We start from the raw sequence: 144,179 nt of genomic DNA on the forward strand, positions 1-144,179 counted from the left end.
GCTTGAGTCCAGGGAATAGAATAAGACTGTCTAAGGCTGCCCTGTGTCCTTTTTCTTCCTCTTCCTTGTACATTCTTTCTTTTCCTCTTCTTTGTACATTGTGAATAAATTGCCTTGTTCTTCTTGGTTTCTTCCTAATCCGATCGTCCTAGTCTTTTCTCAATTGGGTAAGCGTGGCACGATCCCAACCGCTATAATCGGGTTAGTCATTGTTAACGGCCCGAATCGCGGCTCGCTTCGCTCGGCGTGTCCACTAACGCCGTGGTTCGGGCAGGAGTTATCTCCTTGCTTCACGGTCGGTGTTAGTACTTAGGTCGTAGGACTAAAATTCGACCAACAACACTATTTAACACCGACCGGAAGGAACGTTATAACTTCGGGATCGCGTCGGCTAGATAAAGGACAAGGGGATTAATCCCCCCTTGATAAGGGGAAGGCCGACGTTTGAGATCCGCAACAATTGGTGTCTGGGAGTGGGATTTGGAACCCGAACCAAATATTTTAAATCTCTTGGACAAATTTGGTCAAAATTACGAGCGGCCAAAATTAATTTAATTAACAACTAAATTTGAATCGTGCCATGGATACCCAAGGCGATCGGATGCCGGTGGGGGTAGAAGGTAAGGTAGAGTTAATAACCCAGGACCCCCGTGAAGAAATGGAAGCAGAAATGGGTGCGGCAGTTGGCAAAGAAAATGGCGGCACCTCACACGTGGCGACGAGGGCCGCGCCCGTTGTGCAAGTGAGTTCCAACATGCAGTTGCTCATGACACAAATCATAGCACGAACGAAAATAATAGAGGCTACGATGGAAAAAATGATTGGGCAACTGGACACCCGAGGGGAGGAAATAAAAGAATTTGGGGACAAATTCACCAGGAACATGAAAGAAATGGGGGAGGACTTAGGGCGCAGGTTGAGCGAAAAAGTCGCATTGGTACTCGACGAGGTAACGCGATGTGAGTAGCGCGGGTTAAGCGAGGGGGAGCAAAGCACAGCCGGGTGGACCGGGGTAGAAATCGCGACACGGGGGATAGAGAAGCCGATGGCCGCTGAATTGGAAAATCTTATTTTATGTGCGCCAGCGGTCGTCGAGCTTAATAAAGGAAATGAAATAATTATAATGGAAATCGGGGTTAAGGAGGCGGCAGAGATAGGAAGTAAATCGGAGGAAAAGATGGAGTATGTACAAAGTCTGTGTTCGCATTATGATGTCGTGCTGCCTAATTCCAATAAAAGATTGCAGCTGCGTGAGAAGAGAAGGATCCCGAAGGTAAGCCGGGCTGTATATGGTGCGAAAAGGTTTGGCGTGAAAGGATTTTTCGCGCGCTTGGGATCCCAGCGTCACCCGGGCGCTTGTGGAAGGTCTGTGGTGCGCTGTGAGAAAGGAAATGGCGTGAGTGTGAGGAAAAGGTGTGCGCCGGAGTGCGAGTGTGATACAGAGTGTGGAAGGGAGAGTGAGTGCGACACTGGGGGGGAGGGGAGGGGGGGAGGGGGGAGGAGGGGACCCGGCAGAAGTACCCGGCATTGCTGGGCGGGGGAGGGGAAGGGGGAGGGGATGGGAGGGGAATGGGGGGGGGGGAGGGGAGAAGAGGGGGGGAGGGGAGAAGGGTGGGGGAGGGGAGGGGTAAAAGGGAGGGGGAGGGGAGAAGGGGAGGGGGTAGGGTGGAGGGGGAAGGGAGGGGGAAAAGGGAGGGGGAGGGGGAAAAGGGAGGGGGAGGGGGGAGGGGGAAAAGGGAGGGGGAGGGGGAAAATGGAGGGGGAGGGGAGAAGGGGAGGGGAGAAGGGGTAGGGTGGAGGGGGAAGGGAAGGGGGGAAGGGGGAGGGAAGGGGATGGCCAGTCAACAATGACATTGCAGTTCTCATGGTCGGAGAGCAGCACAACAATCGGACATAGTCCTGCATATTCGCAACAGCACGAAGCGGATTTTGGAGACTCACCGATCCTGTGACGTCCTCCAGTACCGGCGTTGCCGGGCGGGGGAAGGGAGACCCGTACATTCCCAACCTGTACATTCGCCCTCTCGACTCAAGCTCACTCGGACAAAAGCCTCGCACAAATTACACCGTGAAGGCCCAATGGTCATGTCTATGCCACAAATCCCGGGCGCACTGAATTGAAAATATATAGAACGCTCATACTCCGTGAAAAGTGAAGCCGCCGTGTCGCCATCTTGGTCAGCACGACTCGACCAACTCGCTTTGCGGATCTCGTTTTGTGCGGCAATAAACTGCTCCAATCGGTTACGGAAGGGTTGTGGAAAGACGTTTCACAGCTGTTTCAGACATTTAATTCATATCGCACAAAATCGATACAAAACACGATCGCATAAAAGGTGAAAAAACGTGTGACGGGATGGAACATCACGTGATCGCTCTGAGCGAATCAGCGAGCTGCTCTGGAACCGGCTGAGATTAGCGGGTACTTCGCTGAAATGCGCTGAGGTAAATATGAATAAAAAATATGGATCGTCAAATATTTTGAGTTCGGCCATGTTCGTCCCAGGCTCAATGGCCATGTCTATGTCAAATATCAAGCACGTAAGCCTCTCGGTTTAGGAGTCTATCGGTAACATTACACACACACACACACACACACACACACACACACACACACACACACACACACACACACACACACACACACACACACACTGTGTTTTATATATATATATAGGAAGGTAGTTATTATATATATATATATATATATATATATATATATAATATATATATATTATATATATATATTTATACAACCTGTATACATACACACCTGTATACAGTATACATACATACATATACAGATCAAACCCCCTTGAATAGATCAAACTTGACCAGCAAGGCACAGATCGAGTCTCACCACAGCAGTTGCTGCACGACCTGTTCGCAACAAGTGTCGCCTGCCATGCAAACACATTGTCTCGGCCCTGCTGATCACGAGTCAGGAGGTTTGCAGTCGTCATATGGATAAATTATACCAATACATCACCTCTAAACTACCAATGCATCTGTACGGTACTCAAGTCTTTGCAGACTGAGATTAAAGCTCTACTAACAACGGTACCCGCCCTATGGGCGGGGCTTCAATTGGGGGGTCAAATGAAAAGGCAAAATATCAGAAATTGAAGGCTTTTTTTTTTCTTTTCTTTTTTTTTTGTTAACGATTTATATAAACATCCGTTAAAATATCAGACGCAAATCATCAAAATCTAAACAGTATTTGTAGAATTTCAATAAAAGCCACATCACTGTTCATATCGGTAAATATTATTCCATCATGTTTGGAAAAACTGGAAAATTGGAAAATTGGAAAAAAAATTGAAAAACAATATAGCCTATTTTACTCCAGGGGGTCCCAGGATTACCCACCCAAAATTTCGTTGCGATCGGTTCAGCCGTTTTTGCAGTACCTGGAAACAGACGGACAGACAGACATTTGGTGAATTATAGTAAGATGGTCCCAAATGGACGAAGGCAGGGATGTCGATCTACATTTCACCTCGTTCTGACCACATACTGCTGATCGTTTTTATGTGACCAAACTAAGCTCCTAATAAATGTCCTTCTCTCCAGAGACCCCGACCCAAAATACCCGGAAGACCCAAAATAACGAAAAGACCCTTAACATATACAGTCAGAACTTTATGTTTAACACAACACAATTAAAATCTACATTCCTTGCTGCAAAATCAACAAAGTTATCAATTTATAATTATTGCAAAAGCGTTTAGGAGGTTCTTTTGCGGTGTAGAGGGTGGTATGTTAGCAAGTGGTATAAACATCGGTGTAGGTTTTTACCTCTTCATTATTTTGTCGTTTCTCCTGCTAATCCCATATAAGCTGTTATATTTTGAGACATTTGAATGCATGTCGATTTGAGAGAGTGATTAATTATACGTGAAGAATAATTTTGAGCACAGAGCTTGGTATTCACACTCGCACGTCTGTGTCCGTGTGGTCACTTCGCTTTGGTACTCCCGAGTTATCTGAGAATGGACTGTTTGGAGCCTTTTTCTGGTACGTATTGACTATAACAGAAGATTTACAGTAACAGACGAAGTTTGTGTTACGATATTGAATACTTTTTTTGTTAAAGTTTGTTTTTCCAAAACTTTTGAAGCAATCGATGCGTATCTTTTCTAGTCATAGGAATGGGAAGGCAACTTTTAATCCTCATTCCTGACAAGATAAACAAGTCAGAGAGTGGAGGTTCTCAGCGAATTTTGTTTTATCGATCGATGATGAGAAACTACATGGCTTTGGTAACTTCCTGGATGACCCGCCCTGGTAGTAAATAGCGTTGTCCTCTACACGGCGCTGCGTGGCTTCACAACCTGTTTACCCAGCAATGGAATGCACATCTCAGCTCCTGCTTTCTTAACACTTTGTTGAAAATACCTAAATTGCACCTGTTGGGAATTCTGCACCACAATGAATGGATAAGGTCACCGTGCCCAAATATTTATGTTATGTTCAACAATACTGCAAATAGGAATTAAATGAATTAATTATTTAATTAAAAACAGATGAAACTTTGAGTGTAACTTCGCACAATTTTCAAGTGGTGAAACCGCTTCAATATTTGGCTTTGTCCATCCGTCCATCCATCAAAAATGAATAAGAAGAATCTTTCTAACCCCCCGTGTTTAATGAGAAGGGTTCTAGAGGGTAATTATATTTGGTTAATTCTGCAGGTTAATTATAGATGTTAAATATAGATGTTAATGATACAGGTTAATTCTCGACGTTAATTCCACAGGTTAATTATGGAGAATAATTCTAGAGGGAAGTTCTGGAGGGTAATTATATTGGTTAATTATAGGTGTTAAATATAGATGTTAAATATAGATGTTAAATATAGATGTTAAATATAGACGTTAATTCTCGAGGTTAATTATACAGGTTACTTCTACAGGTTAATTATAGAGGGTAATTCTAGAGGTTAATTCTGCAGGGTAATTATAGAGGTTAATTGCACAGGTTAATTGTACAAGTTCATTCTAGAGGATAATTCTACAGGGTAATTCCAGAGGATAATTATAGACGTTAATTCTCGAGGTTAATTCTCGAGGTTAATTCCAGAGGGCGATTCTGGAGGGGTGATTCTCAAGGGGGAATTCTAGAGGGTTTCGTTTGTTTCTAGGCTTTTCCTATTTCATATTAAAAAATGGCAATGAGAACAGCTTCCTTCGGACATGGGTACGATTTTTAAAAATTGATTTATGCTGCTGCTTGAAGTCTCCAAAAGTTGGCAAATATGTGGCAAAACTCATAAAAGGGATAAACATACGGGAGAGTGTCACAGTCAATTGAAATAATTATTAATCAGCAGTTATCAAATTTTATAAAAACCCAATTCAACAGTTTTGAAAACTATTCTGCAATCAATTAACTTGCTGGCCATTGTAGTTCAGCTCCCCGATGAGCCTCGACCTTGTATATAAATATACACTTGGCAAGAACAACCAGTGATTCCACATTCAGCCGGTGTACGCAAACCACTGGTTGCAGTCTTTATGGAGAACATTGATTCATGTGTATTCTTTGTCAGTTCTCAAAACTTGTGTTTTGCATGTGGGAACATGGAGAATTATGTAATTTCCACATTTTTCTTCTTTAACCGTTTGTATGTTATCAGCACTTGGCCTTTGGTAGTATTTTCATGGTCACACAGGTTTTGATTTCTGCTCATTATCCTTTACTAGCAGAATACCTGCCCTACGGGCAATCTTGTTTGAAGCATGCAACATGTTCTTCTGGCACATCCCTTTATTGGGCGGTGTATAGACCACTGACAGCACCCTCAATTGCTCCCAAAAATAAAAGAAACAAGTGCAGATACATTCAAAAAGTACACCACCCCCATGCCAAATAATTAAATATTCTCCAGCGCGGCATTGCCGGGGGTGCCTTGGGCACCCGGCATTACAGCCGTGCAGCTCATGGAGACTGTATTGGGAGGGGGAGGTGTGCAATAATTGATTTATTAATTGCATAATTAAAATCAACAAAAGATTATCACAAAATATTTTCTCAATCAATTGGCTAATAGCATAACTAAACCACTAGTGCTTCATCCGAAGATGTGACTTTTAGAAATTTAATTAAATAAGTCATTAATAAAAATTAAATTTTTTTTTATTATTAATCAATAAATAATTCATCGATTAATTGATTAATCAGTAAATCAAAAATATCCTTTATAGCCACATCACTGTCACTATCATGTCCAAATATCAGCGTCCTAGCTCAAATGGTGCCTGAGATATTGCCCAGATGAGAAAGAAAATAAATAAATGACTAATAATGAAAATAAATAAATCGTAATCATAAAAAATTAAATAATCAATCAATTGGTTAATATAATACAAAAACCACCACCATTTCATCCAAATCTGTAACTTTAAAAATAACAATTGATTAAGTCATTCATCGAATAATTAAATAATTAATCAATTAATTCATTAATCAATAAATCTAAAATATCCTTCATAGCCACATCACTTGGTCATTGTCATGTCCAAATATCAGCTTCCTTGCTCTAAAGGTCCCTGAGATATTGCTCAAATGAGAAAAAAAAAAAAAAAAGATTAATGATGAAAATAAAGAAATAATAATCATTAAAAATAAATAATTAATCAATTGGCTAATATAACACATAAACCACCACCATTTCATCTCAATCTGTAACTAAAAAAAAAAAAAAAAAAAATTTCATCATTAATCGAATAATTAATAGATTAATTGATTAATCAATGAATCAAAAATATCCTTTACAGCTAAATCACTTGGTCATTATCATGTGCAAATATCAGCTTCCGAGCTCAAAAGTTGCCTGAGATATTGCCCAGAAGAGAAAGGAAATGTATAAGTACTTAATTAATCGCTAATAATTAAATAACTCCTCAATTAATTGATTAATCAAAAAACCAAAAATACCGTTTTTGACAAAGACTTGCTCACTATTGTGCCGAAATTTCAGCTTCCTAGCTCAAAGGATGGCTGAGATATCGTCCGGACAACCAAGAAAACAAGAAAGAAAACAAACAAACAACCAGAGTGAAAACTGAGTATTCCCTTTCAGTGTGCGTCATTGTTGAGCCCCCTTCGGTGCCCAGCAATGACTATTTGCAATGCCTGGAGATGGCATAGGAAAGGTGCGGCATACAATAATCATAAAAAAATTAAATTATCAATCAATTCGGTCAGAGAACACATAAACCACCACCATTTCATCAGAATCTGTAACTTAAATTATTTTTTTTTGTCATTAATCGAATAATTATATAATTAATCGATTAATTGATTAATTAATAAATCAAAAATAGCCTTTGCAGCCAAATCACCTGGTCATTGGCATGTCCAAATATCAGCTTCCTAATTCAAAAGGTGCCTGAGTTAATGGTCAGAAGAGAAAGGAAATTTGATTAATTAAATAAGTACTTAATTAATCGCTAATAATTAAATAACTCCTCAATTAATTGATTCATTAAAAAACAAAAAATACTGTTTTTGACAAAGGACTTGCTCACTACTGTGCCCAAATTTAAGCTTCCTAGCTCAAAGGATGGCTGAGATATCGCCTGGACAAACAAACAAACAAACAAGATAACAAGAAAGAAAACAACCAGAGTGAAAACTGAGTACTTCCTTTCAGCGTGCGTCACTGCCGAGCCCCCTTCGGTGGCCGGCAATGACGATTTGCAATGCCTGGAGATGGCATAGGAAATGTGCGGTGTACAATTAATTGATTAATCAATAAATAATTAATCGATTAAATGATTAATCGATAAATCTAAAATATCCTTCATAGCCACATCACTTGGTCACTGTCATGTCCAAATATTAGCTTCCTAGCTCAAAAGGTGCCTGAGATATTGCCCAGATGAGAAAGAAAATAAATATATGATTAATAATGATCAAAATTATGATCAAAATGAAATGATCAAATAATCAAAAAACAAAAAATAACGTTTTTGACAAAGTACGTGCTCACTATTGTGCCGAAATTTCAGCTTCCTAGCTCAAATGATGGCTGAGATATCGCCCGGACAAACAAACAAAAAAGAAAACAAACAACCAGAGTGAAAACTGAGTACTCCCTTTCAGCGTGCGTCATTGTTGAGCCCCCTTCGGTGCCCAGCAATGACTATTTGCAATGCCTGGAGATGGCATAGGAAAGGTGCGGCATACAATAATCATAAAAAAATTAAATTATCAATCAATTCGGTCAGAGAACACATAAACCACCACCATTTCATCAGAATCTGTAACTTAAATTATTTTTTTTTGTCATTAATCGAATAATTATATAATTAATCGATTAATTGATTAATTAATAAATCAAAAATAGCCTTTGCAGCCAAATCACCTGGTCATTGGCATGTCCAAATATCAGCTTCCTAATTCAAAAGGTGCCTGAGTTAATGGTCAGAAGAGAAAGGAAATTTGATTAATTAAATAAGTACTTAATTAATCGCTAATAATTAAATAACTCCTCAATTAATTGATTCATTAAAAAACAAAAAATACTGTTTTTGACAAAGGACTTGCTCACTACTGTGCCCAAATTTAAGCTTCCTAGCTCAAAGGATGGCTGAGATATCGCCTGGACAAACAAACAAACAAACAAGATAACAAGAAAGAAAACAACCAGAGTGAAAACTGAGTACTTCCTTTCAGCGTGCGTCACTGCCGAGCCCCCTTCGGTGGCCGGCAATGACGATTTGCAATGCCTGGAGATGGCATAGGAAATGTGCGGTGTACAATTAATTGATTAATCAATAAATAATTAATCGATTAAATGATTAATCGATAAATCTAAAATATCCTTCATAGCCACATCACTTGGTCACTGTCATGTCCAAATATTAGCTTCCTAGCTCAAAAGGTGCCTGAGATATTGCCCAGATGAGAAAGAAAATAAATATATGATTAATAATGATCAAAATTATGATCAAAATGAAATGATCAAATAATCAAAAAACAAAAAATAAAGTTTTTGACAAAGTACGTGCTCACTATTGTGCCGAAATTTCAGCTTCCTAGCTCAAATGATGGCTGAGATATCGCCCGGACAAACAAACAAAAAAGAAAACAAACAACCAGAGTGAAAACTGAGTACTCCCTTTCAGCATGCGTCATTGTTGAGCCCCCTTCGGTGCCCAGCAATGACTATTTGCAATGCCTGGAGATGGCATAGGAAAGGTGCGGCATACAATAATCATAAAAAAATTAAATTATCAATCAATTCGGTCAGAGAACACATAAACCACCACCATTTCATCAGAATCTGTAACTTAAATTATTTTTTTTTGTCATTAATCGAATAATTATATAATTAATCGATTAATTGATTAATTAATAAATCAAAAATAGCCTTTGCAGCCAAATCACCTGGTCATTGGCATGTCCAAATATCAGCTTCCTAATTCAAAAGGTGCCTGAGTTAATGGTCAGAAGAGAAAGGAAATTTGATTAATTAAATAAGTACTTAATTAATCGCTAATAATTAAATAACTCCTCAATTAATTAATTCATTAAAAAACAAAAAATACTGTTTTTGACAAAGGACTTGCTCACTACTGTGCCCAAATTTAAGCTTCCTAGCTCAAAGGATGGCTGAGATATCGCCTGGACAAACAAACAAACAAACAAACAAGATAACAAGAAAGAAAACAACCAGAGTGAAAACTGAGTACTTCCTTTCAGCGTGCGTCACTGCCGAGCCCCCTTCGGTGGCCGGCAATGACGATTTGCAATGCCTGGAGATGGCATAGGAAATGTGCGGTGTACAATTAATTGATTAATCAATAAATAATTAATCGATTAAATGATTAATCGATAAATCTAAAATATCCTTCATAGCCACATCACTTGGTCACTGTCATGTCCAAATATTAGCTTCCTAGCTCAAAAGGTGCCTGAGATATTGCCCAGATGAGAAAGAAAATAAATATATGATTAATAATGATCAAAATTATGATCAAAATGAAATGATCAAATAATCAAAAAACAAAAAATAACGTTTTTGACAAAGTACGTGCTCACTATTGTGCCGAAATTTCAGCTTCCTAGCTCAAATGATGGCTGAGATATCGCCCGGACAAACAAACAAAAAAGAAAACAAACAACCAGAGTGAAAACTGAGTACTCCCTTTCAGCGTGCGTCATTGCTGAGCCCCCTTCGGTGCCCAGCAATGACGTTAGGCAGCGCCTGGAGATGGCATAGGAAAGGAGCAGTATACAATAACCTGGGTTATGTGCATGAACTAAAAACATGCCTCCTGCTTGTAATTCAAAAAACCTCACTGTGCTGGAAAACGTGGTGACAGGAATACTGGACTGTAAAGGGTAGGGACTTGTAATACCCGCTCCCACCTGGAGGTGGCGCTACACGATACACATTTCCATAGAGAATTTGCGTCCCACATTCTCCCTTCCCCCAGCCCCTCCCCACAATGTCACCGACAAAGATAAAACACCACTTTACACTAATTGGGGTCATGCTGATCTTATGTACCAAGTCTGGATGCACAGTAATCGGGCCAGAATTGTAGGAGGAGAAGCGCAACAAACAACCACACGAACACCGTCCGTGAATTAGAGTAAGGAAGAAGTACCTTTCCTCCTGCCTGGAGTCCCTGAGAAAAATGGACAACAGAGCTTATCAGTCCATCTGCTCACACAGGTGTGTGTGTGTGTGTGTGTGTGTGTGTGTGTGTGTGTGTGTGTGTGTGTGTGTGTGTGTGTGTGTGTGTGTGTGTGTGTGTGTGTGCGTGCGTGCGTGCGTGCGTGCGCGCGCGCATAGCATAACCTTTCTACCATTTGAGCTTTTGTTATCAAATTTCCAACAAATGTTTGTTACGATAACGAGCACATTACCTGTAGCGAGATTGTCATTCCCCTGTAGTGACACTGACACACACTGACACACACTGACACACACACACACACAGACACACCTGTGGCCAGTCACATTTTGGCTGTGAGTAAACTTACACATACGTTTCTGACATGTGAAAAAATAGCAACTAGAACGCCACTCAGTAGAGCGCATACTCCCGCCGTGGGTCAAGTTGGAATAGTACGATTTCACAAAAGTTTGAGGGAGTAGTTCAGTGACAACACAAGACAGACACTGCAGATATATATTTTGAATATATAGAAGATAATGTAAAAAAAAAAACAAGGCAATTTCACTTACATTTTCGGATTCAGCGTTCAATTCTATATAAGTGAGTGTATTTTGAGGCACGTGTGACTTCAAATAAAATTGTAAGCCAGGAAAATGTTCGTTTCATTCCTTAAGGATACAACATGTAAAACTGGCCCAAACGTCAAAACAAAACTCGCTCATTTTAAGTCGTACAAGCTAATGCCGCCACTCATTCTTCTGGGAAGAATAGCTTGTCACACTTATAACTCACCTAAGTCTTTATAAGTTCATCAAATACTGACACTGCGATTGACATTCGCTGAGGTAAATGTTGATATCTCTTCTGAGGTAAAAAAACAAAACAAAAAAAAAACAGTTTTAAAGCATTATATGTAGTGTAGCAGCATAGCAAACCTGTTGTGCATTTTGTGATACAAGCACCAAATTTGGCACAAATGTACATTAATATGTTGCGAACATTTTCAGATATTGGGCCACTTGAAATTCTCTCTTTATGTCCGCCATATTGGATTTCAAAATGGCCGCCACTTGAAATCTACATTTGCTATTATCTCTGGACGTAATGCAGCTATTGACTTGATTCTGGTATCTAAATGTATGTTTTTGGGGGCAAGGAATCCAATGGTACCAATTTCAACTTAATATTATCTATCACAGTCTGTTATATAATTTTATTTGGAAATTATCTAGGCAAATATTGGATTCAACACAATACTTTGAAAAGAATGTCTTAGTTCTGTAAATGTCTTAGGTATAATACTGACATGCTACATGGTCTAGTATTTGAGGCTAGGTGTACTGGTATCTGAGGCTAGGTATATACCGGTACTGAAGATACGTGTACATAAACAGTGTCATGTTAACAAGTTCAGCATTGCCACAAGTACATGTATGTTGTTGACTCATCGTCATGTGCAGTCCCCTTCACACACACAGAGGGCTGTGCACTGAAGGGCAGCCTTTTTGCACTTGCAGCACCTCACACACCCTTTCTTGCACTTGCAAGAAACCAGCTCAATGCAGCTGTGAGCTGCCTCAGTTAGCCTGGTCCAGTAAGGTGTGTACTGTCCTTCTCCAGTCCTTGACCAACCCCAGTTGGTTGGTGGAGGGAGCTCTGGTGCTGGCAGCAGTATCTGACCCCACACATGTCCACCTTGATACACTGCCCTCTTGACATGTTCCTCCAGAGCTGCCTTCGTTGGAGGGATGAGCTGCACATTGTTCTTCCTTGCGAAGAGTTTCCTCCTGGCCTTGTCAATGTCTGTGCATTTGCTGGTTCGATCATACAACAGGATCACGAACCTCTCGATGATGCGCATTGCATCGTCTGGTATGTCACGAGGTGCAGAGGACAGCAGCAGCAGCGCCTCAGTGAGTTCTGGCAGTACCGTCCAGACTGCCCACGCAGTGTTCTTGCCATGTCTATGAAAACTAGACACAGTGTCGCATCCAGTTAGAGCGTGGAACATTGGCAGTGCACGAGCCTTCTCTCGTCCCAATCCAGCTGCTATTTCGTGTGCTGCTAGGTATCGGAAACTCTGGCCTGTTCCGAATGCCAGCCACAGTTTGTCTTCTGGTTGCAACTCCTGTGCCAGGGACACTGCCAGCACCACAACATCGGTGTCTACAGTCCGGATGAGTATTGCATGGTGTCCATGCTGGACTGCGTGAGATGCATGCAGCAACATCCGACTGTCAGCCTCTTCATGGTTACATGGGGCGAGTGAGGTCAGATCTGGCAGTAGTGGCTTGCTGAGCACTGCCTCTCCATCAGTAATGACGAGTTGCTTGTCCTCCTGGTCAAACCATTCCATGAGAGCTGCTGAGAGGAACCTGAACAGCTCGGTCTTGTTGCTGTCCACTCGTAGGAAGTTCTGCCAGTTTCCTGGTATGGCTGCGGCAGCCACCACACGTCTCCGCACACCTTGTCCCCGCTTTGCACGTGTACTACCTTTCAGTGAATCAGCAAGGTAAGTATCCCAGACCAGATCCAGGCGTGACACTGTTTGCAGCTTCGTGGACATATATGGGATGAAGATCTGTTGTGCATAGGAAGGAGTCGGCCGTCCCTGGCGTTGCAATCTCAGCTTGCAAAATCTGCAAATCTTGCAAAAATCAAATCTCTGAATCTGAGATGGCCCAATATCCAGATCTTTTCATAATATGATCGTCTACTAGTGTGCCAAATTTGGTGCTTGTATCACAAAATGCACAATTCTTTTGAATATTTGGGCTAAGCCGCCCCACTAATGTATCAAACGATACATTTTATGAAACGGCGAAACCGAATACACACTTTGGTGGTTTTAAAATGACAGAATATGTCTTTATTAGGAAAAAAAAAAGAACCTTGAAGACGACGTTGCTAACAAAATACACCGCTCTAACGCATAACCACGAGTTTAAACTACATTTACAACAAATATGAAAACTATTTTCATATCACAATGTTAAATATAGAATATATAGAAGATAATGTTAAAAACAAAATGAGCCTTATCTCCCAATGGTAAACAATCCAAAAAAAAATTCCTGGATCCGGAATAATATCCTGAGCTTCACCAAAAACTAATCAATTCTTCCTTATCCCAAGGGCAATCATCCCAACAACTTTCATCCAAATCTGTTCAGATCTTTTCCAGATATCTTGTTCACGAACACACACACACACACACACACACACACACACACACACACACACACACACACACACACGGACACGATCGAATGCATTACTCCCTGGCGGGAGTAAATATCAGAGGTGGCAGGTGGAATTTTTGGGGTGGGGGGAATGGGAACAAAACACGAAAAGGGCAGATGGTACAAGATCAGACAGGAGGTGGAGGAACACAGACCTCTCGGTGATGGCGAAGCGGTAGGCCCATAGACTCGGCTTCATTACAGGAGATTCCAAAGGTCTTGAAAACCTCTGTTTCCACGGCATAAATCTGAGCAAGATGTGAGGCAGGGGCCCCAGCCCAGAGGGGAGAGCAGTACTTAATTAAGCTGTGGAGGAAAGCCTTGTGGGTGGAAAGGAGCTCGGGTGTACCAAGGAAGGACTTTGCATGATTGAAGATGCCAAGTTGGCATCTGGCTTTGGAGGTGAAATTTGAGATGTGGCTTGCCCAAGAGATCATGGCTGAGAGTGAGACTCAAGAGTTTGAGTGACTGAACCTCTTTGAGATGGTTGTTGAGAAAGTAGATGGGAGGATTTGCTGTGGGTTCCTTTCAGATAGAGATAGAGAGAGAGAGACAGAGAGACAGAGAGAGAGACTGACTGTTTCTTCCTTTTATTACAAGAGTACAGAAAATCAGTTATGTTCAGTCATAAAGAAACAAAACACAATAAAAATGGTCTCGAGGAAAAGTTATTATCAAATCATCATCATCAAGTGTGCATATGACATCATTAAAAACCCACTTTTCTTTAAAACATGTTAAATTCTTGTTCATTTTAAAAAACCGGTATTCTAGCTTTAGTCTTGCATTTACAAGAGCCTTAAAGGTGAACAGTACATCATATGACGAGTCAGAAGCATTTCCCATTTTTTTCTTCCTGGATTTATAAATTGCAAACTTGGCCTGGCCAATTAAAAAATTCATTAAAACCACATTCCTAAGGGAAGACGGTCCTAAAACACCATAAATAAAAACATTGTGATTGAAGAGGGAACCAAGCTTCACAAAGCGTTCCGGAAGGAATGTAAAAAGAGGTTGCAATCGTTCACACTCAAGGTATATATGCGGTAGGGTTTCAATGGATGCACAGAAAGGGCATAGATTAGAGTTAGCAGTAGAAAACCGGTTCAGTAAAACATTATAAGGTAAAATCCAGTGTACAAGTTTCCATTGAATATCTCCAACATACTTTGGAGTAGGCAAGAGATAAAAACTTCGCCAATTGGGGCAATTGGGTGGTATTGGGGGTAAAACATCCCGCCATCGAAGCCTCGGGTGCTCAGAAAATGTTTTTGCGTATAAAATTTTAACGTACGCGTTGTACAAAGTTTTCTTTGGAAAGGCGGGAAGGGATAATGCAGTATGATCAGGGCTGTTCAGGCCAGGGGACAGATTAAGTGGCGGGCTGAAGACTAGGAGTTTGGGGAAGTCACCCGCTGTTTCCTCGGGGGAAGGGCCAAGTTCCTCGCAGGTATTACGATACGTTGTGGATATCCCTTGAAGGAACCGAGAGATGATCCTGACAGATTTTATTCCGGTTTTTTGTGCCACAGCGGCAGCACTCAGCCGGCAGCTCCCAGACTCTGTCATGAGGTCTTTCACTCGCAGCAGCTTGGCATCAACAAAACGTTGAACGAGTCCCCTATTATTCAAGCTGTTTTCCAGGAAGGGGTTGTAGCATAGGGGCTCATTCAACAACATTTCCATGTTGTATGTTGCCATTTCACGGGAAAAGGACAGGGCTTGCCAGGCGTTCATCACCCCTTGGTAAAAGGTGGGCAGCAAGGATGAATCGATTTGATGAGGGTTCATCAAGAAAAGTTCTCGGTCGTAACCCAGTTTGCATGGAAGCTGCAATATGCAGTTAGCCAGAGGCCTCCAGAGTAGGGCTTCATCTCCATATACAAGTTGGCGCACGATATGAAGCCGGAAGACCATAATCCGGCTGCGGATATCAATAAGACCTTGGCCACCTTCAGTGAGTGGTAAGTATGCCACGGGGGGTTGGAGCCAGTGTTTCCCGCTCCAGAAAAAGTCGACAATGCTCTTTTGCAGTGTAATAAGAAGGCTCCCGCGCAGTTGTAGGCATATCATCTTATGCCATAGCATAGAGGCGACAAGATTGTTAATGACGAGAGTTCTTCCGCGGTACGAAAGTTGAAAAAGAAGTCCTTTCCAGCGGGCCAGTTTTGCCATTACCTTGTCCGGTAATCCCACCCAGTTCTGCTGCTCAAAGGTGTTGTCTCCGAGGAAAATACCGAGGTATTTAATGCCACTTTTCTGCCAGTTCACTCCTCCTGGTAGGACAATTGGCGGGCAATCTCCAGGTCCTATCCAAAGGGCTTCACTCTTCTTCCAGTTTACCTGGCCTGAACAAGCCTGACAATATGTTTTTAGTGCCTGAGCCACCGCAGTGACGTCAGCACTATTTTTTATATAAATACAGACATCATCTGCATAGGCAGAGACTTTTAGCAGTGTGGTAAGAATTGATCCAGTGAAGCCAGAAATGTGCGTACGTAATTGGAGCAGAAGAGGTTCGATGGCAAGAGAGTATAAAAGTCCAGATAGCGGGCAACCTTGCCGTACTCCCCGTTGTACAGCAATGGGGCTACACAATACTTGATTAATTTTAAGAACACTGGATATATTACAATACAAAAGTTTAACGTACGAGATAAAAATAGGTCCAAACCCAAAATTCTCTAAAACTCTAAAAAGGTACATGTGGTCAATACAGTCAAAGGCTTTTCCTTGGTCAATGAAAAACAGACCAACATTCATATTAAAATTGTCACAAAACCGAATGGTATCACGGATAAGAAAGATATTATTAAAAATAGTACGTCCAGGAATACAAAAGGATTTATGTTCTCCTATTAGTACATTCATAAAAGGTTTCATTCGATTAGACAAGGCTTTGGCTAAAATTTTATAATCCGTACATAAAACAGAAATAGGACGCCAGTTCTCTATAAGTTGAGTGTCCGCTTTCTTAGGAATTAAGGTGGTGACTGCTCTCCGGCAACTCCACGGCAGTTGTCCATCCTCTAAACATTCATTCAATACTCGCAGTAGGTGAGGTCCAATGGCGTCCCAAAAAAACTGGAAAAATTCACTAGTCAGCCCATCCAGTCCAGGGGCTTTATCAGGTTCCAAGGCCTTCAAGGCAGCGGTGAGCTCTGGTAACCTAAGAGGATCCTCCAACTGCTGCTTCTGATCCTCCGCCAATGTTGGAAGGTTAGAAACAAGTTCCGATATTGCATCCTGGTTAATGTCATGCCGCATAAACCGTTGTTTAAAATGTTTCCGGGCACATTCCCTGATTCTGCCATCTTCATAAAGGAGTTCCCCATCATGGAGCAAGCGTGTAATCATTGACGAAGAGGCCCCCCTTTTAAGGCTGAAGAAGAATTTGGTTGGAGCATCAAGGTCGTGTATGTACCTCATCTTCAGGCGCAATAAAGCATTTTGTGCTCGCCTTTCGGATATGGAATTCAGTAAGGCCGTTTTTCCATGGATTTGTTGCCTCATTCCCTGGTAGCTCACACTTGCAGTTCCCTGAAGCTGTTCCTGTAATTCCAGGATTTCATCTTCAAGTAAGGTTGTGGTTTTTCTTTCCTCTTGAACACCATACGCACGATATTGTTGGCAGAACAGTCTGATGTGCGTTTTGGCATTATCCCACCATTGTCTGAGGTTTGAGAAATTCCCTTGGGAGGCAACCAGAATATTCCAAATTTCCGGAAAAATGTCCTTAAAGGTACTATCATCAAGTAAGTTGTTATTAAATTTCCAAAAAGCACTCTTGTGTTTCGGGCAGGGGGCAGAAATTTTGAGAAATGTTGCGCTGTGGTCCGAGAATCCTGATGGGCAAATTTTGGATGACAGAACGAGGCGTTCAAGTAGAGGATTAATATAAAACTTGTCCAAGCGAGCAAGTACAATATTACCCTGAATGCATCGACACCATGTGTATTGCCTGATTGATGGGTGCTGTACCCGCCATATATCTGTCAAATTCATTTGTTTTAAAAATTTGGTGAGAGGGATTGTGGAGGCAGGATGGGGCTCTGCACTGTTCTTGTCTAGTTGGGGTTGGAGGGTGCAGTTAAAATCTCCACCAATACAAACATGATTGTCTTGGTTTTTTAGGGCGTTTTGGCTGTCGAGGGACGTTAGGTGTGTCCCAAGGTCATTAAAAAAAACTCGCCGAGCTACAGGCGTACTTGGGGCATAGATATTAAAAATAGTATAGAATTTTCCACAGTCGTGGAATTCTCGGGATGCTAGGGATCCCTTGTGTATTTCGTCGAATTTAAGCGATGAAGGCGAAAAGGAGGGGCTAAGAATTATTGCGACACAGCCTTTGCGGGAGTCACCGTTACTAAAGAAGGACAGGCCGGGGAAGAGCCTACACCACTCTGCGACACAGCAGTCGTTGGCATGGGTCTCTTGTAAGAGGGCAATGTCAACTTTCTTCTGTAATAAAAAATCCCTTACTTGAACTTTACGGACAGAGCTACATCCTCCGTTAATTTTCAAGCTACAAATGGAAAAACTCATTACAGCTATAAGGAGGAGTGACCACCACTCAATTTTTTGATAGCAGTTCATTCTTAGCTTTTTGCAACCACTTCTTTAAACGGTGACGTTGGGAGGAATTGAAATTAAAAACGTGGGGCCGTTTTACCATCAGTCTAGCGGAATGTATAAAATCAGGTAGCTCCGGAAAAAAGGTTTCTATAACAACATTCCTTTTTCGGAATGTGTCCTTAAGAAACCTTTTTATCTCGGAGGGAGGGATTGGAGGGATTTCTTCTTCCTTAAGGCTACCACATTCACTAACAGAGTCATCTATATCAGATGGCTCAGATGGTGTGTCACACTGGTTTTCATCATTTATCTCCTCACCGTCATCACATCCCTCCACGTTATCGGATGGGGCATAGTCCATAGAGGGAGGGGACGAGGAGGGAGAGAAATGAGCCATCTTCAGGGGAGGGGGGGGGGGGGGGTACTAATTTTTGCGCTTCAAACATATCAGTTTCTAGGTCAGTAGACAAGGGCGAGGATTCATCCACATCTATGTCCTCCAATACCGAGAAACGATTTTCTGTGTCGAGGGATAAATCTAGGCCAGAGGGGAGGGGCTGTCGGTTTTCAGTTGTCGGTTTTTTTAAAGAGATGACCGTTTTCATCTGTTGTTTGCAGATGTCTTTTTCCTTTTGGGCAGACTAACTGAAACTCGTCCTGGTTAGTGGGAAGAGATTGCAAGGGTTTGGGGGGAGGGGGGGGGGGACGGAGGACGTGATCATCGGGAGGGGATTCCCATCGGCTACCACGGCGAGAGAGGTAGGATCAGTTTTAGCAGGCAACAAGCTGTGATTGGACGATGTCGCCTGGTGGGTGAGATCTATCGTTAACAAGAGATGGCTGCAATTAGATCCTTCAGTAGAGGGAGGGGCCCCTGTTTCAAGGGGAGGGGAAGGGGGTACGGCGGGGGGGTTTGGATTGGTGGTAAGAGGGCTTGGGTCGGTGGTGGACAGATTGGGATCAGTGGTGGTAAGGCTTGGGTCGATGGTGGGAAGGTTCGGGTCGGTGGTGGGAGGGCTTGGTTCGGCGGCGGGAAGGCTTGGTTCGGTGGTGGGAAGGTTTGGTTCGGTGGTGGGAAGGCTTGGGTCGGTGGTGGAAGGGTTTGGATCGGTGGTGGGAAGGTGGGGGGGTTGCTTATTCCCGGTTCGGAGGGGAGGTTGCACTTGTGGAGAATTCTCTTTTCGGGGGCAGTCATGCTTAACATGCCCAAATTGTCCGCAGCCAAAACATTTTAGAACGTTGGTGGACACGTACACTGTATATTCGTTCTGTTGATGTTTTAATTTTATTATAAGGTTTAAATCCTTCTGGGAATTTTTTAAAATCATAAACACTTGCCGCCGGAATGAAACCACGTGCCTTAAATCGTTGTTTCGTGACCCGAAGGGAATCATGGAGATACGAGACACGATGGTACCGTATCGGGACAATTCTTTAATTAATACATCGTCGGATACAAATGGGGGGCAATTTGATATCACGACTTTTATCGCTGGGCTATCTAGTGGGGAAATCATTACAAATAAATCTGGATCGATTGTCAAACCCTGTTCAACAATTTGTGGGACACAATCCACGTTGGACAAAAAAATAACGATCCGCTTGTTTATCCGCGAAGCGGCAACAACCTTGTCGATCCCGACAACACGACCGGTTGCGAGGACAACGTCCTCGACACTAACCTCACGTTCCGGAGGTACACAAAAGAACCCGTGCTTACGGGTCAGGCTCTGAAAGGCCGTAAATCGGGAGAGTGCAGCTGCCATGCTGGAACAGCTGCACTGACAACCCCTCCCCAACTCGGGGAGGGTGAATATATAATACAATCTTCCCTACCCGAACTCCGGGAATGGGAAGCAATCAGACCTCTCCGATTTCCCTAACTTCGGAAAAGGGAGGCAACAAAACAAACTGAAGGAAAGATAAACGAAAGGAAAAAAAGGAAATAGAGGTTTAAGATGAAGGAGCAAACACCGATCGGGCGACGCCCAAAAACGGCGAACCCTTACCAGCGATCACCCTGTGCTCTCCGGCTCTCTCTCCCGTCTCAACGTATATGGGAATCACCAGGAAGACTCCACGAACAGGCACAAGGACACAGAGGGGGGGGGGAACGGGGGGGGGGGGGGGGAATGGAGCAACAACACAGAGCACTCACAGGCCTCCACAAGCAGACGCCATGACAGTACAAACTGCCAGCAGGTGGCGACAGAGAGAGAGAGAGAGAGAGAGAGACAGACAGACAGACAGACAGACAGACAGACAGACAGACAGACAGACTCAGACTGACTCACTCTTTTTTTTTTTTGACTTTTGACGTCCTTTTATTCCAAAAAATATAAAGTGCATGGATGTACAGTGTATAAAATCAAAAAAGCCAAAAACAAGAGAAAGCGAGGAAACAATACAGATACAAGCGTTGATCAGTTCAAATTTTACCAAAAACAAATGCAATCTTCTGCAGCAATACTACGAAGTGTAGAAATTATGAACAATCAAGAGAAAAATAATACCAACTCGTTTTGGCGGACTTCACAGACACTTTTCAAACACCATTTTTCTACAAATCCATCAATTTCACCCATGATCTTGGAAAACTCAAACTCATGTTTTAGCCTTGCAGCACACAGTGCATTGAAAAACGTCATGACATTGCATTGATGAATGGGCTTACCAATCCGCCTCTTCTTTCTGGACAGGTAAGTAGCAAGCTTTGCTGTAGCTACAAAAAAGCACAACAGTTCATATTCTTTGTTGTGTTGCCGTCTCTTTTTGAGCCCGAAAATAAAGGATCGAAAAGTAAATCTGAAATTCATTTTGAACGACACAAAGTCTAACCATTCAAATAAAGGAAAAGGTCTTTCACAACCAATAAAAAAAATGAAAAACATCCTCATTTACAGAACAAAAGGGGCAACATGCAGATATTGGGGCAAAATTCCATACATATGTATTGCATGGGATGATCCAGTGGGCAAGGCGCCACTGAAGATCACCTGTTCTTTTGTTAATCAGCTTACAATACATTGATTCCCATACAGGTTCATTGGGGGGCCCGGCAGGGAGTAGCCTCTTCCATCGTGCTACTCCATTTAGCGGAGAAATACCAAGAACTTGAGATAACCACCACCTATACAGGCTCTTGCTGCTCTCAGCGTGCAATTCACTTGTCCCTGTGCTAACAGGTGGAAGTTCCTTGGGAAAGCAGTCAAAAATCAGTTTCGGGAAAGGGGACTCGTTGGGGTGTCCAAAAGTATTCCAAGTCCAAAGTTTCTGTAGCTGATGACGTTTTTGAACAACTTTCCTCAAAATCATTCCAATTGTCCTCTTGGACCGAATCGCCGTCATGGTTGAAATTTCCTCCACATTCCTCCACCCGACACCGGAGTTTGGCCGAAGGTGCCATACTTTGTTTATGCCTGCCTCAATAAAGCGTTGGCACAAATGACGACTCTTGAGAACATCAGGGAAGAGAGGATTGAAGAACAGGGTTTCAACCTCGAACATCCCTGGGGAGTAAGTGTCCGCTTTATGGCTCACGGAAAGTCTTTCCCAGGCACTGAGAAGGCTCTGATAAAATATGGGGAGCGTTGATGTATTCACGTACTTAAGGTGAGTCAGGAATACTTCGAGACCATAGCCGAGTCTACCCGCCTGCTGTAAAATATGGCAAGCCAAGGCATGGTTTGGCAGGTTTTCACCAAATAGGAGGCGTTGAATGGAGCACAGGCGAAAGGCCATGAGACGGGATCTCACGTGAACAAGGCTCTGACCACCTTCAGATGAAGTATGGCATATTACGTTTGGCCGCAGCCAATGATGGCTTCCCCAAAAAAAGTCCACAAGTTTGGCCTGTATCCTGTCCAGCAGCACTTCTGGTGGTTGCAGGCAAATAAAGCGATGCCACAACGTTGTAGCAACCAAGTTGTTTGCCACTAAGACTTGGCCCTTAAATGAGAGGTGCGGTAGGGTTCTTTTCCACAGGTTCAGCCTCCTGTCTATTTCTCCAGTCACACCTTCCCAATTCCTTTTCTCAAATTGTGTAGAGCCCAGGGACACACCAAGGTAATCAACACCATCTGCTTTCCACTCTAAGTTTTCTGGAAGAGCAGGCAGATGTGTGAGACAGGTAGGCAACTATTAAGGTATGGCACCCAAAGAGCTTTGCTTTTCGTCCAATTAACCTTCAGAGATGAAGCCATGAAAAAGGTTCTTAAGGACTTTACAAGAGCAACAATGTCTTGGTGGTTTTTTATAATGACGCAAACATCATCTGCATAGGCCGATATAGTCATTGGTGGGCTTCCAGGAAAACAGGTCAGGCCAGAGATATTTTTTCTCAGTGTGCAAAGTAATGGCTCCATTGCTAACGCAAAAAGCAAACCTGAGACTGGGCAACCCTGCCGTACCCCCCTCTGAACCTTTATGGGGGGAACCAGTTCATTGTTCACCTTAATTACACTGGAGATGTCAGTGTACAGTAGAGTTATAAAGGCCCTGAAAATTACCCCAAACCCACATGCTTCAAGAACATGGCACAAGAAAACATGGTCAATGCTGTCAAAGGCTTTTTCAAAGTCTAGAAAACATATTCCCAAATCATTTTGGTCATGGCGAGCATACATTAAATCCTGCATGAAAAAAATGTTGTCGTAAATCGAACGACTGGGGATGCAGAACGTCTGATCAGGTAAAACCAGATCACCAATGACTTTTAAAACGATTTGCCATTGCTTTCGAAAACATTTTATAGTCAGTGCACTATTGAAACCGGTCTCCAATTCTCCATCCGCCGGAGATCTCCTGACTTTGGGAGAAGACTCACCACTGCTCTCCTTAGACTTAGTGGCATTACACCTTTTCGCAAGGTTTCTTGGAATACAATCAATAGTTCCGGGCCCAAAATGTCCCAAAATTCCATGTAAAACTCAGCTGGCAGGCCATCAATTCCTGGAGCCTTTCCAGATTCCATTCCAACCAGGGCACGCTGTAACTCATCAAGGCTTAAAGGCACATCCAGCTCCAGGTGTTGAGTCTCAGTTAGGGTTGGGAGATGGGAGGTAAAACATTTTATTTTATTCTCATATATATCTTTTTTTGCAAATAGTTCAGAATAATACTTTCTAATAGTGATTTTTACCCCATCAGAATTTGTAATTTCATTCCCACTGGGGTCCTTAACTGATAAAATAAGCCGGGGAGGCTTCGCTTCAGCTTCTAAGTGAAAGAAGGCTTTGCTAGGACTATCCGATACTTTAATGCTTTTTACTCTCAGTCTAACCAGTAGTCCTGCAGCCTTCTCCTGTAATAGTTCCTGGAGTTGGGTCCTTTTTTCAAGGAGCAATTTATAATTTGTCTCATTTTCTTGCTCTGCCATTTTGTTTTGCAGTTTTAGAATTTCGGTTTCCAACCGTGCCAATGTGATTTGACTTTCATGAGTGATGTGGGAATTAAACTGTTGACAAAACAGTCGTATATGAGTTTTCATATTGTTACAGACGTGGCTTGGATGTTATTTACCGAGCGGTTTTGGTATGACCACGTCTGCACAAGTTACCCGATTATACCCGAACGTCGACTAATCGCGCTGCGCTAGGTCAATAAAGGAAAAGGACACCACGGCTGGGATTCAAATGACACGACACCCAGGGTTCAGTTCTCAAGACCTCCGGAGGAGGTTATATTAAGGCGGAAGGTTAGATTACAAGGACGAGAGGTACAGCATAGTAAGGTGGGCACTTAAACACAATCTTATATTATTCCCAACAGACGACAGATAAACGGGACAAAAGGCTGACTCACACGGGGTTTGATGGCTAGGAAAGCGGGTATCGATGGCTCAAGGTGCACTCTTGGCTCAAGGACAGGGTCGACCCGGTCCGGTCTAGAGATGCGGGGAGGTCGCAGCGCTCGGATGGCGTCTTGTCTGCTCAAGCTGGGGGCGCATCTCACGTCACGTCCGCTACGTGGCCGCGTATATCCGGCGGGGAGTGACACGCCCTCGGCTCGTTAGCTCCGCCTCGTGGAATCGGCACGTTGCTTCTCATTGGGTGCGTGCGGGGGGTTTACCAGGCTCCGCCCTTGACGAGGAGCTGACAGCCAGCCCCTTTGTGGTAACCCCGTGGAGCGCATGGTCTGGAGCGCATTGTCAATGGCGGCTAACCGAGCCGGTGGGAGGACGCACACTCCCCCCCCGCGCAGCGCCGTGCCCCTCTGTTGTTGTAGACGGGGAAGAAGATGGGAGGAAGTATGGGAAAGGTCCTAAACTCACTACTGGTGCCATATAATCACATTCTGGTGCAACGAAGAGTCATAATTAATGGAAACGAGTCCTTAACTGACATAGACTAAGAATAACTAGCAAGATGTCCGAAAGTTGTCTACGTGTGATGCGGTGGACCTGGGCACGACATTTAATGGGGGAAAAAGGGGAAGGTCGGCTCTACTGATTGTTGTTTACAGACAATGGGACTAGGGAATGGGGGATTGGGGATAGTTGGGGAGTATTGGGGAAATAGGGGAATATTTACAAGCGGATATGGAGGCCAAATTCCATATTCGCAACAATATTATCCCACCAAAGGTTAGTGGAAGCAAAGAGGGGCTTTTTTCCAACTATAGCTATCCATAGGATGCGAAAGGCTTCCTTAAACAGGGTATCATCCAAAAGACTTGTATTGAATTTCCAATAGGTGCTCCTCCGTTTGAATTGAGGGAAAGATAGGCCCATCGTGACCATGTGGTGGTCAGAGAAGATGGAGGGGGTAATAGTTGAGGAGGTTACAATATTCCTTAATCGTGGGGTGATGTACCAGCGGTCAAGCCTCGCTAAGGATACTTGGCCATTGGAGCATCGACACCATGTAAACTGCCGGTCATTTGGGTGCATCAATCGCCATACATCCAAAAAAGCCCCACCTGAAAGAAACTGGGAGAGGTCACCATGGGACTCGGGATGTGGTTCCGGTGAATTTCTGTCTATTTTGGGCTCTAGCGTACAATTGAAATCTCCCCCCATTCATATGCACTGATTGGGGTCAAACAAATTTAAATGGTTTATCACTTTATTAAAGAAGGCTTTACGGTCAGTACTCTCACTTGGTGCATATACATTAAAAATAATAAGCTTCAGGCTATTGATCACCAATTCTAGGGAGGCAAAACGTCCCCGAATCACCTCCTGAAAGAGGCATGATTCAGGTACAAGTACTGGTTTTAACAAAAAGCCAACTCCAGCAGATACAGATGACATATTACTGAAGAAACATTTACCTTTGAACATGCTGCACCAGTCATGTTCAACCTTCTCAATAATATGAGTTGCTTGCATTAATATTACATCAACTTGTTTCCGTTTGAATAAACTATTCACTTGGATCTGGCGGACGTGACTGGCCCCACCACCATTTATATTGAGTGTTGCAAGATTAAGCGTCTTCATCACTCATGAGTAAATTTTGTCTGACGCTGTGAGTACTCACTCTTTGCCTTTGTTATGATTTTCTTTAGTCGATGAAACTGATTTTGTTAGGTTTAGTTCCTCAGATTTTTTTATGACTAGTTTTGCAGCCTGAATAAAGGGAGCCAAATCAGGGAAATGATCCCCAATGATGACATTTTGCTGTCTATACGTTTCATTGAGGAATGAGAGAACAATATGGGGAGGGGTTGGAGGTTGATCTGCCATTAATTGTGATAATGCTGTTACCTCCACCTCCTCTTCCGATTCTGATAAATCAGAAAGTGGTCCAATGGGGTCTGGGTCAATACCGTTTTCTTCTCCTGCTATGCAACCTAGCCTTCCCTTGTCTGGGGGGTCCACGCAGTGCTGGGTTTGGGAAACATCAGCACATTGATTACTGATTTGCTCAATTGGCATGAAATCATTATTCCCACATTCCTGTGGATTTATGTTTCCACCCTTATCTGCTATATTGGCAGATTTATTATGGATGTCAGCCTGTTCGGCGACATTCGTTTGGATCAATGATGCACCATTCACGGAATCGTGGCCTGATTTATTTACATCATTAACGTCGTCTGTGTGAGTAATGGAAGCGCGTTGTTTTAGCGGGTGAACCCTGATACTCTTTTCTGGGTTTTCCTCTTTATTTATTTGGTCCACGCTTTGTAGCGAGAATCCAGGTGCCTCCTGAAGAGTTTTTCCACCAACAGCCTGCAAATCGAGCACGACCTTTTTACCTGCTCCAGATGAGTCACTATCATCCGCAGCCCTTCGTTTACTCGTCCCCAATTTACTATCAGTGTCCATTTCAACATTTTGCTGAGGAGGAATAAATACATTCGTGGTTGAAACACTGGATTCAGCCTCATTAGGAATTTTAAGCGTGGAAATGCGTTAACCTCCCCCCCACTGGGAATCTCAAGTAGTGGAGCAACGTTAACCTCCCCCCCACTGGGAGTATTAATTAGTGGAGCAGCGTTAACCTACCTCCCACTGGGAGTATTAATTAGCAGAGCAACCTCCTCCTTACAAACTATGGCAGTGTGACCCGTCTTGCCACACCTGACACACGAGGCTTTGGGACAAGAACGTTTTAAATGTCCATACGCTCCACACTGAAAGCATGTTAAGGTGGTGGACGATGCGTATAGCTGGAAATTTGCCTCTTCAAAATTAATTTTGAAAGTGATGTTGAGGCCTGTGTCGTCCCCACGGTCTGGAAGGACCATATACACCTGTCGGCGGAAGCTCATTACGTGCTTAACACGTTCATTCCGACACCCAAGAGGGATTGTTGAAATCCTCGATACCATTTTACCGTACCGTGATAGCACGGTCATTAACTTGTCATTTGGGATAAATGGTGGTACGTTGGAAATAACCACTCTCGTCGCGGGAGTTAATAGCGGCGCCGCCATCATAAAGTGACCGCTTTCTGTGGTTATTCCCACACTTACCACGTCATGGACGAGTTCCTCGTCCGAAAAAGAACACCACCACTTTCTGGTTCATACGCGAAGCTGCACGTATATTTTCATCCCCAACAATGCTCCCTACAGCGAGGATGATGTCCTCGACAGGGACTCCATCCAGAGGCACGCACACAAACGCATGCTTCCTGGTTAAGCCTTCAAAGTCATCGCGACGAGAGCGTGCATTCGCCATTCTGGCGAAAATCCCTCCCCCCTCCCCCCGCTTGTCCGAGCCGGACAAGAGGGTATCAAACTTAAATAAACGAACTGAAGTAAATAATAAACGTGCATTATAAGCACAAAAATGGCTTACAACGCGCCGTCAACGTCAGTAGGCCGCACCCAAAATGGGCCCGTTCTCAATCCTCTCTCTCTCGAAGGCAAAGGTGTAGAACGGATGAAAACAAATGCCAAAACACACAGGATGGAAAAGGAGAGGGAGGGGAGGGCAGGAGAGGGGGGAAAACTCACGACCACCTCACCAAAACACAGAGCAGTTGCTCACAGCCGCCATGATGCTACACCCAACGCACCGACAGCCGATAGGTGGAGAGAGAGAGAGAGAGAGATAGAGATATAGATAGGTAGAGATAGATAGGTAGAGATATAGAATTCTCATTGTTGAAATACATATTCAATTGTTTGACCAGATTGTGATTTTGACAAGGTATGAAGAGAGGGAAAAGGGTGATGCCTGTCTGTCAGAAGGATGAGATATGTCACGGCAAAGAGTGCAGTCATCAGGAAAGAGATGAAGACTATTTTCCAGAGAGTCAGAAAGATTATTGATGAAGATTATGAAAAAGATGGGGCCGAGAACACTGCCTTGGGGTACACCAGCCTTGACAAGGAGAGGAGAAGAAAGGATTCTGTTGAGAGCCACACGTTGGCTATTGGAGTGGAGGAAGTCAGCAATCCAAGAGAGGAGTTGGCCTTGGATTCCATAGGCAGACAGTTTGGACAGCAAGGCAGGATGCCAGACTGTATCATCAGCTTGAGTTATGACATGAGAGACGGCCCTGATCTCATGTCTGATATAGAGAACTTCAATTAATTGCTGGGAAAGTAGAAGCCGCATGTCCTCGTTGGTGTGACCAGGTCTGAGTCCAAAATGATGATCTGAGATGAGGCTGTTGGAGAAAAGGAATGATTTTATGTCAACCGTGATGATCAATTTTAGACCTTGCTGATGATTGGAAGTAAGCTAATTGGTTTGTAGTTACGGGGATCCATTTTTGCAACTTTTTATGCCTCTGTTGACGAACTCGCCAGAGGAATTATGTTTTCAGGTTTTCCGTCTGTCCATCCGTGATAGGTTTTCGTTACCGGGATAACTTGAAAACGGCTGAAGGGATCTTAGTCAAACTTAGGGCAGGTATGTTTAATGAGGTAACGTTGAATTGATTGAATTTTTGGGTCACGAGGTCAAAGGCCAAAGGTGAGATGTCATGTTAGGTAAATCTCCTGTTACTGCGATAACGTGTGAACCAGAGATGGGATTCTGACCAAATTTGGTACAATTATGTAGAATGATGTAACAATGAACTGATTCGATTTTGTGGCCAAGAGGTCAAAGGTCAAAGTCTGTTGTAGGTCTATTCTATAACTTGAGAACGGCTGGGATTTATTCATTTAGCCATGCGGCAGTTTCAGCATGCACGCACAGTTACACTGGAGGACGATCCCATGGCTAAAAATGTATAGAAACTCGCTTGGAAAAAACCAGCAGGTTTAACAAATATCTTAGATTGGGAACAGTAATGTGTTGTGCTGGTGTGTGTGGTCTGCCCTGTGGTGAGCATCGGGAGGTGTGACGCAGGTGGATTTTGCAAGCTGGGCAGCGACGCCAATGTTGTTTTGCAGCAGCCTCTCACTTAAGATCCCATTTTAACTCGAGATCCTCACTTAAGATCCCATTTTTGACCTTGCAAACCCTTCTCCACCGGTTTGGTGTATGTTGTCCGGCGTGCTTGGCGTCTTTCCGTCTGTTGCGTCTCTTCTCCGTGGCGTATCCTTGGCTATCTCGTGTGTGTGTGTCCCTTAGGGCATTGTCGGTGCCTTTGCGGACCAAAAACGACATATAGCACGATATCTCAAAAAGTTATGGATGCATTTTATAGCCAGGTCCCTCTGTCACCCATGGAGCAGATCCCACCTTCCCCTCACCTCCCCCATCCCACTTAGTGAATGTCGCACATGCTCTCATCCCATTTCATTGGCACACACGGACGGACACCCAATCTCACCAGAACTTGTCCAGGTGCTTGCAGGTAGCACTCATGTTGAAGTGCGGTTGGATGGTATGAAAGTACAATGGGGGTGATTTAAAAGTCTACACAACAGGGAAATAGGGAGAATTAAGAGAGAGACTTGGGTGAGGATGATAAGGGTGTGCCACGACATCCGATTCTGGTCATTGATAATTGGGGTTACAAACACTTTTGCTGATATTCATTAAGAGATAACTGATGAATAAGTAACCACTCATTCATCCCTCAGTCATTTTTTGTAACAATATTGTTGGTGCAACATTTAAAACATAACTGGACATTGAACACTTGGGAATTGTACTATTTATGTGGAATAACGTGTCTGAAAATTCCATCATTAAATTGCCCACAATGTATTTCCATTAGCCAGTGCTTTAATTTTGGGACGGTGAAAATACAAAATACCTCCAATCTCGCGCGCTGGAGGATATGTTATTTATTTATTTGTTTGGCATGGGGGTGGTGTATTTTGAATGTAGCTCTGCTTGTCTTGTTTTTGCTCTTTTTTGTGCAGAATATTTATTTATGCTCATGTAACTTTTTCTCTGTTTTGTATTAGAATGAAGACGTTTTTGTCAACTTTTATATCCTGCTTTCTTTTGTATTGCAGCATTGTTGGGCAAAGTTTGCCCAGCAGTCATTGCTTTGTATGGAATCATCCAGAATGTGAAGCGCAACAAGAGGCATTGTGAATCTCTGTGGAAAAGAGTGAAACTTATTGATGGCATTCTTCAGGGAAGCAATATTGATTCAAATCAAGAAGTATTTAAGAAATTTGATGCACTGACAAAGGAGATCATGAAATATATTGAAAAGTTTGAAGGTCACTCTCCTTTGCAAGCTATGTTTAAAACTACCAATGCAATGGAACGTTTTCGCAAGTTTGACGAAGAGTTTGATTTTGTGATGCGCGCTTTAACACTGCAAGCTGTCGTGTCCCCTAAAAAGTCAGAGGACGACGAATGGATTGAAGAACAATCGCTGAAGAAACGACAGAAAGATTTCATTGCTGATGCCATTGACGGCATCATTGAAGGTTGTTCTTGTATTTATACAGTTGTGATATACCATGATCAAATGAATGTCAAGTTATTTGTAGCATTTATCATTGGGAAAAAATACGAGTCATGGGAAGTTTTCCTGCAGTTAATTTTTTTATCGTACTTCAGGGTGAGTGGGAGCAACCCAATTTTGCAATATAATTGTGTATTCAATAGCGCCACCTGGAGGAAACCGATAGTTCAACTCAATAAAATACACCAAAGACATGACAATGTTGGGAAATTAGCCCATCAGTTAGAAGTTCATCTAACCTTTTCCTAGTTCCTTTAAATTTACAACATCCTTTAAATGTTAATGTATCTTCCAAAACCTTGATCTTTTCTACCCCCATTAATACACCCCAAATCCACTTCTTTCATTTCAAAAATTCCACTTCTTTCAAATCCACATCCACTTCTTCATTCCTGAAATTCCTAGTAGTGTCAATTCGTTTTATACCGTGCACCCCTTCCCTCCCCCTCCCTCCTCACCCTCCAGCCCTCTCCCTTCCACAGATTTCCTGATGTCCCTGTTCTCTACTGTTCTACGTGTGTGCTTTCCTCTCTCTTCCCATCTTGTCTCCCCCTCCCTTTATTACCCTGCACTCGCGAAGCGAAATGCAGGGTTAAGCATTCAGGTACGTACGTACGTGCGTGTCTGCATTTTAAAAATTCATTTTCTCGGTAACCGTTGGTCCGATTGACATGAAATTTTCACCATATGAGGGCCTCCTCTTGTAGAATATTTTAGTGAATATGATGATGTCACAAGTCACGTGGTATGGGCGCCCTCTTGGAAAAAAAACTTTGCACCTCTATATCTCAAAAAACTGCTGCACAGAAATAATTGAGACAGGTCTCATTGCCAAAGAACTCTCCGTGCAGAATAACATGTGTGAATGATGACGTCATAGGTCCCGCCGTTATGACGTCATAATTCGACAAGTAAAAAACTATCTGATCAGGATGAAATTTATTGAGCATCTTCTCGATATAAATTGATGGAGAAATAAAATTATAATGACGTCGTAGGTCATGTGGTTCAGACGCCATATTGTTTTGAGTGAAAAACCTGAAAAACTACTAAAATCCAATTTTCTCAAACGACTGAACATATCGAGGCCAATCTTTGCAGGCAGAATCGCATACCCATGATGAACAAAAAAATCAGCGAGCAGGATGAGGTGCGTCACATGATTTCGGAGTTATGACGTTTTTAAGCATAAACTTTTAAAACCAAGCTTCTCCCTCCTTTTTGATCCTATCGAGGGGAAACTTCACAGATATGTTCAGCATATCAGTCTACTAAAATGACCTTATGGAATTTTCGATAGGTCACGTGGTTTGGCAGATATAAATATTTAAACTAAAATATTCAAAAATTTATAACTCTTGAACCGCTTCATTGATCGAAGTAAAACTATATATTTTACTAGAGAGAATGAAGTGTAACGTGTGCAAAATTTCAAGATGATTGGATGTACGGTCTGGAAGCTAGAAGTTGTTATTGCGTGAAGAAGAAGAGTTCTAGAATGGTCATGGAATTATCACACTGCACATGACGAGCAGGCAAAGTATGGAGCGACCTCACGGGGTCATTTTGACCTCAAATAAAATTCAGATTTCAGATTTGTCAACCGTTGAGGTATATTAACACATGACCAAAACAGATTTGGCGAAAATTTCCGACGATTTTTGATGAAAATATAACATTTGTGTCTGCATTACAGTAAAGTAAACTGTGCCTTGTCAGCATTTAAAAAATTGAAACGTGGCTCATTGTAAAGAACTCCATATGGCGAATAGGTGTTGTTAACGATGGTCATTGGTGCCATAATTATGACGTCATAATTTGCCAGAGACAATGCTTAGTCTGATCAGTTTGAAATTTATTGCGCATGATCGATGCAATAATTATTTAGAGAATATAAATTTATGATGTCATCACTCACGTAGTCTGGCAGCCATATTGGATCAAAAAAAAAGAAACGTTCAAAAATAGAAGAGTTGGCTTACACCAAGTTGACTGCGCAGGGTAAGTATTCTATGAATACCAGCTCATTGTTTTATGTGTCCGTTTGGTTTTTGTGTTTTATGTGTTAATGTGCCAGCCCTTACACGAGCCTCAATCTTGTATACAAATATACTGTATATATTGCATTATTACATTACAGGTATTACATTAAAAATCATTTTAAAGGTATTACATTAAAAAATAAATTAATTTATATATATATACATAATATATATTTTTTTAATGCAATAACTTAAAAATGATTGTTACTGTTCAATAAATAATTGTAATTGTTGAGGGACAGATATGTGTGGGGGTAGTGTTTTAATTTGTTGTTGTTGCTGTTTTTAGTGGTCCCGCTAGATAAAGAAGATGACAAGAATAAAGAGAAGCTGACTTCACATTTGTGTGAAATATTTTGGAAAATCGATGCCTTTGGTAAGGTTAATTTATTGTGCTTTTGTGTTTAAAAAGTTGAACACAATGAAAATGATATTATACACTGCATCATTTCTCTTGTTTATTCATTGTCAATCATATCTCTCATCTATGATGGCAGCTGTCATTGATTTTCACCTTGATTACCACAGCTGTTTGCTCCAGAAAACAGACAAAGACCCTGCCAGTTTTGAACATGGTTTAGATCCAAATTAGAACTATATGGTAGGCCTGTTTGCCTGTCTGGCAGTCAAACAAAATTGCAAATCATTCAAAACGGGAAACTTACTGTTTTTAAGAACATCATAAAGGACACAAACAGTGGGCACGAATAACAAATGTACATTAGATATGGTAATGTAATTGACACTGCATCATTGGTGGTAAATTCCTGAATTTATTTATATCTTTTACAATTTTTATTTTATGTCAATTGAGTTATACAGTGTGTTCCAGAAAGACCTGGACAACTTTGTTTGTTAATATATTTAGTACCACAAAGGATATAATTGTTTATATGATACAGAAGTTGTGCCTTTGTGTTTATTGTGCCTTTGTTTTATATGTTACAGAAACTCATAAAGTTTTCTTTTTCACGTCTGGTGTTTTAATGTAAAATAAAATGCCAACTCTGCAGGAGAAAGCTCAGTGCGTCGAATGGTTCATCGAGACGAAATCCGACACACAAGTTCAGCGTAATTTCCGTACGATATATGATAGGAATCCGCTATCATGGACTTGTATCAGAGAGTGGTGCAAGATGTTTAAGGAGACCGGAAGTTGTCAGAAACACAAAAGTACCGCTCGACAAAGCACAAGTGCAGCAGAACTTGAAGGAATGCGTGAATCATTTCAACAAAGTCGCAGAAAATTAATCCCATGCGCATCCAGCGAACTCGGACGACCAGTTCTACCAGAACGGGCACTACTGTACACAGGATTTTGCATAAAAGACTGAAACATGATGCCTATAAAGTGCATATTCTTCAGGAACTCAAACCAAAGGACGGACCCAAAATGCAAGGCATTTGCCTGAAAAAGAAGATGACTAAGATTACCTGAAGAGGTCAGGTTCACAAACGAAATTTGCTTTCATGTATCGGGGAAGGAACTGGCACAATGTGTAGATCTGAAGCTCCAAAAACCCCCACGTGGTCACTGGTCAAGGAATACATATGCGACAGCCCAAAGGCCAGTGTCGTGTGGCCTTTTCCATGACTGTCTCATTGGTCCGTTTTTCTTTGCGGAGGACACAGTGACCTCAACAATTTACATGAGCATGTTGGAAGGATTCGCTTTCCGACAGATTGAAGACTGGCAACCAGATATCATTTTTCAACAGGGTGGCGCTTCCTCTCATTGGGCCTTAGTCGTCCGAGCCGTCCTGAATGAAACATTTCCAGCTCGTTGGATTGGCCGAGACAGACCAACCGCCTGGCCCCCACAATCGCCAGACATAACCCCCTTGGTTTTTTTTCTTTGGGGTTGTCAAAGATGTTGTCCACAACACCAAGGTAGCAAATCTGCAGGATCTTCAGCCTCAAATCACAGCTGTATGTGCACTGGTGGATGCAAACATGCTTTGCCGAACATGGCAAGAACTCGTGTACCGCCTTGATGTCCTGCCAAAGCTCACATTGAAGTGTAGTGATGGGGTGCACAAAACTTTGAGTTTCTGTATCATATACATGTACACTACCGGTCAAAAGTTTTTGAACACCTCAATTTTTTCAGTTTTTATTGAAATCTAAGCAATTCAAGTCCAGTGAATAACCTGAAATGGTACAAAGGTAAGCAGTAAACTGCTCGAGGTTAAAAAAAAGTTTAGGTTAGCAAAAACGGGAAAATAATGTAAATTGCACAGTTATATTGTAAAAAAGGCTTTTTTCAGGGAACAAGTAATGGGTTAACAACTTACAGCTGTTCTGCAGCAATGTAAGTAAATTAAGCCTTGAAAGTTGATGCAAACAATTCCTACAGGTGTCCCAACCTCTGCTGATTACTTGATTACAAACCCCCTGTCTGTATAAAAGCAGTATTGGAACAGATTGTTGTTACACCCTCTGAAGCATTATTTGGACAATAGTGCACTGCAGGAAGTAGTATATTGCTGTCATAATGGCAAGAAAAGGCAATTAACAAAGGAAGACAGATAGACCATTATAACCCTTAAAAGTGTAGGTCTTTCCTTTAGAGAAATTGCAAAGAAAGCCAAGGTGTCAGTGAGTACAGTTTCCTACACCATCAAAAGGCACTTGGAAACTGGAGGAAACTCTGACAGGAAGAGGTCTGCAGACCCAACGCCACAACAGAATCAGAAGACAAGTTTCTGAGAGTCAACAGCTTGCGTGATAGGCGGCTCACAGGACAACAGCTTCAAGCACAGCTTAACACTGGTCAAAGTAAGCAAGTCTCAGTTTCAACTGTGAAGAGAAGACTTCGAGCTGCAGGTTTGGCAGGTCGAGTGGCAGTCAGAAAGCCATTGCTAAGATGGCAAAATAAGAAAAAGAGGCTTGCCTGGGCCATGAAGCACCGCCAGTGGACTACTGAAGACTGGAAGAAGGTCTTATGGACCGATAAATCAAAATTTGAAATCTTTGGTTCATCACGCAGAGTTTTTGTACGCCGTCGAGTAGGCAAAAGGATGGTTCCTCAGTGTGTGATTGTTACGTGCTCCTCCCCGACCCCCTGGTCACGGTGTACCTCCGAGCCCCGAGAGGAGTCACGGCAGAAAAATGTGTTATTCCGTATGTCAAAGATCAATGGTGAAGCCACACCAATTGTTACTCACAAACAAATATTGTATTAAGATCACACAAGAATAACAGTACAACAATAATAGTAATCAAAAGTACAATCAATATATCCTATGATGGTACCATCAGTTTCGTAATATATAACTCACTGTGCTCCAAGTGAGTGAAACCAGAACATTCCCAATGTCTCTTTCCCGGCCTCAAACCCAAGTTGATTCCGGTTTCAAGCCGAAGTCGATTCGCTCCAGCGATCGCCAGAACGATGTCCAATCGAGACCAGAATCCCATGCGGATAGCAAGTACAGTCACACAGCCCAAAGCTGCACAAAGGCGCCCTCAAGGCGACTGGGAAATCACAAACTCGTGTATGGACTTTCACGGCTCACAGTCGGCGAACCGCAAATTAATCTTCAAAAGCCATGGTGCACACACACACACACACACACCAGATACGTCTGAAAGTGGTGAAAACAGCTGACGAAGCAAAGAAACCTTGCTCGACGCGTGAAGCGCGCGAGTCAAATGGCCGACGACCCGTTCTTGAGACGTAACGGCCCGACGATAATTCTCCTCGGAATCCACCGCCAAAAACCTGACACGCAGGTTGATCGGTCACAGCGATGACAACTCTGTCGCAGGGATCCCTTTCCCGGGAAACCCGAAAGTTCGCTAGTGACTCCCGTTCGACAATGTTCGCTTCAGAACTCGGAGCAGCTCGGCTTTCTTGTCCGACTCACTCGCTCCACCCTCTTTTTCTCCCCTTCCTCTTCGTCGCCATCCGGTTCCTGTTTCCTTTAAAACATTAACTTTTAACTTTTGAAAATAGAAATATCTTTTCCCTTTAAATGACAACAATAATAATACATGGAATCAGAAATGTTTACAGTGGATGAAAACCACCACAACGGAAGTGACGGATCCGTAACAGGAAGTGACCAACTGTCAAACATGGAGGAGGAAGCGTGATGCTCTGGGGCTCTTTTGCTGGATCCAGAGTCGGCGACTTGCACAGAGTGACTGGCACCCTGAATCAAAACGGCTACCACAGCATTTTGCAGCGCCATGCAATACCATCTGGTATACGCTGAGTTGGTCAGGGGTTCATCCTACAGCAAGATAATGACCCTAAACACACCTCCAGGCTATGTCAAAACTACCTTCGAGGAAAAGAACAAGACGGTAGGCTTCAAATCATGGAATGGCCAGCACAGTCTCCAGACTTAAACCCCATCGAGTTGGTTTGGGATGAACTAGACAGAAGGGTGAAAGCAAAGCAACCTACAAGTGCAACACATTTGTGGGAACTTCTGCAACAGTGTTGGGAAGAACTTCCTGAACAATATTTGATTTCCATTGCAGAAAGAATGCCACGAGTGTGTTCTGCGGTTATATCTGCAAAAGGTGGCTACTTTGCCGAGTCAAAAATTGAAATTAAATTTTTTTAAACAAAATGATTCTATGATTTCTTTTTTATCTCCAATTGTTTATTTGTTCTATGCTTAATTTCAGAGTACATTGAGACATTAAACTGCGTAAATTTCAATAAAAACTGGAAAAATTGAGGTGTTCTAAAACTTTTGACCGGTAGTGTAAACCAAAAGGTATTGTATCATTTGTGGTTCTAAATATATTAACAACCAAAGTTGGCCGGGTCTTTTTGGAACACCTGTATGCTGTACTTGAAAACTGCAGAAGACAAATCGCCTTCTTATCACATCCAAGAACCTCCAGTTGTGCAGTACTTGGCCATGTTAAATAAGGGTGATTTATGAGACTGCTTCAGTAGTGCTAAAACTTTCAAATTATATTCTGTGCACAGCAATTTCACACCTTGCAATAGATGGAGTTTCTGGATAAGCAAACAGAATCCCCTTTGCCCACCCTCTGAATAACAGCAATCCTACAATCATGAAGTGTTTTCAAGGGTGAATTCATTTGTGTTTATTGGTGTCTGGGTTTCTTTGGTCTGCAGGAAAGGACAACCACCCAATAAACAAACTGAAAAAAATTCATTTGTCATGCATTGAACGGAAGGAGGAGGTGGGCGAGAGAGATCCGCGGAAAATGTACCAAATTTTCAAGGGAACATTCTGTGCCTTCCCAGTCCTGATCAAACGCTTTATTGGACAGGAATTCAAGTAAATCTTGTCTTTTCATCGTAACTTGGACTGTTTGCATTCTAAAGTTTTCATCTGCTTGTTCAATCTGGGATGTTGTACTTGATGCATATTACCTGTATTTGATGATGTTTGCTTTGCACAACTGTTGAGGTGAAGATGATATCCAAGCAAGTTGGATATAATTTCCTTTATTTTGCATGCATTTACTTATCCTGCTTGTTGTTTTGTGTAAATGTTGTGCAGCTCAAACTTGGAACAAAATGAGAAATTGGCGATGAAAGAAGCTAAACATCTGCGCCAATTTGACCATCCAAATATAATTCGCTTGTATGGGATCATCATGGAAAAGCAAGGTTTGTTTGAAATCAAATACCATTTTTTAGATTCAAATGTTCACATGAACCTTAAAGATCAGGTCGAGTAGTGAATAAATGAATGAATGATCGTTTTTTAAGGCCATTTTCCCCCGTGAGAGCAGTGGTTAGCCTTGCGGGCCCCATGACTTGTGGGCCCCATGACGTCATGGTTCCCTTTTTGAGGCAATATTTTTATGGACGGATGCCCTTCCTGACGCCAACCCTCTTCGATGCGCAGGGATACGGTGTGCCTATTCTAAATCGGGGGTCCACACCGGGATCATTCATCCCAGCAAGCTGGTACTCAAATTGCCGACCTCGTAAGGATGACAGCCTGAGTCAACCCCCCTGGCGTTAATTCAGCAATTGACCGGGATTCACAGTCAGGATCCCAGGATCCCAAGCCGGCACCCCAACCGCTAAGCCAACACCAAGCTAGGTCGAGTAGTGCCTTTTCAAATTTATCTCTGAAACACCACATCTCTATCAAGACGATCATTTGTATATTGTGAATCGGATATATTTATAGACCGTAGGCTGAATGCCTAAATTGTTTAGTTTTGTGACCCACCTCTGGTATTTACCTGTATTTTCCAAGAAGGTAGCTTAAATATTGTTAAAAAATAATTCAAAACTCATCGGTACAAAAGGTTGCACATTAATTAGTTATAGTAATTAATTTAAAATTAAAATAAAATAAAATTTTATATATATGTATATATATATGTGTATATATGTATCTATGTATGTATATATATATATATTATATATATATATATATATGTGTATATATGTATCTATGTATGTATATATGTATATATATATATATATATATATATATATATATATAATATATATATATATATATATATATATATTTATATATATATATATATATATGTATGTATGTATATGTGTGTATGTATGTATATGTATGTATGTATGTATATATATATATGTGTATATATGTATCTACTATCTATGTATGTATATATATATATATATATATATATATGTGTATATATGTATCTATGTATGTATATATATATATATATATATATGTGTATGTATATATATATATATATATATATCTCTCTCTCTCTCTTCTATCTATATATATAAAAGAAAGTTTTTTTTTTTTTGTTTGTCTGGACGCGCTAATCTCCTGAACGGTGAAAGATAGGAGGAAACCTCTGAAACAAAAAATGCCGGGACAGGCCCAGGGAAGGTTTTAGGCTCGGTGGCGAGGCCGGTCGAGGTCGCCTCGGCCGGGTTGGGCCCATTTCGCAATAAATCTTCTTCTTCTTTCAAAATTCTCTTGAAGTACAACTTATGCACTTAGTAGGAATATCTGACTGATTGCAACACATGCTTTTAAAATTCTCTCTCGCGGGGCCCGACAGAAGAAAGAACAAGGAATCGTTGAGCACTAACTAATACTGGGCTCGTGTCGGACCTATGTACAGAAGATTAAATTCATTCAAAAAGAACCCGGGCAACGCCAGGTGCATTCAGCTAGTATATATATATATATATATATATATATATATATATATATATATATATATATATATATATATATATATGTATATATGTATATATATATATGTATATATATGTGTATATATATATATATATATATATATATATATATATATATATATATATGTATGTACACATACGTACAGTCACGTGAAAAAGTAAGTACACCCATGTAAAGTTTTGACTTTTTCAACATATTTCAACATACAGCTATTTGATCTTCATTTCAACAATATTGATAGATAAAGGTGATATAATATAACAAATATCATGAAACATTTACATTTTGTAGTCCATTGTATCATTTAAATAAACATAAATGCAAATTTCGCATGTGGAAAAAGTAAGTACACCCCTACATTTATCACTACTTCAAATACCTAAAATTAGAATCAGGTGCACCAGCTCAGGTGCAAGTGATTAGAACATCGTTAGAGAGGATCTTGGAGGAACCTGTCTTCTTTAAACCTCAGCCATTTAGTTTGGTTTGCTCTTTCTTTTTTTTCTTTTTTTGTATACAAGATCGAGGCTCGTTAAAGAGCGAACATTAATCACACAGAAAGACAAACAGACACACAAAACAAATAACATCGGGAGCGGTAGACAAGATGGGGAGAGAGGGGGAAGGACACAAACACAACATTTGAGAGCAGGGACCGAGAGACATGGAGACATCGAGAGAACTGTGGGAGGGAGAGGGCTTTGGGGAGGAGGCATGGGAAGGGGGGGGGGGGGGGGGGGAGTGGGAGAGGTATAAAACATATGGACACTGCCAAGACTTCCAGGAAAGAAGTTGGAATTTCAAACAAGGTGGATCTGGGGTGAATTAGTGGGGGTAGAAAAGATCAAGGTTTTGGATGGGGGAAGATAAGAGATGGTGGTGAACAGCTGTTTTGAAGACCTGGAGGGAGGAGTGTGATTGAAGTGAGTGTGGGAGTTTGTTCCAGAGGCGGGAGAAAAGAGGAATGAAAGAGTGAAGGTGAGCAGAGAGCCGAGATTTCGGCAGTTTAACCATCAGAGGGTGGCTGGCAGATCTTGTGCGACCTGTAGGAATATTTGGGGGACAGAGCACAGAGAGAGCTGGGGGAGCAAGGCCGGAGAGGAGTCGGTAGAAGACAGAAAGACCACCTACCTGCCTGCGGTGAGTGAGTGAAAGGCCCTCAGAGATAGCTTCATCGTGGGAGATTCCAATGATTCTGAAAGCTTTGGATTCAACAGCGTGAAGCCGAGCCAGGTGTGAGGCAGGAGCACCAGCCCATAGGGGAGAACAGTATTCCATTGAGCTGCGGATGAAAGCCTTGTATGTGGTGAGGAGCTCAGGTGTGCCTAGGAAGGACTAGGAAGGACTTCGCACGACGGAGGATGCCCAGCGACTGGCTTTGGAGGCCAGCTTGGAAATGTGGTTTTCCCAAGAAAGATCATGGCAGATGGTGAGACCCAAAAGCTTGAGCGACAGAACTTCTTGGAGAGGATTGTTGAGAAAGTAGATGGGAGGGTTGTCCAGTCGATCTTTTCGGAGAGACATAGTAAGAGTGTGAGATTTGTCAGGATTGAAAGACATGTTCCACATGTTTGACCAGTCTGTGATTTTGTCCAGGTCTTCAGAGAGTGAGGAGGCTGCAGACTGCCGATCTGAGGGAAGAGGAATGGAGCGGCAGAGAGTGGAGTCATCAGCAAAGAGATACAGAGGATTTTCCAGAGAGTCGGAGAGATCATTGATAAAGACCAGAAAAAGCACAGGGCCCAGCACACTGCCTTGGGGAACTCCAGCCTGAACGGGAAGTGGAGATGAGAGAAATCCATTCAGGGCCACACGTTGACTACGTGTGGCGTCACCTTTGTTGTTGAAGTGTGCGGCGTCACCATGCCTAGATCGAAAGAGCTCTCTGAGACCTTCATAAAGAAGGTTATAGATGCCTACGAGTCTGGGAAGGGATTTAAAAAGATCTCCAAACAATTTGAAATCAATCATTCGACTGTCTGGAAGATCATCTACAAGTGGAGAAGATTCCAAACAACTGCCAACTTGTTCAGGCCAGGCCACCCCAGCAAGTTCAGCCCAATAACAGACCACAAGATGCTGAAAGAAGTCTCTAAGAACCCCAGAATGTCATCACGGGACCTACAGGTAGCTCTTGCCACTGTTGATGACAAAGTGCATGAGTGTACCATTAGAAAGAGGCTGCACAAATTTGATCGACATGGGAGAGGTGTGCCAGGAGGAAACCGTTGCTGTCCAGAAAGATCATCAGGGCAAGACGAAAGTTTGCCAATGAACACCTCGGCAAAGACCAGCACTTCTGGAACAATGTGCTCTGGACAGATGCGTCAAAGGTAGAGCTATTTGGTCACAGTACCAGAAGACATGTTTGGCGAAAACAAAAGACAGCATTTGACCACAAGAACCTGATACCAACTGTAAAGCATGGTGGTGGAAATATTATGGTTTGGGGCAGCTTTGCTGAATCAGGGCCTGGGCAGCTCACCATCATAGAATCCACTATGAATTCTTCATTGTACCAGAGGGTGCTTGAGGATAATGTGAGGCCATCTGTCGGAAAGTTGAAGCTCAATCGAAGGTGGACCTTGCAACATGACAATGACCCTAAACATACCAGTAAATCCACCAAGGAATGGCTGAAAAGAAAGAAATGGAGGGTTCTGGAATGGCCAAGTCAAAGCCCGGATCTAAATCCCATCGAGATGTTGGGGGGTGATTTGAAACGAGCTGTGCATGCAAGAAACCCCTCAAACATCGCACAGCTGAAAGAATTCTGCATGGAGGAGTGGGCAAAAATTTCTCCCAGTCGATGTCAGAGACTGGTGGACAGCTAGCTATAAGAAATGCCTACCTAAGGTTGTTTCTGCCAAAGGGGGCAATACCACCTATTGGAGCCAAGGGTGTACTTACTTTTTCCACATCCGAAATTTGCATTTATGTTTTTATAAATTATACAATGAACTACAAAATGTAAATGTTTCATGATATTTGTTATACTAGGACGTGCCCGTACGTGGGTGCCCGTTCCTTGCCAAAAAAAAAAAAAAAAAATGTCTTCGCCCATGCATGCATGGGCGTGCCCATGGGCCCATGGGCGTGCCCGTAAGTGCGTGATGTGACCGTACAATGAATGTATCGTCCCGACGCCGCAGCTCGGATGACACTGCAGTTAATCGGGCCTGTATCGGCAGAGTTATTATAAACGTGTACTACAATCGATCGTACCTTACAGCATCTGCTCGCCACGTTCAGCATCAGTACGTCGTCACTATGACTATCCGTAAGTCCGGAAGTGACGTCCTCATTTGACTGTCCGGAAGGTCGCATATCGCAGGAAAGCGAAAGAATCGCAAATTAGTTGTAATTAGTTTTAAAACATAGTTTAACGCCAACATAGCGCCAACATAGTTTGCCCAACGTGAAATAAATGAATACGCTCTCAAATGTGCCGTCCGAGGCAGAGTCTGTTCGCCACGTTCGGCACACGTGATAGCTCGCTGCTCTCTGATTGGTTGAATCGTTTTTTGGACATAGCTCGGTAACTACTTCTCCGATTAATATGAAACCTTGAAAAGGCACATCCTCAGGTCCCCAGCAATATACCTGGCAAGATTCAAGTATATCGGACCCGTGGTTGTCGAGAAACAGCGGTCACAGACAAACACACAGACACACACACATACACACACACATACACACACACACATACACACACACACACACACAGAGATTACTGGAATTATAGATAGATTATATCACCTTTATCTATCAATATTGTTGAAATGAAGAACAAATAGCTGTATGTTGAAATATGTTGAAAAGTCAAAACTTTACATGGGGTGTACTTACCTTTTCACGTGACTGTATATATTTATATATATATATATATATATTATATATATATATATATATATATATATATATATATATATATATATATATATATATATATATATATATATATATATATATATATATATATATATATATATATATATATATGTATCTATATATATATATTTGTGCAGCGTCTGTCCTGTCCTGTGTTGTGTTGTCTTGTGTTGTGTTGTCACTGAACTACTTTCTCAAACTTTTGTGAAATCGTACCAAACTTCTGGTATGCACATATCTCTCCCGTCGGTATGTCCTAAGGGTATTTTTTTATTTTTTATTATATATATTTTTTTTTTTGGGAATTTTTTTTTTTCAACTTCAATTGTTTCTAAAATGTGATATCACGTATATTACAAATACATTTGTGCAAAATAATTGTTTGAATTATGATTGGTTTAAACCATGACAAAATGGCAACTCGGGTACAGTCATTTATCTATATATCGACACATCTGGCTGTGTTGTCACTTATCGACTCCCTCAAACTTTTCTTTCCGTGGTTGTGAAGTGTTTTTAATAACGTTGTGGTGGTTTTGAATCACGTGGTGGTGAACTTTTTGAATTATGTGGTGGTGAAGTGTTTTTAAATGACGTGGTGGTGAGGTGTTTTAATATCACATGGTGGTGAGGTGTTTTTAAATCACATAGTGGTGAGGTGTTTTGAATTACGTGGTGGTGGGGTATTTATAATTACGTGGTGGTGAGATGTTTTGAACTATGTGGTGGTGAGGTGTTTTGAATTACTTGGTGGTGAGGTGTTTTTAAATGACGTGGTGGTGTGTTTTTAATTTCGTGGCTGTGAGGTGTTTTTATTACGTGTTTTATGGCAGTGAGTTCTTTTTATTACGTGTTTTATGGCTGTGAGGTGTTTTTATTACGTGTTTTATGGCTGTGAGGTGTTTTTATTACGTGTTTTATGGCTGTGAGGTGTTTTTAATTTTGTGGTGGTGAGGTGTTTTTATTACGTGTTTTATGGCTGTGGTGTTTTTATTACGTGTTTTATGGCTGTGATGTGTTTCTTTACGTGTTTTATGGCTGTGAGGTGTTTTTAATTTTGTGGTGGTGAGGTGTTTTTATTACGTGTTTTATGGCTGTGGTGTTTTTATTACGTGTTTTATGGCTGTGATGTGTTTCTTTACGTGTTTTATGGCTGTGAGGTGTTTTTAATTTTGTGGTGGTGAGGTGTTTTTATTACGTGTTTTATGGCTGTGGTGTTTTAATTACGTGTTTTATGGCTGTGAGGTGTTTTTATTACGTGTTTTATGGCTGTGGTGTTTTAATTACGTGTTTTATGGCTGTGAGGTGTTTTTAATTTCGTGTTTTATGGCTGTGAGGTGTTTTTATTACGTGTTTTATGGCTGTGGTGTTTTAATTACGTGTTTTATGGCTGTGAGGTGTTTTTAATTTCGTGGTGGTGAGGTGTTTTTATTTTTCGTGTTTTATGGCTGTGAGGTGTTTTTATTACGTGTTTTATGGCTGTGAGGTGTTTTTATTACGTGCTTGATGGCTGTGAGGTGTTTTCAATTTCGTGGTGGTGAGGTGTTTTTATTATGTGTTTTATGGTGGTGAGGTGTTTTGAATTACTTGGTGGTGAGGTATTTTGAATTACGTGGTGGTGAGGTGTTTTGAATTATGTGGTGGTGCGGTGTTTTGAATTACTTGGTGGTGAGGTGTTTTGAATTACGTGGTGGTGAGGTGTAATCGTCCCAAACTTCCAGTCTGCACCTACCCCTCCCCGATGTATGTGCTGAGGGGTTCTTTCCTTGAAAAAAAAACATTCAACCTAAATCTTCAACCTAAATTGCCTATAAAAATGTAATATCACAAACAATACATTTGTGCAAAGTAATTGTTTGTATTATGATTGGTGAAAATCATGACAACACAGCAACTCAGGTACAGTCATTAGCCTCAACTAAAATAAGCCCGTTCCTCAGTATATACAGACTTGGCATTTAATATGGAATATTTTTTTTGTGGGGGTGAACTTACTTTTCAAGATGACTTAGAAGCAAAAGTTCATTTGGAATTATGTGGAAATTATTCTAGATTTTGTTAATGTGATCTTTAAAAGAAACAAAAACCACATTTGACATTTCGAAGCAAATAAATTGATCCTTGAAAGTGATGTAAACTGATATCGAACTCAATTCACGGACAGTACTGTGTTAAACTTCTGTACGTTTTCCAGAAGTATCTCCTTATTTTGCACATTAGCCAAAAAAAATTTCAACAAAAACAAAAGCTAAATTATGACTGGGATTACGGACAGTAAAATTACAGTTCAGTACTTCGTGTAACCCCCAAGAGCATTCAGGAGAGCACATATACGTCGAGGCATGCTGTTCACGAGATTTGCAAAGGTTTGGACAGGAATCGCTTGCCATGCAGTGACAATAGTCTGCTGCAATTCACGCACAGAGGTCCAAGTTGTCGATTTGGTCCAAGTTGGTCACGCTGGTCCAAGTTGTCGATTTGACGCGTTCATTCTGCCCACAAGTTCTCTATCTGATTCAATCCGGGGACATGGCAGGCCACTCCATATGCTCCACCACGGTCAGCAAGAAAGTGTTGGATCATGCGAGCACGATGAGGCCGTGCATTGTCATCTTGGAAGACAAAGTTTCCTCGAAAGGCTGCACGAGCAAATGGAAGCAATGTTTCTTCCAGAATGACCCTGTACTTGAACTGGTTCAGGTTTCCATTCAGAACAACCAGGTCAGTTTTTCCCCCTGCATGAAAAGCAGCCCAAACGGTCACCCCACCACCTCCAGCTTGGACTCTTGGCACTATACAATCTGCGTTGTGGGCTTCATGCACTTGTCTGCGCACTCGGACGCGGCCATCTTGACGATAGACCAGAAATCTAGACTCGTCACTGAAGGTCACGTGATTCCAGTGTCCTGGCTGCCATTGACGGTGCTCTCTGGCCCACTGCAATCGGCGCTGGCTGTGTTGGCTGGTCAAGCGTGGCTTTCTCAGGGGACGCCTGGCACGATAGCCTGTTTGAACCAGTCGTTGGTTGACTAGCTTTCTGGATACAGGCACATTTGTCAGTTGCTGCCACTCAGCCCTAAACCGATTAGCTGACTTGGTACGGCCATTGAAGACTAACCGGTGCAGCTGGCGATCATCTCTCCTTGTGGTTCTGCATGGACGTCCTGGCCTCGGTATCGGAGTAGGGACACCCCTCTGAGCATTTCGTTTCAGGATCTTTGACACCTGACCTTGAGTGATGCCATTCTGCCGAGCAATAGCACGCTGTTTCATGCCAGAATTTCGTAAAGCCACCACTCCATGACAAACAGCATTGTCAAGTTGACGGACCATCTCCAGAGGAAGCGGCAATAACTTTTGTAGACGTGCAGCAGTTGTTTTCCACTAATACAGAACGCAACAACCCTTATATACCCGATTGTGAAGCCAATCGTCAAATGTACCTGTCCTTACATTTTGTCACGCCACCTGTGATATAATCCTGTTATTGACTTCTTGCTGCGAAAGACAATCAGTGACATGGTTATTTCAACAAAGACATCACCGAAGGGTAAAAGAAACTCCCCAGATTGATATACTGAGTTCAGAAAGTAAACCCAAGTCAAGAAAAATAATATATATTCCATATTAAATGCCAAGTCTGTATATAGCCCCACCTCATGACCATATGTGGAGAACTGTGTATAAGTGTATGGGAAAATCAATACTCAAAATGTGCCCTGATGTAATAAATCCTTCCAATTCACAGACAAGAAAGAAATCTTGCTCAGGAAGGTTAAAACACAATTAACAATCGAAGGATATCGAAGAACCCAGTTGAGATTAAGTTTAAGGAGGTGAGGGTGAATTTATGTCACTGACGCAAAAATGAACATATAAAGGTAATCAACTTAAATATTTGTCACATTGCAACAGGATGGGGTTTCAATTCTTTCCATATGCATTTTTTTTTTTTTTGTATACAGCATCGAGGCTCGTGTAAGAGCTAACATTGATCACAAAAAGACAAACTGACATAAAACATATGATAAAGGGAGCGGGAGACAAGATGGGGAGAGAGAGGGAGGCACATAAACACAACATTTGAGAGCAGGTACATCGGGAGATCTGTGGGAGGGTGTGGGCTTGGGGGGAGGAGGCATGGGAAGGGGGGGGGGGGGCGGCGGTGGGAGAAGTATAAAACACAAGGACACTGCAAGGACTTCCAGGAAAGAAGTTGGTATTTCATAAAAGTGGATCTTGGGTGAAATTAGCGGGGGAAGAAAAGATCAAGGTTTTGGATGGGGGAAGATAAGAGATGGTGGTGAACAGCTGTTTTACAGACCTGGAGGGAGGAGTGGGATTGAAGAGAGTGAGGGAGTTTGTTCCAGAGGCGGGAGAAAAGAGGAATGAAGGAGTGAAGGTGAGCAGAGAGTCTTGATTTTGGCAGTTTAACCATAAGAGGGTTGCAGGCAGATCTTGTGCGACCTGTAGGAATATTTGGGGGACAGAGCCCAGAGAGAGCTTGGGGTGCAAGGCTGGAGAGGAGTCTGTAGAAGACAGAAAGACCACCAACCTGCCTGTGGTGAGTGAGTGAAAGGCCCTTGGAGTTAGCTTCATCACAGGAGATTCCAATGATTCTGAAAGCTTTGGTTTCAACAGCGTGAAGACGAGCTAGGTGTGAGGCAGGAGCACCAGCCCAGAGGGGAGAGCAGTATTCCATTGAGCTGCGGATGAAAGCCTTGTATGTGGTGAGGAGCTCAGGTGTGCCAAGAAAGGTCTTCACACAATGGAGGATGCCCAGTCGGCGACTGGCTTTGGAGACCAGATTTGAAATGTGGTTTTCCCAGGAAAGATCATGGCAGATAGTGAGACCCAAAAGCTTGAGTGACAGAACTTCTTGGAGAGGATTATTCAGAAAGTGGATTGGAGGGTTGTCCAGTCGGTCTTTTTGGAGCGACATCGTAAGAGTGTCAGATTTGTCAGGATTGAAAGACATGTTCCACTTGTTTGACCAGTCTGTGATTTTGTCCAGGTCTGCAGAGAGTGAGGAGGCTGCAGACTGCCGATCTGAGGGATGAGGAATGGAGTGGCAGAGAGTGGAGTAACCAGCAAAGAGATAGAGAGGATTTTCAAGAGAGTCAGAGAGATCATTGATGAAGACCAGAAAAAGCACAGGGCCCAGAACACTGCCTTGGGGAACTCCAGCTTGATCAGGAAGGGGAGATGAGAGAAACCCATTCAGGGCCAAACGTTGACTACGACTAGAGAGGAAGTCCGCCAGCCATGCGTGGAGATTTCCATGGATACCATAGGAGGAGAGTTTGGTGAGCAGAGCGGGGTGCCAGACCGTATCGAAGGCACGTGATATGTCAAGGGAGACAGCTCTAATTTCCTGTTTGGCATTGAGGACCTCCATCCATTGTTGAGACAGCAGAAGCAGCATGCCCAGAGTAGAGTGACCTGGTCTGAAACCAAATTGATGATCAGAGATCAAGCCATTGGAGAAGAGGAAAGATTTCATATCCGAAGCAATGATGGATTCCATGACTTTGCTGATAATTGGGAGAAGGGGGATTCGTCTGCAGTTGCAAGGATCTGTTTTTGCAACTTTTTGTGTGAAGCGGTGATGTTGGTTGATTTCCAAGCTGATGGCAGATGACCTTGCACAAAAGAGAGGGTGAAGAGAACAGAGAGAGGGAGTGAAAGAGAGGCAGAACAGGATTTTAGGACCCGTGGGCTGATGGTGTCAGTTCCAGTTGCAGAATCAGAGTCGTGGGTTGACAGAAACTTTTCCACCTTGTCAGGAGGAAAGGACACAGAGTCCAGGAGCAGCTGGGTACGACTGGTTAAGGTGGGTACAGAGAGGGATGGGTTTGGGACACAAGATTTGGAGGCAAACACAGAGTTGAGGCATTCAGCTTTTTCACGTGCAGAGTCAGCTGTGCAGCCGTTTGAGGTAAGGGAGGTGATGGAGGGGGAACAAACACCAGAAACAGATTTGACCAGATGCCACCAGGATTTGGAAGTGGGAGACAGATTTGAGAGTTCGGTCTTGAGAATGGTGAGATATTGTTTCCTGGCTCTCCTGAGGGTGGACACACACTTGTTTCGGGCTTTCTGAAAGGAAATGAGATATTTCCTTCCGTTGGATTTCCTTTCCATGAGGCGAAGGCAAGTTGTTTCTGGGCAACAGCCTCATCACAAGATTCCGTGTACCATGGACGGGAGGAAGAGTATGACAACTGAAGACGAGATGGGATAAATCTGTGCATGAGAGAGAGCAATTTACTTTGGAAGAATTCCCAGGATGAGTTGATGTCAGAGGCGGTAGAGATGGGAGACCAGTCCAGATGATTGATGGCTGCTTGAAGACTGTGCCAGTTGGCCTGAGTGAAATGCCAGACTCGTCGACACTGAGGAGGCTCTCTGAGAATGGCCAGAGAGATGTCCACTTTAACAAGCATATGATCAGATGAGCCGATTGGAGCAGAAGAAGAGCAGCAGACATTTGCAGGGAAGTTAGTCATAACCAAGTCTAGAAGAGAAGATGCTCCGTTGACTGAGATCCGGGTCGGGAAATTGACAGATTGTGTGACTGTGTCAGTCCCAGTGAGTCGCAGAAGTCCTTTGCTGAGGAGCCATGGCTGGTGAGAGAGGTACCCACACCCAGCCAACTGGCATGGTGACAATTGAAATCACCACATATGAGGAAGAGAGAGTTGGGATAAGTGGATAGAAGTTGGTCCATATTATCAGACAGCGAGATGTAGATGGAGTCTTCACTGTTTGGTGGACGGTACAACACACATATGAACAAAAGGTGGGAGTGAAGGGGAAGCCGTAGCCAGAGGTATTCCTGGGGGTGAGGTGGAGAGAGGGCAGTGCAGGGCGAGTGAGGAAGAGAGTTTTTGATAAAGATGGCAGCCCCACCTCCAGGACGAGGCTCAGGTCTATCATACCAGAGGAGGGAGTAACCCAGGAGAGATATTTAGGAATCAGAGACATAAAGGAGGAAAGTTTCTGTTAAGCAGATCAAGTCTGGTTTGTCAGAAGCAACCTGTATGGAGAGATCAGTCAAGTTTGAGTGAAGGCCCCGGATGTTTGAGGTCCATACCGTTAATGAAGAGGAAGGGGGAGCATCGGATACAGAACGGGGGGGGGGGGGGGGAGGGGGAGGGAGGGGTAGGGTAAGATGTGGAAGAGGAGGCAGAGGTAAGGAGAGCTCTTGACAGTGTGTCAGAGATTTCAGAATAGCTAAGAAAGGGAAGGAGGGGGTGGACAAAAGGTTTGATGGTGATTGGGTGAGGCACAGTGAGGTGTTATTTGAGTGGGGGGGGGGGGGGGGCAGAGCGAGGCAGAAGGTTGGGGGAGATGGAGGTGAGAGTTGGAAGGGGGAAGAAGCGGGGAGGACACTTTGAGGAGGAGGGGTGAGAGGGGGGAATTAGAGAAGAAATCAGGGTGGGGAGATTTGAAAGGGAGGGGTGAGGGGGAGTTTATGAGGGGAGGGGTTAGGGGGGAGTTTAGGAGGGAAGGGGCAAGGGGGGGGATTTGAAAGGGATGGGAGATGGGGGAGATTTGGAGGGGAGCGGTGAGGGGGGAGATTTGAAAGGGATGGGTGATGGGGAAGATTTGGAGGGGAGGGGTGAGTTTGGATTTTAGAAAGTGTTGTATGATTAATGGGAAACGAACATTTATTGCAAAATGAGTTTCTTGTGACCTTCAAGTCAAAGATACGTTTGAGGACGCTGGAGGGTGTGGTGGAGTGCCAGTGAGTTTAGGGAATGTCGGAAAGAGGAACTGTAAGAGATGGAACTTTTTTGGGGAATGAATAGATTTGGTGAGCAAGTCGAAAGCAACCTTTTAAAGAAGAAAAACAAAAAGGTGTTATTATATACGACAGAAGACATCACTTCAGGGGAAAGTTTAAACATTTTAAAATTGAACAGTGAAAACTATCTGGGGAAATGGGGGTGAAACACGTGGTCGAACAACGAATAAATGAATCAGGACAAAGTAGGAAATATTTTTTCTTTTTTTTTTCTTTTTATTTTTAGTTGAGATTTTAAACAAGGAAGTATGGGGTGAAAAGACTGGGAAAAACCGAGAGAACGAAAGTAATTTGACCACAATCGACCACTGAGAGAAAAACAAAGCCTCAAGGTGGGACACAAGGTACTAGGTCGTAAAAAACGCGGCACGAAATAACCGACGATTTTTTATACAGGTATGAAAGATTAACACCGCGAATCTTCCTCGGGGCACACTATTAAGGTGCACACACCGAAAGATAAATACAGTTTCGCCAAAAATACAATTGTGAACAATTACTTAACTTCAAAAGCGTGGAGAGCGTGTGCAGCTTCGAAAAACCGTGCCCTCGCCGATGAGATCCCGTGCCGACTTGCTCTACAAACTGTCTGTCGATGGAATCCAAGGCCAACTCCACTCATTCGTTCCTCTTTTAACCACCTGTGGAACCACCGCACACATTCTCTTCAGTCTCATTCTTCTCAGCTGTTCACCACCATCTCAAATCGTACCCCATCCAAAACCATGATATTTTGTTCAACCGTTAAAGCTCCTCCACCCTTCCCAAAATTTTGCTCCTGTATCAATCTTGTGCACCTCTTACGTTCTCCCCTACCAGTCTTCGTTACATGCATCCCTTGTTTGTCCATCTCTGTCTATTTTCTCCTTCTGCCTTGCTGTTGGTATTTGTCCCCTTCTACTTCTGGTTGTCCTTCCTGATATGTGTTGGTCTGATCCGTTTTGTTATAGTTATAGCTCTTTCACGAGCTTTAACTGTCTACAATAAAATAAAAATGCATATCGAAAGAATTGACACACCATCCTGTCTGCAAGGTGACAAATGTTAGAGTTGATTGCCTTTTCATCTTCGTTTTTTGTGTCCAAGTGACATAAATTTGCCTTCCCCTCCTGAAACCCAATCTCAACTGGGTTCTTGGATGTCCTTTGATTGGTAATTGTTTGTTTTTCCCCTCCCGAGCAAGATTTATTTATTGTCTGTGAATTCGATGGATTTATTACATCAGGGCACATTTTGAGTCCATATAGTGACTTCAGAAAGTATTATCATGTTCACCGCTGGGGATTAAGGTCCCCAAGGTGACGAATGGCCGATCGAGCTTTACACTCCCAGGCATTTGTTCAAATATGCCGGTGTTATTTATACACGTGAGGGTGGAGTGGAGGGCAGCGAGGCTCTTACCTGCACGGTCGGACGCAAAGTGGGTTTTCCGAACTACCAACAAATAAACGAGACAGGACAAGGAATTGAAATTCAAGAATTAACGGGTTTAATAAAAGTAATTCCAGAATACAAACTAAACGGTACACTAAATTCCTCACGGAGGGACCCTCCGCACGGACTCGTATACGACACAAGGGGAAAACGAAAGTGTAAAATAAATGTGTGTGTCGTGCGTTTGCCTGCACTCTGCCTGGCGTCTGTGACCATCTGGGATCGTCAAAGGTCCCGCGTCCCTGCGTGAGAAAACACACGCCTTGGCGGGCCTTTGCTCCTTCCTTGCCACCCACTCCACAAAGCACCGAGGTGAGACAAGAGAAGGATGCGTCTGCCAAGAGTGTGCACGAACTGTGACTGCCCGCGATGCCAGCCACAAACCCAGAAAGTCAGAGTGCACTATGCGTCTGTTCATAATGACAACCCAGCGCCAAGAGAAAGAGCACGAACTGTGACTGCTTGCGACCACATCCACGAAGCAAGAGAGAGAAAATGGTGGTCCTCAGCCTTTTTGTCCCTGGTCCTCGAACGTCATGTGATGACGTCCGTGCGCACTCCAATCAAATAGTCCCATCGCATCAGTCCATCGCCTCGACCACTCATTCTTCGGAGCGTGGCCTCACGGCCTCTTGCCGGCCCTTGTGAAGACTCGGCTGGTGGTGTCAGTGGTAGTCCCAAATGTCTGAATCCGGTGGCTTTTATTTCGTGTGATTTAATTTAGGTGCGGAGTGCATGGCTGGTGTTGCATATGTGATACGGAACAAAGGAAAAACCACAGGTAATTTACACACAGGAAATTAATTGCCCTTATACCCTACCTAATTAATATAGCCCCACCCCTCGCCATGGAGACAAATATACAACCTTACGCAACATCCGGCCTAACGGATTCCCTACTTAGTTACATGGAGGTTCGTCTTCTTCGTCGTGACATTCTGAGCACACCACCTAATGCAATCCTACCTGGCCCTATGGTTTCATTGCCTACCCCCCATAAACGCAACAGTATTCACACCCATTAACTTTCTCACATTTTGTTGTGATGCAGCCTGAATTTAAAATGGAATACATTGAGATTTTTTGTCTCTGATTTACTCATAATACCCATAATGTCAAAGATCAATTTTTTCGTATTGGTGAAGTATCGAGTATCGGTGAACAGCAATCTTCAAGTCTTTCCACAGATTTTCAATGGGATTCAAGTCTGGGCTTTGGCTGGGCCACTCAAGGACTTTCACGTTCTTGTTCTAAATCTATTCCAGTGTTGCTTTAGCTGTGTGCTTGGGGTCATTGTCCTGTTGGAATGTAAATCTTTGTCACATTCTAACGTCTTTTGCACTCTGAAGCAGCTTCTCTTCAAGATTTGACTGTATTTGGCTCCATTCATTGTTCCCTCTATCCTTACAAGTCTCCCATTTCCTGGCGCTGAAAAGCATCCCCAGAGCATGATGCTGCCACGACCATGCTTCACAGGAGGGATGGCGTTAGACGTGTGATGAGATGTGTTCGGTTTCTGCCAGACATAGCGCTTTGCATTCAGGCCAGAGTTAAATTTTTGTCTGATCAGACCACACAATCTTTTTCCTAATGCTCTCAGTCTTTCATGAGCATATTTTCAAACTCCAGCATGCTGTCATGTACCGTTTTCTCAGGAGTGGAATCCGTCTGGCTACACTCCCATAAAGCCTAAATTTGTGAAGTGATGCAGAGACTGTTGTCCTTCCTGCAGGTTCTCCCATCTCAGCCAAGGAACTCTATAGTTCTGTCAGTGTTCATTTGGTTCTTGTTCACCTCCCTGACCAAGGTCCTTCTTGGCCAGTTGCTCAGCTCAGTTTGGTCGGATGGCCAGCTCTAGGAAGAGTCTGGGTAATTCCATATTCTTTCCATTTCCTAATGATAGAGCTCACTGTGCTGTTGGGAACTTTCAACACTAGAAATTGTTTTATACCTGATTTACGCCTCCTCACAATTCTATCTCGGAGTTCTATGAACAGTTCCTTGGACTTCATCATGGAGTTTCTGCTCTGACATGCACTGTCACCTGTGGGACCTTATATAGAAAGGTGTGTTTCTTTCTAAAGCATGTCCAATCAATTGAATTTTATACAGGTGGACTCCAAGCAAGTTGTCGAGACATCTCAAAGATGATCAAAAGAAATTGGATGCACCTGAGCTCAATTTTGGAGTGTCATAGCAAAGGTGTTGAATACACATTTACTCGAGACATTTCAGCTTTTCATTTTAACTTCATTTGTAAACATTAAAAAAAAGAAAATCCAATTTGACATTATGGGGTATTTATTGTGTGTAGATCAATGCCAAAAATATTAAATTTTATCCATTTAAAATTCAGGCTGCAACACAACAAAATGTGAAAAAGGTGAAGGGGTGTGAATACTTTCTGAAAGCACTGCAGATGGACAGGATTTCCTCTTTCTGCATTTTTTTTCTAGTTTGCCGGAAAATATGCTTGTATATTCCAGGTGTTGGCAGGAAGGCCTATTGGTAGACACATACACCTCGTAGCCATCTCATCTGGGTTTTAATGCAAACCCAGCTATAAACTGTCATCCTGGTATTTCACAGGCAGTGTGATTCATCAATGTGCGTGCCATCCCTCGGATAGATATTAGACTGGGTGTCCCACCTGCCGGCATTAGTTGTTGGAAGTTAAAGATCCCACGGTATCTTTGCGAAGAGTAGGCGATCTGTCACCAGTACCCTGACAAATTATAAATTCCTGCCGTAACATTGGTTAATGTTGTCATTTGTATATGTTATTTCCAACAACCATTTTTACACCTCCCCTAGCCAACCGTACAAGAACGTGGGGAATAATGGTGGCCATTAAAATACGAACTTGTACGGTTTTGGCATGAACTTCCACATGGCAATGTAAGATGTGAAAAGATGGAAAATGTGATGCAAAAGAAATACTTGCATACATATTGCAATGTTGGAAATCGATATATGGAAATGCAAACGACAGTGATCCTTCTTCTTCCAAACTTCCCCTTGGAGCTATGTAAATACACCTGCTCCTTTACAGGAGGTTGATCCTGAATGATGTGTTTCTCCACAGAAACGGGTAGTTTCTGTGGTATTGTCATGGAATACTGCAGTAAGGGCTCTCTGTCTTCACTACTGCAATCAAACGAGGAACTGAGCTGGAAACTGAGAGTTCACATGGCACAGGAGGGTGCCAGCGCTCTCTTTCGGTAAACAACCTTCTTATGCTATTTCAAATAGCAATTATTACTTGCAAAATCGAAGATTTTTCAAGTATATTGGTCGGTTGCGTTTGTGGTTCTGTCTGTTTGGCTGTCACCGGCCTACAGGTCACAATTCTAAACAGATCGTCACGAAACTTCAAGTTGTCTAGGTCGTCCCAATTGAGAAGCCTATTTATTTTGAGGTCAAAGGTCATCTGGAGGTCAAATTTCTAAAATCGCCATTTTAAATCCGATTGACTTGAAAATTGAATAACATTTGTATATTGAGTCAATAAATTGGGAAATGAACTATTTTGAGGTCAAAAGGTCAAAGGTCAACTCAAGGTCAAATTTTAAAAGTCATCAATTTTCATTCAAAAAGCTGTCAATTCTCAACCGATTAACTTGAAAATTGAATAGCATTTGCATATCGAGTCACTAAATTGGGAAACATACTATTATTGAGGTCAAAAGTTCAAAGGTCAACTCAAGGTCAAACTTCCAAAATCATCACTTTTCATCTGAAAAACCATCAATTTTCATCCGATTGACTTGGAAATTGAACAGCATTTGCATATTGCCTCACTGAATTAGGAAACCAACTATTTTGGGAGGTCAAAAGGTCAAAGGTCAACTGAAGGTCAAACTTCCAAAATCATCAATTTTCATCTGAAAACCCATCAATTTTCATCTGATTGACTTGAAAATAGAACAGCATTTGTGCATTGCCTCACTGAATTGGGAAACCAACTATTTATGAGGTCAAAAGGTCAAAGGTCAACTCAAGGTCAAAACTTCTAAAATCATCATTTGTCATCTGAAAAATCGTCACTTTTCATCCTGTTGACCCGAGCTTTGATCAAGATTGTAAATTTTAATCTTCATGAAATGGACAATTTGCTGTATCAATGCAAAACTTTGGGGGAGGGGGGGATTTTGCAAGTATCGTGCTACGCATGACGTCTTCTTGTTTATCTGTTTGGATGACTTGTATGGTGACCGTTTATTTATATTGTTTCATAATCTTTGTTAAAAGAAGAAGATTGTGCTTAAAATTTAACTTCGATAATTACCCTCACCAGAGGAGAGGGTATTGCATTTGAGTCCGTTTCTGTCTGTTTGTCTGTTGGTCTGATTGGCAGAAAAAAAATGATGCCATCGTCCGTCACATGGTTCGGCCACCATATTTGTTTTACCACAGAAGCCTTAAAAACGACTAAAAAACATGTCCTGGTGAGGGTCTGCAATCTCTGATTGCTCTTTCTTGTTCTCATTTGAATCAGTCAATTCCAACAACCATTTTCAAATCCTTTTATTTCACACAGATGTCAGTCCTATGATTCAATTGCATCTTGTGTTTGTCATGGGAATGCAATTGTGGGAACAATTTCTATAAATTACAAGAGTTAAATCCTGTTTTTTTGATGGTGAAAAGAAAAAGTGTGTGTGTTTTGTGTGTGTTCGAACAGGCTCCACGGTTGGTCAAGTCCTTTTGTGCACAAACATGTGCGTTCTGAAAGCTTTCTTGTGAATGAGAACAACAGTCTAAAGGTACAAATTCAGTTAGGAGTATAATATGAAGTGATTTTAAGCAAATGTTGGGTAGACAGGATGAGAAGTTGGCCAGATGGATATTTTGGGATACTGTGTGTGTTAAGGTCTTTGCTTTCGTTTTGAGCCTCGGTCCATCTTTTATGATCCATTGCCATGCTTTATTTCAAATTGATGAATGTATGCGTTTCCGTGCTTTGTTTGTTTTTGACGCAAAATCGGGTATCTCCGGGGAATAAAACCACAGAAGATGAGGGAATTTCAACTTGCACAAAACGATAGGAGGGAGTAAGCCGACAGTCAATGACATTTAAACGTGGCCTCTAATAATTTGTGGCGTGTGACAGGATCTGAATTGGAAAATACAAGTTCATCAATGGATTTGTTGGATATGAGATGATGGAAAACTGCAACCTTGAAGGAATGGAGTAAGAACATCATCAAACAGATTCAGGGAGGCAATTTCGCAGCTGGGAAAAGACAGAATAACCAAGAAATGCAGTTGAGCCAGAAACCTGTACTTCACAAGGTTGACAAAGACGGTGTTGCTGGATCAATGTATTCACCCTTGTGGAACTGGGTAGAGTTTCATGGTTGAATGGGCAGGGGGTTGCAAGACTGGAGAAAACAGTGTAGAAGATCAATAGGCTTTGAACCAGTCTGTGGTGAAAAAGCAGAATAGAATTGTGAAAGCAGAAATCCAGCTATAAACTGCCATCCTGCTGTTTCACAGGCAGGGTGATTCATCAATATGTGTGCCGTCCCTCGGATGGAAGTTACACTCGGTGTCACATCTGCCAGCATTAATTGGTTGACGTTAAAGATCACATGGTGTCCTTCGCGAAGAGTTGGCGATCTCTAGCTGGCACCCTGAACAATTTTCAAATTTCTGCCCTGTCTTCCGAAGTCAGAGCAGTGACCCGATCAGGATTGCAACTGCATTCGCAGTACCACCGCTCTGCATAGGGCTTTGGTACATTATGATGGTGATGATGAGCGAATAGATAGCCAATCTATAATAATAAAAGGCAGTGTCCGTCCGTCAGTCTGTCTCCTCCATAACTCCAAAACCATGAAACCTAGCTGCCCCAAACTTTGCATGCATACACCTGGACCTCCAATAGATTGCAAGGATGAAAACTGGGTGTTTGGGGTTTTTTGTACACCGCTCCTTTCCTATGCCATCTCCAGGCATTGCAAATCGTCATTGCCGGGCACCAAAGGGGGCTCGGCAGTGACGCACGCTGAAAGAGAGTACTCAGTTTTCACTCTGGTTTCTTGTTTGTTGTACACCGCTCCTTTCCTATGCCATCTCCAGGCATTGCAAATCGTCATTGCCGGGCACCAAAGGGGGCTCGGCAGTGACGCACGCTGAAAGAGAGTACTCAGTTTTCACTCTGGTTTCTTGTTTGTTTGTTTGTTTGTTTGTTTTCTTGGTTGTCCGGGCGATATCTCAGCCATCCTTCAAGCTAAGAAGCTGAAATTTCGGCACAATAGTGAGCAAGTCCTTTGTCAAAAACGGTATTTTTTGTTTTTTGATTAATCAATTAATTGAGGAGTTATTTAATTATTAGCGTTTAATGAAGTACTTATTTAATTAATTAAATTTCCTTTCTCTTCGTACCATTAACTCAGGCACCTTTTGAGTTAGGAAGCTGATATTTGGACATGCCAATGACCAGGTGATTTGGCTGCAAATGCTATTTTTGATTTATTAATTAATCAATTAATCGATTAATTATTTAATTATTCGATTAATGACAAGAATTTTTTTTTTTTTAAGTTACAGATTCTGATGAAATAGTGGTAGTTTATGTGTTCTCTGACCAAATTGATTAATAATTTAATTTTTTTATGATTATTATTTATTTATTTTCATTATTAATCATTTATTTATTTTCTTTCTCATTTGGCCAATATCTCAGGCACCTTTTGAGCTGGGAAGCTAATATTTGGACATGAGTGACCAAGTGATGTGGCTATCAAGGATATTTTTGATTTATTGATTAATCATTTAATTGCTTAATTATTTATTGATTAATTGATTAATTATTTATTGATTAATCAATTAATTATTTAATTTTTTATTAATGACATTTAATAAAATTTCTAAAAGATAGGTCTTCGGATGAAGCACTACTGGTTTAGTTATGCTATTAGCCAATTGATTAAGAAAATATTTTGTGATAATCTTTTATCGATTTTAATTATACAATTAATCAATCAATTAGCGAACACCTCTTCCTCCCAATGCAGCCTCTATGAGGTGCACTGCGGTATTGCCGGGCGCCCCGGCAATGCCGCGCTGTAGGATATTTCATTATTTGGCATGGGGGCGGTGTACTTTGAATGTATGTGTACTTGTTGTACACCGCTCCTTTCCTATGCCATCTCCAGGCATTGCAAATCGTCATTGCCGGGCACCAAAGGGGGCTCGGCAGTGACGCACGCTGAAAGAGAGTACTCAGTTTTCACTCTGGTTGTTTGTTTGTTTTCTTGGTTGTCCGGACGATATCTCAGCCATCCTTTGAGCTAGGAAGCTGAAATTTCGGCACAGTAGTGTGCAAGTCCTTTGTCAAATACGGTATTTTTTGTTTTTTGAATAATCAATTAATTGAGGAGTTATTTAATTATTAGCGTTTAATTAAGTACTTATTTAATTAATTAAATTTCATTTCTCTTCTGACCATTATTAACTCAGGCACCTTTTGAGTTAGGAAGCTGATATTTGGACATGCCAATGACCAGGTGATTTGGCTGCAAAGGATATTTTTGATTTATTAATTAATCAATTAATCGATTAATTATTTAATTATTCGATTAATGACAAAAAAATTTTTTTTTTTAAAGTTACAGATTCTGATGAAATAGTGGTAGTTTATGTGTTCTCTGACCAAATTGATTAATAATTTAATTTTTTTATGATTATTATTTATTTATTTTCATTATTAATCATTTATTTATTTTCTTTCTCATTTGGCCAATATCTCAGGCACCTTTTGAGCTGGGAAGCTAATAGTTGGACATGAGTGACCAAGTGATGTGGCTATCAAGGATATTTTTGATTTATTGATTAATCATTTCATCTATTAATTATTTATTGATTAATCGATTAATTATTTATTGAGTAATCAATTAATTATTTAATTTTTTATAAATGACTTATTTAGTTAAATTTCTAAAAGATACATCTTCGGATGAAGCACTAGTGGTTTAGTTATGCGATTAGCCAATTGATTATGAAAATATTTTGTGATAATCTTTTATTGATTTTAATTATACAATTAATCAATCAATTAGTGTACACGTCTCCCTCCCAATGCAGCCTCAATGAGCTGCACTGCGGTATTGCCGGGCGCCTGAGGCGCCCCGGCAATGCCGCGCTGCAGCATATTTAATTATTTGGCATGGGGCGGTGTACTTTGAATGTATTTGTACTTGTTTTCTTGTTTTCTTGTTTGTTTGTTTTCTTGGTTGTCCGGACGATATCTCAGCCATCCTTTGAGCTAGGAAGCTGAAATTTCGGCACAGTAGTGAGCAAGTCCTTTGTCAAATACGGTATTTTTTGTTTTTTGAATAATCAATTAATTGAGGAGTTATTTAATTATTAGCGTTTAATTAAGTACTTATTTAATTAATTAAATTTCATTTATCTTCTGACCATTATTAACTCAGGCACCTTTTGAGTTAGGAAGCTGATATTTGGACATGCCAATGACCAGGTGATTTGGCTGCAAAGGATATTTTTTGATTTATTAATTAATCAATTAATCGATTAATTATTTAATTATTCGATTAATGACAAAAAATTTTTTTTTTTTTAAGTTACAGATTCTGATGAAATAGTGGTAGTTTATGTGTTCTCTGACCAAATTGATTAATAATTTAATTTTTTTATGATTATTATTTATTTATTTTCATTATTAATCATTTATTTATTTTCTTTCTCATTTGGCCAATATCTCAGGCACCTTTTGAGCTGGGAAGCTAATATTTGGACATGAGTGACCAAGTGATGTGGCTATCAAGGATATTTTTGATTTATTGATTAATCATTTCATCTATTAAGTATTTATTGATTAATCGATTAATTATTTATTGAGTAATCAATTAATTATTTAATTTTTTATAAATGACTTATTTAATTAAATTTCTAAAAGATACATCTTCGGATGAAGCACTACTGGTTTAGTTATGCGATTAGCCAATTGATTATGAAAATATTTTGTGATAATCTTTTATTGATTTTAATTATACAATTAATCAATCAATTAGTGTACACCTCTCCCTCCCAATGCAGCCTCAATGAGCTGCACTGCGGTATTGCCGGGCGCCGGAGGCGCCCCGGCAATGCCGCGCTGCAGCATATTTAATTATTTGGCATGGGGCGGTGTACTTTGAATGTATGTGTACTTGTTTTGGGTTTTTTTTGTATATGAGATCGAGGCTCGTGTAAGACCTAACATTAATGACAAAAGAAAACGGACACGTAAGACATATAATAAAGGGAGCAGGAGACATGTGGAGAGAGGGGGAAGTACACAAGTAAAACATTTGAGAGCAGGGACAACGGGAGATCTGTGGGAGGGAGAGGGCTTGGGGGGAGGAGGCGTGGGAAGGACGGTGGGGGGTGGGAGAGGCAAAAAACAAACACATGGACACTACTAGGACTTCCAGGAAAGAAGTCAGTATTTCAGAAAAGTGGATCTGGGGTGAATTAACGGGGGTTGAAAAGATCAAGGTTTTGGATGGGGGAAGATTAGAGATGGTGGTGAACAGCTGTTTTAAAGACCTGGAAGGAGGAGTGCGATTGAAGAGAGTAAGGGAGTTTGTTCCAGAGGCGGGAGAAAAGAGGAATGAAAGAGTGAAGGTGAGCAAAGAGTCTTTATTTTGGCAGTTTCACCAGAAGAGGGTTGCTGGCAGATATTGTGCGATCTGCAGGAGTATTTGGTGGACAGAGCACAGACAGAGCTGTTAGGGCTAGGCCAGAGAGGAGTCGGTGGAAGCCAGAAAGACCACCAAGCTGCCTGCGGTGAGCGAGTGAAAGCCCCTCAGAGTTGACTTCATCGCGGGAGATTCCAATGATTCTGAAAGCTTTGGTTTCAACAGCGTAAAGCCGAGCTAGGTGTGAGGCAGGAACACCAGCCCAGAGGGGAGCGCAGTATTCCATCGAGCTGCGGATGAACGCCTTGTTTGTGGTGAGGAGCTCAGGTGTGCCAAGGAAGGGCTTTGCACGACGGAGGATGCTCAGTCCGCGACTGGCTTTGGAGGCCAGCTTGGAAATGTGGTTTTCCCAGGAAAGATCATGGCAGATTGTGAGACCCAAGAGCTTGAGTGACTGAACTTCTTGGAGTGAATTGTTGAGAAAGTGGATGGGAGGGTTGTCCAGACGGTCTTTTCGGAGAGACATGATGAGAGTGTGAGATTTGTTAGGATTGAAAGACATGTTCCACTTGTTTGACTAGTCTGTGATTTTTGTCCAGGTCTGGAGAGAGTGAGGAGGCTGCAGACTGCCGATCTGAGGGATGAGGTATGGAGCGGCATAGAGTAGAGTCATCGGCAAGGAGATAGAGATTATTTTCCAGAGAGTCAGAGATCATTCATGAAGACCAGAAAAAGCACAGGGCCCAGAACACTGCCTTGGGGAACTCCAGCCTTAACAGGAAGGGGAAATGAAAGAAATCCATTCAGGGCCACACGTTAATTACAACCAGAGAGGAAGTCCACAAGCCATGCGTGGAGATTTCCATGGATACCATAGGAGGAGAGTTTGGTGAGCAGAGCGGGGTGCCAGACCGTATCGAAGGCACGTGATATGTCAAGGGAGACAGCTCTAATTTCCTGTTTAACATTGAGGACCTCCATCCATTGTTGAGATGGCAGAAGCAGAATGTCCAGAGTAGAGTGACCAGGTCTGAATCCAAATTGATGATCAGAGATCAAGCCATTGGAGAAGGGCAAGGATTTGATATCCGAAGCAATGTTGGATTCCATGACTTTGCTGATAATTGGGAGCAGGCTGATTGGTCTGTCGTTGCAAGGATCTGTTTTTGCACCTTTTTTTGTGTAAAGCGGTAATTTTGGCTGATTTCCGAGTTGATGGCAGATGACCTTGAGCAAAAGAGAGGGCGAAGAGAACAGAGAGAGGGTGTGAAAGAGCAGCAGAGCAGGATTTTAGGACCCGTGGGCTGATGCCGTCTGGTCCAGTTGCAGAATCAGAGTCGAGGATTGACAGAAACTTTTCCACCTTGTCAGGAGAGGACACAGAGTCTAGGAGCAGCTGGTTATAATATCCGGGGTGTGTTATAATATCCTTTTTGAAGATGATTTACGAGGTGCTCATAAGAAAAAAAAACCCAATGTAGTGGTGTACCAATTTCGCGGCCCAACATCTTGGTCAGCCCACTGCACCTCGCTGGGTTCTAAAGCCGCCATTTTGTTTCGGCCTACTCAAATGCGCCTTGCCTTGGAAGCACGATTGATTATAATCGTGATATTGATGATATTGATGATATGATATTGATAATAAAGCATTGATGATATGCTTCAATTATGTAATGATAAAAATTATCATTACATAATTGAAGCATATTGTTACGGTCCGTGGATAAGGATGTTGTTTGCCGAGCGAAGGCACCGCGGCCGAACAGTTGTTCCCCGACTAAACCCGATTCACCCAAACGTTGGCCGTATCGCGCCACAGATACTCAATGTGGAAAAGACTAAGACGACGAATGCAAAGAGGAAGAAGAAGAAGACGTACAGAAGAGTAACGGGGTTTATTATTATTTACACACACATAAGCAAAAAGAGCAGTCACGGGTATTTACAGCGGACATGAAAACGCAGGTGACACAGTGAAAATTACTAGCTTATACAGACTTAGTTACTACCCAGGACAGCACGAACAAAACAAACTCACGTACGCAAATGGGGAACTTGCAGGCAGGAATGGCTGGAAAGGATGAGCAGGTGGGATCACAGGGCACAGCGAGCAGGTCCACTCCGGGCGGGAAGCGGGGAGCCGGCAGCTCCTTGTTATCCGCTTTACAGCGCATGCCGGCAGCTCCTGGTATTCGGCTTTACAGCGCACGCCGGCAGCTCCTGGTATTCGGCTTTACAGCGCACGCCGGCAGGGTCACTCGCTGCCCCGTCAGGGCTTCACGCGGCTGGTTGAAACGGGGCTGGACTCATCTGCCGTATCTCTTTGCAACTCGTTCGTAAAAGTTCCTCTGCTTTCTCTTGGACCCTTTCTTTTTCGTGTACCTCTCCACGCAGCCCAGCTCGTATTCCCTGCCTCTCACTTCTCTCCAGCGCGGGACTGACACGCCCTCTCCCCCGTGCTCTGTTTCGTGACCTTGTATGGTAATCCCACGGGCTTGTTTCCTTATTTGGGCATCGTGCCGACGGCACGCCCCTCGTGGCGAGCCACGGGCTTGTTTCCTTATTTGGGCATGGGGCTGCACAGCCCCGCCCTTCGTGGCGCACCCTGGGCTTTCCTCTCCCTGGCGACCCCGCCCCTCCTGTTCAAACAGAGCACGGAGCACATATTCACTATAGCAGCGAATTGAGAGGGCGTGCACCCCACGCTTGTGAACTGCTTTACCCGCAGATGGAGAGTTTGGCTGGGAAATGGAAGTATTGAAGGGGAGCTATTCTTAATTGATTCGGTGCAATGGAGTATTATTTTAATGGAAGACAAGGCCTTACCCTAAAACACATAATAAGATATAAGCTACTGAACAAGGGTTTTATCGGGTCCTTCAATGTGGTGTTTCATGGAATTAACTACCGAGACGCCCTTTTTACCTTTACACAACTCTGGAGGCAGGAGGGGCCATATCCAAACAATGTTCATCACCACAATTTACCACTACAATACACACAATCAAAAAAATGCAATCCTCATATCCGCAACAATATCATCAAAATCTGGATTCGGATATGAGGATTGGATGCTGTACACTAAATAATGTCCAAATCTGGACTGAAGTCTGACAAAATTTACTATGCCTTGCGATTTTATAATTGAGTGTATGCAGTCGTGGCCAAATATATTGACACCCTTGCACTTTTTTCAAATAATGCACCATTTCTTCCAGAAAATTGTTGAAATTAAAAAATATTTTGGTGTCCACACATGTATTTCTTTGGTTTTCAGTGGAACAAAACAAAAAAGGTGAAACAATTACTAAATCTTAACTTATTCCACACAGAAACCCTTAAGTGCCCGGACAATATTATTGGCACCTTTTAGAAGTTGTTAGAAATAATTCGATTTCAAGCAGGTGATTCTCCTTTACTTTGGAATTGAACTCACCTGTGGTGAGTTGCAGATGCCTGCAATATAGAAATCATTCATTCAACCAGTTTGAATCTAGAAAAGGAGTCATTCTGCTTTTTTGTGTCACTGTGTGTACCGCAATGAACATGGAAAAAAGAAAGAAAACCAGAGAATTGTCTGAGGAGGTCAGACAATATTGTAGCCAAGCATGGACAATCACAAGGCTACACGTCCATCTCCAGAGACCTTGATGTTCCTGTGTCCACCAAATGCAACGTTATCAGGAAGTTTAAGGCCCATGGCACTGTAGCCAATCTCCCTGAATTTGGCCATAAGAGAAAACTTGATCGAAGATTGCAGCAAAGGATTGTTCGAATGGTGGCGAAAGCACCTCGATCAACTGCCAAACAGATTCAAGTTGACATTCAGACACAAGGTACAACAGTTTCAACTCACACCATCCGTCGCCAACTCAATGGCAGGGGTTTCTATGGTCGGAGACCAAAGAGGACCTCACTGCTGAGAAAGAGACGTAAGAAAGCCCGATAGGAGTTTTCCAAAACACACCTGAACAAGCCAAAATCATTCTGGGAGAATGTCCTGTGGACAAATAAGACCAAATTAGAGCTTTTTGGTAAAGCACATCATCTCTATGTTTACAGAAAACAAAATGAAGCCTTCAAAGAAAAGAACACCTTCCCTACAGTTAAACATGGAGGTGGTTCAGTGATGTTATGGGGTTTATGGGCTGTGTCTGGCACTGGGTTCCTTGGATGTGTGCACGGCATCATGAAATCAGGAGATTACCAAGGCATTTTGGAGCGCAATGTTGAATGCAGTGTCAGAAAGCCGGGTCTCCGTCGAAGGTCATGGGTCTTGCAGCAGGACAATGCACCCCAAACACACTTCAAAAAGCACCCAGGAATGGTTCAAGACAAAAACGCTGGACTGTTCTGAAGTGGCCAGCAATGAGTCCAGATCTAAATCCCATTGAACACCTGTGGGGAGATCTGAAAACAGCAGTTGGGAGAAGGCACTCTTCAAATCTGGGAGAACTGGAGCAGTTTGCCCAAGAAGAGTGGGTCAACCTGCCAGTAGAGATGTGTAGGAAGTTCATTCATGTTTATAGGAAGCACTTGACTGCAGTTATTTTGCTACCAAATATTAAGTTTCGGGTGTCAATTATTTTGTCAATGCCATTTATTTTTATTTTCTGATTTTAAAGGATATATTAAGTTCTGAATGAAAAACAAAGGTTCTGTCCTGTTAACAGTGAAATAAAGAATTGTGGAGACCAAATACTTTTGTCAATTTCAACTTATTTTAGAGCAAATTGAGTTATTTGAAAAAAGTGCAAGGGTGCCAATATTTTTGGCAGCGACTGTATATGCATTTATTTAAGCGATGCTGGGGTTCTCGTTCTGGTTTGTGTTTAAAATTAAACTTTGTCAGGTAAAACGCATCTAACTGTACAAGATCGGTGCCGGTTATACTGTATATCTATATATATTGTTGCGGATATGGGATTTGCATCCATCCATATCCGCTTGTAAATATTCCCCTATTTCCTCAATACTTCCCAACTATCCCCAATCCCCCATTCCCTAGTCCCATTTTCTGTAAACAACACTCTGTAGACCCGACCTCCCCCTATTTCCCCCATTAAATGTCGTGCCCAGGTTCACCGCATCTCATGTAAGACAACTATAGGACATCTTGCTAGTTATTCTTAGTCTATGTCAGTTAAGGACTCGTTTCCATTAATTCTGACCCTTCGTTGCACCAGAATGTGATTGTATGGCACCGTTAGGAAGTTTAGGACCTCCCAATACCTCCCCGCAGCTCTTCCTCACAACAACAACAACAACAACAACAACGAGCGCAGGAAGTGCGCGGCCTCACTCCGGCTTGGTTGGTAGGGGGTGTTGGGAGGGCACCAGGCCTTCCCAACGAGCCGCCATCAAACATGTGCTCGACGGGGTTACCAAATAGGGGCTCCCTGTCAGCTCCTCGTCAAGGGCGGAGTCCGGTAACCCCCGCACCCAATGGAAGCGGCGGACCGGCCCCAGTGGGGCGGAACCAACCAGCCGAGGGCGTGTCACTCCCGGCTGATCATGCGCAGTGAGGGGGAGGGGACGTCAGATGCGCGCTGAGCTTGAAGCAAGAAAGACGTCCCCTCCGAGCGCTGTGAGGCCTCCCCGCATCTTCTGGACCGTGCTTTATCCTGTCCCCGAGCCAAGGTGCACCTTGTGCTATCGACCTACCTGTCCCTTCCTGCCATCAATCCCTGTGTAAGTCTGCCTTGTTCCGTTTGTCTGTGGTCTGTCTGGGATAAGATAAGACGGTAATTAAGTGCCCATCTCTTCTGTGTCTTTACCTCACTGCCTTGTAATCTACCCCTTTTCTCCACCACTGTAATTATACCCTCCTCCGGAGGTCTTGAGAACTGTACCCCTTGCGTCGTTTCCTCTTTCCCAGTCGTCGTGTCCTTTCTATCATTGATTTGGCATAGCGCGATTTGGCCAACGTCTGGGTGAATCGGGTGAGTTGGGGAAGAATCGGGGCAACTGTTCGGTCGCGGTAATACCAACCGCTCGGTAAATAACATCTAATCCGCGTCCGCAACAATTCCCCCGATTCTTCCCCAACTCACCCGATTCACCCAGACGTTGGCCAAATCGCGCTATGTGAAATTGGAGGTCCCAGAGGAGGTGAAATTGGAGGTTTGAAAAACAGTATGGGGGCAATGAGGGACGAAGCGAGGGCTACCGGTGAGGGGTTAGACAAGAAATTTGGGAAGTTAGACAATAATTTTGAGGGGTTAGACAACGGGATAAAAGAGGTGAAAAATGGGTTAATGGGGTTAGAAAATATGATGGAGGACAAATTGAGGGACATGAGGAGAGCGAAGCAGTGAGGGCGGCAGGTTCGCAAAATGGCGTCCTCGCGCACGAGGTTACGGGCGCGCAAAATTGCGCCTCGCAGATGGCTACGGCGACCGCGCCGCGACCGTAGCAGCGCTGCTGGTGGATTTGAACCTTTTTTTTATACAAATGAAGGCCCTTATGGCCCAGAATAGCGAACAATTGGAACAAAGAATGGGCAAGCAATTAAGGGAGGACATGGGGGCCAATAGCCAACGGTTAGAACAAAGGATGGGGTCCAATAGCGAGAAATTGAGGGAGGACATGGGGGCCAATAGCCAACGGTTAGAACAAAGGATGGGGTCCAATAGCGAGAAATTGAGGGAGGACATGGGGGCCCTGATCGGAGGGTTAGGGAGTAGAATAGAGGGATTAGGAAACAAATTTGAGGGACTAGACAACAAATTTGAGGGATTAGACAATAGATTAGGGGAAATACAGGAGGGGTTAACGGGGGTAGAAAACAGAATGGCCGCTCAAGAGAATCAAATGGAAGGAGATGAAAAAGGACGTAGGGGTAATTAAAAAAGAGTGTCAGACAGTACATGAGGACCTGACGAGGAAAATGAACAAGGTGGTAGAGGTGATGGAGGTTAAAGAGCGGGAGGTGCGGGAGCACATAGAAAAAAATAAGGTGGAGTTAGAGGAAGAACTTAAGGGAGCGCGAGTTTTAGAAGGGAGTAGACAGAGCAGATGATGCAGTATGAATGGAAGTGCTGGTGAGCAGCTTCAAATGAGGCATCGGTGAGGCAATGCTCCGAGGTGTGTGTGAGTGTACAAGTGATGAATGAAAGAGCATTGCGGATGAGTGTCATGGTGAGTAGTGAGTGTTGTGGATCAGCGCGAATGCGCTTGGGGGAGAGAAGGGTGCAGGCGGCACCAAGTATGAGAGCACAGGTGTGCAAGTACAAGTGTGTGGAATATATGGAGCAGAGAATGAGTGGTGTGGAGAGAGTTGGAGTAAGTGGTACGGAGTGGTGTGCATGGTGCGAAGGTGTGGATGGGGGAAGAGTGGACCCCTTTCACGAGTACCCGGGGAGGGTAGTTTAAAGAGTAGTTAGAAGGTATAGGTAAATTGTGGTTGGATATTGGCATCTGTGGTGCGAGTGGAAGAATGATATTTGGATGGGTGCATTAGTGTTGTGGAAATGGCTGGGCGTGTAGCCTGTTAGTGTGTGTAGTTGGTTTGGGCACTCCACCACTGTGAGGATGTCGGCCAGGTGAGGCCGCAGGTGGGCTCTGGGAGCCGGTAGTTGTTGTGGATGGGGCCTGAGGATCCGGAGGACGGACCCGGGTAGCCCAGTGCCAGAGGGCACCAAGGGGTGACAGAGCCAGGAGGGGCCTTCCCCAGTTAGATAGGTTAGGTAAGGAGCAGGTAAGCTCGGGAGGCAACTGCAGTGGTGGAGGTGTGCAGGTGGGTAGACCTGCTGGGAGAGCTACACGTCGCAGCCCAGAAATTGTGCAAGGGCACCGGGAGATGAATCGGGGGAGTGAGACCCCAAATTGAGAAGCACCACAGTTTGGTCAATGGGAATTGGTTTTTAGAACCCATAGTGTAAGTTGGCCAATGGATTGGCAGGGAAAGACCCCGGGTAATGTAAAGTTGTTAAAGTCATTTAGGAAATAGTTAGGATTGATGAACCTGTCACACCATACGCAGCCACTTACCTGAGGTGATGCTGATGACTCCACACCTGTGTTTTCTTTGTTTTGTATTGCAGGAAAGGAGAATTGCTGTTTGGATTTGTGAGACGCATCACGACGTGGATGAGACATTGGGGTGATTCCATCTCTCCCTCCTTAGGAGGGACTGATGATGAATTGGTGATGGCAGATTTTGATGTTGAGTTGGAGATGGCAGATTTTGATGAGAGTTGGAAATGGCAAATTTGATTGGTTAGGAGGGAGAGAAGACGAATTTGGTTTATGGGAGGAACGGGGAAGACAGTAGGGACGTTGTTGATGTGTAAAGTAGATGTTTATGGGTAGTGTTGTGTTTTGTGGATACAGTAAGGGGTAAGGGGGGGGCAATGTAGGTTACCTGGTGGGGGGGGGGGTGTACGGTAGGAACGTACCTGTCTCACCTGGTTCCCATGTGCCCCCAGTGTGCATTACCTTGTATTGCGTGCACTTTTGCGCCCTTACCACCTTACTCACTTGTCTTCTTTTGTCTCCCACCTCCGAGGATCTGGCTTTGGGGCAGAGAGAGAGGAGAGAGAGGTGCTGGCTCCGCAGTTGTGGGCCTGTACTTCCGCTGCTTGCTGCCTGGATTGATACACCATATGGACCGCAATTTTTGTGGCCGCCCACAATGGACCGCAGTTCTTTTGCGGTCAAGCACCACCCGTGGATGGACCTCTGGGTCAACGTGGCACCTATGCCATACAGGTGAACCACTTTTAGTTGGCCCCCCTGACGGCCACAATTCAGAAATGGACGCGGTTGGCGCCTTTCTTTATTTCTAAAGAAGCCAGAAGGCCAAGTGCACTCCATGAAGGCAAGACCAGCGGCAGAACATCGGCCGGCTGCGACACCACCGGTGACCATGGACACTTAATTGTGCATTTTTATGAACACTTTATTGGTGCACCGGATGGTGCTGACTGTGCGTATGGGGTGGTGCTTTTGGTGCTTGGACGGGGTGCTCTGCACATTATTAAAGGCCTTAGGGCCACAGGGCACTCGTGGGTTGGTGTATCGATGCTGGCATGCGTGCTCTCCCTATGCATAACATCTGCATGTGTTCCTCAAAGAACAGGTCCTGGATCGTAGTGTAAATATCAGTGTTGTATAAATAATGCTCCCTACCGGCTGTATGTTTAGTTTGAGGATGCTTTCCGCGATTCGGTTATCCTGTGGGTGTGTTTCTGTTAGGAGAAGGGTGCAACGTCGCAGGGGGACATATTTACTCATTTGTGAACATCTGTAAAACTGTTGCACTCAGGGTTGAGTTAATAGTAGAGGGAACTACATCTGAGTGCCACACTAAAGTAGGTAAAAATTTATCGGGTCGGGAAGCCCCGAGGTAGAGAAGGGTGCAGTGTTGCGGATATGGGATTTGCATCCATCCATATCCGCTTGTAAATATTCCCCTATTTCCTCAATACTTCCCAACTATCCCCAATCCCCCATTCCCTAGTCCCATTTTCTGTAAACAACACTCTGTAGACCCGACCTCCCCCTATTTCCCCCATTAAATGTCGTGCCCAGGTTCACCGCATCTCATGTAAGACAACTATAGGACATCTTGCTCGTTATTCTTAGTCTATGTCAGTTAAGGACTCGTTTCCATTAATTCTGACCCTTCGTTGCACCAGAATGTGATTGTATGGCACCGTTAGGAAGTTTAGGACCTCCCAATACCTCCCCGCAGCTCTTCCTCACAACAACAACAACAACAACAACGAGCGCAGGAAGTGCGCGTCCTCACTCCGGCTTGGTTGGTAGGGGGTGTTGGGAGGGCACCAGGCCTTCCCAACGAGCCGCCATCAAACATGTGCTCGACGGGGTTACCAAATAGGGGCTCCCTGTCAGCTCCTCGTCAAGGGCGGAGCCCGGTAACCCCCGCACCCAATGGAAGCGGCGGACCGGCCCCAGTGGGGCGGAACCAACCAGCCGAGGGCGTGTCACTCCTGGCTGATCATGCGCAGTGAGGGGGAGGGGACGTCAGATGCCCGCTGAGCTTGAAGCAAGAAAGACGTCCCCTCCGAGCGCTGTGAGGCCTCCCCGCATCTTCTGGACCGTGCTTTATCCTGTCCCCGAGCCAAGGTGCACCTTGTGCTATCGACCTACCTGTCCCTTCCTGCCATCAATCCCTGTGTAAGTCTGCCTTGTTCCGTTTGTCTGTGGTCTGTCTGGGATAAGATAAGACGGTAATTAAGTGCCCATCTCTTCTGTGTCTTTACCTCACTGCCTTGTAATCTACCCCTTTTCTCCACCACTGTAATTATACCCTCCTCCGGAAGTCTTGAGAACTGTACCCCTTGCGTCGTTTCCTCTTTCCCAGTCGTCGTGTCCTTTCTATCATTGATTTGGCATAGCGCGATTTGGCCAACGTCTGGGTGAATCGGGTGAGTTGGGGAAGAATCGGGGGAACTGTTCGGTCGCGGTAATACCAACCGCTCGGTAAATAACATCTAATCCGCGTCCGCAACAATATATATATATATATAGTCGGCGTGTGAGAAAACGATCCCATAAACTGTGTCGATCCCTGAAATGGACTTGTTGATGGATGGTTGCCTACGCAGCGTTGTTGGTTCGGTTAAGATTTTTTTTTTTTTTTTGTATACTTTGTCAGGTAAAACGCAACTTGCTATATGAGATCGGTGCCGGTGATAGATATACGCATTTCGCTATACTGTTTATGAGGTGTGTGTGTGTGTGTGTGTGTGTGTGTGTGTGTGTGTGTGTGTGTGTGTGTGTGTGTGTGTGTCAGTCATACTTTTTGTTTCTATTCATGACATACGTCTATTGATTCTTCTTCTTATCATGTGCACGGACAGTCTATACATGGCCCAGCCAAAACTGGACACATTTTTGTCCCTTGTTGTTTAATTCGGCAAGATCTGCAACAGTGCAGGATTCCTCTTGCGATGGACATTGCAGGAGATGTTGCATGGTCTGTGGCTCAGTTCCACATTCGCAAGTTGTCTGGCTGGTTGTATATCCCATTTGTTTAGTGACACCTTTGAACGACCTACACCAGTCCTTAGTCTGGGCACCTACATGTTACCCAGTTGCAATTAGCTCCTGGGCGAAGGCTTTCATCAGGTATAATTCCATCGCTGGGGGTTGTTCGAGACTGGCAAGCCTGTCTTTCCACAAAGCGATGCGGGCTTCCGATGGGGTTGATTGTAATGAAACGACACTGTTCATGAAGCTCTTCCTTGACTTTAGGTGGTTGTGTGTAGTTGTATGACCATGCAGAGAGTGCCTCTCATGTGATGTTTGACAGAGACTCTGTCTATCAATTAATTACATACTATTCAAATATACCTTTTAATCCTTCAGACTGCTGAGACCCCTTTGACATTGGAAGGACCTTTAACACTTGAGACCCAAAAGACCCCAAGGACCCAAAAGTCCCAGATGACCCAAAAGTCCTTGATGACCAAAAATACCCAGCTGACCCAAAAGACCTCAAAGTTCCCAAGGACCCAAAAAGTTTTTGATATCATTGTCTTACACGAATGGTTTATTATATTGCAGAAGTATAGCCTGGTACTTCGTAAGCAGTTTGTGAGTGTAACGTCCATGGGATAGGATGTTACTCCACTGCATCAGAGTCCACTGTACCTGCGATATATTTTTAAAATTCGCTCCAGATGATGGACCCAGATTGCGTGTATCATATTCCCGTCAGGAAGCGATTCATTGTTACCCGGCAACGCCGGGTACTTTTGCTAGCATTGGATAAATGTGAATGTGTGCACATTACTGAATTGTGTACTCAAAGTAATGGCATTGCCAGTCAGCCATTGTATTGTGCCTAGATGTGACGAAGAAAATGCAATAGTGTATAGTGTTCTCTGCCCATTTTAAGCCTTGCTTTTTGCTATGCGTGCGTGGGGTAAAAATACAGTTGTACTGAAGTAGCCTTTCATCTGGCATATGAGGCAGGTCAACAAAATAATTTCCACTTATAAGTGGACAGATGTCTTTGCATTTTCCTTTCAATTTTCATGGGGAAACTAGTACTGTTACATGTGCTAGGGATTCTGGGATAAAACTCATCCAGCCGTCACTCCAGATGCGAGGCCAGCAGATTTCAAGTCTTTCTTTTGTCTCATTTTATTTAGTGAAATGATTCCTGCTTGTTTTTACTCACCCCAAGTTAGCTGTCTCAACATGGTGTGGTTTTCACACTTGTATTAAATACAAATGAAAGGTGATGAACAACCCCATTAGCCAACCCTATCTCTTTTTGCTCTGGGGCACAACAGGTCCATCAGAAACCCATATGATGAACATCTATTGAGAAGCGCAGCACTTTATCACTTCGCTAAACCCCAAGGTGATCGACCACACAAGGATAGAAGGGCATTGGTGGGGTGAAGCAAAATAACGAAATAAAGACTTCCCTGAGAAAATGGCAGTAAATATAAAAGGAGGAAAACGAGGTAAAATTGCCAGAATGAGGTGCTGCTTCAGCGTTGTCTCACCTCTTTTGGTGCTCTTTGTGCCACTTCAGCCAGTCAGGCTTTTTCAGACTTTCTTCACTCTGATTTCAGGCAACAGATTTGTTTGACCTCGAAAATTTGACCTAGAATGTCATCAGATCATCATCCAAGTCCTAATAATACATAAAGAGAAACTGATAAAAACAAATGGCACACAAACAAAAAAAAATTACGTTTTCATTTATTTCTTGAGCAATATGATACAACATTAAATTTATTTGTCGGAAGTATGAACGTTTCATCATCGTCATTTTCCTGAAGTAAAAGGTGATCTGATTTAAACTTCCGATCATTCCATTACTTCCAATCTTAAGTAATCCCACCTACTTAAAGTAATTTAACATAATTTATTGTGAGGTGTGCATGTTTGTTGTGTAGTTTTTACATTCACTAACTGCTGGCACCGCCTTGAGCAGGTATAACTTGAACCAAACGTTTCCTGTAACTCTTGATCAGTCCTGCAGATCGGCTTTGGGGGAATTTAGACCCAGTCCTCCTTACAGAACTGCTTCAACTCAGAGATATTTGTGAGCTTTCTTGCATGAACTGCTCACTTCAGGTTCTGCCACAATATTTCACTTGGGTCTGAACTTTGACTTGACCATTCCAAAATGCAAAATCTCTTCTGCTTCAGCCATTCTGTTGTAGATTTACTTGTGTGTTTAAGATCGTTGTCTTGCTGCACGACCCACATTCTGTTAAGCTTCCGCTCATGGACGGATACCCTGGCATTCTCCTGTATAATTTGCTGGTGCAATGCAGAATTCATATTTCCGTCAATGATGGCAAGCCATCTGGGTCCTGATGCAGCAAAGCATCTCTAAACCATGATACTCCCACCACCATGCATCAGGGTTGGGATGAGGTTCTTATGTAGGAATGCTGTGTTTGGTTTTCGCCAAACATAACAATTCTCATTTAAACCAAAAAGTTCCACTTTCCACAGAAAGTTCAAGGAATGGTACACTGCCAGAAGAGGTATGTGCACTAGCTTTGGGCCCAGTGCTACATGCTGGTTGTCTTTTGGTGTTGAGATTATTGCTTTTGAGAAAAGCCACACCATGTCTTCTTTTTTGTGATGCAAATAAGTTTTGCATTTCTCCCACAACAAAACCTTCATATGTTGGAGTCTGGCTTGGTCTTGGTAGTTATGAAGCACTGTATAAGTGGTTGATCTTCTGGGCATTGAAAGGACTTGCTTGAAGTCTATGATGGAATGACGGCTGGTGTTGTATCACCAGCAAACTTCTGCTGGAACACTGCAGTAGCTGTTGCGTGGGTTGTCTGCTTTCCATCTGGCGTGACCTCATTTTAAGTTAGAATCATCTTCAGGAAAAAATATGAAGTGGCCTTCATGGAGTCCTGGTGGGATGTATAATCCCTCAACAGTGGTTTTGACAACTATTGCTTCAGCAAGCTGTGTTTAGAGGCACAGGATTATGGAGTATTCTACATTGGTCCAAAAGAGTGTGGAATATCAACAAGTTGTCTGCTTCGAGTGGACTGGTGAACTGTTTTGCCAAGCTACAGGGGCCATTCACTGTGAGGGTGGAAAGTTGTGTGGCATGCCTTGGGGGTCTCTTACTTGTCTGTTATATTTGAAAGCGTCCATTATCACATCAGAAATGATGACCACATCGTTGAGAATCCTCTCATCTCGATTCTTGTTATCAACACAAGCTTTTGACCCAGCAAGAGCCATCTCAAAAAGGAATAAGACTCGAGAGGTAGTGTTTCTTCGCACCTTCTACCATTTTCTTGTGGCATGTTTTGGCATAACATTCTCTATGCCAGAAAGCATGGCTGTCTTTTTGTTGGGGTGAAGTTGTGCCTTGCAAGCTTGCAAAGACAGGTGGATAATTGTTCATCTCTGTATTCTGCTCCTTATTTAATGAATTCAAGAACCCTTTCATATGATTCAGAAGCTGTGCCGTTCACTATTTGCCCTGCACACTCCTCTTGGCAGATGAGGCATTGTTTGTAGTCCATATTCAGTCGGGCTTTTTTTATGGGTATCACAGTGGCAAAGTGGATTCATATTTGTAATAAAATAAAATAGATTTTCCGCAAAAAAAAAAAAAAAGTTTTCAGAACTTGATGGAATCAAACGAAACTTACACATGCACAACTTGAGGGTGCTCTCATTAAACCCTGAAAGTTTAAGCAACTGAGGTGAAATCTTGCTCCATTATATATAGATTACCTGAAGGTTTTACTTTGAAGGGAACAATCATCAGTATAGTTAAGGGGAGGGAAGGACAAGCACCAACCAGTTTATAAGTAATTATTGCATATGTAAATTTTAGTCCGTAATGCGAGGATAGTGATGACAAAATATTGGGAAGTAAAGTGATGTTAATGACTGTTGATGTTGCACCCTCTCAAAGCTGACGGATTTTCAATTTGCAAGGACATTCACCTCCAACCAGCGAAAGTCTGTTGAGAACAAGCAAGCTTGTCTGATATACCTTGCTCCAGAAAATATCAACCCCAACGGGAAATGCACAGTCCACTCAGACATCTACAGGTAATGCTATATCCCTGAATATGTTGTGGGTATTGTGAGAAATAGATATTTTCCAGACATCATGTTGTTTTAAGAACTTTGAGTTGTTGTGCTTTGCTGAGGTTGCTTTCATACTCTCATAAAAAGTCGCATTTATGCATTACTACTTCATATTATTGGGACGAATCACTCTCAGGAAGTATTTCTGATATAAATACAAGTGGAACAGACAAAAGTACAGAAAAACAATCGTACTCGACAGGCGGGTTTTCCAAGCATCCTCCAAAGGAAACTGGACTGTATAATCCAGCACCTTCTGAAAAGACACCCATGGGGCGAGGTTTGTCGACTTCTGCCAGTTGGAGTAGTTATGCATGAGATAATTATGCATTCAGCGCTGAGTTGTCCACTCTGGATTTGAAGCTGGTCCAGCTATAAATTATCATCCTCGTGTTTTGCCTGCAGGACAAAAGATTGATGTGTGTGCCGTCCCACAGATGGATGTAAAATTTGGTATCACATCTGCTGGCATTAGTGGACATTATAGATCCTATGGTGTCTTTTGTGAAGAGGAGGTGATTTGTGGCCAAAATGCTGAACAAATTCCAAATTCCTTTCTGAATGTGCAGGGGCATTGCAGCAACATCGCCTTGTCTCAGCAGTCATGCAACGAGCATGCTGAATTCAGAATTCAATCCCAGCACAATATACATTTGTTAACTGCATCCTCCTTCCTGGTAGTGAAGCAGCATAGCTAAATATACTATAACAATTGTGCACTTATTTGTACGAGCAAAAAAGTTCCCACACTTGTTTAGGAGTTTGCATCAAACGATTTTGGATAGAGAGGCGTTTGCAAAACAAGACCGAAAGTCTAACAGCGGCGTAGCCAGTCTTGTTTGATACTTTAGTTGAAGAGGATAGTATGATCTATGTGGACATACCAGTTAGCAAATCATGTAAGTATTTAATTTTTTTGAAGCACTAAGTCTCCTAAGCTGTCTGTCACCATGGAAGTGCTGAGATTGCATGAGACAATGGTTTTTTCTATATGTATCGAGTCAACAATGAACCAACCATACACCGCTTCAATCCAGTAACTTTGCAGTCACGACAAAGGGATTGCAGTGTTACGATTATATTTACTATATTATTATTATGAACATTATTATGAAAACTATACTACTGTATTAAGAAACCTGGGCTAATTTGTCTGAAGCGGCCTGAAGGTAAGGCATGAAGCCTAAGGCCGAAAAGTTCTGTGTTGTTGGAAGACCCGTAACACCGTTGCTTTTGATATTTGATGGAGTTAATCTCTCCTCCCCCTCTCCGCCCCTACTCTCCCCACCACCGGTCCACCCAGAATTAATAATGGATAACTTGTAATACCCGGTAGCGGTGCTATACGACAAACATTTATGTATTGAGAATCGGGGTCCTCACTGTGCAAGGAACCCTGAGTAATATGAATTTATTTTACTGCCTAAAACCATCTAATGCACACTTCTCGAGTTGATTCTGGATTTTATAACATTGTTCTTGTACCTCAGCCTAGTTTATGATCAATGAAGCACATAATTGTGCATCAATGCTATCCACCCAAAAGGTAGTTTTTGCATCTTGCTTTTTATTAACTTTATCATAATTTTTGATGATTTTTCTTCTGAACTAGCTTCGGCGTTGTCATGTGGGAGCTTGCTACAAGGAAGATACCATTTGCAGGTAAGTTGTTTTTTCTCAACATGAACAGCCGTGCGAATTCCTTTCTGGAATCTCCACATCCACCACTTGTGAACATAAAACATTTTGTAACTTTTATGTTTGTTGGTTGGTACTGTACGAATCAACGATTTACTTGATTTGCTGATATCCAGACATCATAGGTTTCTCAACCATGACATTTTAACAGGTAAGAATGATGAAGAAATATTGGAGTGGATCAGAAAGGGGTTGAAGGGAGAAATAACAAAGGACTGTCCTGAAGATTTGAAAAAGATTATCAACAACACAAAAGACCACAAGAAACTTCAGAATTGTGAAGCAGGTAAAAGGTTAACTTGGGGTATTTTTAATGTGCTTACAACTTTGAAGGATAACGACAATTCCAATCAAAACATTAAAGAGGTTTTTGCTTTGAGAAGAAAATGCTTTTTTTGTTTCTAACATGAACGAGTTAATTTGTGGCAACTCAACATCCACCACATTTGAACGTGTTTGCGCAACATTTGTTTCCTACTTTCGCGTTTGCAATAATTTTACTGTTATCATTTACATTCTCATTTGTTTCCCTCATATCCACAAATCAAAGATATGCAACTTTCATATTTTAACAGATGAAACATCCAAAATCATTGAGTCCTTCAAAGAAGGAGAAATGGAAACTATGCCAGACGACTGCCCGAAAGAGTTTCAAGATCTTGTCAACCGAGCACAAAAAAAGGATCCGTTCGATCGTCCCACTGCAAAAGGTATGGAATTTAAAAAAAAAAACTTTTTATGAAGTGCTCACAATGTTAAATAATTACTGCCAGGTGAAATGAAAACATGCCATAAAGCTAGGCAACGACTCCTTGTAAAATCTGTTTATTGGATTTAAAAAATAACATGAAAGTAGCTATTGAGTTCAAACTTGAGAAGGACAGGAATTTACCTTGTAGTTGGTTGTTGAGGTTTTTATTTCTTGGAATCAAAGGTGTTCTGCAGTATAGCAATGCAGAACAACAATCAGGTTAAGTCAAAGATAAAAATCATCATTTCCCGGAATGCATAAATTTCTACAAACAGCTAACTAACTACCTGTCACCTCATAACATGATACAAATCACAGGAAAAACAAGCCCGAACTTGCACAAATTTGTTATAAAGAAAAACGTGCTGGATTCTGAATTATTCTGGATTGTAGAATATTCTGGACTCGGTTTTTTTTTTTTTTTTTTTTTCTGTACACAGAATCGAGGCTCGTGAAAGAGCTAACATTTATCACACAAACAAATCAAACAGGCAAACAAACAAAGTATATAAAAAGGGGAGCAGTAGACAAGATGGGGGAGAGAAGGGGAAGAACATAAACATAACATTTGAGAGCAGGGGCATCAGGAATGTGTGGGAGGAAGAGGGCTTGGGGGGAGGCGGCGTGGGAAGGGGGGTTGGGGGGGATACGTACAAACACAAGGACACCAAGGACTTCCAGGAAAGAAGTTGGCATTTCAAAAAAGTGGATTTGGGGTGAAATTAGCGGGGGTAGCAAAGATCAAGGTTTTGGATGGGGGAAGATAAGAGATGGTGGTGAACAGATGTTTTAAAGACCTGGAGGGAGGAGTGGGATTGAAGAGAGTAAGGGAGTTTGGTCCAGAGGCGGGAGAAAAGAGGAATGAAGGAGTGAAGGTGAGCAGAGAGTCTTGATTTTGGCAGTTTAACCAGAAGAGGGTTGCAGGCAGATCTTGTGCAACCTGTAGGAATATTTGGGGGACAGAGCCCAGAGAGAGCTGGAGGAGCAAGGCCTGAGAGGAGTCGGTAGAAGACAGAAAGACCACCAACCTGCCTGCGGTGAGTAAGTGAAAGGCCCTCGGAGGTAGCTTCATCGCGGGAGATTCCAATGATTCTGAACGCTTTGGTTTCAACAGCATGAAGCCGAGCTAGGTGTGAGGAAGGAGCACCAGACCAGAGGGGAGAGCAGTATTCCATAGCGCTGCGGATGAAAGCCTTGTAAGTGGTGAGGAGCTCAGGTGTACCAAGGAAGGACTTCGCACGATGGAGGATGCCCAGTCAGCGACTGGCTTTGGAGGCCAGATTTGAAATGTGGTTTTCCCAGGAAAGATCATGGCAGATAGTGAGACCCAAAAGATTGAGTGACAGAACTTCTTGGAGAGGATTATTCAGAAAGTGGATGGGAGGGTTGTGTCCAGTCGGTCTTTTCGGAGAGACATCGTAAGAGTGTGAGATTTGTCAGGATTGAAAGACATGTTCCATTTGTTTGCCCAGTCTGAGATTTTGTCCAGGTCTGCAGAGAGTGAGGAGGCTGCAGACTGCCGATCTGAGGGATGAGGAATGGAGCGACAGAGTAGAGTCGTCAGCAAAGCGATAGAGAGGATTTTCAAGAGAGTCAGAGAGATCATTGATGAAGACCAGACAAAGCACAGGGCCCAGAACACTGCCTTGGGGAACTCGAGCCTGAACAGGAAGAGGAGATGAGAGAAACCCATTCAGGGCCACACGTTGACTACGACCAGAGAGGAAGTCCGCCATCCTTGCGTGGAGATTTCCATGGATACCAAAGGAGGCGAGTTTGGTGAGCAGAGCGGGGTGCCAGACCGTATCGAAGGCATGTGATATGTCCAGGGAGACAGCTCTAATTTCCTGTTTGGTGTTGAGGACCTCCATCCATTGTTTAGAAAGCAGAAGCAGCATGTCCAGAGTAGAGTGACCTCGTCTGAAACCAAATTGATGGTCAGAGATCAAGCCATTGGAGAAGAGGAAGGATTTCATATCTGAAGCAATGATGGATTCCATGACTTTGCTGATAATTGGGAGAAGTCTGATTGGTCTGTAGTTGCTAGGATCTGTTTTTGCACCTTTTTTGTGCAAAGCGGTGATGTTGGCTGATTTCCAAGCAGATGGCAGATGACCTTGAGCAAAAGAGAGGGTGAAGAGAACAGAAAGAGGGATTGAAAGAGTGGAAGAACATGATTTTAGGACCCGTGGGCTGATGCCGTCAGGACCAGTTGCAGAATCAGAGTCGAGGGTTGACAGAAACTTTTCCACCTTGTCAGGAGGAAAGGACACAGTTGATATCTTGTATCACAGAGTTTACTGTGAGGACACAGAGTTTACAAGTTGATATCTTGTAGCTTGGTATTCTTGGTATTGTTGGTATTCTTGTTGGTTGGTATCTTGGTAGATTTTCTTTTTTGAGGAATTTTGTGTCATCCCTCCATAGAAAGTCTTCCAAATTTCGGATGTATCATCAATTCAATTTGAAGTTTGACATCAGATTTCAAATTGTTGATTTTTATGCGATTATATATTCCTGATATTCTCCTCCATGCATCCCCCCCTCCTCCCCGTCCCTGGGTACCACTGATTTTTTTTTTTTTTTTTTTTTTTTTTTTTTTGTATACAATATCGAGGCTCGTGAAAGAGCGAACATTAATCACACAGAAAGACAAACCGACACATAAAACATATAACATAGGGAGCGGTAGACAAGATGGGGAGAGAGGGGGAAGGACACAAACACAACATTTGAGAGCAGGGACCGAGAGACATGGAGACATCGAGAGATCTGAGAGAGGGCAAGGGCTTTGGGGGGGGCGTGGGAAGGGGGCAGTGGGAGAGGTATAAAACATATGGACACTGCCAGGACTTCCAGGAAAGAAGTTGGAATTTCAAACAAGGTGGATCTGGGGTGAATTAGCGGGGGTAGAAAAGATCAAGGTTTTGGATGGGGGAAGATAAGAGATGGTGGTGAACAGCTGTTTTAAAGACCTGGAGGGAGGAGTGGGATTGAAGGGAGTGAGGGAGTTTGTTCCAGAGGCGGGAGAAAAGAGGAATGAAAGAGTGAAGGTGAGCGGAGAGCCGAGATTTCGGCAGTTTAACCATCAGAGGGTTGCTGGCAGATCTTGTGCGACCTGTAGGAATATTTGGGGGACAGAGCACAGAGAGAGCTGGGGGTGCAAGGCCGGAGAGGAGTCGGTAGAAGACAGAAAGACCACCTACCTGCCTGCGGTGAGTGAGTGAAAGGCCCTCAGAGATAGCTTCATCGCGGGAGATTCCAATAATTCTGAAAGCTTTGGTTTCAACAGCGTGAAGCCGAGCTAGGTGTGAGGCAGGAGCACCGGCCCATAGGGGAGAACAGTATTCCATTGAGCTGCGGATGAAAGCCTTGTATGTGGTGAGGAGCTCAGGTGTGCCGAGGAAGGACTTCGCACGACGGAGGATGCCCAGTCGGCGACTGGCTTTGGAGGCCAGCTTTGAAATGTGGTTTTCCCAAGAAAGATCATGGCAGATAGTGAGACCCAAAATCTTGAGCGACAGAACTTCTTGGAGAGGATTGTTGAGAAAGTAGATGGGAGGGTTGTCCAGTCGATCTTTTCGGAGAGACATAGTAAGAGTGTGAGATTTGTCAGGATTGAAAGACATGTTCCACTTGTTTGACCAGTCTGTGATTTTGTCCAGGTCTTCAGAGAGTGAGGAGGCAGCAGACTGCCGATCTGAGGGAAGAGGAATGGAGCGGCAGAGAGTGGAGTCATCAGCAAAGAGATAGAGAGGATTTTCGAGAGAGTCAGAGAGATCATTGATGAAGACCAGAAAAAGCACGGGGCCCAGAACACTGCCTTGGGGAACTCCAGCCTGAACAGGAAGAGGAGATGAGAGAAACCCATTCAGGGCCACACGTTGACGACGACTAGAGAGGAAGTCCGCCAACCATGCGTGGAGATTTCCATGGATACCAAAGGAGGAGAGTTTGGTGAGCAGAGCGGGGTGCCAGACCGTGTCGAAGGCACGTGATATGTCGAGGGAGACAGCTCTAATTTCCTGTTTGGCATTGAGGACCTCCATCCATTGTTGAGACAGCAGAAGCAGCATGTCCAGAGTAGAGTGACCTGGTCTGAAACCAAATTGATGATCAGAGATCAAGCCATTGGAGAAGAGGAAAGATTTCATATCAGAAGCAATGATGGATTCCATGACTTTGCTGATAATTGGGAGAAGGCTGATTGGTCTGTAGTTGCTAGGATCTGTTTTTGCACCTTTTTTGTGCAAAGCGGTGATGTTGGCTGATTTCCAAGCAGATGGCAGTTGACCTTGAGCAAAAGAGAGGGTGAAGAGAACAGAGAGAGGGTGAGATAGAGCAGCAGAGCAGGATTTTAGGACCCGTGGGCTGATGCCGTCGGGTCCAGTTGCAGAATCAGAGTCGAGGGTTGACAGAAACTTTTCCACCTTGTCAGGAGGAAAGGACACAGTTGATATCTTGTATCACAGAGTTTACTGTGAGGACACAGAGTTTACAAGTTGATATCTTGTAGCTTGGTATTCTTGGTATTGTTGGTATTCTTGTTGTTTGGTATCTTGGTAGATTTTCTTTTTTGAGGAATTTTGTGTCATCCCTCCATAGAAAGTCTTCCAAATTTCGGATGTATCATCAATTCAATTTGAAGTTTGACATCAGATTTCAAATTGTTGATTTTTATGCGATTATATATTCCTGATATTCTCCTCCATGCATCCCCCCCTCCTCCCCGTCCCTGGGTACCACAGATGGTGTTGGACCCCCAGGTGTACTAAACCACCATTTAGATTTTTTTTCTCCCTGCACTCTCAACACTGTATTCCGTTTCCGAGCTCTATCTTCGAACTGGCTGGGCCTTCTGCAATGAAATTTTGCATCAATAATGTGAATCAATAATTTGAGGGCATGACCCAGTTATAGACAGTTAAACATTTTCACCAAAACTCGACTCAGGTTTGTCCAATCAGAACGGAATTGCCCTCTCTAGATAGCCTTGAGTAAGTCGCATTATGCTTCATTTACATCACACCCCTCCGAGTTAAAGGTCAAGGTCAAAGGTGATCTGAAAAAAAACAAACATTTTTATCATCACAATTTTGCCAATGTGAAATCTCAATGACCGCTTGGCCTTCCAAGATGTTTTTGTATCATAATGTTGTACATGCACTGATGTTGTGCACCTGATATTTGACGATTCGTGTCCTTGACCTACCTTTTTCGGATTGTGACGTAATTCACAAAAAACACATTTGTGGGCCAAGGGTAAGTCACCAACTTATTCACATGAATACAAGACAGACAGGTTAGCCCCTGAAACTTTGGATCCCTACTCGTCCCTTATTTACCAACCGATTGCTCTGAAACCCGATAGAGCCCTTCTACTCGATGGTCTGCACAATCGCACAGGCTTTGATTTTTCAATTTCGGATCATGGAGGTACCCAGGGGGGTTAGCCCCTGAAACTTTGGATCCCTACTCCTCCCTTATTTACCAACCAATTGCTCTGAAACCCGATGATCTGCAGGATCACTCGGTCTTTGATTTTTCGATGTTTGGATCAGGGGGCCTCCCAGGGAATCATGGGGCTCCCAGAGGGTTCCCCCAAATGAATCAGCAGAGGTCTAAAGTAGACCTTTAGAGATGACCGTCAGCCCACTCGGGGCTATTTATTTGGTGTGGGATTCTATTGTATAAGTATATAACAAACAATTCCTTCAGCCTCAACATTTTTAGTGTGGAGAAAAGTTTTTTTAAATGTAAAATTCTGAAAGTGTGAAAATTGTTTGCTGTGTGAATATTTGTGTTTCAGACCTTGTTGAACAGTTGATGGACCTTCACGGGAATTTTGACGATTAGAAGAAAGAAAGGACCGCCTTTCGGGGCCATTTTTCCCCGCAAAGCAGGGGTTGGCCTTTTTTGGGTACCGTGGTCCCCTTTTTGAAGCAATGTTTTACAGCCGGCTGCCCTAGGATCCCAAGCCGGCACCCTAACCGCTAAGCCTTGAAATTAAATCGTCCTTATTTTGAGCCATTTTAAAGGGGTTTGATATTAAGACTATATGGAGCAATCAGGATGGGCATTTATGAAACTTACATGATTTATGACACTTACAGAATGCAAACCCATCACTTTTATAGTCACTCGGTTTTCCTGCCAGCAATTTTAAAACGAATCTTGGGAATCTGAACTTGACCTTTACTATGAAGGCTTCTTCAAATTCAACACTTTTGTTTCCACCGACTTTAATTTGGAGAACCTCAAAAGAACGAGGTTTCTCTTTTAATTGCTTCTCTTATCATTTGATTGTTTCATGCAATTCATATCATACGTATCGCACAGTGGTGGCTTCTTGACGAAGACATTTGACTGGCATTCCCGAGGTTGTGGGTTCAAATCCAGCCAAAGGCAGCAGTATTAGGTATTTTTATTTTAACCTTCAGGAAGTACATTTGTTTTCAGGAAAACTACCACATCATGATTTGATTGTTCGTAAAAACACAGCTGGTTTAATTAACGATCTTCATGGTGAGGATAATCTGCCTGTCCCACCTGGTCTGTCAGTCCATTCATTGTGGTGGATTCTGATTCCCTTCTGTTGTCACAGAACTCCAATCTTAATGTTCAGGGAGGTACCCAGGGGTCTTAGCCTTCCGCAATTTAAACTTCAAATAAACCTCCACATTCCCCTTTACATCCCTGAAAGGGACATGCAAAATTCAGTTCAAAATCCTGCAATGTAATTCACTGCAGTATATTCAGCACTTCTGCTAATTCGATCTTTTTACATATATATTCCATAGCGTTGCACTTTGATTACTGAAACTCACTGTTAGGTCTACCTGCCTCTTTGGTCCGACAACTTACGTCAACCCCTTGCAACATATTCAGAATATGGCAGCCAGGCTCAAATAGTTAAAGCTCAGAAATCTGTTTGCATCACTCCTTTTAAAGATACCACACACGCCTGCATGAACTTTACGATCTTAAAATAGGGAATCTCCTGCTAGTTGCTCGATATTTGCTCCTCAAATGTGGAACTGTCTTTTAAAACTCACAAAACCTCATCAATTAGTTTTTAAATCTCTCCTAAAATCCCATCTTTTCAAACTTGGTTCTCTTAATTATTTTGATCTGCTGACCCTTCCTTTCTTTATAAAGCACTTTGGGATTTTAAAACGACAATTAAGAGCACTGTTTAATAAATGAATTGATTGCATGTGACTGAACTTGAACAAATGCTATTTTTTGTAAATTTGTCGCATTCTTGTTGAATGGATATAAAAGTGGTTCACAAATTATTTCATCTGGGAAAGATTATAATGATTACGATTTCTCGTTAACCACTTCAATTTTGGATCTGAGATATTTACATCATCGTTTCTAAATGCAAATACTCTGTGTCTATGCTGTACTTGGGTGGCATTTCCAGCTGAGGTGAAGAAACAGGATAGCCTGTTTAAACGATTTATCATTGATTGCTAGTTTTGAGCCATAAAATAATCATCTGGGATGTTCTCGACTAACTTGTTTACAGAGAACTATGCATCAAATCTATATATTTTCCAGAATTCCTGTTGCTATTTCATTTATTAACTTGCTTTCCGTTTGGTTTTTCCATTTCCATTATTTTTCCATTTTACCATCAACCTCAACACTTATAAAGGCAAAAGGAGGAGCACAACAACAAATTATGATTCTTACAAAATACCTTGTATAATACTGTACTTTTATCTTTCACTTTTAATTTACTTTATTTGTTTTGTACTTGTTACATCTGCCACCGAACGTGAAACTTTTTTTCTTTTCTTTTTTTGTATACAAGATCGAGGCTCGTGAAAGAGCGAACATTAATCACACAGAAAGACAAACCGACACATAAAACAAATAACATCGGGAGCGGTAGACAAGATGGGGAGAGAGGGGGAAGGACACAAACACAACATTTGAGAGCAAGGACCGAGAGACATGGAGACATCGAGAGATCTGTGGGAGGGAGAGGGCTTTGGGGGGGAGGCATGGGAAGGGGTGGGGGTGGGAGAGGTATAAAACATATGGACACTGCCAGGACTTCCAGGAAAGAAGTTGGAATTTCAAACAAGGTGGATCTGGGGTGAATTAGTGGGGGTAGAAAAGATCAAGGTTTTGGATGGGGGAAGATAAGAGATGGTGGTGAACAGCTGTTTTAAAGACCTGGAGGGAGGAGTGGGATTGAAGGGAGTGTGGGAATTTGTTCGAGAGGCGGGAGAAAAGAGGAATGAAAGAATGAAGGTGAGCAGAGAGCCGAGATTTCGGCAGTTTAACCATCAGAGGGTTGCTGGCAGATCTTGTGCGACCTGTAGGAATATTTGGGGGACAGAGCACAGAGAGAGCTGGGGGAGCAAGGCCGGAGAGGAGTCTGTAGAAGACAGAAAGACCACCTACCTGCCTGCGGTGAGTGAGTGAAAGACCCTCAGAGATAGCTTAATCGTGGGAGATTCCAATGATTCTGAAAGCTTTGGTTTCAACAGCGTGAAGCCGAGCTAGGTGTGAGGCAGGAGCACCAGCCCATAGGGGAGAACAGTATTCCATTGGGCTGCGGATGATAGCCTTGTATGTGGTGAGGAGCTCAGGTGTGCCTCGGAAGGACTTCGCACGACGGAGGATGCCCAGTCGGCGACTGGCTTTGGAGGCCAGCTTGGAAATGTGGTTTTCCCATTTCCCACAACTAGGCCGCGTGGCACGAAATACTCGACTATTTTTTACAGGTATGAAAGATTAACACCGATAAATCTTCCGAGGGACACGCAAAAGGTACACACACGTAAGATAAATACAGTTTCGACAAAAATACAAATGTGACAATTACTTAACTTTGAGCGTGCGTGAAGATCGTGGAACAGCTTCGAAAAACCATGACCGCCCCGACAAGATCTCGCGAGAGCTCGATCTTACTATAATTCACCAAATGTCTGTCCGTCCGTCCGTTCGCTGGTACCGCAAATTTTGGGTGGGTAATACTGGGACCCCCGAGAGTAAAATAGGCTACATTGTTTTTCCAATTTTTTCCCCCAATTTTTCCAATTTCCAATTTTTTTAATTTTTCCAGTTTTTCCAAACCCCCTGGAGTAAAATAGGCTATATTGTTTTTACAATTTTTTCCCCATTTTCCAATTTCCAATTTTATAAAATTTTCCATTTTTTCCAACCCCCCTGGAGTAAAATAGGCTATATTGTTTTTCCAATTTTTTCAAAATTTTACAATTTCCAATTTTTTCAATTTTCCAGTTTTTCCAAACCATTGGAGTAAATAAAATAGGCTATATTATTTTTCAATTTTTTTCCAAATTTTTCAGTTTTTCCAAACACGATGGAATAATATTTACCGATAGGAAAAGTGATGTGGCTTTTATTGAAATTCTACAAATACTGTTTCGATTTTGATGACTTGCATGTGATATGATTTAACGGATGTTCATATAAATCTTTTAAAATAAAAAAGCCTTCAATTTCTGATATTTTGCCTTTTCATTTGGGCCTCCCAATTGAAGCCCCGTCTGTAGGATGGGTACCGTTGCTTGTGTTTTTAACTTCATGTTGAAGAGCATTTGGTTTTGCAATAAAGAACCATCAATGATATTTAATCATCATTCCTGGGATGTCATTGTCATCATTACTGAAAAAGTGACAAATAACGAGATTCTACGATTGAGGTATGGATCACATTTGCTGTACAATATTAGCTTCTTATTTGTGAGGAATATTAGCTTCTGATATGCAATATTAGCTTCTTCTTTATCAGGAATATTAGCTTCTCATATACAATATTCACTTCTTATTTATCAGGAATATTCGCTTCACATATACAATCAGCTTCTTATTTATCAGGAATATTAGTTTCTGATATACAATATTAGCTTCGTATTTATCAGGAATATTAGCTTCTCATATACAATATTAGCTTCTTATTTATCAGGAATATTAGCTTCTGATTATTACGTGCTCCTCCCCGACCTCGTGGTCACGGTATACCTCCGAACCCCGAGAGGAGCCATGGCAGAAAAATGTGTTATTCCGTGTCGAAAATCAATATTTAAACCACATCAATGGTTATCAACAAACAAATAATGTATTAAAAATCACACGGGAATAACGATACAACAATGATAGTGTCAGGGAATAAATATTCTTATTGACAATATTGCTAGAATATATCTCAATGTGATCTTGTATAAAGTGGAATATGTTTTACTTTACAAATGAGACAAGAGCAATATAATTCAAGACAGAATGTGTACCGCTCTTGGACTGCCATCTGTGTCTATCAATAGTTAGCCTGTGTTCCATAGATGGAGCACAGGCTGCAAATTCCCCCTCAGCAGGTCAGAGCATTTGACCTCTTGAACAGAAATAATGTGGTGCTCTCAGTCTCCCAAAATAGAGGGCTGGCCAAAAGAGCCAAATAAAGGCTTTTGGATGAAGGAGTCTGGGCCTTTAAAACCAAGAGAAAGTTGCATTGGAGAGCAGAGAGAACTGGGAGAGTGACGGAGAAGCAGTGGACTGGGAGAGTGACTGAACAACTGAAGACCAGTTGACCTGATCAACCAACTGGAGACTGGTCAACAACTGAACAAGGTTCAACAAAAGACCTACAGAAGGAGCTACAGCCACGACCGACAGAACAACGTCATTAATATCTAATTAGTACATTTAGTAGAATACAGCAAAACTCTCAAAAGTGAATAAAACATTGATTTTGCTAAAACGAGTTTCTGGAAGTTTTAATAGTAGAACAGGAGTAGAAATAATTCTACCACAGAATTGGTGGTCCGTAAGGGAGTCAACTCCACAGAATAAGGTAAGCTTTTGTTTGTTATCTGTGTAGTCTGATGTTAATCTGCGAAATTGTCCAGTGTTTGAGTTTTGTGTATTTTTGTTGATATGTGGAAGGTGGAAAAAGCCACGAGGCATACCTCCTCGAGGGAGGACCGCTTGGTCCCGTCGGGGTCTTAAAGGTGTGAAAAGATTTCAGAAGTCATGACGATTAAAAAAAATTTTAAAAATAAATAAATAAATAATAATAATAAATTGTTTTTTTTGTGTTTTTTTTTTCCTCTAATTTGAATTTTTTTTCGGTGCATTCTACGAGTGCAAAGAGCCACTAACTAATCCCGGGACGTTAGCGAAAAGGGTGCTGCATTCGTCCAGTCATGAAAATATTTTGTGTATGAATATGCTTTTTGTGTATTCATTTGATTTCATACGTGATTCCAGTTCAATGGTCTGCGTCACATATCTGCCTGTTCCTTTTGTATTATGATTCAAATATTGCTGGGTTCCTACGGTTGAGACTTATATAATATTTTTCCTGTAGTGAGCCTCTCTTTTGATGTGGTCACGAGGGACAAGTCGATATGCTGTTGCAGAAGTTGCACAGCGATTTTTTAAACGATTATCTGAGGATTTTTCAAATAACTAGCGATTTTTGTACAAAAAGTGAATTTTATACAGCGTACAGTGCTAAGGAAAATCGGCTGGATTCGATTTTCAAACATGAATTCCCAGTGTCAATACAACAGTGGGTTTAGCACTTTCATGAAAGTTAATCTGACACCTGCACACCAGGCAATCTGTCTGCACAAGTCGACAGACGGTCTAAAAATAGGCATTTTTCTTTTGCACTTCCAGCCATGGACGTTGAAATGCGTGCAGGCAGGTTCCCATGACAACTGCTTTGTAAATATCTCCTAGTCCCTAGTCCACTTATTACATATGGGATCAGACGCATTTTTTCTCTCAAAACGATCTCTTTCATCCTCTCCCGCCCCACCCCCCCCCAACCTTCCCCCGCCCTCTCCCTCCTTCCATTTCCTGCCCCCCTCCATCCTAACTCCTCACCCTTACCCCATCCAACCATTATCCAACCCCCTCCCTGCCCCCCCATTTTTTCTTCCCTTCTGTATCCCCTTCCCCTTTCTTTTTCTTTCCAAACTTACCTTTTACCTGTATATTTCCATCCTGATTAGGGAATTTGTGGGATTTTTGGGTTTATGATGGCAGCCATCTTGGATGACAGCTAGACATCATTCAATCACGATGAAAATTGATGAGTTAATCCCATGCCACGGGGATACGGACTCTCTAAAAATTAGAATCCTGGGATGTACATTTGAAATTTCATATTTTTACTTGTCTTTTTCAAAAAAAAAAAAATATATATATATATATATATATATTTCAGGAGATTTTTTCGGGTAGAGATCTTATGTGAAGGAATACTTGCTTCGTAGATAACAGGTACTGCTATTTAGGCCAAACACATTTAGGAGACAATTGTAATTACATCTGTAAGTTACAGATGAGTATTGGGGAGGTCATAAAGGAATTTATTGCAATAAGATACCATGCCATGTGGCAAGGCAATTAACTGGACCCAAACACAACATTGTACCTGTTTGATGAAACAAAACTTAGATCTGTATATATATGGGTGAATTTACAGGTACATGGATTTGGTGACCCTTTCAAGTGGTAAAGTAACATCACGTCCTCTTCCCCCCCCCCCCCCCCTTCCATTTCCTGTCCCCTCTACCCCAACCCTAAACCCCATCCTGCCATCATCCTCCCCACCAAGTCATGTTATTACAGATTGTGAGGCATGTATAGGAGTGTGTTGATTGTATAGGATTGGATGGGATTGTGGATCCCATGTTGATTTAGCATATCACCTCATTATGTGGTCTTGCTGTGTTTTTTTTTGTGTGTGTGTGGGTATGTGTTTTTGCACCCCTCTTTCCCCCCCTCCTCCAACCATGGCCCCAATACTGCTAAAATAATTTGTGAAATGGTACGACACAGTTTACATCGTTAGATAATACACAGATGAGTGTATGGCTTGCACAGAAGTTCGAGAGGGACAATACTATCCACCATGAAATCTCTCACAGCCTTGTAAGGGAGAATAAGTGCAGCCAATAATACACAGTTATTTTTAGAAAAATACAATGAGTGTCGTATTTCGCATAGTATTAATACCCCTAAGGGAGCCCCGTCCCACCCCCCCCCCCCCCCCCCCAGCCTCATTCCTCCCTTGGCGTTCTGCCACTTTTCCTCCTCCCTTCCCCACCCTTTTCCCTCCCCTCTTTCCTCCTCCTTTCCTCTTCTTTTGTTTCATTTTTACCTGGTTTCCCTTTTCATAGTTCTCATTGTTTTCTCTCATTGTTGATGAGATTCATTATTGTCATCATGATTGTCATATTGTTGATTATTATTGATGTTCATTCTCAAATTTTGTTAATGATAAACTGTTTCATTGCTGATTATACCACGTGGATGTAATGATACAGTAAATGTTTGTCTTCTGCAATGGATGATTATGGTATGACTCTGATAATGGTAACAATTTACAATTTTTTTACAATTATAATTTATAATTGCCAATTTACAATTATGGTAAATTTACATTTACAATTTATAATTACAATGATTTACAATGAAAATGGTTTTACAATCATGAAAATTGCTATGATTGTCAGGCATGTCATCATTGGGTTTTGATGTAAATCGATTGCATGGGCTTTAAGGATAGCTTTACAGCCCTGCAGGATAAATGCTGTATTATAGGTCACAAAGTTTGTTGGAAGGTTGCACTTTCAGTGTGATTGGATTGCATTGGTCAATATTATGAATTAATTGCCATTCATTGGTACGGCATTTCAGGAATCTTACAACATTTTAATTATCAAGCACTTTGGGTACCCAATGAACTGGTTCATATCTGTCTGATCAATTTGGTTGATTGTCTCACAAATGAAGGGTTGAGTTGCCTTCAGTGGTTGTTAAACTCTAATTTGTGATATAGTGACCATACAGGATTGCAAAAATATGTCAGATATGATCCAGAGGCAGAACGGTTATTTGTCAATTGACGGAAGGTATGGGTCAAAAGTGACGTCCATGATCAAATACCTCCGCCAGCGGACGGAACTGTTTTGGCAACATTGGGAAAAGGCTTAGGTATAGAGTTATCAGACTGATAAATGTGACTTTTGATATTATCATTTATGATATTGTTGCGGATATGGGATTGGCATCCATCCATATCCGCTTGTAAATATTCCCCTATTTCCTCCATACTTCCCAACTATCCCCAATCCCCCATTCCCTAGTCCCATTTTCTGTAAACAACACTCTGTAGACCCGACCTCCCCCTATTTCCCCCATTAAATGTCGCATCCAGGTCCACCGCATCTCACGTAGACAACTATAGGACATCTTGCTAGTTATTCTTAGTCTATGTCAGTTAAGGACTCGTTTCCATTAATTCTGACTCTTCGTTGCACCAGAATGTGATTGTATGGCACCGTTAGGAAGTTTAGGACCTCCCAATACCTCCCCGCAGCTCTTCCTCACGGTTCAGCAACAACAACAACAACAACAACAACGGCGGCGGCGCGGGGAGTGCGCGTCCTCACTCCGGCTTGGTTGGTGGGGGGTGTTGGGAGGGTGCCAGGCCTTTCCAACGAGCCGCCATCGCACATGTGCTCGACGGGGTTACCAAGTAGGGGCTCGCTGTCAGCTCCTCGTCAAGGGCGGAGCCCGGTAACCCCCGCACCCAATAGAAGCGGCGGACCGGTCCCATCTGGGGCGGAGCCAACGAGCCGAGGGCGTGTGACTCCCCGCTGAGCATGCGCAGGAAGAGGGAGGTGACGTCAGATGCGCGCTGAGCTTGGAGAGAGAAGGACGCCACCTCCGAGCGCTGTGACACCTCCCCGCATCTCTGGACTGGACCGTGCTTTATCCTGTCCCTGAGCCAAGGTGCACCTTGTGCTATCAACCGACCTGTCCTTCCCTGCCATCAATCCCTGTGTAAGTCAGCCTTGTCCCGTTTGTCTGTGGTCTGTCTGTGGTCTGTCTGGGATAGATAAGATTGTATCTAAGTGCCTATCTCTTCTGTGTCTTTTACCTCACTCTACCTTGTAATCTACCCCTTTTCTCCACCACTAATTATATCCTCCTCCGGAGGTCTTGAGAACTGTACCCCTTGCGTCGTTTCATTTATCCCAGTCGTTGTGTCCTTTCCATCATTGAAATAGCGTAGCGCGATTTGGCCAACGTTCGAGTGGAATCGGGTGAGTTGGGGGTAATCGGGTAAACTGTGCGAACACGGCGGCCATTCCGCTCGGTCAAGCAACATCTTGAGCCGTGTCCGTAACAATATTTTATTATGTATTATGATTAGAATTTTATTGATTAATATTGATAAATTGATTGAAATTGCATAATTGAATTGATTCTGATTTTGATCTGAGTGATTTTGATCTGATTGATTCTGATCTGATTGATTTAATCTGATCTGATTTAATTTAAATTTAATTTAATCAAGTCAATTGATGGATGAATAAAAAGTGCGGTCTCAAGAAAGAAGCTTTGAGACATTTGCGAAACATCAATGTGCAGACAACCTTGGACGATGAACGAGGTAGTGAGTCTAGTAGTTATTTGTTATATTATATGTGGTTATTTTTGTTTTATCCCCCCCCCTCAACAGGACTTACTGATCTAGACTCATCTGCAACACTGATCAGTGAGATTGGGGTGTGGGAAAAGCCACAGGACAGGGAGACTCTCTGGAAATCACCTGAAGTCATCGATTGAAAAGGTGGAGAGATACTTCCTGGAAGACCAGAACAGAGTGCAGCGATTGGTTCTAGTCAACAGAGGACAGGTGAAAGGAGTGACCCATTTGAGGTGACTACCCAAGAGGGTGAAATTGTGGCACAGCAACAGATTCGGGCACAGGAACCGACTCAAAGTGGGCAAGCGATGCAACCAGCTGCTATACCTTTATCATGCTCTCCATTTCACCATACAAGGAGTAAGGGTCGTGTGATAAATGCCAATCAATCTAACGATCAATGTGATTGGCTAATGAATGATCAAAAGTTGACTCTCTCACAAGGAGGGTTTGAGCAATGTGGTGTTATGAATTTTCCTCAGCGGCAATTTCCAGGGGCAAATCAGCAACACCCAGATCTGATGTATAGACCATGGCAGGTACATCAATTGAAGGCATTGCAGAGTAGCATGCCATCAATCAAAACAGATCCACTTCAATTTGCGGAAGAACTGCGGTTAATTGTGGAAACTCAGTTGCCCACTGCAAGAGACATGGAAATACTTTTGAAGTGGTTAATACCTAATACCACCACGTTGAGGAACTTAATGCGTGAGGCCAACTGGGTAAATACGGAAGATGGACAGGTAGACATGCCCACGGAGGCTAGAACGGCACAGATCAATAAATTGATAGAGGCCATACAAAAATTGCCACCACTGACGGATTGGAACAAAGTGGTTACATGCAAGCAGAAAACAGGCGAAGATGCTAGCGATTATTTGGACAGATTGCGAGATGTTTTCCGACTATATTCAGGAATAGACCGGGCACAAATTGAAAATGCCTTAAAACCCCTTTTTATTAATGGTCTGTTGCCCAAATTGAAGAGTGAAGTGGAAAGACAATGTATTGCTTGGGAAGGCAAGCCAATGCAAGAAATATTGAATTACGCTTTGCATCATCAGCGGATTCAAGACAGAAATAGTGCTGTAAATGCCGAGAAATTGATGCAACTACAGACTCAAGCCCTGATGACTACGAATCAACGCAATAGGTTTTCTGGGCAACAACGCAACAATGCAGTAGGAGGTAACCAGAAAGTGGAGTGGCAACCCAGAAACCAAGAGATGCAGCCTAGAAATACAAGTGAACAGGTGGACAAACCAGCCAATGACAGACATCGATGTTTTAATTGTGGAAATATTGGACATTGGAAAAGAAGATGTCCATACGTCAACAAAACACGATTTCGCAAGGGAGAACCAAGATTAAGGGTACCAGTGCTTACAGGTACCTCAGATAACGATTAGGCCTTCATTGCTGCAGATCCCAAATGACGACAGGCCTCAACAGATTAAATCATCAGACCAACATGAATAACTGTTGATGCTTCTTGTCTCAAAAGATTTTCGGAGCAAGAATGAATTTTACTTTTGCTTATTAGCGAATGAATAATTAATTGATTAAATGCCAAAATTGGATTTTTTTTTTTTTTGGAACATGAATTAAAAGATCCAGAATTAGAGTTCATTCTGGAAGCCTCATATTTGCCAATTATAAATGTCGTTTTAGGGAGTATTTTGGGCAAAACAATTTTTTTACAACAAAACAATTACCAAAGTGTGGAACATTGCTTTACAAAATTTTTTTGGAAACCAAGTGACGAGCGTCACATGATCATCAGTGGGAATTTTGGACTATTTTTTTGCATGCTGATAGGTCAGTGGTCGACTGACATGTAAATAGATGTATTGTCAAATTTGGATAAATTATTGTGGGACCAAAAAGGGTAATTTCAATGTGACATTATAGGGGTTTTCTAAACATAAACATTTTGTCCATTTGTGTATTAGCGTTTCTAAAATTAAAGGATAAATTTTACGAAATTGAAATGAAATTGACACCCATCTTGATCTGTTAATGATGGTTCAAATGCAAACAAATATACATAATGCTTGGGTTTGTGTATGTTTGTGTGTCAATGTTTTTTTTGTTTTGTTTTGTGTGTCAATCTTACAAGAATATCCAGAAAATTCGTAAAATAAAATAGGAATATAATTTGATTATGAACATTATCTCTTTTGTCAAGGGCGATGGAATATACAGATTTGATGTGCTAGGTTATGAGCAGCCATTAATTAATAGTAAAATTGTGAGTAATTTTGGGATTCCATTTTTGATAGAATTTATATGAGAATAACAACTATTTATGGATAGGAGCTTCATAAACAAAATAAGTACAAAATTAGCCAAAGTTGGAAGTGGTCTTACACTGACTTTCCAGAGTACTCTGCTCATGGATTTTTACATATATAAACTTGACCTTTATCAGCATATAAATTGTGCTGTATGTATGGATGTGTCTTAGGCATAGATGATATAGGCAGATAGTAAAGACAATTTTGTTGAATTGAACTATTGTGAGTTTTAAAACGAAATGCATTGTGAATCTTAAAACCAAGGGGCAGACGTGAACGCACTGTTATGTTTTTTTTACACTCAGAACACGATGTTACGTGTACCTGCAACATATTTTGTTAATCTGCCACACATATATTGGCATACTGGTGTCAGTAGTATTCACTAAGTTGCATAGAAATGGAGGAGCAACTTTTAAGGGAGCATACAACCACTTATTTGGATATTTTCTACAACAGTAGGGTTTTCAATAAGTGGTAGCTGTACACATGGGATTTATCAAATTAAGTTATGCAGTTTAAACAAAGTTACTGGTAAACAGAAGGGAAATGGATAGTAAATAAATTCTTCAATGCTGGGTAAATTAAATGAGATATTACAAAGACTTATAAGAGCTACTGTTCTTCCTTATAGCAATGGGAAAAGCTAGAATTAGAACCAAATGAATCTATAAATGAATGTGATAGGGATAATATCCTCAATTTGTGTTACTTATTTGATTGTGGGTAAAGGAATTATTTTATCGTAATGGATTGTTAACAGCAGCCTGCAATGTCCTGAGAGTGTGCATCCATGTAATTAGAAATCCCAGATTTGTTTTTACAAACAACATTTTGGTAGAGGTCTTATGTGGACGAGCACTTCCTTGGTAGAAAAAAGGTACTGCATGTTGGCAGCCACTTTTGCGGCCATTTAGGCCAAATAAATTGAGAGGAAATTGTAGTTCAATAAGTAATTTACACATGGCTATTTGTAAAAGGGAAGTTGTTGCGATGGGAAACATTTCTGAAGGTTTATTAAAGTGTTATAAAATGACATGTGTCAAGGCAAACTATTGGATGGGAAAATTAGATCTGGTTATAGAATGAATTTATTGACCCTTTGAAGTTAATTCTTCAAATCATTGTTGCACTGGCATTTTGAGTTCACATTGGAAATAGTATGGTAGAGCTTTGTTAAAACCTATGGTTGTGGTATTTTGGAACGAATTCACAGATCGTAGGAAGTTGATAACAATAGAAACAAATATGGACCCCGGGAGATAGGGGCATCAGGATAAGGCAAATAATCAGATTTATGTTACATATTAAGGGATTTTTCTTTAGTCACATTTTAAGAAGTTGTTAGTTTGGTATATAATGTTGAATGTCATTGACATATAATTATGTTATAGGTATGACCATATACAAGGAGTAGCAGCTGAGATACTCCAATATTTGTTTATTGGATTAGTGGTTATATTGGCAATAGTTTTAGTAGTGGCTTGCTTGAAAACCTTAGTGACGGTGGGTTTGAATAAGATAACAAACAACACTATGATAGTGCAAGCAGCCACAAAAGAGGAAATAAACAAAGCAACAAATGTTGCAAATGAATACAGTAGAGTTAAAATAAGGGCATAACAACTTGTTGTGAACTATGTCCGTTTTACAAGATCGATGAACTCATATCACCACAAGTTACACTGTTAAAGAAAAACAAAAAGCGGGGAGGACTATGCTAATAATACATTATGCATAGTTTGCTTGTTTGCAAGATTTGTTGGGAATTAGATATTCCTGTTTGTGATTTCAATAATATATACTCATTATTAATGCATTTATTTTCTTTGAAGTTGGGTTACAATACCTGCATGAGTTTAATTTTGAATTATATGAACCTGAAAGCAATTGTGGATGCTATTCTTAGTTTAATAGTGAAAAACACGTCTGATTTGAATATTATTTGTGTGAAGTTGTTATAAAATATAGTGATTTCATGTTACAATGTACCCCATCTGATTCAATCTGTGTGGAGAGCAGATATAAATGTGGCTGAGTAAAGGGAAGACCAGATCACATCCCAAATGGAGTGCTAACGACATCTGGGAAGAAGTTTGAGAAAGGACAATTTGTAAAAAAAATGAAGTTAATTCTGGCATACACCCTCTTTCTCAAAGAATGATGAAGAAATACTCCGTTGTAAGATGGATGTTTACCTTCACCAAGGGAAAATTATGTGACCATTTGTCTGGGTCACACTGCAACATATGGAAAAGGGCGATCACTTACTTTTGTTTGAATACCTCGAACATTCATCACATCAGTAATTGCAGGACGACGACATTTTACCTGCAACGTCTACGGGATACGGTGACGTGTGTCATTACTTCACCAACTTCCGGGGAGCCAGCATGGAGCTGCAAGCGAACGTCTGCGTCTTTTCCTTCACAACAGCTGTGCACGATTCTGCTGTGTGCTCCTGGTATGGACCATGGACAACTGAGTACCATGGTCCCAACATCATCATTGTGGATGCATCCGGCATCCCTGCTCCACATCTTGTTGACAAATCAACATCACATCAACACTTGCTCCATGCTCACGATGAGTGAGGAGGCAAGTCGACTACAACTGGATGGAGGCCTTGTTCAAATCTACTATGGCTCACAGCAAGAGTGGCAAGGATGTTGCATGGAGAGCAGGGTCAGTCTATGACTCCGCCCAGCTATCACAACAACAGAAAATCCTACGCAAATAGTGTAGATGTTATGAAGACATCTGAAGAAAAATGTTTCATGCTGGAATTTCAAACCCAAGTGATCCGCCCCTTTTTTTCAAACAAAGAAAGTAAATATTTGATTAAAGGCAAACATTTTGCCAAATGTTGCAGATGCTTTATTATTTTAATGATGAACTGAAATTATTGCGTTTTGGTGAAGGTGAAATGTTTTGTGATCTTTATGCAAATGAGTTGAATTGAATTATCAACATAGAAAGAGTCAATGAACAAGGAAATGTATTGTGATCAAAATTCTTCCAGAATGACGGTGTATGCCTTGGGAAATTGAATTACCAGATTAGTGGTTTGAATATTTAATGTGGTAATGTTTAGATTAATGGTTAATATAAACATAAAAGAAAAAAACCGGGGATTGTCAGGGAATAAATATTCTTATTGACAATATTGCTAGAATATAACTCAATGTGATCTTGTATAAAGTGGAATATGTTTTACTTTACAAATGAGACCAGAGCAATATAATTCAAGACAGAATGTGTACCGCTCTTGGACTGCCATCTGTGTCTATCAATAGTTAGCCTGTGTTCCATAGATGGAGCACAGGCTGCAAATTCCCCCTCAGCAGGTCAGAGCATTTGACCTCTTGAACAGAAATAATGTGGTGCTCTCAGTCTCCCAAAATAGAGGGCTGGCCAAAAGAGCCAAATAAAGGCTTTTGGATGAAGGAGTCTGGGCCTTTAAAACCAAGCGAAAGTTGCATTGGAGAGCAGAGAGAACTGGGAGAGTGACGGAGAAGCAGTGGACTGGGAGAGTGACTGAACAACTGAAGACCAGTTGACCTGATCAACCAACTGGAGACTGGTCAACAACTGAACGAGGTTCAACAAAAGACCTACAGAAGGAGCTACAGCCACGACCGACAGAACAACGTCATTAATATCTAATTAGTACATTTAGTAGAATACAGCAAAACTCTCAAAAGTGAATAAAACATTGATTTTGCTAAAACGAGTTTCTGGAAGTTTTAATAGTAGAACAGGAGTAGAAATAATTCTACCACAATAGCAATGAACAATACAATCAGCACATCTTAGGATGGTACCATCAGCTAGGGTAAGATAACTCACTGCGCTCCAAGTGAGTGAAAAAGAACACTCCCCAATGTCTCTATAACTCAAAAGTGATCCCCTCCAGTGAGTGTCAGAGCGAGATCAAATCGAAACCTGAACCCCGTTGATGATGACGAGGCGTAGGTGTAGGCGCAGCGGCATAAAAGTCACGTGGTCCAAAACCAAAGGCAAACTCACGGAGGAATGGGAAAGCCAAAGGCGCCCTCCAGGTATGAACTTTCACAGTTCGCAGTCGGCGAGCGGCAAAGTAATCGTCGAAAGCCTCGGTGCACAAACACACCACAAATACATCGGAAAGCAGTGGGAACGGCTGACAAAGCAAGGAAAGTTTGCTCGACGCGCGAAGCGCATGAGTCAAAATGGCTGACGGCTCGTTCTTGAGTCGCAACGACCTGGCGATGATTCTTCGGAATCTAACGCCAAACCTGACATGCAGGATGATCCGTTCCAGCGATAACAACTTTATCGCAGGAATTCCTGTTTCCCAGGAAAATCCAAAGTACGTGACTATTGCTCGACAAAGTTCGATCCTGACCGCAAAGCAACCAGCTTCTTCTCCGACTATCGCCCCGCCTTCTTCTTCTTCTTCCTCGTCTTCCGGTTCCCGATCCGGTTTCCTGTTTCATTTAAAGTTAACCTTTTTACATTTTGATAATACTAATGGCCATTTCACTTAAACAATGATAATAATAATACATAGAACCAGAAGTGTTTCAAGTGGATTAAAACCACAACAGCGGAAGTGACGAATCTGTAACACTGATATGCAATATTAGCTTCTTATTTATCAGGAATATTAGCTTCCGATATACAATATCAGCTTCTTATTTGTCAGGAATATTAGCTTCTGATATACAATATTAGCTTCTTCTTTATCAGGAATATTAGCTTCTGATATGCAATATTAGCTTCTTATTTATCAGGAATATTAGCTTCTCATATACAATATTAGCTTCTTATTTATCAGGAATATTAGCTCTGATATACAATATTAGCTTCTTATTTATCAGGAATATTAGCTTCTGATATGCAATATTAGCTTCTTATTTATCAGGAATATTAGCTTCTCATATACAATATCAGCTTCTTAATGGTCCGGAATATTAGCTTCTGATATACAATATTAGCTTCTTCTTTATCAGGAATATAAGCTTCTCATATACAATATCAGCTTCTTATTTATCAGGAATATTAGCTTCTCATATACAATATCAGCTTCTTATTTATCAGGAATATTAGCTTCTGATATGCAATATTAGGTTCTTATTTATCAGGAATATTAGCTTCTCATATACAATATCAGCTTCTTATTTATCAGGAATATTAGCTTCTGATATACAATATTAGCTTCTTATTTGTCAGGAATATTAGCTTCTGATTATGCAATATTAGCTTCTTATTTATCAGGAATATTAGCTTCTGATATACAATATTAGCTTCTTATTTGTCAAGAATATTAGCTTCTGATATACAATATTAGCTTCTGATATACAATATTAGCTTCTTCTTTATCAGGAATATTAGGTTCTCATAGACAATACTCGCTTCTTATTTATCAGGAATATTAACTTCTCATATACAATATCAGCTTCTTATTTGTCAGGAATAGTTGCTTCTCATATACAATATCAGCTTCTTATTTATCAGGAATATTAACTTCTCATATACAATATCAGCTTCTTATTTATCAGGAATATTAACTTCTCATATACAATATCAGCTTCTTATTTATCAGGAATATTAGCTTCACATATACAATATCAGCTTCTTATTTGTCAGGAATATTAGCTTCTCTTATACAATATCAGCTTCTTATTTATCAGGAATATTAGCTTCTGATATACAATATTAGCTTCTGATATACAATATTAGCTTCTTATTTATGAGGAATATTAGCTTCTCATATACAATATCAGCTTCTTATTTATCAGGAATATTAGCTTCTGATATACAATATTAGCTTCTTATTTATCAGGAATATTAGCTTCTGATGTACAACATTGGCTTTGTATTTATCAGGAATATTAGTTTGAGTGAGGAATATTAGTGAGCGTGAGTACCCCATGTTTCTTTGAAAATCATGCAAGCAGTGGTCTGGTAGGCTCTGGGAGCCAGTTAAAGTCCAATGGGGCCCGAGGATCCTATGGAGAGGACCCGGGTAGCCCGATTCCAGAGGGGGCATTAGTGGGGTAAGGGAGCCAGAGGGCCTTCCCCAGGTAGGTTAGGGTGAGGAGCAGGTAAGCTCGGGTGGCGACGTACAGTGGCGGAGGTGTGCAGGTGAGCGGACCTGCTGGTGAGCCACACGACCCAGCCCTGAAATTGTGCAAGGGCACAGAAGGAAAACTTGGGGGAGTGAGACCCCAAATTGGAGGGCACCACAGTTTGGTCAATGGGAATTGGTTTTTAGAACCGCATAGTTTAATGTTGGCCAATGGATTGGCAGGGTGAGACCCCGGGTAGAGTAAAAGTGTTAATGTCATTTAGAAGGATAGATAGGAGAAAGTCTCTTCGCACCATCTACGTCCACTCACCGAGGTGATAAAAACTCCGCACCAGATTGAGCAGATGTTTGTTTGGTATGAAAGACGCATCTTGACGTGGGTGAGACATTGTTTGTTATTCCATCTCTTCCTCCTTAGGAGGGATTGATGATGAATTTGGTTTAGGGGATGGGAAAGACAAGACATAGCGACGGATTTGTAAATGTGTAGATGTGTAAATACGGGGTAGGGGCAAGGGTAGAATATGTGACATGGGGGGTGACGTACGGATAGGGACGAGCTTTCGTAGCTCGCTCTCCCACACCCTTCATGCCGCATTGCTTCGTATTAATGTGTACCCTTGCGCCCCTGCCGGCTGATCTGCTTGTCCTTCCTTCCCCACTCACGGACCATTGTTCTTTTGTGCCCAGGGTGGGGGGGGGGGGGGAGGGGGGAGAGTGTGCAGGTGACCACAGTTGTGCGCCCGCACCCTTGCTGCTTCCGGCCTGCACTGATGCACCATATGGACCACGCGTTCTGTGGCCTAGCACCACTCATGGACCACATGCACTGTGGCCTGGCGTCTCTGCTGGAGCAGACCATTGTTGCCAGCGGTGTCTGGTTGCGGACCACTGTTCTAAAGTGGCATCCATGCCATGCAGGTGGACCACCGAAGTTGGCCCTGCTGGCCAGAAATAATAAAAAGCGGACGCGGGTTGTGCCCTTTTTATTAAATAACAACATCAAGCAAGAAGACAACCAGAAGCATCGGCCCAGCAGAGAAGACATCAGAAGACATCATTTTATTGTTTTAAATGTGTGTTTTGTGCATTTTTCTTGATGGTGCTTTTGGTGCATTTTTATTATTGGTGCATATGGTATGGTGTATTGGTGCAGTGCATGGCGGTGGTATTTTTCCTCTTTTCAAAAGCTCTGATTTTCCCAGAAAAGACAGGTCCTGGGTGCCAGTGTACATAATTAGTATTGTTTTTGTAAATAATGCTCCCCACCGGCTAAATGCTTAGTTTCGAAATAATTCCGCAATTCGGTTAGTCTGTGGGAATGAGTCTGTTAGGTAGAATGCAACGCAGCAGGTGGGACATATTTAGTGTTAAAACTGTCGCACTCAGGGTGAGGTTAACAGAAGAGGGTAACTACATCTAAGTGCCACACTAATTGTTAAGAGATCATTCCCTTGTGTGTCGGCCCGGACCGAACCTGGAAAAAGGGAGGGTGCAGTGTTGCGGTTTTAGAACCCTCACTTTGTAAATAACTTGTAAATAATTCTTGTAAATATTCCATTTGTTAAAAGGTTAAAGGTCGCACCCTTAATTAGTCCATATGCAACACGTAGGCCACCATAAGATCTTGAGTTGTTTCTTAGTATGTGTTTAAATAAGGCCGTGTTCCCAATAGTTGCATCTGCGTTGCATTAATCAAATAAGATAGGCCCCATTCACATTCGCTATCAAATCTCTCTCTCCAAGCGGCACATCATGCGCACCTACAGTCGGTGGCTGAGCGTTAGCTCTACCGACGCCATTTAACATGCGGTCGGCTTGAGGAAGAAGGGGCGGAGCGCCAAGAACAAGGTGTGGCCCTGTCAACGAGCCATCAAGGGCGGAGCCGGTGAGCCCTCCCAAACCATCCAGGGCTGAGGTGAGCTCACTGGCAGGCGTGGTTTCGAAGTGCGCGCATTGATCTCGAAGCGCGATATATAAGCGCAAGCACGACGCTCTTTTACGAACTGCGCTGGGGGACTCCTTATTGCACGGGCTGCGCCAGGAACTGCTGATGGTAACGGACTGTGCAGGGGACCATCGAATGCACGAACTGCGCCAGGGACTGCGCCAGGAACTGCTTAAATCGGCTCCAAGATGGATCTAGTTAAGGAGGTGTAGGTAGGTAGTCCGACCCACTTCCCACAGCCCTCCTGATTTATTTCATAGGCTAAGTAAGTGTGAGACAGTAAGTGTTAAGGCTTGAATGGTAGCGCCTGCAGTGAACCTTGCAGGAGCTACGGTTCTAGGTGGGGGGCTGTGTTATGTCTGGGGGGTAAAGCAATATCTAGAGCCTGGTAGATCTGTATAGGTAGGTATTCGACTGTCGCGATAGGGAATCTACCTGTAATAAGTTCTTTATGTTTAGGCATTTGTCGGGATAAGATGTATGGTTGGGGATCTACCAGGAGATTCGAGTGTTAAGTATTTAGGGATTAAAGATAACGCCCCTGTGAGTCTCACCTAGTAGTCGAACCTTTGTCCATTATGGCACTGCAAACCACATAAACATTAGTTAGGTCCCTAGCACAACATTAAATAATTCCTTTCCCTGACAATGACTTTGGAAGAAAACAGACAGGAAACCAGGCCAAAACCACCGCCACAATTGGCCACCACCATTTACACCTCCGCAAGGCCTACCAACCTTGCATAGCATGTGCTATGAAGAAGGAGCAGTAGTGGAGAGAGTAGCAGTGGTGCAGTGGGCGTGCCCCTGGACGAGCCGGCGAGTCGTGGGAGGCTCTGATTGGCAGAGCAGTGCGCCAATGTGACATGATCAGCCAGGGATATTATCGAGGGTCGGACGCCATTTTCGGCGGTCCCGGTGTGAGTTGAGATGAGAGCAGAGCGCTGACTTGAGTCAAGAGTTTGAGTGCAGTTCGGAGGTGCGCTGAACCAAGTTGAGAAGAGTTCTGCAGAAGAGTTGGTTCGAAGGAGTTCACAGCTTGAGAGAGTCCCGGTGCGATCCTGAGTTGGCTTGTGAGCAGGGTCCTGGCCCGGAGTTGGCTGTCGTGTGGAAGATCGCCGTCGAGGTGGTTGGAGCTCGCTCCTTTTTGCTGGGTGGATTCGCGCTAGCCTGCTGTGGGACCAAGTGGTGACCGGTGCTTGGTGCTCGGAGCTTGGAGCGGAACCTCGGGTGCAGCGGCGAGGGCATTGGCTCGGGCCTAGCGGGGTGTGCAAGGCGGACGGAGGATTTGTCCAGGCCAAGAAGAGGACGACGAGACAGATAAGCTGCATCCGCGTACATTTTGACACAAAGGACGTGTTTATTTTCCTTAATTCAGATTCCCTCGTTTGTATTTGATATCAGTCGTGTGGGGACGTCCTGATTTAGGATATTAGATTTACTGGCGCGTGCTTTTTCCCTGTCTTTACTTTTCATCAATAAATCCTTGCATTATTTTTGTACATATATCTGAACGCAGTTTTCCTGCGTGTTTGATTTTAATAGGTAAGGCTGCAGAGCTCTCGCTGTGTCCCGCCATTCCGCGCGTTGAATGTATGTATGTATACTGAAACGCAAAAGAAACTTACCACCTTTGAAACCTTTAAATATCAACAATAACACTGCGTGTAGTAAATGTGTGAACTTATTTGTGGACAATAGTGTCCTCACTGTCAGACAAAACGGTCACGGATGGTCACTTGAACCTTCAATGGTCACTTCATAGCACAGCTGTTGAACAGCCGTTTTGACTGTCAGTGATTAGCCAAGGGGTACGGGATGATTTTAATGAGCTGCACGTGATGTCTTGATATTGGCTTTAAAAAGGCCAGTGCAAAATGGGCATTTCAATCAACATGCCACGATTGTCAAGGGATCAACGGCAGCGTGCCCTGGGCATGCTGCAAGGCGGACTGAGCTACCGTGAGGTGGCACATCGCCTTGGCTGTTCACACCAGACGATATCGGCCCTGGTGGACAGAGACACCCTCCACAACTCTGCAGATGACAGACCTCGATCAGGGAGGCCAAGAGTCACCACTGCAAGGCAGGACAGGCAGATGGTCCGAAGTCACCTGCGGGATCGATTCCGTCCAGCATCCCGCACTGCGGCAGAAACTCCGGGGCATGCAAACCCACGGATCTCCAATGATACTGCACGAAGACGACTGCATGACTATGGTCTGACTGCCAGAAGACCATACAGAGGCCCCGTGATGACGGCTGCCCATCGCCGCAACCGACAGAGATGGTGCCAGCAGCATCAGCGGTGGACCTTGGCGCAGTGGAACGAGGGCGCTTTCAGCGATGAGTCAAGGTTCTGTGTGGACAGTCCTGATGGGCGTGAGCGTGTCTGGAGAAGAACTGGCGAGCGATATGCCGATTGTTGCGTGCGTCAAGCCAACAGGTGGGGTGGCCCAAGTGTGATGGTGTGGGCCGCCATATCAGGCCGGTACAGGACGCCACTGGTGGTTGTGGATGGGAATCTTAACGCCCAGCGGTATGTGGATAACATCCTGCGACCTCATCTGCTGCCATTCCTGCTAGACCACCCAGTACTGAGAACCTTTCAGCATGACAACGCTTGTCCCCATGCTGCTCGCTTTACCACTGCATTTCTCCAAGGCGAGAACATCAACACCATGCAGTGGCCTGCACTCTCCCCTGACCTGAATCCCATAGAGCACCTGTGGGATGAGCTTGGGAGATGCGTAGTTGGCAGGGCCAGGACACGGGCAGAGCTGCTTCAGACATTGAAGACTGAGTGGGACAGAATCCAGCAGCAATCCATCCAAAGACTGGTAGGCAGTATACGCCAACGATGCACTGCCTGTATCCAAAACAATTGTGGCCACACACGCTATTGAAAGGGGACTGACATTGCACCCTGTGCTGTTCTGTACTGTAGAACAAACTGATGAGATGGTGTATCTGGTCAAAAACTTGACATGTCATCAATAAAATGCCAATGTTTCAATTAGCAATTGTTGGTTTGTTTTATTTTGAACTGTTACAATTTTATTACATTTCAAACAAGTGGTAAGTTGTATGGTCTTCTGGCAGTCAGACCATAGTCATGCAGTCGTCTTCGTGCAGTATCATTGGAGATCCGTGGGTTTGCACGCCCCGGAGTTTCTGCCGCAGTGCGGGATGCTGGACGGAATCGATCCCGCAGGTGGCTTCGGACCATCTGCCTGTCCTGCCTTGCAGTGGTGACTCTTGGCCTCCCTGATCGAGGTCTGTCATCTGCAGAGTTGTGGAGGGTGTCTCTGTCCACCAGGGCCGATATCGTCTGGTGTGAACAGCCAAGGCGACGTGCCACCTCACGGTAGCTCAGTCCGCCAGGGCACGCTGCCGTTGATCCCTTGACAATCGTGGCATGTTGATTGAAATGCCCATTTTGCACTGGCCTTTTTAAAGCCAATATCAAGACATCACGTGCAGCTCAATAAAATCATCCCCGTACCCCTTGGCTAATCACTGACAGTCAAAACGGCTGTTCAACAGCTGTGCTATGAAGTGACCATTGAAGGTTCAAGTGACCATCCGTGACCGTTTTGTCTGACAGTGAGGACACTATTGCCAACAAATAAGTTCACACATTTACTACACGCAGTGTTATTGTTGATATTTAAAGGTTTCAAAGGTGGTAAGTTTCTTTTGCGTTTCAGTATATGTATGTATGTATATACAGGGTGATTGAAAAGTAACTCCCTATTTTAAAATATTTAGAAATTATTTATTTATTGTAATATTTTTCTCAAATTTGTAGTGTTTGTTCCTTAATGTATGAGAATTTAATCTCTGTTGGTTTTTTTTCAGATTATTTTTTGTTTGAAATTCGGAAGCCCTACAAACATGGCTGGACGTCTTACCCTGCAGGAGCGTGCCCAGCTAGTGGTATGAAGATTGGTCTGATCTCTTTAAAAATATTCTCTGGTCTGATGAAGCGGTATTTCACATCGGTGGGTTTGTGAACCGTCACAACTGCTATTACTGGGCAGGAGAAGATCCTCGTGTTATTTCTGAAAAAACGCAATATCGGCCCAAGGTAACGGTGTGGTGTGGAATGACTTCGGAAAGGATTGTAGGTCCCTTCATTCTTCGCGATACCATGAATGCCAAAAGGTACCTCACCATGCTGCAAGACGAAATCTGGCCAATTATCAGTGCTTCGGAGAATGTTGAAGATTTGATTTTCATGCAAGATGGCGCTCCTCCACATTTTGCTATTGTTGTTCGTGAATGGCTGAATGCCCACTTCCCTGGGAGATGGATGGGTCGTCGTGGTCCGTATGAGTGGCCAGCCAGGAGCCCGGACTTAACACCATGTGACTTTTTTCTTTGGGGTTGGGTAAAAGAGCAAGTCTACTGTACCAAACCAACGACTTTGGAAGAACTTGAAGGGCGAATACGAGAAGTTATGTCTTCCATCCCACAAGAGTTCCTGGTGAAATCAGTTGACGCGGTTCCTGGGCGGCTTGAAAAGCTGCTGGCGAATTCTGGTGCCCATATCGAATTTTAAATAAAACTTCATGCTATACGCTTTCTTCTTACTAGGGCATGCCCGTACTATATATATATCTAAAATTATATCCCCCCCCTCTATTTACATGAAATGGTTTTGTCCATTCGCAAAGCCAAAGCGAACGGCTTGCGAGTACGGTGACAATCCCCCCCCCTCTATTTACATGAAATGGTTTGGTCCATGAAATGGTTTGGTCATTATAGCTCGCTGCTCTCTGATTGGTTGAATCGTTTTTTGGACATAGCTCGCTAACTACTTGTCCGATTAATATAAAACCTTGAAAAGGCACATCCTCGGGTCCCCAGCAATATACCTGGCAAGTTTCAAGTATATCGGACCCGTGGTTGTCGAGAAACAGCGGTCACAGACAGACACACAGAGATTACTGGCATTATAGATAGATATCCATTTCCTGTAAAATTTATAGTTAAGAAATAAATCATAAGTATTTTAAAATAGGGAGTTACTTTTCAATCACCCTGTATATATATATATATGTATATATATATATATATTGTTGTGGATCCGGGGGTCGGCGCTCCCCTTACCAAGGGGGGGGGGGGGGTTCATCCCCTTGTCTTTTATACTGGCTGATTTCCCCCAGTCCTGGAAATTACACGCTCCTTTGCGGGGTGAGATTGGCCAGGGTGATTGGTCAATGGGTTCCCAGATACCTTTGCCAATCCCTCCGCAAAGCAGGGATATAATTCCCTGCTCAGACCCGGACACGATGGAAATTGCCGAGCGGTTTTAGCAATCCGAGGTCCGAGCCGTTAGCGGTTGACTAACCCGATTCTGAGCGGTTCCTATATCGTGCCACAGGTATTCAATTGGGAAATCACAAAGACGAAACGGATGTAAAGGAAAGAAAGGCAAGGTAGGAAGAACAAATATAATTTATTACTAACTATTTACAAGTCAAAAAGAAACCAAGAAAGGAGGAAGAATAATAAAATAAAGACAGAAAGAAGCAAGGAGACACAGTGCAAATATTAGCTTACCTATTGCAGTCTTACTTAAACCCAGGGACAAGACAAAAGACAGACTACAAGCACACTTACACGGGGGATGATGACAGGAATGGCAGGAGGTGGATGGCTGGAGGGAGAGGCAGGTTCAGCTGGAACCGGAGCACGGTCGGGCCGGGAGTGAGCAGCCGCCGCCCTTTCTCGATGCGCGCGTTCAGCAGCCGCCGTTCCTTCGCGGCCACGGTCGAAACTGCCGTCAAAGCCCCAAAGCTGTAGTCGTTCAAAGCTGCGATGGTTCCAAAGCTGCGTGGTGGATTCAAAGCTCCGTTGGTTCAAGCTGCTGTCTCTGCCGCATCTGATGTGGGGGCTGTAGTGAAATTATGTTTGCTCGGAATCCAAGGTGAACCCAGGGTGCTCGCTACGGAAGGGGCCGTCTATAAGAGCGGGACAACCGGGGCGTGCGGTCACTTCAGCGGGACTCACTGTGACATTATCCAGTAGTTGAATGGTATGTACGCCCCTCCCCAAATGCCGCGCTGCGCTAACCATGGTTAAATGGAAACTATCTTTGCTGCTCATGAATGCTCTGATTTGATACCTGTATGTATGTATGTATTTTCACAGGACGTATTACCGATCTAAAATGATATTAAACCTACCCAGAGGTCAAGTCGTGTCTGAGCTTGATTTCCACGACACTTAATATCATTTTATTTCGCCGAATGGCTGCCCACCGGATGATCGTGGTGCTGATTCTCGGAGCCGACCCACACGCTGAAGGATCTGCTACGGCGTTTGCTCATTGGCGTTTACACCGCAACCGCTCAGCCGAGCTGAAGCGCCTCTACATAACGACACGGAGCGCTGTGCACGGCCGGCGTCAACTCTCGCAGCGGAGACAGCCAACCGACTGCATCGATCGATCGCTTCGCGCAGGGGCCATGTCGTAAATTACTTAATCGTAATCCCTCTCCTGTCATCGCTCCTGCACTGCTCGCCTCGGAGAGGAATGCCCAGCGGAGGACCCGTCGAGCTAGCTCCAGCAACGGAGCTCCGACTACTCTCGCTGCCGGCCTGCCTCGAAAGAAGGGACGTCGCAAGCCTTTTTGCGGGACCGCGTCGTCAAAACGCGACCTGCTCTCATGAGACCCGAACGCCAGAGCAGGCGTGGCGGACTCCGGCTCGATGCCTGGAGCACGACGCTACTGGGCAACGTCCTGCGGCTGATACCCCGTCGGAACGACGGACCCGCTTGGAGCCGCCAGCCGACCCGTCCGATCACAGCTCGGAAGCGCTAACGGCTCCGTCCGAGGGATTCATCCTAGATATGCGTGCCTCGGCCCGAGTTGAGATTCCCACGTGAGTGATCACGTCTCCCATGTCGGCCATGCCTCCACACGACCGGCTCTCTCCGACCACTCGCTACTCGGTGGCCCATCTCCTATGCGCTGATCGCGCACTGCTCGTCGGAATCACGCCGTCACGACCGGCTCACTCCGACCACTCGCTACTCGGTGGCCCATCTCCTCTGCGCGAACGCGCGCTGCTCGTCGGAATCACGCCGTGCCTCTCACGACCGGCTCCACTCCGACCACTCGCTACTCTGTGGCCCATCTCCTCCGCGCGAACGCGCGCTGCTCGTCGGAATCACGCCGTGCCTCTCACGACCGGCTCCACTCCGACCACTCGCTACTCTGTGGCCCATCTCCTCCGCGCGAACGCGCGCTGCTCGTCGGAAGCACGCCGTGCCTCTCACGACCGGCTCACCCCGACCACTCGATACTCGGTGGAACCACCTCCTCCACGCGAATCGACGTGCACTGCTCCCATCGCGTGCTACTATTCTGGGAGGCCCGCGATCCCATCCTGATTCCGATCACCTCCTACACGTGGCACCCTTCGCGTGGCACCGCACCGTCGCTGGAAGGAATCACTACAAATGCACGACGCGCCAGTTGCGCGCGCCGCCTCTTCACTGGATGGACCCCTTTGCATGCGGTTCCTCTCGCGGGCACTCTGTGAGGCCGGCGATTCTGATCGCGGCCCTCTCTGCGTTGCCGGCGATTCCTCGCTGCTCGTCGGATCCCCTCTTACACACGCATCACGCGCCGCACCGTCGCTGGATGGAATCCCTACTATGCACGACGCGCCCGTTGCGCGCGCCGCATCTTCGCTGGATTCCTCTCGCCGGCCCCACTGAGTAGGGGATCGCCCGGAAACGCCTCAATGGAGGCTCGCTTGGGCCCTGGCGAGGACTCGTCGCAGCACGGACGAGTTTCTATGGACGTCGAGCGGGACCTTCATAGCCTTTCACGACACACGGGCATATGCTTCTAATGGTTGATCGTATACCTGACTACCATGTGTATTCTCTAAGTGATCGTTCTTCTTCGTCCTTTGTTTTACTTGATCAAACGGCGTATGCGTTAACCACCTGCGACCATTGTAAAAATGCTGTGCATGGAATGTATGTGGACCGAATGCTTTCATTCTTTTTTTATATACACCCCGCGTTTCCCCCAATTATTTACTTCGATAAGCTGTTGGATTGCGTTATATTGCGTTTATGTAGTGTTGGTGTAGAGCAGGCTTGACGGACTGAAAGGCCTCCTCTTCATCCTTCATGCTCGATGCACCTCATATGCGATGCTACTTCAGGGCGTCGTATGTGATCGCTCCTTAGACCCGACAGCCAGGCAGGCGGGGCGCTGCTTCGGGTCGTGCGGTCTGTCGCTGCCGGGCGTGCTCGCCATCTCGACTCGGCGTGCTCGCCCCTCGGCTCGGCGGGCTCGCCCGCTCTGGATCACCGGGCCGAGACGCGGCTTTCGGTTTCCCTCGTACGCGGTGCGCCCTAGATGATGCTTTCGCCGTCGGCCGGGTTCGTGTGCTGTGTGCCGATCTCGGGCTCGCTCGGGTGCTGCTGCGCGCGAGACGTTGGATTTCGGTGTGCTGCTTTGCTCCGTCTGGGGATGCCGTTCGGCTGGAGCTCGCCGTCAAACCCGCCCGACCTACTTGATGACGTCATCAACTGTATCACGCGTACGCTTTACCGCATCTTAGACGCGTTCGCTTCGCGGCGTCATTTCGCCCGCATTTCGTCATGACGCCCGACCTACTTGATGACGTCATCGACTATATCACGCGTTTGCTTTACAGCGTCGTACTTGCGTGCGTACATTAGCGTCGTACATTAACGTACTTGCGTGCATCCCGCGATCTCATCGGGGATTCGTTTACATTACCCTGTTCCTTGGTAGACTACGTACCATTTGTCCTTTACGTAAACGACGTAGACAACGTAACGCGGCGCTACCTCAGGGTCGCGCGCCAGCGCCATTTAGGGAGTACACGGTGACCTCGTGAAATGGTGACATACATTGAGCGTCGCGCCAGACTCCCTTGCCACCTGCGCGCGCATGTAACGGGGGCACCGTACTGCCTGCTCGCCCTTGACGCTGGGCTCGCTGTTTATCGGCCAGAGCTCTTGGCTCGTACATTTCGAGACTGCGTGACGCCTCGTCTGATTCCTTTTTCCCTCAGCCTGACCCAGACTGTGAAGGTCGTCTGTCTTCGGTATGCCGCGCGCTGCTACTTCCTCGGGGGGTGGGGTCGGGTGCCTTACGGGTGCCTTACCAGATGTTTCGGCTACCTCGATAATCTTACGGTTTGTGGATATGTCCATATGACCATGATTCCTAATCTGCAGCGCTTCCTTGGGGTCGCGCTGGTATCACTCATGTGCTCGAGGTTACGTGCGAATACTCCCTACGCACAATGGATAGACCATGATTCCTAATCTGCAGCGCTTCCTTGGGGTCGCGCTGGTATCACTCATGTGCTCGAGGTTACGTGCGAATACTCCCTACGCACAATGGATAGATCTTCTGGGGTACACCGTGACCCATGGAGCGTCTGCGTCTGCGACCTTTTCTCGACATGGCCCCTCCCTGTGATTGGGCCACCTCGCCCCTTTGTGGGGGCCCGGGTGGGTATTGTTGCTCGCCCGGGTGCCGTCCGGTCTACCGACTCCCACCTCGCCCTTGTGGATGGCGTCCATGGATGCTTTTGTGTCTTTGTGTCTTTGTGCGTGACTTTGAGTCCATGGATGGTCGATCCGAGCCATTCCATGAAGGTGTTGCATGGATGGTTTGGTCGGCCATCCGTGGATGGACAGTCCATCTGGGGAGATGGCTGTCTTTGGGTCTCTGTGCCACTGCGTCCGTGGATGGTCGATCCATCCGCGGTCCGGCTGGATCCGTGCTGGATCCGTGCCATGCAATGATGGCGTTGAATGGATGGATCGGTTGGACATCCGGGGATGGCCAATCCATCCGGGACATCTGACATGACAATCATCTCGACATCTAGACCATCCACCCGGGACAACGCTGGGACAAACATGGTTTGTCCAGCCGAGGCTCTCTCGGTCTGCCAATCTTATCCGATCCTCCGCGCGCGCTGTGCCGCTGGACAGGATTGCCTTATGCATCCCGGGGGTTCTGCACGCTTCGCTGGCTTCGGTCGTTTTAGCCATGCCGGTCGTCCAGACAGCCTTCAGAGGCTGCTCGTGTCTCGTGCGATCGCTGCCAACGGTAGATTTGCGTGTGAGTTTGCGTTTTGTAATGCGTAAGGACTTTTGGGAGCCAGGGCAGGTACAGACTTACTGTAGTGCTTACTGTAATGACCCACTGTAGCGCCCTCCTGTCAAGTACTCTTACTTACTGTTAAGGGGGCTACTGCTTTATACATCTTCCACGTTTACACATCTTCCACATTGACACACCTTCCTGACATGTTGCCTTGCGACGAATGGACAGTCGCTCTTCGTCAAGGCGCACCTTATGCCATGTGTTGCGTAACGCTAAGGTATACCTTATCCATCTAGCTGCTATGCCGACTACCCCACGGGAAGACTCCTGCTACCCACGGGCTCATCGTCTTCTCCCTGGGATGACCACTGCTTGCTCGGTTCGATATCTTCTTGACTGGGATATCCTCCTCAATCCTGCTATTTCTGGGGATTGATGCTATCCCGGCTTACAGGTTGCAGTAACCCTGCCATCGACATGGATTGACGTGACCATTCGTTTATTGCTGATGCTTGGGCAACCTGCCGAGCGGCAGTATAGTCGCGGCAGTATAGTTTAGCGGCAGTATAGCGGCAGTATAGTTTTAACGGCGGGGAGAATGTAGTGAAATTATGTTTGCTCGGAATCCAAGGTGAACCCAGGGTGCTCGCTACGGAAGGGGCCGTCTATAAGAGCGGGACAACCGGGGCGTGCGGTCACTTCAGCGGGACTCACTGTGACATTATCCAGTAGTTGAATGGTATGTACGCCCCTCCCCAAATGCCGCGCTGCGCTAACCATGGTTAAATGGAAACTATCTTTGCTGCTCATGAATGCTCTGATTTGATACCTGTATGTATGTATGTATTTTCACAGGACGTATTACCGATCTAAAATGATATTAAACCTACCCAGAGGTCAAGTCGTGTCTGAGCTTGATTTCCACGACAGGGGCATTGCGTGACGGGTTCTCTCTCTGACGCATCTCCTTTTTGCAATCCTTTCCCACACCCTTTTATAAGGCCTGTCGCGATCAAGCCGCGCCACGCCCGTGATGGTGTCTCACCAGCCCTGATTGGCTGGTGGGGGCTCGCTGGGCTCCACCTTCTCATGACGAGTGGAGGGCAACGCCCTTCTTCCCCGAGACGGAGCACATGGCCAATGGCGGCAAATGCTGAAAACCGCCCGATGCAGTTGGCAACGGAGGCTTTGGGAATGGAAGGGAGCTACCTTATGTCATCTGGTGCAATGCAGTGTCAACTAGTGGGAACAGAGCCTTCAACTACATAGAATAAGGAGATAACTACTTAAGAGGGTATATGATTTGCTACGTGCATGTATATGGACTAAGAGGACGACCTTTGACCTTTACACACAACACGGAGGGTGATATTTACAACAATTCATTACACTTACAACAATACCAAAAAAACACAACAATTCTCAAATCCACAACAATATATATATATATATATATATATATATATATATATATATATATATATATATATATATATGTATATATATATATATGTCGGAATGGGACCTAGAACTTGGGACTCAGAAGACTCAGAGAAAGGAGCAACGGATATATTTATTAGAACTCGTTTACACAAGCTTGCAGAAAACAGGATGTCGCAGGAAGCTCACACAAAATGACCAACACTACCACAAGATGCTCTGAAATAATTCGATTTAAACTTGCTATATATAAAGAATATAGGGTGTGGCTTTAGCTCACAAGATACAGAGAAAGGATGGGCTCATTGGTCCCCCCACCATTAGTCCCATCCTGTTGTTCAGTTAGTTAAAGGAAGTTCATCCAAGGTTACTCATGGGTTAGCTCAGATAAGGAGATGGTCAGCAATATGTGGCAACATGTTTACAACTTTCTGTATCGAGACTTGGGTTGGGGAAGTACAAAGGGAGTGGACACTCATAAATGTGTCAGCCTACAGGATATTGGCAAAGTCTTGTGGGAGGCTGAGAGATAGCAGCTGCAACCAAGGCCAAAAAGGGGAACAAGGGATTATGCCAACACGGGGCAAGAGCTCACAAGCACAGAACTCCTTATTAGGGTATTACATATCCTCAATGCACAAGAAAGGACTAAGTATTTTAAAAGAATACAGCAATCAGTCAAAACAAAACATATAATTGGTTATACTTGGTAATTGGTAGAGCAGCAAGAATTAACAAAGGGGGAGGGGAATAACAGCTCTCCACATACCGCCCTTTTGGATCTAAGATACAACGTTATCTACGAGCCAATCAAAGGCCTTTATTTCAAACAAAGCAGAAACAAAACAAATCAGGAAAGTCATTCAACATATCACGCGAAGGCAGCCCAGTGAGCATGTAGTGCCCAAAGCACTCCACATCGCACCCAGCAGGATGATTCGCGTCTGTATGTGAGTATGCAATGTAAGTCCGTAAAGACAGGGTGATCAAATGGCATGTAAAATCCTCCAAGAGTAGTGAAATAGGCAGTGTCACTAAACATACCACGCGAATGCAGCCCAGTGAGCATGTCCCGCACCCAAAGTACCACACATCGCACTCAGCAGGATGATCCGCGGGTATGTGGGTGTATGATGTAAGTCAGGTGTAGGTGGGTGTATGATGTGAGACCGTAGAGGCATGAAGATCGAATAGCGTGTCAGATCCACAACGAAGACCTCTGGTTCAGCCGGGGTCCACACCCAGGAGGATCTCCCGACCCACCCTTCGACCACAGAGGTGCGGCCAGGACTCCCCCCTGACTGGAGCTCGCCCAAGCTTCCCCAGGTGAAATCCTTGTAGATCTTCAGCGCTCAATCGATATTCATGTTCATGAGGTCTCTTATATGCTGGTGATCTGGGGAAGACACAACGTCATCAGTATCAGGTGGCTTAAACCTATGGCCAAAAAACAAAGCATAACGTTCCAAAGGAGGGAGAGAAACTTCCTTTGGGTCAAAGTCGAAGTCGTCCGAGGCGATGCTGCTTCCACCGCCGTTATCCATGGACGAATCTTCAAGACAATCAGATTCGGAACTCAGAGTATCTCCAAGATTGAGTTCCTCACCATCCAGGCTTGGGTTTGCAGTTGGGTCCAAATCCAGGATTGGGTCAGTGACGTTTGACTCACTGTGAGCTTGTGAGACATAAAGGTGAGCCCGTGAAACATAAAGAGGCAAAGCCTGCATTGAGACATAAACATCAGTCGGGGACCCTTGCAAGTGGCCCACATCATCATCGGAATCATCATCAGTAACATTATTCTCAGGTGGCTTAGGCCTGCGGCGTAGGCGGCCAGCAACAGTCATAGCCTTACACATCGAGAAAAAACGAGAAGTCTCCCTTAGGTACTCGTTGGCGTCTGCATGCGACATGTTGGTGTCCAGAGTAATCGGCATCCTGGCAGCCTGAAATGCTCTGAGGTCCGCAACTGTGTAATCAAAATCATTATCGGCAACATCAACAACGGAAGAACAATCTTCAGAAGCGGAGATCTCATTGTCGCGGCCCAGTGACTCGTTCGGGTCGTCGTTCCAGGATCCGCGATCTGCAGTCACGTCGACGGCCGGAGTGTCATCTGGACCCACGGTCAGCTTATCGATCATCACCATGGCCTTTTCTGGTGTCGTCTTCAGTGTCCATCCTGTGGTAAACTTTCTCACACACGCAAGGACTAAAGCCTTGATTAGTACACAACAGACCACGATTCCAAGGACTATTGCCAAGGCGGTCAATATCCACTTTACTATCGTACCTGTCCATCCTTTGAACCAGTCAGTAAGCCACTGGTGGGAGGTTTCCCGATCCATTCGATCCTTTGTCAATATATGAGCACTTTCTCTTAACCTTATAATAGCAGCACTGACCCCTTGTGAAGGATCAGGAATAAAAGTACAACATCTACCCTTAATTATCCCACATACCCCTCCTCGTTCTGCCAGTAGCATATCTAACGCAACCCTATTTTGCATAACCATTGTACGCAGGTGGACAACCGTGTCCAACATTTCGTCATGTGCTGTAGCGGTGTCGTTGGCCACCCTTTCTAAGATTAACGCAATTTTGTCAATGCGGTAACTGTTCATGACCGTCCCAGCCCATGGGAAGAAGAAACTAACGGCTTTCTCCCAATCAGCGCCGTGTAAGGTGGTGGTGTCGTCGTCGTGCCAATAGGTGCTTCGTTGTGTCCTTATGAGTGCAGGGGTATTATGCAAGTGTTGTCGCATTTCCATTTCTGGGAAAACTGATCCTAAATAGCAAATTCCTCCCCAATTATCAGGTAAATACGGGTAAGCTTTGTTCCCGCATACAAACATGGTCCCGTGTGGAGCCACTAAATGGGTGGTCATGCAAGTGCGAAGGCCTGGGATAGTGTTTGTCCCGTTTTCCCCTTCCCATGCCAACTGGAGGTGTGTGAGGTTATGTAAGGGCGAACTTGTAACATTCACTAACAGCCTGTGTTTCCCTTTCCTAGGGTCCGCGGGGAGGGTATCTCTACACACGGATTTGCCTACCATTACTTGGCCCTTTCCTTCTAAGCAGAGGGCTCCCCTCGCCGGCTTGACCCAAACCGGCGCCGGACGTTCCTCAAAGTGTCGGGACTGGATGGGGGGGGGGGGGGGGGGAGTACTGAAAAACTCGTTTACACGCGGTTCCGTCAGAACCTTGGCTTGTCAGGGTTGTACTAATGCATTTGGTGTCTAGTGGGTTCGAGCACAAATCATTGAGTGATAGGGGTAACACTACCATTGGTATTCCTGCTATGCTGGTGCGGGGAAGGTGCATACACATCCAACACCGTGTCCTATTCTGTACTGTGGCCATATGCCGTGCGACCTTCCAGTAAGTGTTCTCCTCTGGCTTCCTTCTTACTTCCTGGGCAGGCGGGGTTTTAATGACGTAGGCGGCGCAACTAGGTCGGAAGTAGGGTTCAGTTCCATTTGGGATTAGCGTGCGAGGGGGCCATATTCCACATTCAAGTATCATTGTTGTATCCGGGCCAATGGGGGTATAATGCAATAAGAGGGTAGTATTCTCGATGCCCTCGCCCCATCGATATCCTGGGGCATATCGACTGCTTATGTGCCCAGTGTATGTTTCATTTTCCACTTTCCTAAACTTAGACAGGACTAGGCGTGGTCTTGTCATGCGTGCCTGTGGTGTCTTATTGTGTACCACTATAGCTTCCACCCATCTTACAGATAACCACTTAAAGCGTGTTTCCATGTTACAGCAATTCACCGCTACTTTGTCTCCCCAGCGAGCCGTTATATACTTGACGGGGTAGAGGGGAAATGCTGGATAGTTGTCGTGTCCTGGGTACTTGGGGAGGTCCTTTCTCGATAGCTCAAAGTGCAAGAGCCTATCTTTGGCAGGGGGTTTGAGGCAGCTACCCAGAATTCCCATCACCATGACCATCATCGCCGCCCTTAGGAGACTGTAGTGCCCTAGACGGTGCATTGTCTTCAGCAGTGTGAGGTGCGGTGTCTTGTGTGGCTTGTGGTGCGGGAATGGACAACTTACAATGGGTGGCGTAGATCCACGAAGGTTTACCCTCGCAGAAGACTGCCGTCGGTGTGACCAGTAGCACCTGGAATGGTCCCTTCCACCGTGGCTCCAAAGCAGCTTTGCGGGTGAAGTGCTTTACGAGCACCCAGTCGCCGGCTTGGAAGTCGTGGATGGCGTGGCCTATTGGTTCAGGCAGCGCCTCTCGTACTCGAGCATGGATGCTGCGTGCCACATTGGACAAGCCTATGCAAAATCTCAAAAGCATGTCATCCATCACCGGCAAAGCAAGGGTGGACATGTCCGTTGGTGCTGAAACGGGCAAGCTCATAGGTCGTCCCATTAATATTTCATGGGGGGAAAGGCCCGTAGTGCGACCCGGGGTGGAACGGATGCTCATCAATGCGAGCGGGAGAGCCTCCGGCCACCTCAAGCCTGTGTCAGCGCAAAGTTTCGCTAGTTTATTCTTTAAAGTCTTATTCGTTCGTTCCACAAGTCCCGATGACTGTGGGTGGTAAACGCAATGGAAGGACTGTTTAACGCCCAACGCCTTCAGGATGCCCTTGACCACCTGCGCCGTGAAATGGCCCCCTTGATCTGACGAAATTATCTGGGGGATGCCAAATCTGCACATAAAATCCCGCACGAGGCGCTTCGCTACTGTCGGGGCATCGGACTTGACGCATGGGTAGGCTTCGACCCATTTGGTGAACGTATCTACGATTACCAACACATAGCGAAACGACATGCTTGGTTCCAATTCTGTAAAATCGAACTCGATAGTTGCGAACGGCCCACTTGGCGGGGGCCGTCCCCCGTCATGTGCATGTCTCGGCGGCGCCCCTCTATTGTGTTGCTGGCAGACCACGCACGATCGGCACACTTCGGATACAATCCGTGACAGTCCTGGCGCTGCCCAAGTGTAGTTTATCTGTCCCATCACCCCCCTCTGGCACACATGACCATTTTGATGTGCCATGCGTGCCAGCCAAGGCAGTAAGGCCTGGGGTGCTATAGGTTTCTCGTCAAGGGTCCATATTTCTCCTGGCCCAAGGCGTATCGCCCCTCGTTTGAGCCAGTCCTCGTGTTCGGCCGTCGGTGCAGCGTTCTGCAAGTTTATGATATCGTCCTTAGTTGGTGTGGCGGGTGGTCCCACAGTCGGTATGTCAGCAATCTGTGCAGATATCGCCTTTGCTCGTGTCACCATCGGCATGTTGCGTTCTATCTGTTGGTTGGCGGCCTTTCCTGCCGCCTCGTCCGCCCTTGCATTGCCCCGGGCAACGTCAGTGTCCGCCCTTTGGTGGCCACGACATTTAATTACCGCGATAGCGCGGGGAAGTAAAATGCTTCGGAGGAGCCCTTCTACCAACGCGCCATTCTTTATCACTGAACCGGCAGATGTGAGAAAACCTCTCATCTTCCAGATGGCCCCTTTATCGTGGACTACGCCGTGAGCGTAGGCCGAATCAGTGTAAATGTTGACGGCAAGGCCTTCCGCCAAGCTGCACGCTCTGGTCAAGGCGCACAGCTCCGCTTGCTGTGTGGAAAATGTAGGTGGAAGACGCCCGCTTTCTACCGTCTCGCTATCCGAGCACACAGCGTACCCGAACAACAGGGACCCATCCCATGCACGCCTAGCTGATCCATCGACATAATATGTACAGTCGGGGTATTCTAGGGGATTGTCCTTTAAATCCGATCGCACCGTGGAGACTAGCTGTACAACGTCGGCGCACACGTGGGGTTCGCCCTCCTCAGGGGTGGGCATCAGTGAGGCTGGGTTGAGTGTCGTGCAACGTTCGATCGTGATGTTGGCTGCAGTGATCAGTGCGGATTCGTATTGCATTAATCTAGTGTTAGACAAATGCTGTGTGCTTCGCTGTAACAACAGCGAAGTGACGCAATGCGGTACCCGTAGCGTTACTGGGTGTCCCATAACGATGTCCGCTGTTCTTTCTACTGCGTACCTGGCCGCTGCCACGGCTTGCAGGCACACCGGAAACCCTCGTTCGACCGGGTCTAACTTTTTACTAAAGTAGGCCACCGGCCGCTCCTTATCCCCATGGGTCTGTGTCAAAACTGACTGGGCGAAACCTCCCACGGCGTGAGTGTAAAGGGTAAATGGTTTCGCATAATCCGGGAGTCCTAATGACGGTGCCGTGACCAACGCCTTTTTCAGCCCTACAAAACATTGCTTCAATTCATCCGTCCATACCAAGTCTTCCGGGGCGTTTGATTTGGTCGCCTCGTACAGTGGCTTAGTCAGCAGTGCAAAATCAAGTATCCAAGTGCGGCAATATCCCGTCATACCTAGGAAGCGCAGCATTTGCCATTGCGAGCGTGGGCGAGGCATCTCCATGATAGCGGTCACCCGTCCAGCATCCAATTCTCATTTCCCGTGCAAAATGGCGTGTCCCAAGTAAGTTACAACCTTCCGCACAAATTGAAGTTTTGGTCTGCCTACTTTGTGGCCTTTGGCTGCCAAGGCCTTTAATAGGGCCATGGAATCCTTTTCGCACGCCTCCTTAGAAGGGGAGCAAATCAACAAATCGTCAATGTATTGCAACAACACTGACCCTCCCGTCAATTCCACATCCGCCAGGTCACGGTGCAGCGCCCGGGAAAACAGAGTGGGGCTATCTGAAAACCCCTGAGGTAGTACTGTCCAAGTATACTGTCGCCCCCTATGGGTGAAAGCGAACAGGTATTGTGACTCAGCCGTGATGGGCACAGAGAAAAACGCAGAACAAAGGTCGATAACTGTGAAGTATGTTGCGTCCGGCGGGATTGACATCATAAGGGTTTCTCCATTTGGAACTAGTGGGTGTATGCCCTGTATCACCTTGTTCACCTCCCTTAAATCCTGTACAAACCTCCATTTGTCTTTCGTCGGCTTTTTTACTGGCAGAATTGGTGTATTACATGGGCTGTTAATTTCCACGATAATTTTCTGTTCCACCAGGGATTGAATTACTGGTGCTATGCCTACGTCGGCCTCGGGTCATAGCTTATACTGTTTTACGTTTGGCAAGCGCATCCCCGGCTGCACTGATATCACTAGAGGTTCGGCATCTCGCATTCGTCCAACCTCATCATCGCTCTGAGGCCATAAATTGTCTGGCACCTCCGCTAGGAGGTAATCTGACTCACCCGGGTCTGTTAGTACTGCCCTCATGGCATAGGTGCCCTTAGGGGGCAACTCTGCTTCTTCGAACACTCCATCCCTCCGTTGTGTCTTAATGTCAATCGAGAACCCTTCACCATTTTTGAGCCGTTTCACAGTCCAGCGGCCCCTTTTAAACCAATAACCTTGTAAGGGAACTTCTCGTAACCGCCCCACCATCCAACCTACACTTTCCGGTGGCCACCCCTTGGCAGTAGTGAGGGTAACATGGGCGGCCGCTCCTTCGGGGTATTGGGTCAACGCACGCTGACTCGCGGTTAGGATTACCTCGATACCTATCCCCTCACGGCCGATCCATATCCGTGATAAGTGTAGAGGCGTGCGCTCGCCCAGCTTTTCCTTAACCTTCTCTCGATAATTCTCGTCCTCGCTCTTTGCATCATAATACGCCGTGCAATGGGGTGGATTATCCTTTAAGTGTTTTATCGAAATTTGGTGCAGTTGTAGCCAATCTCGCAGAACTGGACTGTCCAAACACACATTTATCTATGATATGCGTCCAAGTAGCCAGAGCCCCTTTATCCAAGCGCCACCAATACGCGGTGGGGCCGGGCCGAGACAATGCCATCATCAACGAGTCGTGTTTAGATTCCACGACATCTACGAAAACTCCCTGCTCTGTACATGAGATTTGACAGCCCAATCGGCACAGTAAGTCCCGTCCCAACAAATTTGTTGGGGCGGTAGTGGTCATCAAGAAAGCATGTTTAGCCTCCAGCGGGCCGCATGTTACTCGCACTTCCTCCGAAATAGGAAGCGCTTGGGGTAAGCCCGAAATGCCCATTATTTGAACGTTCCTCGCCGTGGGGCGCAAAGATGGCAATTGCCCCTTGTTAATTGTACTGCGAGTCGCGCCTGTATCAACAAGAAACTCTAATTGTCGTCCGTCCACGTCCAACGTCAAGGTCGGTTCCTCTGCCGGTGTCATGGTCAAAAGAGGACACTCCTTGGGCGACCCGCCAGTGTCCCGTCAATAGGCCCCTCTATTGTGTTGGGGCGGAAACCCCTTACGAGCACTTGGGCAATCACGTCTCCAGTGTCCCATTTACTTGCAATAAAAGCACAGTTCCTGCGGAACCAGTGGTGCGGAGGGCATAGGTCGTCCCTCTACAGTGCCCCTTCCGCCCAGCCGTCGGTCTGGCGGCCCCCACTGTGACTGGTTTACTGGTTGCCATTGCGGCGGACCCCGAGGCGGGGCCCAGTTCCCCCTTGGTCCATTCTGCATCCCACTATTGGGGGGTGGTCCAGGGGTTTGGAGAAGGGGTCTTGGTGGGTACCAAATTTGGGGAGGGGGCCCTGGTACGGTCCAAGTTTGAGGGTTTTGAGGAGGAGGGGGAAGAGGGGGTGGTATTGTCCATTGTTGTCTTATCTCGTCCATATTAATTCGTCCAAGGTCTTGGTCAGTACAACCGTCGCAGTCGTTGCCTTCGTGGTGGACCCACTCTCCGTTGGGGAATTGGCCCCTATAGAAAGGCCAACTCCCCCTCCCGTGGTCCTCATAACCCCGGACAGGCCCCCACTTCTGGCACTGATCGCGTATGTGGCTCTGACTCTGATCCCCCTTTTTATTTTGATTAAGTTGAGCCCGTTTCTCCTGGACATACATTTGCAATATTTCCTCCTTAATATCCTTCTTCTCCTCTAAGGAGGAGCCCGGGCATTGTTCCAGCTTGTCGCATAACTCGTTGGTTGTCATTCCCTTCCAGCCGAAGAGGACGGACTGTACCTGTTTCTTTAATGCCGGCCGAAGCCCCTCGATTAGATATTGGTTTACCAATGGTTGGGGTAGCCCTATCAGCTGCATCGGACCCAGTCCTCCCCAGCGCGCGATGGCCTTTTCCAACCTTTCCCGGTAATCTCCAATTGATTCTCCTGTCTTTTGTTTTATGGCCCCGATTTTTCCCCAGTCCGGACCTCCTGCTGGCAACAGTGCCAGCTCGATGGCATCTAGCAGCCGGACCTTCAGTTCCTCCCATTGTACTTGTGTTATCTGGCCCGCTCCTGCTGCCCTTGGATCGTCCATCGGCCACTGTGCTCTTTGTCTAGCCCTTTCCCATACCTTGGGTGGGAGCACGGATACTCCCATATGGGTTATGTCTCGATAGTCGCACTCGCCAACTAAAACCCAATTCGACATGGTTGGCACTATCCGTCGTGGGTCCTCGATAAGCAAATGTTGAATCCTTTCCCGCATTACTGTTAAAGCGGATTCTTTCCATGGTACCCTTTCTCGAACCCCCTGACCTTGAGCATTAACTCCAATAACTTGTAAGGGGCACAATGTTTTCCTTCCTGTTATTTCCTGACATTCCAATGGGGTAGTTTGTGAGGTCTCGTTCCCATTACAGCCTACCAGTGAGGGGTATAACCCATCCTGTCCTATCGGTGGTGGGAAACCTGCGATGTCGGTCCCGTTATCTATCCCGTTAGCCCCGAGCTGTGCAAACGGATTTCCCTGGCTCGGATGGTTCTGGGGGGTAACGACCTTCGTGCCGTGGGGTATCGGCCCCTGGGGTAACTGGGGCGCGATGGTAGCGGGGTTGCAGGGAGGTAGTGGCGGGAGCGCAGAAAGGATAGGTGGTGACTGAAACCCCGGGACAGGGCTTAGGTCTGGGGCTGGGGAGGGTAGATTGGTTACTACCTCCCCTACCGCGGGGTCTGGTTTTTCAACGAGCGGCATCAGTCGCGCGTTGGCCTGCCTCTCTAATTCTTTAATTGCTTCATCCTGCATTTTATTCGCCTGTTTCCTCAGGCCCTTGAGTTTTGATACCTCACCGGCCAAGCTGGCCTGTATCGACCTTGCGTGTCGCTTCATCGCTTCTTCCTTCCACCAACCAAAGACTTTCCAATAGTCAGGCGGGAAGTGTTTCGTGTCCTGTTCTAACTTTTCTAATGCCCCATACAACGCGTCCAATTTTTCCAGCGCAAAAGACCCTCCTTCGGGCCACGGTTCACCTAGATCCTTAGTCAGCGCAACCCATGACTTCCCTGGTCTCACAGCGTCATAGCCATACCTCCGAAACATGAAAAATGCTGGGGTATTTCTGAGAGGTTCACCCGCCTTTACAGTCTTATTACCCATCCTAGGAAAAGTTAGTTACCGACGTAGCCTTGTACCTGTGAGGTTCGCCCGCCTCGCGAGGTACGGCCGTCTACCTAACTCTTGAGAGGCTCGTAGCCTTGTACCCGTGAGGTTTGCCCGCCTCGCGAGGTACGGCCGTCTACCTACTCTCCTGAGAGGCTCGCCCGCCTACACAGCTGTCTAACCTACCCTTACTGGACTTTCCTGGCGTCCTACGCCCTTATAATACTTCTAACCTTACTTATATTCCAACGTCTCCCGGGTAGGCCTCGGATCGGGACGCCGCCCTTATCCTTACCCTCACAACCCAGAGATCTATTACCCCTTACCCTCAGGCGCCCAACGTGGGGCACTTCCCCTTACGTAACGTTACCCTGACGAGTCCATAAACAGTCAGTTGCTCCGGGACCCAAGCGGTCCGTATTTAAATTTAGGTTCGTGGATCAGGTTCGAGCAGGGAACGGAACAAACGGCATCCGAGCAAGAGAGTGGGTTACAATTTGGGCTGACCCCCAGGCTATAAAGAAAAAACAAAAGAAAAACCACAGCTCACCTGACCCGGATCAATTGCCAGCTGGTCTCACCACTCACTTGCCTGGGACCTCGGCCCGGACTGCACAAACTGATCCCACCGCTGCCACCATTTGGCGGAATGGGACTTAGAACTTGGGACTCAGAAGACTCAGAGAAAGGAGCAACGGATATATTTATTAGAACTCGTTTACACAAGCTTGCGGAAAACAGGATGTCGCAGGAAGCTCACACAAAATGACCAACACTACCACAAGATGCTCTGAAATAATTCGATTTAAACTTGCTATATATAAAGAATATAGGGTGTGGCTTTAGCTCACAAGATACAGAGAAAGGATGGGCTCATTGGTCCCCCCACCATTAGTCCCATCCTGTTGTTCAGTTAGTTAAAGGAAGTTCATCCAAGGTTACTCATGGGTTAGCTCAGATAAGGAGATGGTCAGCAATATGTGGCAACATGTTTACAACTTTCTGTATAGAGGCTTGGGTTGGGGAAGTACAAAGGGAGTGGACACTCATAAATGTGTCAGCCTACAGGATATTGGCAAAGTCTTGTGGGAGGCTGAGAGATAGCAGCTGCAACCAAGGCCAAAAAGGGGAACAAGGGATTATGCCAACACGGGGCAAGAGCTCACAAGCACAGAACTCCTTATTAGGGTATTACATATCCTCAATGCACAAGAAAGGACTAAGTATTTTAAAAGAATACAGCAATCAGTCAAAACAAAACATATAATTGGTTATACTTGGTAATTGGTAGAGCAGCAAGAATTAACAAAGGGGGAGGGGAATAACAGCTCTCCACATATATATGTTGCGGATCTCAACATCGGCCCCTTTTCCCCTTAAGAAGGGGGGATTAATCCCCTTGTTTGTGACTGACCGATGTGAGTCCTGCAGCTGCTCAGCTCCCTCCGGAGAGGCAGGTGAGCAACCTCGTTCGCGACCGCGGACAAGATGTTAATTGCCGAGCGGATTAGCAGCCGCGGCACGAACCATTAGCAGAAACTAGACCCGATTCTGAAACGTTGGCCAAATCGTGCCACAGGTATTCAATGAGGGAAAAGACAAGGATGAACGGATGTGAAGGAAAGAAGGCAAGGTAGGAAGAACAGGATTTATTACTAACTATTATGTACAAGACCAAAAGTAACCAAGGAGAAGGAAAGAAACGAAAATAATTTACAGAAGGATGGAAGGACCAGAAGGACACAGAGCAATTCTAGCTTACCTATGCAGTCTTACTTAAACCCCAGGACAACACAGAAGACGGACGACAATCAGACTTACCCAAATGGGGGAGGAAGGCAGGAACGAATGGCTGGAAGGAGAGGAATGTTCAGGTGGGACTGCAGAACGGCCGGGCCGGGAGCGAGCAGCCGCCGACTCTCCACACTCGGGTCCACACGGCCGGGATGCTCGCAGCAACACGTCGGAGCTTGTCGTGGCAAGGCTGGTTGGAACAGCGTCTCCTTTCCCAGAGCTCTCTATTCGGGCTCCTTCAACTCTCTGGCTCCCTCAATGACTTCGTCCTTCACCTCTTTCACCGAGCAGTCCCTCCACTGAACTCTTGCGCGCATCTCTCTCCCTCAATCATCTCTTCGTGGGGGCGTCACGTCGCGTGTTATATAGCCACGCCCTACCAAGCCATGGCCACACCTTACCAAGCCGTGCCCACCGAGTCCTGGTTGGGCACAAGGGCTTCCTGGCTCCACCTCCTGAAGACGATGGGCCGGCCACGCCCTTCTCCCCCGAGTTGACCGCGTGCGCAATGGAGTTTGGGGTGAAGAAAACAGCGCAGAAAACCGCCCAAAATTGTTGCGGCGAACGCCGCCGTACTGGCGCTTTTTAGGAGGCCATGGGGGTGTCGGAGGGATCCTATCTTATTTCAATTCGGTGCAATGCAGTGTCAATTAATTGGAGACAGAGCCTTAAACTAATGCACATAATAAGGAAATAACTATTTAGAAGGGTATATGATTTTCTACGTGCATGCGATGGACTAACTAAAAGGACGACCTTTGACCTTTACACAACGGAGGTATTTACAAGAATCACTAGAGGGGCATATTTACAAACAGGATTCTCAAATCCGCAACACTGCACCCTCATCCTCCAGGCACGTCCCGGGCCTATAAAACTTAACTTAGTGTGGCACGTAGGTGTAATTCCCTCTACAATTAACCTGACCCTGAGTGCGACAGTTTTAAAACACAAATAAGTATGTCGCTCTGTTGCATTGCACCCTACCTAACAGATTCACGCTCACAGGCTAACCGAATTGCGGAATTGTTTTCAAACTACACATGAACGGTGGGGAGCATTATTTACAAGTGACCCTGATTGTATTTACACTGCAACCCAGGACCTGTGATTTTTCTTTTGGGGGGGGGGGGGGGGGGGGACAGCCAGCACCAATAAAGAGCACCAGAACGCACCGGAGTGCACAGTCACCATAGTTATAAATAAAAAAACAAAACCCTGTTGGTGGCCTTGTTCTTCGGCTCCCTCTGCTGGCCATTGTGCTTCCAGATGTTGTCAACTTCATGTTCTTCTTGGTTGCGGCCTATTTGATGAAAAAAAAAAAAAAACACAACCGTGTCCACTGTTTTCATTTATGGCCCACAGGGGCCGACTATGAGTGGTTCACCTGTGGGATTGGTGCCACCTCACCGGGTCCGCAAGCAAGATCTTGGGCCATCATGGCCGGTCGCAGCAGAGGGGCCATGCCCCAACCCGTGGGGTCCATGAGTGGTGCTCAGCCACAGACATGTGGTCCATAAGTGGTGCGTGGATGCAAGCAGCTGGTTGTAAGGATTCGGGCACACCGACGCGGCCCCCCCGCACGCTCGCCTCAGTGCCCGGAGAGCACGATCCATGGGTCGGGGAAGGAAGACAGAGAAGACAGGTGAGTGAGGAGTAAGGTCACAAGGGTACACATCAACGAAGGCAATGCAGAATGAGGTGCGTCTGGAGACTGAGCGGAGAAAAGCTCGTCCCTACCGTACGTCACCCCCCCTGTTACCTACTCTACCCTTGCCCTTACCCCATATGTACACAAAAAATCTGCACATTTACAAATCCGTCACTACGTCTCGTCCTCCCCATATCTCCCAATACCAAATTCGTCACAATCCCATTAACCCAAAATTTGCCATCACCAATTCATCATCAATCCTCATAAGGAGGGAGAGATGGAACATCAGCACAATGTCACACCCACGTCATGGTGCGTCTCACAATCCAAAACATTTGCACAGAAAAATAAAAACATGGCATGGTGTGGCGTTCTGTCACCTCAGGTGAGTGGATGTAGATGGTGCGAGGAGATTTCAATCCTAACTACTTTCTAAATGACTAACACACTTTACCCTACCCGGGGTCTTTCCCTGCCAATCCATTGGCCATCTTACTCTATGCGGTTTTAAGAACCAATTCCCATTGACTAAACTGTGGTCCTTCCTCAATTTGGGGTCTCACTCCCCCGATTCAACTCCCTGTGCCTTGGCACAATTTCAGGACTGGGTCGTGTGGCTCTCCAAGCAGGTCTACCCACCTGCACACCTCCACCACGGCAGTTGCCTCCGAGCTTACCTGCTCCTTACCCTAACTTATCTACCTGGGGAAGGCCCTCTGGCGCTCTCCCCACACGGTGCCCTCTGGCACTGGGCTATCCGTGTCCGTCCTCCGGATCCTCGGGCCCCATCCACAACTACTCTACCGGCTCCCACAGCCCACCTGCGGCCTCACCTGGCCGACATCCTAACAGTGGCAGAGTGCCCATTTAACTACAAACACTAACAGGCCACACGCCCAGCCATTTCCACAACACTAATGCTTCAGTCACATTTGGCTCGGCGGCCGTAGGGTCTACAAAATCTACGGCCACTGGCAATTATAGGGCGGCCACAGTATTTCCACGGTCACACAATGTAGCAGTCACATATGTTTTTATTTTTTGGGTAGCCGCACGGGGTATTTAGAAATTGTGGAGACCGAAAACGTGGGTGTACCGTACGGTCTTTGATTTGATGTCACACGGTGACCTTAGGGCGTCCCTGCGGCGGCCATAGAATTTTCAAGGCAGATGCAAGGTAGCCTCAAGGTGCCCGCAAGGCGAACACAGGGGGCCCTAAGGCGAACGTGCGGCCAGACGGACGGTAACGAGTGGGTATATATACCAGTTCTGTTTCATATGTATATCATATCTCATATCGTCATGGCTACGGCTTGTCGAATTGCTACGGCCACCCTAGAAATGAAAAAAGTGATAACTCCGCGCTATAATTCCACGGCGACCCCTACGGCCTGTAAAAGATAGCCATACGCCCTAGGGCCACCCTGAGGCCACCTCAGAAACTCTGCGGCCGCCGCACGTTTCTGTCAATTTAGGGGAGGTACGGCCGCCGTATCCTAGCCGTAGAGCAAATGTGACTGAGGAGTTATGCACCCATCCAAACACCATTCTTCCACATGCACCACAGATGCCAATATCCAACCACAATTTACCTACTCCCTCTACCTAACTCTTAAACTACCCTCCCCGGGTATTCGTGATGGGGTCCATCCTCCCCATCCACACCTTCGCACCATCCACTCCACTCCACAGTTTTCACCATACTCACTCCACACCATCCATTCCATACTCCATATATTCCATACCATTCATTTCATTCAACCATGCTCACCTGTATTGGCACACCTGCGCAATCACCCCTACACCTGGTGCTTCCTGCACCCTCCTTCCTCCAGGACCATTTGGTCAACACAACACACAATCACCATTACTCACTCATACACTGCTCCATACACGTGTTCACTTGCACACCTGTGCAATCACACCTGGTGCCTCCTGCACCCTCCTTCCTCCCAGGCTTCTTCAATCACTCAATACAATGCACAACCTCAATTGTTCCTTATGCACTGCTCCATACACTTCCACGCTCAATACAACTCACAATCTCCTCACTCTTTTCACAATACACTTCCGAATCCCAAACACATGGCATCATCTGATCTACCTGGTTTCCCTCTAACTTGGTTCTCCCCGTTTTCCCTTTAAACTAAGCACATCCCACGTCGTTATCATCCATTCTAACCTCTCTATGTCCCCGACTACCTGTCCAATGTCGCTACTTACCTCTACCGTTACCTATGGTCATCTCTAGGTCCCGATACATTATCCTAACCCTCCCGGGCTAGTTTTCACTGCAAAACCCCATAGCTATTGCTCATGTGCCCCATGTGAGGGATGGCAGATTTGCCATCCCTCCACATCGGACATCTCTCACTACCAATTTCGCCATCAAATCCCAACCAATCAAAATTTGCCAATCATTCTACCAATCATCAATCTGCCAATCAAATTTTTGCCAATCACAAATTCCCTATCCCTACCAAATGTCCTTTAACTTAAGCCTCGGTGCGTCTTTACATTTTCAAAGCCCGGCTTCGTGGAGCCGAGCAATGAATGCGGGTGGTTTGTTGCCGGCGGTTGGATTCGTCCGGCATTCGGTGTAGGGAAGGGGGCTTACTCGGGCCGAGATTCCACGCACCATCTCGGCACGGAGCCGTCCGATGGCCCGATCTCACCCTGCCGGAACGCCTCAACCACAAGGGGTCGCCGTGCTGACCCTTCCTACCGGGCCGCCCGCTCTGCTTAGCGGAGCATGGACGCGACCGTTTAGAGCGAGGCCCGGCATGGATCCCGCACGGCGGTTCTTTCGAAACCGCCGTGGTTACGATCTCCGCTGGTTCCCGCTGCACCCAAAGCCCGGCACGAACCGAGGGCTCGCTTCGGCTAAAAGTCTATCTAACCGCTGCTCCGTTTAACGTCGATGCTTCACTTGCATGCTCACACCACGTCTTCCGTTCCTTGCTCACACATCCAGCTGTCTCCATACTCTCCGTCATTGTACCTTCTCTTACACCCCCCCCCCCCAGGTACACTCATACACTTTGTCACACACCTGACCACCGCACACCTTGGCACACACTCGTCGTTTGCACACCTCATCAACACACCTCTTCATGCCCACTCCTCGGTCACATCCTCTGTGACAACCACGGGTGTGCACTCATCGGCACACCCAATCACGTGCTTCACTACCAACTCAAGTGTGCATTCCCACACGCGCTCGACCATTCCAGGTGTGCATCCTTTCATTCCAGGTGTACATTCTCTCTCACCTGTCACAACCAACTCGTGCTCCGTGTCACTCTCACTACTCTCACCACCACACTCGGTCGCGCATTCACCCTTACTCTTGACAGCGCACTCTGTAATCATGCACTCCTCTGTTATACACCTTTCTCGCACATCCTCTTGCGCACACTCTCCCGTTACACCCTCCGTCACACTCACCACAGGTGTGCACTCTTCCGTTACATCCCCTGTAACACTCCCCATCACGCGCTTCCATGTGCCCTCTCGCACCTGCGCCACGACAAACTCACTCTCGACAGCACACTCACTCCTCGGCGCGCACTTTTTCCTCACACACCCCATAGTCGGACATCCTCGCACACCCCCTCCTTCACACTCTGTACCTGTCGCACACTTTACCAGCGGCCTCTCACGAACACCCGGGTCCACACCAACACTCAAGCTGACTGAATCTCCCCTCACACCATATACATTTCCGAGTATATCGCCACTCACCTCGGCACCTCGTCTTCGCTCCTCCTCCGCCACCTGCAAACTCTTTATTTGGTCAGTAAGCACATCATCACGATTTGAGCACAGACCTTGCACCAATTCCATCACCTCCTCCTTTATCTCTCTCTGAGTTTCCCTCCGTCTCTTCTTAATTTCACTTACCCCCTCTTCCACATCCTCTAATTTTTGCTTCACCTCTTTCATTTCCCGGTGCGCCCCTCAATTTCATCCTCTAAGGCCACCTTGATCGTTTCTATGTGCGTCCTCACCTCCTGTTCTTTCGTCTCCATTGCCTCTGTCACCTCGTCCAACCTCTTTGTCAACCCCTCATGTACCATCTGACATTCCCTCTTCGTCGCTACCAGTTCCTTTTTTATTTCTTTCTGTGTCGCCTTTAACCCCCCCCGATTTATCGCAGTGTTCTTTTCCACTTGCTCCACTAATTCCTTCTGTCCCACCGTCAGCTGTTCTACTCCCCTCGTCAGATCCTCTATGTCGCCCTGTAACCTAGCCGTACTATTTCTTACCTCTTTCTCCATACACTCCTCACCTCGCTTTACCTCCTCGCGTACCCCCGCGACCTCCTCGCCCACACCTCGTCTGATCTCCTCCCCCATTTCTCCAATCTCTTTCGTAGATGCTGCCCTCATCTGTTCCAAATCATTCCTCTGGGCATCCAATTTGGTTTCTAACCCGATTTTCACCTCCTCTATTTGATCTCCCATCTGTTTAATTTCCCGGGCGGATTGCTCCCCTATTTCCCTCAATTTGCCTTCCATTGTGTTTTCTAACCCCGTTAACCCATTCTTCACCCCTTTCATCCCGTTGTCTAACCCCTCAAATTTGTTGTCTAAACCCCCAAATTTATTGTCGAAACCCTCAAATTTGGCTTCTAGCCCCCCAATTTTGCCGTCGAACCCCACGATTTGGCTTCCCATATCATTCCTCAATTCCCCTATTTGATTTTCTAATCCCCCAAATTTACTGTCTAAACCCTCAAATTTATTTCCCATATTATTTAACCCGTCTCTCAATTGCTCACTGGTACCCCTTCCTTCGTCCCTCATTGCTCCCATTTGGCCTCCCAGCCCCCTGTTCTCTTCCATGAAGGCCCGCATTTGCAGCATGAATAGGCCCCAGTCCATTGGCGGCGCTGCTACGGTCACGGGCGCGGCGACATTTGGTGCCGCTGCAACCGCGTGCGCGAGGGCTCCATCTTGTGCGCCTGAAACCTCTGCAACCACATCCTCACTGCACTCCTCCTCCATCATTACTCCCACCTCCTCCCTGGGGTCCTGGGTTGATTCTAACCCCTCTTCTAACTCACCCACCAGCATCCGATCGCCTTGACTATCCATGAAACGATTTTAAATTTAGGATGTTAAATAAAATAAAATCTTGGGCCACTCGTAATTTTGAGTGCGCTAAGCGCACTTCAAGTCCGAATCTCGCTCCTGACACCAATTGTTGCGGATCTCAACGTCAGCCCCTTTTCCCCTTAAGAAGGGGGGATTAATCCCCTTGTTTGTGACTGACTGACGTGAGTCCTGAAGCTGCTCAGCTCCCTCCGGAGAGGCAGGTGAGCAACCTCGTTCGCGACCGCGGACAAGATGTTAATTGCCGAGCGGATTAGCAGCCGTGGCACGAACCATTAGCAGAAACTAGACCCAATTCTGAAACGTTGGCCAAATTGTGCCACAGGTATTCAATGAGGGAAAAGACAAGGACGAACGGATGTGAAGGAAAGAAGGCAAGGTAGGAAGAACAGGATTTATTACTAACTATTATGTACAAGACCAAAAGTAACCAAGGAGAAGGAAAGAAACGAAAATAATTTACAGAAGGATGGAAGGACCAGAAGGACACAGAGCAATTCTTGCTTACCTAGCAGTCTTACTTAAACCCCAGGACAACACAGAAGACGGATGACAATCAGAATTACACAAATGGGAGAGGAAGGCAGGAACGAATGGCTGGAAGGAGAGGAAGGTTCAGATGGGACTGCAGAATGGCCTGGCCGGGAGCGAGCAGCCGCCGACTCTCCACACTCGGGTCCACACGGCCGGGATGCTCGCAGCAACACGTTGGAGCTTGTCGTGGCAAGGCTGGTTGGAACAGCGTCTCCTTTCCCAGAGCTCTCTATTCGGGTTCCTTCAACTCTCTGGCTCCCTCAATGACTTCGTCCTTCACCTCTTTCACGAAGCAGTCCCTCCACTGAACTCTTGCGCGCATCTCTCCCTCAATCATCTCTTCGTGGGGGCGTCACGCCGTGGGTTATATAGCCACGCCCTACCAAGCCATGGCCACACCTTACCAAGCCGTGCCCACCGAGTCCTGGTTGGGTGCAAGGGCTTCCTGGCTCCACCTCCTGAAGACGATGGGCCGGCCACGCCCTTCTCCCCCGAGTTGACCGCGTGCGCAATGGAGTCTGGGGTGAAGAAAACAGCGCAGAAAACCGCCCAAAATTGTTGCGGCGAACGCCGCCGTACTGGCACTTTTTAGGAGGCCATGGGGGTGTCGGAGGGATCCTATCTTATTTCAATTCGGTGCAATGCAGTGTCAATTAATGGGAGACAGAGCCTTAAACTAATACACATAATAAGTAAATAACTATTTAGAAGGGTATATGATTTTCTACGTGCATGCGATGGACTAACTAAAAGGACGACCTTTGACCTTTACACAACGGAGGTATTTACAAGAATCACTAGAGGGGCATATTTACAAACAGGATTCTCAAATCTGCAACAATATATATACAGATCAAACCCCCTCGAATAGATCGAACTTGACTCCTCTTTGCTGATGACTTCACTCTCTGCCGCTCCATTCCTCATCCCTCAGATCGGCAGTCTGCAGCCTCTGCAGACCTGGACAAAATCAGACTGGTTCCACAAGTGAAACTTCTCTTTCAATCCTTACAAATCTCACACTTTCACTTTGTCTTTCAGAGAAGACCATCTGCACAACACTCCCATCTACTTTCTCAACAATCCTCTCCAAGAAGTTCTGTCACTCAAGTTTTTGGGTCTCACTATCTGCCATGATGTTTCCTGGGAAAACCACATTTCCAAGCTGGCCTCCAAAGCCAGTCGCCGACTGGGAATCCTTCCTTGCAAAGTGCAAGTTTCGTTTAAGTTTGCAAGTGCAAGTGCAATCCTTCCTCCCGTGCAAAGTCCTTGTTTGGCACACCCGGGCTCCTGACCACATAAAAGGCTTTCATCCGCAGCTCAATGGAATACTCTTCCCCTCTCTGGGCTGGTGCTCCTGCCTCACACCTAGCTCGGCTTCACACTGTTGAAACCAAAGCTTTCAGAATCATTGGAATTTCCTGCGATGAAGTTATTGATCTCTGAGGATGATGAAAGATGAAGATCTCCGAGGGCCTTTCTCTCACTCACCGCAGGCAGGTTGGTGGTCTTTTTGTCTTCTACCGACTCCTCCCTGGCCCTAGCTCCCCTCCCCACCCCCCACCCCCCAGCCCTGTCTGTGCTCTGTCCCCCAAATATTCCTGCAGGTGGCACAAGATCTGTCAGCAACCCTCTTCTGGTGAAATTGCCAAAATCAAGACTCTCCTCTCACCTTCATTCCTCTTTACTCCCCCCTCTGGACCAAACTCCCTCACTCTCTTCAATCCCACTTTTCCCTCCAGGTCTTTAAAACAGCTGTTCACCACCATCTCTTATCTTCCCCCATCCAAAACCTTGATCTCTTCTTCCCCCGTTAATTCACCCCAGATCCATTTTTTTGTTGTTGAAATACCGACTTCTTTCCGACTTCTCTGCTGTTGGACTTGTGTGCTTCCCTCTCCCCCCCCCCCCCATCTTGTCTCCCGCTCCCTTTATTGTGTTTTATGTGTCCATTTGGTTTTTTTTGTGATTGATGTTAGCTCGTACACGAGCCTCGATCTTGTATACAAAAAATATATATAAACTTGACCAGCAAAGCACAGATCGAGTCTCTGTCACACCTTGACGTTTTAGCCAGCGTACGCCGACGTATCAAAATTTATCTAAAACGCTGGCGTACGCTGAACTATCGATGTTTTTTTTTCCAGTTTTGGGCGTGTAATAGCGTATTCATAACAAGCTGGACGTATGCATAACGTATTAGTAACGTACACAGGACGGTTCGATAACTTATAGATAACTTATACCAACGAATGCTTAGCGTGTTGTCGGCGTTCACAACTTATGCCCAACGATAGTCTAACGTATGCATAGCGCGCGGCAGCGTATCGCCGACGATCACGTGGCGTAGCATATAAAAGGCTGCCGCCGACGATTCAAATCATAACCGCACTAGACATAGAAGTGTCAACATCAGGAATCACTGACTCCCTTTGGGTCCATATAAATATATATGTTTATTCATACACTTTGAAAAAGGTATAATAATATAATGTACAGTCAATACAAACGTATTACAAAGTAACAAGAACATTTTTTATTTGTTGAATTAATTGTACATGTATATTGCAAAGTGCATCATTGAAATAAAGCTTTTTATACGATGTTCATTTCAAGAGGAATCTTACTGTCTCTGAGGTCCTTTATTGCCTGAACAATGCAGTAATACAAATATCTAAATCATCCTATCTTGCCACGGAACTGCGCCAGCTGGGGAGTTAACCCAGTGCTTGAGGAGATTCCTCTGTTTCTTTCCGTCCTTGGAGGCAGTGTTGGGGCCAGTAGCTGTCTGTGTATCCTCCAAGTGATGTCCCTCTCGCCATGCTCCTGGAACAAGGTCGCGGTTCTCATTCTCTGCCCGGTCAAGCTGCTGGTTCTGTAGTCCTGGGTACCTGGAATTTGAATTTGATTTTATTTCCTTATAAAGCGCACCTATAATAAAAACATATATTCTAATGCGCTGTAAAATAAAAAGTAATATAATGATACATATAACATTTAAGGTAAATCATATAATGTTTATAAGCATAGGCTAAAAGTTAAATTGCATTGTATACTGTATAATATATGCTATGTAAACATGAATTACCTGGTCCTCATGAGGTTGTGCAGGATCAAGCATGCTTTGACAATGAGCTTGACAGTGGAGGGGTGATGCTGCATGGCCTTGCCGGATCCTCCATCTCTCGGATGACATGGACATCTGCTCACCATGGAGTCTGGAACACTGACGGGTTCCTCCTGTGAACCCCATTTATATCAATTCCCCTAAACGCTGCCAATACGCCATTATACGGTAGCTGTAACGTTCAGTAAGTTCTGTGGTCGTCCGGAAGACGTCAAATACGTCTACATACGTCAATATGCGTTGGAGATACGTTACACATAGGATCAAAGCACGTTACTCATAGGTTAGAAATAAGTTTCGGGTACGCTAGACATTATCTCGACGTATTTCGACTTACAAGTAACGTGTGTCGACGTGTGTCAACGATCGCCTAACGTGCCTACAAGTTGTGGCCAGCGTATGCGGAACGTGTGAGTCATACGCTGGCATACGTCGACAGATTTTGTGCATGCACAAAATTTGTCGACTGCCTCGGCGTACTACGACGTATGCCAGCATGCTTCAGCGTGCTCTTAACGTATACAAAACTTACCCATAACGTATTCGACGTGTGCCAGCGTATTCACCAAATTTTTCATACGTCGGCGTACGCTGGCTAAAACGTCAAGGTGTGACAGCCCCTTTAGCAACAAGTGTCGCCTGCCATGCGAACACATTGTCTCGGCCCTGCTGATCACCAGTCAGGAGGTTTGCAGTCGTCATGTGCATAAATTATACCAATGCATCACCTCCAAACTACTAATGCATCCGTATGGTACTCAAGTCTTTGCAGACTGAGATTAAAGCTCTATGGTCACAAATGGATGAAGGCAGGGATATCGATGTAGATTTCGCCGTTGTTGTGGCCTCATCAGACAAACATACTGCTGATCGTTTTTTTGTGACCAAACTGAGCTCCCAATAAACGTTCGTCTCTCCAGAGACCCCGATGACCCAAAATAATGAAAAGACCCTTACCCTTGACATATTGTGTGTGTGTGTGTGTGTGTGTGTGTGTGTGTGTGTGTGTGTGTGTGTGTGTACATATATACAGTATATTAAAGCGCGGCGTTACGCGCGCTGCTTGTGAGCAAGGAGGAAGCGGACAAGCGGTAACATATAAACGTCTTTATTGTAAGACTACACTGTTACACTCCACTCCTCCGGGCTGGTCGCCCGGGGTATATCATGAGGCCACGCCTACCCCTCGGGCGTGGCCACCGCCCACTCGGTGCGTGGAATGATGTCACCACGCCAGTGGGCTTTTGTGTCCGCCACACGCGCCCCCCCAAGAATTCCCGCGCACCTGGAGGGCCAGTTTGCGGGGCAGACGAATGACCCGGCCGAAGCGCCCCCTGGCGATCGGCGGCGTCCGGGGTGCAGGGATACCAGGTGGGATGCCCCTGGCTGCCCCTGGGATGGGTGCAGGACCGGGGGGCGCCGTGGCGGCGGGGCTGGGCGGTGCCGGGGGTCCGCCCGCAGGAGGGCGGCCCCGACGTGGGGGTCGGGCCACTGGCGGTGGATGGTCCACATCGAGGTGGGCCGGCTTGAGGCGGTCTACCGAAACGCGGTCAGGAGTACCGCCGATGTCCAGGGTGAAGTGCTTCGCCCCGGTCTCCAGCACGCGGAAAGGCCCGTCGTACGGGGGCCGCAGTGGTGTCCGATGGGCATCGTGGCGGACGAAGACGTACTCCGCCGTGCGAAGCTCCGGGGCGACGTGCGTCGGTGGGTGCCCGTGGCATGCCGTTGGCACCGGGGCGAACCTCTGGGCGGTCTCTTGCAGAGCGGAGCGCTGCTGTGCCGCGGACCATGGTGCCGTGGAGTCGGGGAGGAACTCGCCCGGCACCCGCAGCGGTTGCCCGAAGACCAACTCCGCCGCGGATGCGCGCAGGTCCTCCTTGGGCGCCGTCCGGAGGCCCAGCAGGACCCAGGGGAGCCTGTCGACCCAGCCGCCGTCGCGGAGGGTGGCCCGGAGCGCGGCCTTCAATGAGCGGTGAAATCGCTCACACAGGCCGTTAGCCTGGGGGTGGTAGGCCGTGGTTCGGTGCAGCCGGACCCCGAGCCCCTGCGCAACCGCCCCCCAGAGCTCCGAGGTGAACTGGGGGCCGCGGTCGGATGAGATGTCTGAGGGGGCGCCGAACCGGGCGACCCAGGTGGCGATGAAAGCCTGCGCGACATCGGCCGCCGTTGTCGACGCCAAGGGCACGGCCTCCGGCCACCGGGTGGTGCGGTCCACCATGGTGAGGACGTAGGTGAAACCCCGCGAGGGGGGCAGAGGTCCCACCAGGTCCACGTGGACGTGGTCAAACCGGCGTTCCGGCACCGTGAACGGGGCCAACGGGGCCTGGGTGTGCCGGTGCACCTTGGCGCGCTGGCACGCGAGGCACGTCCTGGCCCAGCCGCGGACGGCCTTCCGGAGGCCATGCCAGACGAACTTGTCGGCGATCAGCCTTTGGGAGGCCCTCGCGCCCGGGTGGGACAGGCCGTGGATGGCGTCAAACACCTGGCGCTGCCAGCCCGCGGGCACAATGGGGCGAGGACGCCCGAGGGAGACGTCGCACAAGAGAGCCGCGCCCGCGCCGTCGAACGGCACCTCGGTGACGCGGAGGCCCGTGACGGCGGTCCGCAAGGCCTGGACGTCGGGGTCAGCGGCCTGGTCCGCTGCCATCCGGGCATAGTCGATGCCGAGGTGGACTGCGTGGGCGACGGCCCGGGAAAGGCAATCCGCCACCGGGTTGTCCTTCCCCGCGACGTGCTGGATGTCCGTCGTGTACTCGGACACGGCCGAGAGGTGACGCTGCTGCCGGGCCGACCACGGCTCGGTGACCTTGCCCATCGCGAAGATCAGCGGCTTGTGGTCGACGAAGGCAGTGAACGCCCGGCCCTCGAGCAGATGGCGGAAGTGCCTGACCGCCAAGTGAAGTCCGAGCAACTCGCGGTCGAAGGTACTGTAACGGCGTTCGGGCGGGCGAAGCTGCCGGCTAAAGAACGCCAGCGGTTGCCAAGCTCCACGCACCCATTGCTCGTGCACCGCGCCCACCGCGTAGTCCGAGGCATCGGTGGTGAGGGCGATCGGTGCATCGGGCGCCGGGTGCGCGAGCATGGTGGCGTTAGCCAAGGCGAGCTTCGCGCCCGTGAACGCCGTGTCCATCTGCTCGGTCCAGGTAACGTCGCCTTTGCCCGGCTTACCTCGGAGAGCTTCGTGCAGGGGGCGCAGGAGCTGGGCGATACGGGGCAGGAACCGATGGTAAAAGTTCACCATGCCCAGGAACTCCTGCAGCCCTCTGATCGTGCGGGGGCGCGGAAACCCCTTCACCGCCTCCACCTTGGCCGGCAGGGGGACGGCGCCGTGCCTGGTGACACGGTGCCCCAGAAAATCGATTGTGGCGGCGCCGAACCGGCACTTTGCGGGGTTCACAATCAGGCCATGCTGGCCCAGGCGTTCGAAGAGCGTGCGGAGGTGGCGTAGGTGCTCTTCGCGGGACGCGCTGGCGACGAGGATATCGTCCAGGTAGACGTAGACAAAATCCAAGTCGCGCAGGACGCTGTCCATCAGTCGCTGGAACGCCTGAGCCGCATTCTTCAGACCGAAGGGCATGCGCAGGAACTCGAAGAGTCCGAATGGCGTGATGACCGCCGTCTTCGGGACGTCCTCCGGCCTGACGGGGACCTGATGGTAGCCGCGTATGAGGTCCACCTTCGAGAAGAAGGACCTGCCCGCCAAACGGGCGGAAAAGTCCTGAATGTGGGGGACGGGGTAGCGGTCGGGAGTCGTGGCGTCATTGAGACGGTGATAGTCCCCGCACGGTCGCCATCCCCCGCCGGGCTTCGGCACGATGTGCAGCGGCGACGCCCAAGCGCTCTCTGAGCGCCGAACGATGCCGAGTCTCTCCAGGGTAGCGAACTCCGCTTTTGCCACCGCCAGCTTCGTCGGCTCGAGGCGGCGTGCCCGGGCGTAGACCGGTGGCCCGACGGTGGGGATGTGATGGGCCACCCCGTGCTTGATGGCCCCCGCCGAGAAGGTGGGCCGCGTGAGGGCCGGGAAGCCG

General features: G+C 45.1%; 1 protein-coding gene across 1 annotated transcript; it reads left to right on the forward strand.

Moving 5' to 3' along the window:
* Window positions 1-3,759: 3,759 nt before the first annotated feature.
* LOC137420663 (mixed lineage kinase domain-like protein) lies at window positions 3,760-89,726 on the forward strand. Its single transcript, XM_078772430.1, has 12 exons — window positions 3,760-4,017; window positions 30,272-30,697; window positions 33,067-33,153; window positions 37,882-38,047; window positions 38,273-38,382; window positions 56,149-56,284; window positions 57,748-57,829; window positions 77,607-77,746; window positions 79,398-79,447; window positions 79,635-79,769; window positions 80,059-80,193; window positions 86,044-89,726. The coding sequence occupies exons 1-12, from the start codon at window positions 3,993-3,995 to the stop codon at window positions 86,088-86,090; spliced, it is 1,539 nt and encodes a 512-aa protein (XP_078628556.1). The 5' UTR covers window positions 3,760-3,992; the 3' UTR covers window positions 86,091-89,726.
* The last annotated feature ends 54,453 nt before the right edge of the window (window positions 89,727-144,179 follow it).

The sequence above is a fragment of the Myxine glutinosa genome, chromosome 2 (assembly GCF_964187855.1).
Source record: "Myxine glutinosa chromosome 2, kmMyxGlut1.1, whole genome shotgun sequence".
Taxonomy (NCBI): Eukaryota; Metazoa; Chordata; class Myxini; order Myxiniformes; family Myxinidae; genus Myxine; species Myxine glutinosa.

Coding starts and splice junctions, on each gene's coding strand:
- LOC137420663 (XM_078772430.1), top strand. CDS start 3,993: ATGGACTGTTTGGAGCCTTTTTCTG. Junction 38,383..56,148: donor GATCATCATGGAAAAGCAAG/GTTTGTTTGAAA, acceptor GTTTCTCCACAG/AAACGGGTAGTTTCTGTGGT. Junction 56,285..57,747: donor GGTGCCAGCGCTCTCTTTCG/GTAAACAACCTT, acceptor GTGTTCGAACAG/GCTCCACGGTTGGTCAAGTC.